This window comes from Syngnathoides biaculeatus, chromosome 11 (genome assembly GCF_019802595.1).
Source record: "Syngnathoides biaculeatus isolate LvHL_M chromosome 11, ASM1980259v1, whole genome shotgun sequence".
NCBI lineage: Eukaryota > Metazoa > Chordata > Actinopteri > Syngnathiformes > Syngnathidae > Syngnathoides > Syngnathoides biaculeatus.
Genome location: NC_084650.1, coordinates 3,531,883 through 3,649,537, shown reverse-complemented (window position 1 = coordinate 3,649,537; position 117,655 = coordinate 3,531,883). Strand labels below are relative to the sequence as shown.

Here is a 117,655-nt window from a genome sequence, read left to right as displayed (position 1 = left end):
ATCACAGAGCGCATATAGGGATGGGGAATAATTTGTCTGATTACGATATACAAGAATGTGAATTTTTGTGGCAAAACAACGGTTTTGTAAACACGTGTTTGTTTGACATTAATATGCAAACAAAACTGGCCAGTGAGAATAACGGTGTATGCAGTGGTAATTGAAATGAGTGCAAGTGCTAAAGTGCAGTTTTTATGGTGATTGTCCTTTCTGGCTACCCTTTGGGGGAGGAAGAGTTATTGGGGGAGTCCTGAATAATTCACCAGCCTGGTGGCAGATGCGAAAACTTGAAAGCCTTCCGCAGCCACAACCTCCTCTCAGGAGAGAGGGGAATGAAGAGGCAGTGACCGGAATGGGAGGTGTCTGCCATGATCTTCCTTGCTGTCCTGGTGTCATCTAGTGACCTGAGGACAAGCATGGGGCACCCTCTTGGCTGTACAAAAACACTCCTGCTGTGTGGCCTGGTCCTTGGCAGTTGTGGTGGGGAAACCATGTGATGATGGAGTGGGTGAGGGCGGACTTCATGATGGATGAAAATGGTATCTGAGGTAGTCAGCATGTGCCTCGGCAGCGTGAACCTTTTCAGCTGGAGGAAATATATCCTCTTTGTGGCCTTCATGAGGGCCATGGTGTTCACCTCCTGCCTAAGATCCTGCAACTCCAATGATTGAAAGATTGATACAGTAAACAGTTTATTCAAGTATGTTAACTTTCATGTGAAAATGGCAAAATCTCTCTCTGCTTCATATTTTTTTTCTCAGCTGATTATTTTGAAACAATCTTTAACAATGTTCTTTTCGGCTTGTCTTGTCAGGGGTCGCCACAGCATGTCATCTTTTTCCATCTAAGTCTTGTGCATCTTCCTCTCTAACACCCACTGTCCTCATGTCTTCCCTCACAACATCCATCAACCTTCTCTTTGGTCTTCCTCTTGCTCTTTTGCCTGGGAGCTCCATCCCCAGCTCCCTTCTACCAATCTATTCACTCTCTCCTTGGACATGTCCAAACCATTGAAGTAAAAAAAACATCCAACTTTGGCTGTCCCTCTTATGAGCTCATTTCTAATTCTGTCCAACCTGCTCACTCCTAGAGAGAACCTCAACATTTTTATTTCTGGCACCTCCAGTTCTGCTTCCTGTTGTCTCTTCGCTGCCACAGTCTCTAATCTGTACATCACGGCTGTTGGTCTTGTAGCCAGGCAATCGCATTGTTCATTTGAATTCTAGTTCCAGGAAGGCAGCCATTTCCTTCGGGCGTTTCCACAGGTCCTTTACGGTCAGCGTAGTGGGAGCCGCTGCGCAGTTGAAGATGTGCTGAGTGTCATGAGGGCCCTGTCCGCATTTCGGGCAGAGGTTGATGATAGTATTGTCGACACGAGCCATATAGTCATTGAGCATGCGGCTTCGTCCGGAGCAGAGTTGCGATAATTTGGATCTTGTGGCCCGCGGAAGATCAATTTCATTTTTGTCCACCTCAGGGGTAGGATAGCCACCAAGGTTGACTACTGGTTTGTAGCCAGCGCCGGGTCTTCAACTGCCGTTTGATGGAGTCTACGTAGTGTCTCAGTAGCCTTGTTCGTCGAACACCGTATCAATGTCTTGACGGTATTTACGGACGTCAGGGCGAAGTAAGTGCGGTTAAGATGGTTAGTTCGACACCTGATTGCACGGGTAGCTAGCAGCGTAGCAGATACTGCCAGGCGAGCCGTTCGTTGTGTTGCTTCACGGGTAGAATATTGGTCTCACGATGCAGTTGGTCCTCGTTAGCCATGGCCAGGCAGCCGGTGGTGACTCTTGAGGGCGGCGTTCTGCAGAGTCTGGAGCATCTTCTAGTGCAATGGCTTGAGCGAGGGAGACCACACTGGAGCGCCGTAGTAGAGGACAGACCTTCCAATGGCTTTGTACGTCATGGTAAGAGTGTTGGCACTCTCGCCCCAGTTTGAACCGTACATCATGGCTGGCCTAACCACTGTTTTCTAAACTTTGCCTTTCATCCAAGCAGATATTCTTCTGTCTCATAACCAGTCAGTGTGATGGGCAATGTATTTTGTATTTGAGAAAATCTACACATTTAATGAACGTGTCATTCCGACAGTTACATTGCGCATTATTGATAAATTATGGTACTGTGGTGTTTACATAATTCACCTGTGGGACCTCGAGTTGAGTTGTGGGGTTCCGCACGGACTGTTTTTGTTGTTGCTCTTCCGGGGCTAGGGGTTAAAGAGTTCCCGCCATAATGCGATTACTCTGTTGATGTCTACCATTAAAACAAGGTTTGTTCCTGTGTTTGACACTTCGCCTCCGAATCCTTTTCTTCGGCGCTACACTGGTGACCCCGACGTCAGTCCTGGCGTTTCCAAGACTGAACCGAACATGGCAATGGCCTGAGTTTTGGGAGACGTTCGCGCAGACAGAGGCTCGATTCGCCCTCCACGGTATCTCGGATGATACCGTGAGTTATTACCACGTTGTCTCAGCGCTCGGGAGCTCAACGGCGGCCTGAGCAGTGTTTCATCATTTTCATGGAACTGTTTTTCAGATACATGTCGCCGCATGTTCAGACGGCGCTCGCTAACACTTCTATCACTGAACCCCGTGCTGTGGCTGAGGAGGCCGACCGTTTCTTCCTGGCCACCCAGCGCTTCTCCCCTGAGGTGCTGGCCCCGGCGCGCAGTTACTCGCCCCCGGGCACGGGGGTACCATCCAGCAGGAGCCCCATCGCCACTGACAGCCGCGCTGGCACAGGTTTGTGCTATTTCCACGCCCGTTTTGGCGCGAAAGCGAAGAGATCCCTCCGTAGAGGCCGTGAGCGTGGGGACGAAGAGCCAGCTGCTGTTCGTCAAGGACACCCTTTCCAGGCGCAAATTCCTTTGTGACACCAGCGCCCAGAGGAGCGTCCTGACTGCCACTGCGGAGGACGCCGCTGGCGGGACTCAATGTTCACCCCTACTGTCCGCTAATGGCTCCCCTATCCGCTCTTATGCCATAAAGACTGTGGACGTGTGTTTCGGGGGTCAGCGCTTCACATGGGACTTTGTCACTGCCGACGTCTCGTTCCCTGTCCTCAGCGCTGATTTTTTTTTTTCCGCACATGGCCTGCTAGTGGACGTTAAGAAGGGCCATCTGGTGGACACACTGACTTTCTCCACGGTTGCCTGTGTCCGCAATGAAGCGACATATGGCGGTCTCTCCAGTTCACTTTCAGACAGCACCAAGTATCAGCTCCTCCTTGGTGAGTTCCCTGGCTTGACACGTCCCACTTTCTCCTCTGCAACAACTAAACATGGGATCGAGCACCACATCGAGACCAAGGGCTCCCCGATTCACGCTAGAGCCCGACGGCTCGACCACGAGAAGCTAGCAGTCGCTAAATCCGAGTTTGCCAGCATGGAGCCACTCGGAAAGTTCGTGGGCCTCGTCGCTACACATTGTCCCTAAACCGAGTGACGGGTGGCAATTGTGTGGTGACTACCGCCGGCTTAATGACGCCACCACACCCGACTGCTACACTGTTCCACACATTCAGGACTTCTCTGCCCACCTGGCGGGCAAAAACCTGATCTCCAAGATCGACCTGGTGCGCGGTTATCACCAGGTTCCCATGCATCCCTTAGAGGTTCCCAAGACGGCTGTAATCACACCGTTTGGCTTGTTGGAGCTTATGAGGATGCTGTTTGGTCTCAAAAAGGCGGACCAATCTTTCCAACGTTTAATGGATTCCGTGCTCAGAGACTTGCCCTTTGTGTCCGTCTATTTGGATGACATCCTCGTCGCCAGCTCCTCGGAGGAAGAACATCTGATGCACCTCCGGGGCCTCTTCGCGAGACTCGAACAGCACGGCCTGATCATCAACCCGGCGAAGTGTGTTTTCGGGGTGCCCTCCATCCAGTTCCTCGGGCACCTCATCGACAAGAACGGCGCCACCCCCCTTCTGGTAAAGGTGGAGGCTGTCTCTGCTTTTCCCCGACCTCGCTCGGCTCGGGGGCTCCGGGAGTTTCTGGGGATGGTGACTTTCTATCACCGGTTCATCCTCCGGGCGGCCCACACCATGCACACCACTGTATGAGGCTCTTAAAGGCAAGGCCCCCAACCGGGACATTAAATGGACGGCCGAGAGGGTGGAAGCCTTCGAGGCCATGAAGGCCGCGCTGAGTTGTGCCGCTACGCTGGCCCACCCGTCCCTCGGGACCCCCGTCACTCTCACTACTGATGCATCAGACTACGCCGTTGGGGCCGTATTCGAACAGTGGGTCGCTGGTGCCTGGCAACCGCTTGCCTTTTTCACCCATCAGCTGGTCCCCTGGGAACGCAAATACAGCACATTCGATAGGGAGCTCCTCGGCCTCTGGCTGGCGATCCGCCACTTCCGTTCCCTATTGGAAGGCTGTAAGTTCACGGCATATGTGGACCATAAACCCCTCACTTTCGCCATGTCCAAGGTGGCCAAGCCGTGGTCCGCCCGCCAGCAGCGCTAACTGTCGTTCATCTCAGAGTACACGACAGACATCCAACACATCACCGGCAAATCCAATGTGGTCGCGGACTGCCTCTCCAGGGCGATCGTCGGCACTGTGCATCTGGGTCTCTACTACTCCCGCATGAGCGCTTCGGGACCCCGTCCGACCTTTCGTCCGACCATGGCCCTCAGTTTACCGCCGAACTCTGAAACGCAGTCGCTGAGAGTTTGGGGGTCAAGCTGCACCGCACTACTGCCTATTACGCCCAGGCGAACGGTCTCTGCGAGCGGTACCACCGCTCCATGAAAGCAGCCCTGCGCGCAGGCTTGACTGACGGCAACTGGTTGGATAAACCTCTGTGGGTCATGCTCGGCCTCAGGTGCGCCCCCAAGGAGGACCTGATGTCCCTGTCCATCCCGGACGTCACGCCGCCTTGGCCTGCAGCCAGGCAACGGTCCTCCCTGCTGGAGGCCGCCAAAGGGTTCGCGCCGGTTCCCACGTCGCAACATGGCACCCCGGCTGCTCCGTTGCCTGCACTCGGCGGATATTGTGTTCATTTGACATGACTGTGGACCCCAGCGCCCCCCATACGACGGCCCGTTCAGGGTCCTGGAGCGCGGGGATAAGAGCCTGCTTGTGGACATTGGCGGTAGACCCGAGACTGTTTCCGTGGACCGGGTCAAACCCACTCACCTGGACATTACCCAGCCTTTGGGGTTGGCCCTCCCCCCGCACCGGGGTCATCCCCCTTTGCTCTGCGCCCCGCACCTGCTGGGGTGCCCTCGAACCCGCCAGGGCCCTTGTCCCTTGGCTCAATGGACAGTGCGGCTGCGCCCCCCTCGGCCCATGCAGTGCACACCCGCCAGGGTCGGGTCGTCGTCCCTCCACAGCACCGGGATTTTGACAATGGGTGAATTCTGGGGAGACTTGTGTGGTGTTTACATAAATCACCTGCGGGACCTCGAGTTTGGTTGTGGGGTTTCCGCACGGACTGTTTTTGTTCTTGCTCTTCTGGGGTTAAGGGTTAAAGAGTTCCCGCCGTAATGTGATTAGTCTGTTGATGTCTACCATTAAAACAAGGTTTGTTCCTATGTTCGACACTCTGCCTCCGACTCTTTTTCTTTGGCGCTACAGTACTTTCATTCCAATATACTGTATATATTTTTTGAAAAAACAAATAAAATACAAAACACTTCATCTTTTGATTATATAGATACCAGCAAATAAATCCTGCACATTATACATGGGTAAAAGGGTTTTCCTGATGATTTTCATTTTTTTTTGGGGGGGGGTGAAATTTTTGATGCTATCATGCTATTACACACATGAAATTGCGATTAATCACCGGTTAATTTGAGGAAATATTCTACATTCATAAGGTACAGTGAAGAAAATAAGTATTTGAACAACCTGCTAGTCATTGTGGTCTGATGGGCGCGATCGCCATCGCACTCGCAAATCTGGACTCGAGCAGGAAAAATCACGAGCGTAGAATTTGTTATGAGTAGAAATATATCGATATTCTCAGCGCACATGAAAATCAATCCAGTGCAGTGAACCACAGCCTGACTCGTTTTTTGTTTGTTTGTTTTTGTTTTTTTTTTAAACACGCTCCTGCTACTTTACCTGACTCCACCCCCCCCCCCCCCCCATCGCCTCTTACACTCATAATTATAAACGCCTTCCACCCACACAGTCTGGGCAACGGAGAACAAAGAGAGGCATGCTGCTTGTGTTTTATCTCTCTTCTTCTTTTCCTTTCAGCTTTTCCCGTTAGGGGTCGCCACAGCATGTCATCTTAGATGAAGGCACATTTGTAATGGTAAAAGTAAAAAAAAAAAAGTGCTGTTGCTTTAATGAATGTCGGGGTATGCGAATAATAGAAGAAAAAGTGGAGAAACTGGATGAGATTTTCTCTTTTTTTGAGTAAGAAAGGTCTGGTCTGAAGCCAAAGTAGAAAGTACAGGATGAGGTGGTGTAATGTTAAAATTCCACCTTAGCACAGCCTGATCGAGGACGAAAGCACAATACAGTGCACAAAAAGCTAATTGGTTTGGTAAACCAGGGGTTGTGGGTTCATATCCCACTGGGGCCTCCACTCCCTGAAAAGGGTTGCGTCAAGAAGGGCATCCGGCGTAAAAATTGTGCCAAATATATATGTGCGTTCATCTGAGATGACACGCTGTGGCGACCCCGAAAGGGACAAGCCGAAAGAAGAAATACACGAGGCAACATAACATTAACTTTAAAACTATTTGGGAGCATCATTCACCTTTCAACATGCATTGCTAAAGATATTCTGGGATATAACACACATAATCTTTCGGTATCTAACTATAGTAAGTATGAGATTGTGATTTACTTTGGCTTGATCTAAGTTCTAACATAAGTCTGCCCATATATCTAAATGTGAATGGTTATCTTCTCCCGCAGTACTGCATTATCTTTAAGTTGAAAACTTTTCCCCTCTACATACTTTAGGAAGAGATAGATCTACTGCTAGCTTTCATCAATGGATTGGCAATAGATACCGCCATAAATTATGCTAGATTATAACATCATGATGAAATAAAATGATTGGATTATAGGAATACTTAGTTTTGAAATTGAATGTCTATTGACCTCTTTAAAAATGTCTGTCTCAATGCAATGTCAATAAATTATGATTATGGTATTAGGTAACAACTCAGTAAGGTATTTTAAGGTCTCGAGATTCCATCCCTAATCACACCCGCAACTTTATCTGTGGGTATGACTGACCACACCTGTACATTTTTTCAAATGTGAGTGACTCCATAACACACCAGACACCTTCCGCCAGCTGTTCCAACCTGCTTGGACCCGTTTCTTCACTTCCTTACTACACTCACCATTGCTCTGGATTTTTGACCTCAGGTATTTGAAGTGGAATAAATGTTAAAAAAAAAAAAAGGCATTCCAATGGTCATGTGTAAAATGACATGAAAAAACACTGAAGATAAAATAGAAGCACAATTTCAAGGTTATAAAAGCTTATTTTGCTTTTAGCAGCACCCATTGACCTTAAATACCATTCCAGTTCTTTTGTAAACACACAAAGAATAGGTTTTATCCATCCATCCATCCATCCATCCATTTTCTACTGCTTTTCCAGGACGGGTCGCGGGGGAAGTAGCTTCAGACTTCCCTATCCCCATTCACTTCTTCCATCTCTTCTGGAGGGATCCCGAGGTGTTCCCAAGCCAGCCAAGAGCCACAGTCTCTCCAGCGTGTCCTGGGTCGTCCGTGGGGTCTCTATACGGTGGGACATCCCTGGAACACCTCACCAGGGAGGCGTCCAGGAGGCATCCCAATCAGATGCCCCAACCACCTCATCTGGCTCCTCTCAATGCAGAGGAGCAGCGGCTCGACACTGAGCCTCTCCCGGATGACCGAGCTTCTCACCCTGTCTCTAAGGTAGAGCTCGGACACCCTGCGGAGGAAACTCATTTCAGCAGCTTGTATCTGGGATCTTGTTCTTTCGGTTACGACCCACAGCTCGGGCCCATAGGTGAGGGTAGGAACGTAGATCGACTGGTAAATTGAGAGCGTCACCTTTCGACTTAGTTCCCTCTTTACCACAACGGACCGATACAAAGTCCGCAATACTGCAAACACTGCACCGATCCGTCTGTCAATCTCCCGCACCATTCTTCCCTCACTCGTGAACAAAACTCCAAGATACTTGAACTCCTCCAGTTGGGGCGGGATCTCATCCCTGGCCCGGAGAGGGCACGCCCTCCTTTTCCGACTGAGGACCATGGTCTCAGATTTGGAGGTGCTAATTCTCAGCCCAGCAGCTTCACACTCGGCTGCGAATCGCTCCAGTGAGAGATCACGTCTTGATGAAGCCAACAGAACCACATCATCTGCAAATAGCAGCGATGTGATGCTGAGGCCACCAAACCGGACATACTCTACGCCTCGGCTGCGCCTAGAGATTCTGTCCATAAAACGTATGAATAAAATCAGTGACAAAGGGCAGCTTTGGCGAAGTCCAACTCTCACCGGAAACGAGTCCGACTTATTGCCGGTGTGACGATCTGAGCACCCCCCGTGCTGAAGAGTCTCCTTGTGAATAATGCGCATGTGTTACTAATAGGGGAACTCTGGGTATGTTGCCGACGCTTACTGGGAAATCCCCCGCTCTCATTCCTCCTCCTCATTCTTCTACATTAGAGGGAGCTAACATACGTTATATCCTAACCCTAACCTAACCTTTAAAAAAAAAGTTGATAAAAAGATACACACATATACGTACATACGCTGTGTTCGTCTTTCTGAGACGTCCATAGTGTCTTGTGAGAATTTAGACTAACGTCTTCTTTGTTCAGATCAGCGAAATGGGACAAGGCGGTTTTATTGCGTTTCTTACAATTTAAACACACACATCAACACAAACATGATAAAATAGCTAACACAAAATAGGCGTTCAAGAACAGAGTAGTTCAGCCACAACGATGAAAAGTCACCAATGTTGAACGAGTGTTTCCAAACAAGCAAATGTTCATCCCAGCGAGTATTCCAAGTTAGCGAAAGTTCCGGCTGGTCCAAAAACGAACGGCAGCACTCGTCCATGTAATTAGTGTTCCAAGCAGCGTAGTTTCCCGAACAGAGGTGATGTAGTAAGAAGAAGCCTCCTTATGCGTCTTTCTCGTCGTTATATAGTCACTCCTCGAAACATTTCGCACACATAACAATAGCGAATATGAACACTCTGCGACAAATTGTCAAAAGGCACATGTTGAAGCATGGATGGCGACGTTTCAGACTGGCCGGAAGTTTACAAAATATACGTGCATGTGTGTTAATCATAAGAAGACTTTTCAGCCCCGGGACCGCTCAGACCATCACACCGGAAATGTGGACCAAACTCTGACAACAGTTGTATCACTGGGTTCGGTAACCCATACTCCCAAAGAATCCCTCACTGTTGTCTGTCTCCATGTGCTCTGCGATTGGATGGCAACCAGTCCAGGTTGTACCCTGCCTCCTGGCCGTTGACAGCCGAGTTAGGCTACAGCTCTCTCGCGACCATCGTGAGCATAAGCGGCCCAGAAAATGGATGTATCAATGACGTCATTGTGATGGATGTCTCAATTTCCTGGCCCTCCCTTGAAGGTACAGCTCCCTGGTGAATGTCTCCCTCTCGTGGGTCCCTGCAATAGTGTTCATTTTCAGATGAGACGACAGACTACAAAACCTAAAAACTACATTGTATTAACTAAGTTCAATTTTACACCATAATATACCTTTCTTGCCACCGTTTATGGGTATTTGGACATTTTTAGAAGACGTGGATAAAATGCATGCATCACTTTATAGGAATTCGCTTTAATTTTGTGTACACGTCTTGGTGTGAACAAAAAAAGTTGTTCTTTTTCCTGCTGTTACCTGTAAAACGCACGTGCTTGTCTAATAAAGGTTTTAGTGGCATTTACTAGTCTAGGTCTCCATAGGAGCAAGTGACAATCTCAGCTACACAAATACTATTTGGCTGATGAAAGTGACGTAGCCTAAGAGGCAGCCAGACAACTTCCAATTGGTCCACGTTGAGTTCTACCGTAATGCTGATAAAACGCTATGACGTGTGGCAGTCATATTACACCCAAAAGATCAACATTTTCAAATAAACACGTAACACGTGGAAAATACTCCATTTGGAGTGCGAATGAGGCAAATTGTAAATCTGTAAAAGTGCAATTGCGCTAATGTAGTTGTTGTTGTAGTGTCGAGTTATTACCGTACGAGCCGGATGTGATGTGGCTGCCAGACAGCAAGCCAAAGATAAACACGTAGTCCGACTAAGAGGGGCGAGAATCGGAATTAGTTTTGAAAGGCTGCTTTAAATTCTCGAAATGAAGTGATTACGGAGGACATACATATCTTCGAAAACACTTTTGTTTCCAACAAGGAGCAAATTTTCCCCATCACATCGCTTTGGTGAGTTCACAAGAGCGCTGACAGCTGGAATGCCGCCGGCTAAGCTAGCTGCAGTTAGCTGACATTGGTTAGCCATCTAATGCAGTCGCTGCCCTACGTGTCTTTATTTATGCCATAGACGAAGGTTGTCAAACATCTTATAGTTGATACTTTGCAGTCACCTTTTGTTCGTTATTCCTTAAAAGTCCCTATTTCTTCTTTAGCAAGCAATGGAGCGAATTGTTTTCTTGGTCAAATTCAGTAAGTGCAAAAGATCGTAACTCCACATTTTAGGCAATGAAGTCGCGTATGTACTCTACGTCTTTTATCGTTGTCAGCGTTGTTTGTGTATTAAAAAAAATTAGAACTGCGAGGTTAAGCATGAGTAAAGAGACGTAATAAAGTTTGAGGTGGGATTGATCAAGGTTATTAATTATGTAAAATTATTTTTATTAGTTTGAGGGATTATTACACATCCTCGTTTGCTAATCAGGAGGCCAAGCCAAAATGTTTCTAGGGTGTGTATGGCTGTGTGTATGGCATTGAGAAACTAATCTGGTGGTTCAAATTCTATGTCGCTTCAAATTTGCCTTGTACAGTCCTATGTAAAGTAATGACATTGAATAAATAAGTTTTTTTTTTTTTTTTTTTTTAGCAGAACATAGTTGATAGTAATACAAGCCTCGTTGTAGAATATTACCTAAGTTTAAAAGGCTAATGTTGGCTGACTAAATTAGGGAGCCTATAAATTGGTCAGGTCGTAATAAAAATGAAAATAACATTCTTCCCCTGCTCTCCAGAAGCTGCAATTCAGTCCAACATGGTACGAGCAACCTTGGTGACCATCACCAGTCTGGCATTGACTGCTGCTGTGGTGGTGCACGCTTACCTCCTGAAACACCAGTTTTACCCAACTGTAGTCTACCTCACCAAGAGCAGCCCCAGCATGGCGGTAATGTGGTGCAAAAGGAAAATCAAAGATATATTATAAAGATATATAAGAATTTGTTAGTCTTTTAATGAACCGCAAACTCTTCAAGCACTAACACTTTTGTTGTGTGTTGCCGTAGGTCTTGTACATTCAGGCCTTTGTATTGGTGTTTCTTCTGGGAAAATTCATGCGGAAAGTGTTTTTTGGACAGCTAAGGGCTGCAGAAATGGAGGTATGGACTTTACATATCTATATATCAATTTTCTTAGTCGCTTATCCTCACAAGGGCCGCAGGAGTGCTGGAGCCTATCCCAGTTGTTAATGGACAAGAGGTTGGGTACACCCTGAACTGGTTGCCAGGCAATCGCAGGGCACATCGAGACAAACAGTCGCACTCACAATCACAGCTAGAGGGAATTTAGAGCGTCCAATTAATGTTGCATGTTTTTTGGGATGTTGGAGGAAACTGGAGTGCTCGGAGAAAACCCATGCAGGCACAGGGAGAACATGCAAACTCCACACAGGCAGGTACCTCTGAACTCTGAGGCAATGCTTTACCAGCTGATCCACCGTTTATATTTACATATACACATATCAAGTACAGACCATAATTCGAATTAAGTTGGGGTGTTGTTTAAAATGTAAATTAACAAAATACAATGATTCGCAAATCATGTTCAACCTACAATAAAATAAATTGATTTGAATTTAATTGAACACTTTTGAGGATGAGTGGTACTGAAAATGGATGGATGGTTTTCACACTAAAAAGAAAAGATATGTACTATTCAAACTCAAACCTTTTTTTTTGTTGTTCTTGCAAATATTTATATCACCTTTCCTTTTAACAACACTGTTTGGGAACTGAGGACACTAATTGTTGAAGCATTGTAGGTGTAATTCTTTCGCTTTCTTCTTTGACGTACAGCTTCAGATGTTTAACTGTCCGACGTCTCCGTTTTTCAGACGGGAGACAGGTCTGGTCTGCAGGCAGGCACCTTCTGTAGCCCTCTTCTTCTTTAGATCTGCACTCTTTTACAATGAAGCCACACTGTTGTAAGAAATGCAGAGTGTGGTTTCGCATTGTCCTGCTGAAATATGCTGCGGCGTTCATGAAATAGACGTTGTTTGAATGGGAGCAGGTTTCTCCAAAACCTGTATGCACCTGTCAGCATTAATGGTGCCTTCACAGATGTGGAAGTTACTCATGCCATGGGCTCTAACATACCCTCATACCATTACAGATGCTGGCTTTTGACCATTTGCACTTATAACCATTCAGATGCTGCTTTTCCACTTGGGTCCAGAGAAAACAGTGTCCATGATTTCTAAAATCAATTCTAAATGTGGATTTGTCAGACCACCACTCATTTTTCCACTTTGGGTCAGTCCATCTCAGAGGAGCTTGTGCCCAGAGAAGCCAGCAGCATTTCTGGGTGTTTTTGATATGTAGTATTTGCTTTGCATGGTAGAGTTTTGAGTTGCATTTATTTGTAGATGTTTTGAGAAATCTTGACTGACAATGGTTTTCTAAAGTGTTCCATAGCCCACGTGGCAATATCTTTTACACAATGTTAACAGTTTGTAATGCAGTGCCGCCTGAGGTATTGAAGGTTATGCTCATTCAATGTTGCTTTTCAGCATTTGGGCCTCTTCATATGGAATGTGCCAAAGAGGTGTTTTTAAGCATTCCTCAACTTTTCAAGTCTTTTATTGTCAATAGCAGAGCTTTTTGGGAACGTTGCAGACATCAAATTCACAAAAGCAGAATATTTCAAAAACACATTTGTGTTAAACAGTAAATATATTTTGGTTGTAGTGTATTCAATTAAGAGGATTTCCAAATCATCCTGTTTTATTTTAATTTTACACAACATGGCAGCTTCATTATAATTGGGGATAGTACATATAAAACTTTGATGTACATTTCCCTCCAAAAGTATTGGACTGGCAAGGTAAATTCCCTTTTTGTTCTATACTAAAGACGTTTACATTTCACCTCAAAAGATGAATACAAGACAAATCTGCAGAACTCCAGCTTTCATTTCAGGGATTTATATCTACATATGTTAAACAACTAAAAAGGGCACCTTTAGTTTGAAACCTCTCATTTTTCAAGTGAGCAAAAATATTGGAACATGTGACTGATGGTGTTTCTAGTTACTCGGGTGTTGCCTTTTAGATTGATTGCTTTCACCTTTTCTGGGTTTCACCTTTGAAAACTGCATTTGCGGTTAAGCAAACATGAAGACCAGAAAGCTGTCTATAGGAGAAAAGCAAACCATTTTGAAGCTGAGAGAAGAAGGCAAATGTATCAGATCCATTGCACAAATATTGGGCATAGCCAAAACAAAAAAATGGACTCGTGTCCTGGAAAAAAAAAGACTACTGGTGTACTGAGCAGCAGAAATCAAATAAGTCAGTATCAACAGCAGTTGATGACAGAGCCATTGTGAGAGCTTTGAAGAAACGCCCTAAGGCAACAGTCAGTTCCATCACTGCCAACCTCCACAGAGTGGGGACGAAGGTATCACAATCCACAGTTTGAAGAGGACTTTGAGAGAAGAAATCTAGAGGGCATACCACATAATGGAACACTACTTATCAGCAAAAAGAATCAGAAGGCCAGATTGGATTTTGCAAAATACAGAAGTTAGCCACAGAAGTGTGGAACACAGTTTGATGGACTGATGAGACTTAGACTAACCTTTATTAAAGTGGCAGGAAGGCCAATTAATGGAGAAAGAAAGGATGTGTGTGATCCAAAACACGTACACTCATCTGTGAAGGGGCAATGTTATGGTTTTGGCTTGCATGACTTCTTACGAATGGGCTTTATTGATGATGTAACTCATGATGTTAGCCACAGAATGAATTCTGGCCTTCAAAACCATTTTGTCTGGCAATTTACAGAAAATTCATCCTAATTGCGAGAAGCTACATCATGCAACAAGATAATGACCCAAAACACATTCCCAACCCAACAAAGTACTTCATCAGGTCTTGGACTGGCCAAGTCAATCCCTGGAAGATAATGCATCTTACCTCCTGGAGAGGAGACTGAAAGGAGAATCCCTGCCAAACAAACGAGAACTGAAAGAGAATGCAGTAAAGGCCTTAACTATTTCTGATTGGTTCAGAGACCACGATGGGGTTCAACTGTCTCTACTTTCAGTCTTTTTTTTTTCTTCCTCAAATAAGTAGACATATGGGTGTGCCCCATTTTTTTTTTCTGCGTAAATTAGTGTAAGCCCAACCAATTTAGTCACACTCTTGAACCCTGTATAGTTTATATGAATGTTTAAAAATAAGTTCTGAAATGATATGGCTTGGTCTCATTTTTTTCTATTACAAAAAGTTGGTGTTTGAACAAGGGTGTGTAGAAATTTTTTATCCACATTATGTATCATATGACATGCCTTTCTCTCGCCCATCAGCATCTCATTGAACGTTCGTGGTACGCAGTGACCGAGACGTGCCTGGCCTTCACTGTATTCAGGGATGACTTCTCCCCACGGTTTGTTGCCCTCTTCACACTTCTGGTCTTCCTTAAGTGCTTCCACTGGCTGGCTGAGGACCGAGTGGACTTTGTAAGTGATCATATCATCATCATGTGCCATCAGTGTGTTCTTCATTGTTCTGTTTCAAGATACCATATTTACTCATATAGTGCCTGGAAAAGGTATGTGAACTCTTTGGCATTTAGGTTTCTTCATAAATTGGTCAGAAAATATAGTCTGGTCTTCTAAATCCCAAGAATAAGCAAACAGTCTGCTACAGCCCCTTTCTGTCCGAATATGGATGTCTGACTGCCTTTCTGAATTGTTTGGGCCTGCAGTACCACCTTACCACCAATTAAGAGTGTAATACATGGTGATGAGAATTTTAATACAGTATAATGGATGTATATGTGGATGTCTGTATGGAAGATGGCTTGTATGGTGCCTGTAGTGCTTCCAGGCAGTTATGTCACCTGTTTTTTTTTTACGTCAATTTTTGAGTTGATTGAAGACTCTTGAGTTGCCCTTCGGTGTGATTGTGAGTGTAAATGGGTGTTTATATGTGACCTGCTATTGGCTGGCGACTGGTTAAGGGTCTACCCCGTCTCTGACCTGTAGATAGCTGGTATAGGGTCCAGCAGGCCCGTAACCCCACTGAGGGTAAGCGGTACAGAAAATGGATGGATTGACTTATTTGAGTAAGGTGATATATCCCCCCCAGCCCTGCTGTCAAGAAGCATCACGTGTTGTGTGACACTCAAGAGAGCTCTCAGGAGTCCCACGAATAAAATGAGCAAGAATTCCAAATATGGGAGGCTGTGCAGTTGAAGGCTCTGTCCTCCACGGTAGCCAGTTGGGCAGAAGGGACTGTGAGGTGGATGGAGGGAGTAAGGGATGTCGTTAAGTTGAAGGAGTACTATCGGGCCTTTTTGTCCTGTGGGACTCCGAAGGCAGCTCATGGGTACTGGCATGCCAAGCAGAATGGGTCTTGAAAAAGTTAGATGAGAACTAATGTTTGAGGTTCAGAGAAGCAGTGAGTAAAGGAGGTGGTGATTTTGGCAGACAGGTGGAGCTGGGTGTCATCCAGGTGATGGTGAAGGTGTAACTTGAATTAAGCTCCTAAATGCACAGCAGTATGATGAACAGAAGAGGCTCACTAGAAGAAATGGGGATCTGGCAGGGTGAGTGCATGTGTTGAAGTGCATGGTGTGGGGAATGGTATCAAAAACTGCACTCAGATCATAGTGGTTGAGGATGGTGAGTAGGCTGCCAGTAGCAGGTTGTTGCAGATCTCGATTACTGTTTAGGTGCTATGGAAGCGTTAAAAGCCAAACAGTTCTTCATAGAGATCATTGGAAGCGACTGTTTTTTCCAATATTTTTAAAAAATGGGATGTTTAATATGGGATGAACGTTACTGAAATTATTTGCCTTTTGAAGTAGGTTTTTACACTATTGGGGTTGTTGCAATTTCAAATGGTGTGGGAATGATAACACTAGTGGCTGATGTTAGTGATGAGGGGGACGAGGGACAGGAGGTAAGCTTCTTCTAAAATATGAGAGTCAAATTGACAAATAGAGCACTTGGAGTGGTGGATGATTTCTGATTCAGTGTGATCAAAGTAAAATTGAATGGCTGGGTACCTTTTGGATTTTTAACTGTCTCAGTGCAGGGGTGAAGAAGGGTGCAGTTTTGATGAAAGCTACAGATCTGATCTGATTTTAAAGGAGCACATGTGTTGAAAAGATGGAGATCATTATTGTAGTGATTAACCAGTTGGTGGAGAGCGGATCCATGTTGGGGAGTGGACAGAGTGGTCTGGATGTAATGTTCTTGATTTGGCATGGGGTGGATTGATTTTAGAAAAGGTCAGGTTAGTTATCAAGCACTTTACACCGATCTGATCAGCTTGATTGTTTCGTCCGATAATTACAATTTATCATGATCGTCTGATCAGCTTTGTCATAATTTGCAGAGCCGATCAGTCATGCCATTCATCTGCTCCGCAAATGACATTTACCCCATGTCTATTGTGTTCAGTACATTTAAAATCAAAAACTAGTTTTTTAGCCTTGTCACGTCTTTACTCTTGTAAATACCTGACAGCCATAGGTTACAAAAAAAAAAGGAGTCGGTGGTATGGGACAGACAACAGGTAATGCTTAGACCAGACTACAAGACAAATTTGATCTTTTACAATTACCCTGTAAGACTATTGCAATCACATCTTTGCAATCCGGTCTTATACAATCAAGGAGCTTTATCTTGTCCACTCAAACGGAACCAGTTACATGACTGCCATGGCGGCGACATTGTGATGCGTGTATTAATAAGAACAAAAAGGGAATAAACATGTGGTGCTCGGGAGATCACGTGTGGATTGCTTTAGGTATGTTCACTTAATACGATGCCGCTCGCAAGCTGTCGATAAAATGTTACATAGCCTAGCAATCTGGGGCTAGCGCTAATGGTTGTGCATAAACATGTTGCCATTCTGTCGAATCATCATCCGCTAAGGTTTCGGTGTGGGTGAGTGAGGTAATGTAATTCTCGTAAGTTTGCACCCAATATTTCTTTCATGTTGTAATGTCTGTTTGACCTGACTGATTACAATACATGGCCTGACTAGAGCAGTGATTTTTCAACCTTTTTGGAGCCAAGGAACATGTTAATTCTAATAGAAAAACATTCATTTGTTCTGTCACTGTGCCTCACTGCCATGAATTGCTTAAAAAAGATACATTTATTGTGAGTAGAATTTTTCACGCAATTAAGTACACAAAAGCCCAAAGTGACATGCCTATAAACATTCTAAAATGCATATTGTAATGAAAAACATTATTGCCTTCAATGTCTATACAAAAAAATAAATATGAGCGGAGAGCGTGTCATCCATGGGCAAAGTTGCAGAAGTCTTACTCAACATCGAAGTGGAAGCCATATTGCCTGCAACATCATCTGCCGATGTCTCACTGGGACATTTGCCATTGAAAATACGTAGTGGCACCTGCTACGGGAGAGGAACAACACAGATTTTTGGATTTTTCCGAGGCCCCTTCTGACACGGAAGGTCTTTTCAAAGAAGAGAACATCTCACGATCAAATGAAGTGAGCGGGGCAATATTACCGTATCGTTTCAAGCCATATTTAGATGGTATGCGCATCACTTCTAACTAACAACAGACTTCCCGACAGTATGACAGTATGTAGCGTACTCAGCTGCGAGCAACGACAACGCTGCGGCCCGGGTGTGACGAGCCGGCGATGAACAACGGCGTAAAGCGCTGCGATCGGCGCCGCGGCGCTGACCCGTGATCAGTGGACGCGGCGCTGACCTGCACATCGACACATTTAGCACCCCTGACATACGTACGCGGATCTTTTGTTATGTTCTGAGAGGATTATTATTTTTTTTTTTAGTAGCTCTATACACACCTACCTGTCATCTAGAACCCACGAAGCTCTCGTCATTTGCACATGTGCAATCCATTTTTCACAACAAACCAGGTCTTTTGGAAACATATGAAGACTAAATCCATCCTCCCGAGTGGTTGAACAATATCCAGCAATACAACAAGATGGCATTTTGGCTAACACGAAGGAACAAAGAGCTATCTTCCAGCAAGTAAATCTAGTAGAAACATACGAGACCGCTTGAGTGGGCATCTGCTACTAACGTCTCTTCCTGCTTCTTCTCCAAAACAAATCCCTCGAGAGGATTTTCATGGTGGGAGTTATAAAAAGCCATATATGTCAAAATCATGTTCTGTTGTGAAAAAACGGATGGGTCCATTCTGGCTGCCTTTTTTTTTTTTTTTAAAAAAACATACTAAAAACCATGCATTTCATGTCAGTGGACTTTTAAATAGGCACATTTCACCCCCTTATGATTGGATCGTTGGTTGGTTATTGTTTTTTTTTTTTTTAAACTCGCTGATCAGCCCCAAAAATTGTGATCGTCTCAAGCCTACCGAACACATTTGGTTTTCAGATCAAAAGAGTCATAGATGTCTCAGAGAAATCTTGATGTAAATACCATGACATAAAAGATGGAATTCTGAACTTTTGTCTCATATTCATCTTTTGATCTGAAACCCAAATGTCAGTATACAACAAAAATAAAGTAATTGATCTTGCTCCTTCAATACTTTGGAGCTGTCTGTTTTTGAATTGCGGTATTTGTTCATTTGGACAACACCCTTCCAAATGAGCCATGTGGTCTAATGGAGCAAAGGCCACTAATAGAGGAAATAGGGTAAAAATATTTACAGAAAATGGAAGATAGAACTACCTGTTTCATAAATTATGTATTTTTATTTTCTCTGTTCAATCTCTTTCAGATGGAGCGAAGTCCAAACATATCTTGTCTTTTTCACTTTAGAGTGTTATGTAAGTATGCACACTTCGAGCCAAGAGATGCTTTTTCAATTACATTGTCAGCATTGTTTTATTTTCACTTCTCTTTTTTTTGCTACACTCAAAGAAAACATTATGCAAATGTACAGGTGCTCTAAGTCAACAGAGTAGTTTTCCAACGACACAATACTGAATACATTTCACTGTTGAGTTGTTGCGTGAATATTTTGGAAATTTGATTCTGGTTTCCTATGATCTCCAGCATTGATGGGCCTATTGGGAGTGTTGGACTTTCTGTTTGTTTACCATGCCTGTCAAAGTATTATCAACCGAGGGGCCTCTGTCCAACTTGTTTTTGGCTTTGAGGTTTGTCACATGAGAGTCACTAAATTGCATTTGAATATAATGTGCTTGCTAATTTATGCCAAATATTCCTAAACTGTTTCCTCTTATGTGCACTTCAGTATGCCATCCTGTTGACCATGGTGTTGACAGTGTTCATCAAGTATGTCCTGCACACTGTTGATTTGCAAAGTGACAATCCTTGGGACAACAAGGCTGTCTATATGCTCTATACTGAGCTCTTCACTGGTAAAATTGTCTGCTTCTTGCATACTTAAGTCATTATTTATATTATAATAACATTCATGTTCTGTTTCAGGTTTCATCAAAGTTCTCTTATACATTGCCTTTATGACTATTATGATGAAGGTTCACACTTTCCCCTTGTTTGCCATTCGGCCCATGTATCTGGCTATGAGGTGAGGAGTCTTACATATATTTTGAATATATGGAAGGGGTGGAACACTTCACAAAATTCACAGTTTGGTTTTGTGGTCTTTTTTTTTTTTTTGGGCTTCATTTGGTACATGTTGACTCTTGGACAGAGGTGGGTATAGAGTAGATGATTGAGACCGTAAACATGATAGAGTGGCACTTTAAGATTCTAATGACTTGACTTATGAGTGACATTGCTTTTTGAATGCTATTTTTGCATTAACGCCCAAGCAAAAATTTGATAGAGGGGCACTGTATGGTGGTGGCAATATTCCCTCTGATTTTTTTACATATATGAGCAACATCAGACTTGTGGACTGTGGTGTTCAGTTTATAAAATAATGCACTGAATACACGATAGGTGATCCGCGAAATAGAAAGATGTTACTGTAGTTGTCAAAGTTATTTCTGTTACCATGAATTTAATATACTGTCTCCCAGTGTCTGAGTTACACACATCAGGAGCTGCAAATAAACATTCAACAGTTAAATTCTTTACGTCTGGCCATCCATTTTCCATACTGCTTATTGTCACTAGGGTGATGGGTATGCTGGACCCTATCCCAGCTGACTCTTAGCGTGAGGAGGGGTTCACCCTGAACTGGTCGCCAACTCATGTTGTTGTTGTAGCCAAGTACAACGGTCGTTATTACGTATCAAGGTCCAGAACGTAAGCCACATCGACCGGGGAGCTCCACAGGTGTTCCACCGTCAGCATGGTTGGCTTTTGAGCACAGTTGAAGAGATGATGCACAATGGGCTATTATCGACGATGTTGTTGTCGAGTTGATGCTGATAGTTGTTGAGCTTGTGACACCAGCCTGAACAGAGTTGCTATAGCGTCGCTCTCACGGACCGCAAGAGTTGTCTTTTGGATTCGGCTACTGGAGGCGGAGGCCCCCCAAGTACGAATGGTCGCCAGCTCATCGTAAGGCGCATTGAAACAAGGACTCATTCATAGTCCCATTCATACGTATGGATAATTTGGAGTCTTCAACTAACTTACCTTGCATGTTTTTGTGGAGGAAACCTGTGTACCCAGAGAAAACACTCAGGTGAGGCTGGATTTGAACGACAGTCCTCAGAACTTTAAGCCAGGTGTGCTAACCAGTTTTCCACCGTGCCACCATTCCTTACATTGTTTTTTATGAAGTGCATTATAATGGAGTCCTACTTTCCTTATTAAAAAACTCGTTACAATTTCTTTGTGTTTTTGTGGGGGGGACTAGAATGGCTTAATGGCTTTTAAATTTTTATAGGGGAAGAATTGCCTGTATTGAGCGACAAGTGCAGTCACGGAAAAAAATTAACTCATATCTCAAGGCACCACTATTAATTTCACAGTATCTTATTATTATAGTTGACATTTTCAATTATGTAGAACTGCCACAAAAAAAGTGAACGTTCTTCTGTTGTCCATTTGTTTGGCTCAATCAGGTAACCAAAAATACTCAAATGCCTTTTAGTATGATGTAGTTTATATCCAACTGCTGACATTTTGAACATCATTTACTAAGCTTGTTTTACAATTGTATCTTTGCCTTTTAGACAATTTAAGAAAGCTGTAACTGATGCTATAATGTCTCGGCGAGCCATCCGCAACATGAATACACTGTAAGTAATGTCAGTCATTTCTCAATCACATTTTAAAAGTACTATGTACAGTACAAGGCTGTTTAAATGTGGATGACTTTACTTTAAATCCTTTGTGAAATGAATGTTATTTTGTGCTGTTTAAAATTTAGTCTGAAGCATTTTTGACATGGTAGAACAACAATCACATGTGGTCCCACGAAAAGGCATACAGACAGCTTGTTTGGTGGTTCAAGATCTCATTCACAATTCAGTAAAACAAAACATACTTTCTGAGAAAACAGAACAGAGTTCTTTTTAAAATGGAACTAAACGGGCCCAAAAAATGTCATGTAAATTTGACACACTACAGAGAAGAGTAACGTTAACAAGCCTGCCAAATTACAATTAATAAGAAAAGAAATGGCTAACCATTTAAAATCAGGCTTTAATAAGGGAAACCTCTCAGCTCCCAGACAGTACGAGCCTGTTAAATAGATATGTCAAAAGGAATCGAACATACCAAGGAGGGTGATCCCTTTTGCAATGTAAAATCACCTCAGGATGCTCAACTTTAAAACTGAATTGGGTAAAAGGTTATTGTGGACTATATTTATCAAAATAACTTGCCTTCATTATTGATAACAATGTCACAGAGTAACACGGCACCTCCCAACAGCAGCATGGTAGGCACAAGCCCAGGTCGTTTGACAGTTGGCACCGCCCCATTCACTGGTATCAAGTTATCCACGAAGCCATGTTGTCTTTGGTGAAAGTTTACAAACTGTCATAAAATGTGCGCGCCAGAATCTAGTGGTGGTATGGATCGGTTTCAAATGACATCACCACAGGTCTTAGACCAATCCGATAAATTAACGATGGAAAAAAACTTTGCGCTTCACCTATCGCCTGTGTTCTCTGACCTCTATGACACACAAGATGGCGTAATTGGAAACCTCTCTATTGATGTCCAGCTTGCTATCTATGTGTTTTCAAAAAGGCAATCCAATTGCTTTTTTATTTCCTAATTTTTTTGGGAGCTTAAAGAATACAAAAGCTGTTAGGTAGATAAAATCATATTGTGAAGGCACATTTTTGGGGTGTGACCATTGTTGGTTTGCCCCATAGCTCAGTGGTTAGACCGTTGGTTTGGTAAACCAGGGGTCATGTGTTCGTATCCCACTGGGGCCTCCACTCCCCGAGAGGGGTTGCGTCAGGAAGGGCATCCGGCGTAAAAACTGTGCCAAACAAATATGAACGTTTCGCTGTGGTGACCCCTCACGTGATGACCCGAAAGAAACTTATCCCCTACCATTGTTGGTTTGCTAATTGCACACTGGACTCGGAAATGGCCGTTGTTATGGAGGCTAAGCACAGCTAACTCAACTGAGCAGCATAGCCAAAAGAAATGTCACATTGTCCTTATATAGTGGGTAAGGGAGGTACAAAGTATACACCCCGGCCTGGTAATATTATGGGGCTGGGTTTTAAATAGTCAAACAGTTTCAAGGCAATGTTCCTTAATGTACAACTATAACGAAGTTTAAAATGTGAGAGACCACACACGAGTAGGGGGACCTAACAGCTGGTAGCCTTATCGTGTAATTTCCATATATCATGAGTCAAAATGAAGACTTACCATAATTAAACGTTATTTTGTGTTTCTGTTTGGTTATCAGCTACCCTGACGCCACTCCTGAAGATCTGCAGGCCTCTGACAACGTTTGTATCATCTGTCGGGAGGAAATGGTGACTGGAGCAAAGAAACTACCTTGTAATCACATTTTCCACTCCAGGTACGACATGCATGAAATAAAAAGTAGACTACAAACAAACATGCAACCTGAATATGTCAGTAAAAACATAGTGGAAATTATATTGTCCCTGAGGGGAACACAAAAAAAATCCCAAGAAATGAATCTATGAATTGTTTTTATTGTAGTATTTTAACAAGCAGTAAACAACCAAAGCTTCTCTGTTTCTCTCTCCACTCCCAGTTGCTTGCGTTCCTGGTTCCAGAGACAGCAGACCTGCCCCACCTGTCGCATGGATGTCCTTCGGGCATCTCATAACAATCAGACTCCTACCCCTGCCCAGGCTCCACCCCCTGCTCCGGTCGCCCCTGCCAATGCTCCTGCTGTCCAGCCAGCTAATGGTGAGAGCATCACAGAACCAAAATTTTGTCATTTCGTCTGTCAACAATACTAAAGAGTCAGTTTTGTCCCTCAAGTGCCCTCAGCTGTTAAATTGCCAAAGCATGTTAGTCGTCATAGAGCACAAGAAGGCCCACTTGGTTAGTGCCGTACTTATGTTTTGATTGCTATTTATTCTCCTGAAAGTGTGCAAGTATTCACTGTATCTACGGCTTTAAACAAACATCTAAGGGACATTTAAGTGTACAAATTCGGGTTAGGCCACCACCATCGGTATGGAACTCTGGAATTCAAAATCTTATCTGCTGCATTCTTTGATTTTTCCGCAAACAAAGTAATATGAAGTGAACCCTTGTTTATGGAGGGCGATACAGTCCAGACCCAGCAATGGATGCTATTTCAGCACGTCCATTGTAGCAACATGTACAAATACTATACAGATTTTTGCTGCTCTGTGGGAACAATTCCTAACGATAGAGTTGGGGACCTTTCCTACCTCGTCTTCTTGCTCTTCTACATATTACGCTGCATATCCTCCAGTAGACGTCAGTGCAACATGTTGAAGCACAATTTCATCCTAAACTAAAGGTTGGCACCTGAAAAATCAGACTGGCCTGTGTATAAACTATAAAAAAATGACTTCAAAATAAATTTGTGTGATAGCGGGGATGTGAGTGATGAACCACAATACAGTAGGGGAAAATAGGAGTGTCAGTTTTGGTAATGGTTTTAATAAAGTTGTGTTTCTAGTGGCACCCGGCATGTTGCCTGGCTTCCCACCGGGTCTCTTTCCCTTCTGGGGTCCCTTTCCTGCCATGCCTCCTCCAGCTGCTGCAGCTCCAGGTGCTGCCAATGCACCACAGGGCAGCACAGAAGTAGCACAGGCAGATGGTTGGTCCCAAGATGCCAAGCAACTGTATCTACCCTTCGAGTGAATAGACTTTGCAGCGTTGCTAAACTTGAGTCCACTTTTCCATCAGGTACCAGCCAGTCAACTTCATCTGGTGCGGATCCGACCACAGCTGCCACTCCGGGGTCAGCGATGCCAGGATTTCCCTTCTCTTTTCCCCCATCTCCCTTCCCAACTGCACCGTGGTTCTCCATGCCACCACCTCCTCCTCCTTTCAGTAAGCTTTAGTAGTATTTTCACACACTGTTCCTGTTTGAACACAGTGGTCATTTCAGGGTTTCTATTGTTATCTGTAATTAAATTGAATTGCACCCAGGATAGAGCTTGGCACCTACGTCATAAAATCTCATGACTCGCCACATTGCCGGTCAAACAAAGCATTGTTGCAAGTTAATTCCGTTGAGACAGAACATAAATACGTCTTATAGCACGACACCAGAGGTTTGTCCGATACCGTTAAACATTTAGAAGGTAATGATAAACAAAGGTACATGAAAAAATGAGATACACTTGGCATAGAGGACCCATATTTAATGCCGAAGTCGATGTTTTTCCAGATAAGAAATTGGACTGTTAATTCACTTTCACTTGTCTTGGACAACGGCATCTACACATGTATCTGGAAAGTAGTCGAGATTTCCACAGAAGAGTTTGAAAGCGTAGAAAAGTCTGGATGCATACACATACATTGTTGTTGTACACATACATTGTTGTTGGATCTGTTCTCAATCAGGAATAAATCCCCCATAGTGATGGACCCGCTCAATTTTTTTTCAACACAAATACCAATATTTAAATAAATGACCTCTGGTTTAAACAAACTCACATTTTGATTAACTATGATTGGGGAAAAAAAAAGAAGACAAGGAGACGGCTCCTCCGTACACGGAAGCGTATCGCTGCCACACGTAAACCTCTGCGTGACAGACGGTTTCTTTTTTCTTTTTTTTTTTTAAATACACATTGTTCTCAATTGGGTCAACTTGGCATTATGAATAGTAAGTTTCTTTCAGCTTGTCCCTTTCGGGGTCGCCACACCGTGTCATCTGAGATGAACGCACATATATGTTTGGCACAATTTTTACACCGGATGTCCTTCCTGACGCCACCCTTCTCAGGGAGTGGAGGCCCCAGTGGGATATGAACGCACAACCCCTGGTTTACCAAACCAGTGCTCTAACCACTGAGCTACAGGGCCTCTTATGAATACCTCTTGGTAATTTGATATCAAGAATAAATCCTACCTAAAATGAAGTAATTGCTACACAGGCGTGTGTATTTGGTTGGGCACCATCAATCATGTTTAATTGCCGAAATCCATCGATCTTTTTCTGGTCTATTGTAATAACCAACAACACAAGAGGTCTGGAGCATTTTGAAAAAATCTGCTCCAGTTCAATGTTTCCCACAATATCGAACAGCTCTGTTTGACCAGCAATATGGTGCTGTAAAAATGGTGATGTCGCGTGCACGAGCTCTATTACAGCTACATTTAAGCCTGTCACACAAATTTTTGAAAGATGTATCCTGAAAATTTAAATGATGAATATCCTTTTTTTATGCTTCTCAAAAACTAAAGAGGAGCCGTACACTCCAACACTCTAATATACGTTGTTTGCTGTCGTCAACTACCGGCTGAAAAAAGGTGTCACTGAGGTTATGCTTAGTAAATGGGTTACTTTCGTGTATTTGTGTTAATTGGGGACTAACGCACGTAACCCGGAGCGAAGCGTTTGTTTTAAACGACATTGCTACGGTGGCTCGCAGGCTAACGAACATAATAAACGGTTAAGTTTTTATATTTTGACAGGCCTCGATATTGTACTTAAGCTATTCATAGAAAAAATTGTGTATTCATTTTACCTTTGTATGAGAATATTAAGAAGTAACATTTCCACGTCATATAATCAAAGAAAGTGAATAAAAACAAAATAAGGCATGCATAGAATGAGTGAAATTAGGCCCCTAATTATCAATTTAAAGGTTACCAGAGTTTTTCCTGGCTTATTGTCAAAATTGTCAAATGAGCCCTGCAATAAGTGACATTTCCAAAGTAGGGACCTTTTTTTCAGCTTATAAATTTGGACATTTATGAACATCCCCAGGGTCTTATCTTCCCCACACTCCTATTAATCTCTGCCACACACTTATAAACATGCTATTAGTATTACTAGATCTATATCTCAGATAGTGAGCAATGTGGTCGAGTGTATCAGTACAACGCAACGTAACAAGTTTGAGACTTAAACGTTAATAGTAATAGTAACAGATCAACTTCTTTAACATGTTTTGTTTAACATGTTTTGCTGTACAGTGTAGAAATTCTAGGATATATTTTCGTGTAGATTCTATATCTATACTATAATATGTATAATGTAGGGAAAAGGACAATTTTAGATGTCTTTTTACTGAATAGTTCACTTAATTCAGTTTTCTCGAGATAAGATGGCATATTTCAATGACAAATGTGATTTTGTGCTATCCTGTGATAGGGGCATGGGGGGCAGAAAAATCTGGGTTTGGCCCTTGGGGAACTTCTTTTTTTTTGGTCAGTACTTGAAATTTTACTTTCACTTTTTGTCTTAGTTTTGGTCACAGACATCACCAGAATGCACCACAGCCATCTATTTTTTTAAAAAAATTCCAGGGTGGGCATGCCCCCGGCCCCCCCTAGTGCTCGCATTTGTATTTTCAGGAATTTTCACCAAAGTCCACTTTCATCTCTAAATAATGAGAGAAAACTTTAGGGAAGGTTCGCAGTGTTTTTGAAATAACTCTTTATGAAAATGGCATTGGCAAATCATAAATTCAGACAAAATATGTAGCCTCCATCAAAAAGGCATGCTGGACCCTCACTCACGTTTCATTGGAATGGGTTTGTAAACGGAGCGCTTGTCTCTTCACCCTTAGTGTCATCGATGCCTCCTCCTCCTCCGTCCCTGTCCCAGCTGTCAGAGGAGGAGCTCAGGGAGCTAGAGGCCGAGGGCCGACGGGGCCTGGAGGCCAGGCTGCAGTGTCTTCAAAACATTCACACCCTGCTGGATGCCGCCATGCTTAACATCCACCATTACCTCAGCACAGTCGCCACACTTACGTAAGTAAAGATATATCAGATATATTACCCTTCATCCATCAATTCATCCGTCTTCTAGCACTTATTCGAGATCGAGTCACGGGGGCAGTAGCTTTAGCAGGGACGGCCCAGTCTTCCCTTTCCTCAGCCATTTCATCCAGCCCTCCCGGGGGGGATCCTGAGGTGTTTCTAGGCCAAACGAGAGATATTGTCTTTCCAGCATGTCCTAGGTCCTCCCCTGGGTGTCTTACTAGTGAGACATGCCCAGAACACCTCACCAGGGAGGCGTCTGAGAGGCATCTGAATCAGATGCTCCAGTCACCTTATCTGGCTCCTCTCTCAATGTGGAGGAGCAGTGGCTCTACTCTGAGCCCTTCTCGGATGACCGAGCCTCTCACCCTATCTTTAAGTGAGAGCCTGGACACTCTGCGGAGGAAACACATTTCGGCTGTTTGTATTCTGGATATTGTTGTTTCAGTCATCACCCACAGCTCGTGGCCATAGGTGAGGCTAGGAACGTAGCTCGACCAATAAATTTAGACTTTCGACTTTCAAATTAGCTCCTTATTTACCATAATGGACCGATACAAAGTTTGCATCACTGCAGGCGTTGCTCCGATTCTCCTGTCAAGCTCTCACCCCATTTTCCCTCACTTGTCAACAACACCCCAAGGTACTTGAACTCCTCTACTGGTGACAGGATCTCATCCCAGACCTGGAGAGAGCAGGCTACCCTTTTGTGACTGAGGACCATGGTCCCAGATTTGAATGTGCTGGTTCACATTCGGCTGCGAACTGCTCCAGTGACAGCTTAATGAAGCTAACATGAGCAAACTACCATGCACTCTCAAGGACCCTCCTGAGGGTGTACAGCTGGTCCACTGTTCCATGGCCAGGACGAAAACCACACTGCTCCTTCTGAATTTGGGATTCGACTTCCCGACTGACCCTCCTCTCCACGACCCCTGAATAGACCTTACCGGGAATGCTGATGAATGTGTTTCCTCCCCGAACTCCTCCCACACCTGGGTTTTTCAACTACCACCAAAGCTGCATTCTGTTTGGCCAACCAGTTTGCTTTAGCTGCATCGGGAGTCCCTATAGGCCAACAATGCCCAATTGGACTCCTTCAGCTTGACGACATTGACCGTTGATGTACACACACGTGCTCGGGGATTGCCGCCACGACACGCACAGACCACCTTACAGCCACAGCACTGGTCGGCCGCCTCAGCAATGTAGGCGCAGGAACTTTGTCAACTTTGACTCGATGTCCCCCGCAGCCCTGTGGACATGTGCAAAGTTCTATCGGAGGTGGGTGTTGAATCACCTTCTAATAGGGGACTCTGACAGTCATTCTCAGCAGACCCTCACAATACGTTTGGGCCTGCCACGTCAGAGCGTCATCCCCCCCAACCATCGGAGTCAACTCACCAACAGGTGGTGATCAGTTAACAGCTACGGCCCTCTTTTGGGACCGGAAGTTCAATGACATGACCACAAAGTCTTGATCATCAAACTGTGACCGAAGGGTTCATGGGGCCAAGTGCACATGTGGACACCCTTACGGGGGCGGTCTTCTTTGCAATCATGCCCTTCCGAGTTTCGCTGTCACTGCCCATCTGAGCGTTGGAAGTCTACCAGCAGAATGATGTAGTACCCAAAAGGCGCACTCCAGCACTACCTCTATGGACTCCAAAAAGGGTGGGTACTCTGAACTGCTCTTTGGTGTATAGGCACAAACAGTCAGGACTCCACCCCCTCCCCACCCTAAAGCCGGGGGAGGCTACCCTCTAGCCCACCAAGGTGAACACCAACGTATCAGACAATATCAAGTCGGAACTTCTTGAGCTCACACACCAGCTCGGGCTCTTTCCCTGCCAGAGAGGTGATGTTCATCCCTTGAGCCAGCTTCTGTAGCCAGAGATCGGATTACCAAGGTCCCTGCCTTCAACCACTGCCCAGCTCGCACTAAACCTGACATTTATAGCCCCATCCAGAGGTGGTGAACCCTTGGAAAGGGGGAACCACGTTACCCTTTTGGGTTTGCCACAGGGTGATCACCTTCGAGCCCCACCTCCAGAGGGCAGCTCCGGTCATCCATGTCTGGGCAAAGGACACAATTTGTCCTTCCACTTGACTTTCCATTGATATATGCATACACACCACTCAGTGAACAGCCAGCTTCCTTAGCTGCAGGATGTACTTTTGTGGCTTACCCATCTTATAGATATCAATGATGGGCTTTAGGTCTGTTGTTCAGTCAGCAGTCTTGCCCATATTGGATCCAAGTAAGACAATGGAACCTATTTAATGACAACTGGGGAAATCTGTGCAGGTGCTTTGTTTCGTAGATGATTATTAGATAACATTCAGTTTAAAACATTTGAGGGCTGCAAAAGTTTGCCCGTTTTAACAGTAGTATTCTATTTTTGGGGGATAGCTGATTTTTGTGGGTTTTTATGAACTGAAAGCCCAAATTGTGTAAAAATAGGCTTGGAAATATTTAGATTGTGGGCCCTGAATCTATTATCTATGAAAGTTTAACTTTTTGAAAGAAGCTATGGAAATGAACTTTTCCATGATATTCAAATTATTTTGGAAAGTATCTGTATGTTGTCCAAAAGTAACTAGTTTTTCCATCTGCAGGAGTTAAACCAAGGCTTCTCAACCTCACTACGATTTACTCTACTGTAACGGGATTTAAAAAAATAAATAAAAGGCCACCCTTAAATTTCCATGAATCGTACTTCCTTTTTTGACTGTCCATGACCACCCAGAAAATTTGAGCCCACCTATTGTGCTTTTTTTCCACTATAAAATCTGTTTAATATTGACAGTCCACGAAGTAAATTGCTTCCTACGGAAACAGAACAGCGGCCTCTGTGCAGAAATTCATAGCACCCTGTAGAGCTCACGTTAGTAGCTATTATGCTTTCAAGCAGTCTTGTATTCTTGTATCTTTGATTTATCCTCCTCACCTATGGATAGGTTTCCAATGACGTCACCACAGTCCTTAGACCAATTGGATAAATTAACGATAGAAAAAAACTTCACGCTTCACCTATCAACTGTGTTCTGTGACCTCTACAGGGATGAGAATTTTACGCCGATCGAGATAGGCGCAAATCCATTGAGAAAATTTCAGGGGGTAGGGTATCGTGTGCCTGCTTCTCGGTGGTGGGCTCCGAGCTGCAAATTCAGCTTAGTGCTAGCACAAGCACGACTATCATATGCTGTTTTAAGTTGCACGGTGGTGTAAATATTTGCATTTTGCGACATAAACATTAAAACTTGTTTGCGGCAGACTACTTGATTGGAGTTATACAGTATAACAATCCAATTGTATTAGTGGTTAATCGAGTTTCACCATTGCCATGTACGTGTGTTCTCGGTTCTCAGAAATCGCTTTGTAACTCGTTAGTTAGCCAAGTAATGGCACGTGGGATTTAGATAGCGCGAACTGAGCGACGGTGTGTTCAAAGTTTTACGATGGCAAAAGTGTTAGAAAAAAAGGATGAAGATAGAGCGAGGGCAATTGACAAGGATGCTGGAATCAAAAACCGTTTCAGACGGGCATGGCTTGATAAAAGTGTAACCGTGCAGATGGGACCGAAAACGGTATCAACATGTCTAACCGAACACATACAAAAAGTGGACTTTCCAGGCAAAGTGCTGTGCACTCTGTGTTCCGATAGGAGCAAGAAATTTCCAGGAGGAAACTCAACCCCCCCATCGACAAACATTTTCAGTGTTTTTCCAAATTGGTCATTCTCTTCCCTGCCTCTATGACACACAAGATGTCGTAATGGGAAACCTATCTATAGCTTCTGCTGGCTAAGTTCTATTTGAGGTGGGGGTAGGACCTTGCGGGGTTTATTTGGTGGTGTAACTCAAATCGCTACGTTGTCATAATTTTCAGTTTACATTAGCAATCGTCACTTTCTGGCATTCCCACGTGTCCGTGGAGCCTGTTGTTTAGAAAGATTCTGAAAAGGTCTATGAACTCAGAACAGTCAGTCATCTGATCAAGAATCAGTTGCAATGTTACTGGCTAAGACACTGTTTTGTTCTTCGGCAGTCCTCCAAGGTCTGACTGTGGCAGCGCAGGAGAAGCCAGCGGGACAAGCAATTTGGCTTCATTAGCCACTACTGGTGCAAGCACAAACGAGCCGAGTCGAGAGAAGAATTCCTGCCCCAGCTGTAAGAACTTCAACCCACACTTTCAAGGTTGAAGTTTCTGTCATGTTTTAATCCCAGTAATGTGCTTCTTTGTGACCAAGTGAGCAGTGCTCCAGTCCAAACGGATGACTCAACTCCCACATCTACCACTTGGGATAGTGAGAGGAGAGACAAGACATATGAAGGATCGGAGGATGAGTCCGGCGAACCCAATGCTGCCGAGTTGAGGCGCAGGCGGCTTCGGAAGCTCGAAACAGCACCTCTAACACCTGCAGACGATTGAGCTGACATAGAGGCAAATGGCTGTGTGCCAATGGAACAGAGATGATCTGTTGGTTATGCTGCTCTTGGCACTTCTCACCTTCTACAGGATCCAATTTGAGTCGGACTCCAAACTGCTGGGGGTTCAACCCTTGGTTCTTTTTTTCCACTCCCGAGTCTAAATTCTAGCATGTTTCCCCACTTCTGTTTCACTCAACAGTGGAATGAGAGGACGGCAGTCACTTAAGTTAACCACTTAAACACTGTTTCCATGAGTATTTGGTACTTTGACTGTCAGTGATGCCTGCATGTTTGTTTGTTTTTTTTTTAATCAGCTGGCTTCAGTAGAAGGCTTGTTACACTGGATTTACCAGATCTAAAAAAAAAAAAAAATTCACATTTTTCCTTACAAATCAGGACTCTTAAATTTCTTGTTTTTCCCCTTTCAACATTGCAGTTGCTGTAACAAATTTGAATGTGTACATACTGTATAGTTTTATTAAGCCCATCTGTACATAAAGGAGAATATACTGCAACATTTTCTTTCAGGCTTTGTTTCAAACTAATTCTAGGAAGTTTATCAATAAAAGAATGAAAGGGTTAACTGTTTTGGCATTTGGAACAGTTTTCATCGTGGAACATGTAGTATCCCTCAGAGGGACTTTATGAATAAAAATATATAAAGTGGTATAGAAACTGGATGATATGCACAACTGGCCCTGCATTTGAAGGATGATTTGAAATATAAAAGTCTATGCAAATATACTGCTTAGCAACAGAGGGAGTACTTGTAATTCAAGAATCTACAAAGTGGTTAGAAAAAAATTAAATTTTCATACAAATACTCGAGTTTCAATTGATCTGCACTCAAGAATAAAACTTTCATGCATCTTAAACTTAACATGCACTTGGCAACACGTGAGAATCATTTTATTTTTTTACAGTGATCAAGTTAAAGCTGCCATGTAAATTACTAATTGTCAGCAAAACTGTAAATAGTTACAGCTTACATCAAAATACAGGAAAATCACAAATAGAATAAAAGTAATATTACTATGGAATATTTTAAGACATTGGTGGGAAGACTGCATTAACAATGAAAAGCTTCCGCTTGTAACGGTAGATGCATTTCCATTCTGTTATGGCTGCCGAACCCACTCCCACTCTTAAATACATTCTATTAAAAAGGAATGCTAATGAAGGCTTTCAAGGAATTGCACCAGCTAATTCACGGTGTTTCAAACTCAATTTACATTGGGGCCGCAAGGGCAGAATATGGCTGAGGCTGGGCCGCAGATGCAAATGCGTAAGCACACACAATTTAAATTAGAAATTAAAAAAAAATAAAAACTTGAGCCATAACCTTATCGTTGTGGAGACGTCTGTGTGTCCTGATGATCCTAGGAGCTAAGTTGTCTGGGGCCTTGCGCCCCCTGGTTGGGTCAACCATGGCAAACAGGTTCTAGGTGAGGGACCAAACAATGCAAGTCGCCGAAGGCGATGACCTTGGAGATTCGATGCCTGGCTAAATAAACTGGCTGTAGGGACATTAAATTTCACCTCTGTTGGGGAAGGAGCCCGAGCTGGTGTGTGAGGTTGTGATGTTCTGAGTAGATATAAGTCACTCTCCTCTACGTACCACTTGGGCTCTGGTACCAGTCTGCTTGCGAAGGGTTGGACTCTGTTCCACTCTGGAATTGCCCACATTGAGAGGCACCGAGCGTGTGTGAGAATATTTATTAGCCCCCCGGCTCGGCGGCTGTACGTTGGGGTTCACCCCTGTGGATGATAGAGCAGTCTCCCTCCACCTTTGGGTGGGGGGACGGGTCTTGACTGTTGTTTGTGCCTATGTACCAAACAACAGTACCCATCCTTTTTGGAGTCCTTAGAGGGAATGCTACAGCGAGACCCCGGGGATGACCCGGGACACGCTGGAGAGACCACTATCCCCACTGAAGAGCTGGATGAAGTAGCAGGCTAAAGGGAAGTCTGAGCATCCCAGCAAAAGCTACTGTCCCTGTGACCCAACCCCCCCAAAAAAACAGTAGAAAATAGATGGATTAAAAAAAAATCCAAACTTCTCACTCATTTTTCTAAGCAAAATGAGATAAAAACAAGTATGCTGGCATAAGCAAGTTATGTGCAAAACGACTTATTAAACTCTCCATGGTTGACACTGCTGTAAATTTCTCTCACTGAAAAATGTTTCTCTGCTTGTATCGAGCCCAGTTGATGTCACGCCCCTGAGAGCCGCATACAGGTACCCCACTGTGATCAGTAGGTTTGTCAGCCCCACACCCAACACTGTTCAAAAGCAAACCATAAAAAAAAACTTGACGGCCGCACTAACAAACTTTCATATCAAGCTAGGGGCCACAAAATATTGTCTCACCGGCCGCAAATGGCCCTCGGGTCACAAGTTTGAGCTCTGGGTTAACCACTTAAATAGTTTATTGTCCTCTTAAAGAGGTGACAAACTGCTGTTCAACCCAGATTAAATTCTCAATGTTTCAATTTACAAAGATGCTTCCCTTTAAGATACAACAGCAAATGTAAAAACATTAAGGTGCATATTTAATGTTTGATGACAATTCCTGAGGTTTACAGTGCAAAAATTCACCAATTCATTGACTGACATTCTACTTGCTGACAAGCTTTTTGTTTTTTCTTTCCCAGAATGCCGTTACCACATTCAGGGGTCAGTTTTGGGGAGTGGAGTAGAAAGAGTGGTGCTGGTGATTCTTGTCTGGGGGGTTGGTGGCAAACAGGAGAGGAGTGGTCTCGGATCCGTACCAGCTGGCAGAAATGAAGGATATTCAGGATTAAATAAACACACGTGATGTGCCGCCTCAATAGTTGCAGTCGGTCAGCCGACCTTGAATTGGGCTGGTAGGTTGCGGTCCACGGAGCGGCTATTTCCTCGTCGCTGCCTTGAGGGTCATCAAAGAAATAAGGACGGGAAAGTATCCTCTTGTTAACGGTCGAGTTGCTGACCTACCAGGAGTGGATAAAAGGGATTTATTCAAATACTGTTAAACCTACAGAGTCAGGAGCCTTTGTGCTCATACCATTCAGAATTCATTTTTAGGGGATAAATCGAAGAAATACAGTACAGTACGCTATTTGCTGTCTAAGTCTGTCACTTAGTTTATTCATACAGTGAAGAAAATAAGTATATGAACACCCTGCTATATTGCAAGTTCTCCCACTTAGAAATCATGGAGGGATCTGAAATTTTCATCGTAGGTGCATGTCCACTGTGAGAGAGATCATCTAAAAAGAAAAATCCAGAAATCACAATGTATGATTTTTTCAAGGATTTATTTGTGTGATACAGCTGCAAATAAGTATTTGAACACGTGAGAAAACCAATATTAATATTTGACACAGTAGCCTTTGTTTGCAATTACAGAGGTCAAACGTTTCCTGGAGTTGTTCACCAGGTTTGCACAAACTGCAGGAGGGATTTTGGCTCACTCCTCCACACAGACCTTCTCTCGATCAGACAGGTTTCTGGGCTGTCGCTGAGAAACATTGACTTTCAGCTCCTTCCAAAGATTTTCTATTGGGTTTAGGTCTGGAGACTGGCTAGGCCACACCAAAGCCTTGATTTGAAGAGTTTGTTTTCAAAACGAGACATAGGCATTTTTTTCAGATTTACGAAACTCGCGCCAAAATTATCCATTCGGAGCTGGATAATTTTGGCGCCTCTGCCTATGTCTCGTTTTGAAAACAAACTCTTAATTTCGCTCATTACGGTGCCACTCCTTGTTTTTTCTGGCTGTGTGCTCCGGGTCATTGTCATGTTGAAAGACCCAGCCATGACCCATCTTCAATGCTCTGACTGAGGGAAAGAGGTTGTTCCCCCAAATCTCACAATACATGGCTGCGGTCATCCTGTCCTTTTATACAGTGCAGTTGTCCTGTGCCATGTGCAGAAAACACCCCCAAAGCATGATGCTACCACCACCATGCTTCACAGTAGGAATGGTGTTCTTGTGATGGAACTCATCATTCGTCTTCCTCCAAAAATGTTAAGTGGAATTATGACCAAAAAGTTCCATTTTGGTCTCATCTGACCACAAAAATTTCTCCCATGACCCCTCTGTATCATCCAAATGGTCATTGGCAAACTGAAGACAGGCCTTGACATGTGCTAGTTTAAGCAGGGGAACCTTCCATACCATGCATGATTTCAAACCATGACGTCTTAGTGTATTACCAAAAGTCACCTTGGAAACGGTGGTCCCAGCTCATTTCAGGTATTTGACCAAGTCGGGTTGTGTAGTCCTGGGCTGATTCTTCACCTTTCTAAGGATCATTGAGACCCCACGAGGTCATATCTTGCATGAGGCTCCACTCCGATCGAGATTAACCGTTATGTTTAGCTTCTTCCATTTTCTCATGAATGCTCCAACAGTGGTCATTTTTTCACCAAGCTGCTTGGCAATTTCTCTGTAGCCCTTTCCAGCGGTGTGGAGTTGTAAAATTTTGTCTCTGGCGTCTTTGGACAGCTCTTTGGTCTTGGCTGTGTTACAAGTTCGAGTCTTACTGATTGTATGGGGTGCACAGGTGTCTTTATGCAGCTCACGACCTCACACAGGTGTATCTGATTCAGGATAATACATGGAGTGGAATTGGAATTTTAAAGGCGAACTAACAGGTCTTTGAGGTTCAGAATTGTAGCTGATAGATATGTGTTCAAATACTTATTTGCAGCTGTATCACACGAATCATTAAATCATTTTGATTTCTGGATTTTTATTTTTAGATTATCTCTCTCACAGTGGACATGCACCTACGATGAAAATTTAATACCCCTCCATGATTTCTAAGTGGGAGAACTTGCAAGATAGCAGGGTGTTTAAATACTTATTTTCTTCACTGTATGTATCATTTTGCTTTTCCTCCTTCCTCAAAATTAATTGAAAAAATCCATTCCAGCCCCCCGACCCCAAAAAAAAGTTACATGTTTAACAGGGTGCGGATTGGCCAAAGATGAGATCTGTGTATTGCCGATGGACTGCTATTCCTTACGGTTTCCAGATGTCTGTCACAGGTCATTTGAAATTGAATCTAGCTAACTGTGAAAATATATCATTTAAACTTTCATTAGAGATAGATGACTGAAAATTGAGGATTTTAATTCTTTGTCCACAAACGCAATATTAAGCACAATATTGTGTCTGGATTAGTGGTGACTATTCAACATATTCCTACTCTTTACCTCTTGAGTAGGTCGACGAACTCTAAAGATGAGGATGAGCAGACTGTTTGGTAGCAGCTCCCATATGAAGAGGATGGTGCCAAAAGCCAGAAAACCCCGGTCACCAAGCTCATCATGTAGGTCAGCCTGGAAACCAAACACATACAAGACGTTTTATAAATATGATCCAAAGAACCAAAACCTAAGAAACTTACAGCAAATGGCAAATTCAGTACAAGCTATGCAATAAATACCTGGTCAGAGACATTATACCAGTCAAAGTCAAAAGACTCGACGTGGTGGTTCTGAGACAGAACCAGGATGCTGAGGTTGTAGCAAGCTCGGCTGGCAAACAGCAAGATGAGTGTGGCGCCGAGCGCTCCAGTGCGACACACCGTGGTCCCCTGGAAAAAAAAAATTGCATTCAAATGGAAAGAATCTTAGAATTGAGGCCTCCTGGCTCCTGTGCTCTATTGTCATTTGGATACACGCCAAAATTGTGAATTAGAAAACTGTGATATTATTTCAGGCCTGACAGATTATATTAGCCTTTTGCTGATGTATTTATTTATTTATTTTACACATTACAATAAAACAGATAGTCAAAGAAAAAAAAAATTTCCAAAAATTGATAATTTTCTCCCCGTTGTTAACACTGAATGGTCAAATATTTAGGCTGTAATTAATAGAATCATGCTTGTAAAACATAATAGACGACAAAATATTTTATTCATTACATATTTTGAAAATTAATTAGTTATCGGAACTTGATTCTACCAAATATCAGCCAAAAAAAAAAATCCATATTGGTCAGGCCAAAAAAATATTGGACTTATTTCATAGAGGATAATTAATACACACCTGTGATTATTGTTGTATTCTTATTTACATTTGATGGTGGAACATTTGGGATCCAATATCCAGTGAACACCAGATCGATGGCATTAGGCAAGCCAAATATTCTGTATGGCAAAGTTATGTGATTGTTTTCGTTTTATGCTACGTTTGAGTAAACGTCCTCTGGGACTGGTGTTGAAAAACTTGACGCATCATTTTTTTTTTTTTTTTAAGAACTGTCCACACTTTCATTCCAACAGCTTCTTCCCTTTATCAATGAAATTCTTGAAGAGTTGATTTACAATTCCACGACAACATCCTGGCATTTGTCTGCTTTGAGTTCTTGTTGTCACATTCTGCTGGGCCAGTTAGTTTTCGTATTATATACGCTAGACTATCGCAGGACGAGACAATTTAAACTGCAAACTGTACACTCCTTGCAGTCTTGACACCCTTTGCACTGGACTATCTCCCTAATGGGCATGCAAACTGCTCTAGATGCTAGAAGACACTGCATCCATGGTACAACTGTGAGTTTAAAAATAAAAGCTCCCTGTCAAATGACTGTCTACTGTTTTTCATATTCAACATCTATGTCATACTCGGCCTGTTCCAACAACCACAGGCAAATTCCTTGTGTGTAGTTTACATACTTGGCCAGATTCTGATCTGCTGTCTTTTACAAACGGAGTTAAATTGAGCTCAATGCCACCAAACAAAACTTCCATCTCCAAATGTTGTGTTGTCTTCTCATTGTGTAAAATCAAAGCAACAGTAAAAACTAAAAGAAAAACAAAGAAGTGGACTCACCTTGCTGGTTAGGTACGGGCCAGTGGAGTGAGAGTTGCGAGTCAGAAGCAGCAGCGAGTAGGCGAGCAACACCGCTTCCAAGATGAACAACAAGTCGTTGACGAGCACTCGGACCAGGACCAGGGTCCAGGTCTGCTCCCCCGGCCCACCTGCGCTATCACCTGCGCTATCACCGCGGCTTCCGAGAATCGCGCAGGCCAAGTTGACGCAGAAAAAGATGGCATTCAGTATCCCGTACGTCCAGCGGGCGGCGCACCTGAACCAAAAGTACTTCGGATTCTGTATTGATATTTGGGTTTAGTTCACCATTACAACTTTTACTCACAGCCGTTTTTCCACATCTGAGCTGTAAGTCTCTCTGGCTTTAAGTAGCACCTGCAATGCCAGAAAAACAAGACAATCACGTTTGTCATATTTTTGCAAAAACTCAAATTTAACCCATCATCCGTCTTAAAAAAGTAGGTAGACCTTCAAGTCTCACCTGGGTGTAGTACAAGTTGATAAGGCTCAGAGTAAAAAACTGCAAGCAGACAGGGAAGCAGTAGAGCAGCCAGTAGACCATGACGGGGAGGTGATTGGCCTCCAGTGTATTCCGAAAGTAAAACGAAAACAAAGTGGTACGTAGGGCGGCCCATAGCAGGGAGAGAAAGAGAAAGATGCTCTGATAGCTCCATCGTTTGTGTCTGTAGAAATAAAGAAGCCAGAGCTGGGCGTACACGACCAGGAAAAGGCTACCGTAAAGCGCGGCTAAAAGGGCAGTGAAGCCCAGCTGGACTGAAGGGGGCACAGCCGGAACCAGGGGCAGAGGGGCGGGCAGCGTGGAAGCGTTGGGGGGAGGGCCGGCTGTGACTGGTGCTTCCATGAGGGTCGTGGTGCGCTTAAAGGTCCATGACAACGACCCTTTGCTCTTAACTACAATTTAGCAGTGGCAGACCGGTGGACTCCGTCAAGTCTGATAGTTCAAAACAGGAACCTCGAACTCCAAGCAGAAAATAACTGCGTGAAATGAGAACAAAAGACTTCAACAATTTGTTATGCTACTGATTTGACTTATTTTGCATGCAGATCATTTTAGTTAAAAATGTTTTTTAAACTAACAAATCATGTCAATTAATTAGAAAAATGTTGAAAATCTTGTTCACGGTTAAAAAAAAAGTAAGGTTGCCTTTTTAAAGTGCACATTATCTTCTGTATCGCAGTCGCTTTTGAGAACGCGACCGTTTTTGTCATCGTTTCACGGATTCACACATAAATACACCGCTATCCCTAAGCCGGTTAACATTATGGAAATGTGCATGTATATAGTTAAAATCACTAATGCGGAGTAGTACGAAGACCTTGTGATTCCAACAAGGTTGAGGCGTCAAGGCAACATTGACAGCTCTGACTGCCAGGCCGGATATTCGTCGGGGGATAAACAACATGCTAACTTTCATGGGACTAAGATCACCGCCATTGACCTTCCTTTTTACGCGATGTTCATCAATTTCTTACTGTTTCCCCGTCACCCTATGTGGAATTTAAGGTATAAAATGAGGACTGGAGTGGAAGAAATACCTTATTTGACGAGGAAGCTTCGGAGTCCCCGGCAGACTATGTGACGTCATTACTTCCGCGTTACGTCTGTGCGTCATCTGTGATAGGCATACCATCAGTTTTTTGTTTCCAACAACCAATCAGAGATAGTAGGAAATCGCGGTTACTTCAGTTTGTTGTTTACTCCAGCAACGAAAGAAAGTACACGTTAACCAGCGCCGATCCCCATTAAACGGGCAGAAAGTCAATGGGCGCGTGTCTGTAGTGTGTTCCTTCATTCCATTCCATTCCATTCCATTCACTGCTTTCATCTTCAAGATGAACAGTTCGACAACGGCGATGGTGTTGCGGCCCAGAAAGTCGATGCACCGCATTGACGTGGACTCTGAGGAGGAGACCAAGGGAGCAGAAGTGACAGCCGCAGCGAGGAGGAAGTCCACCCGCCTGCGCGAGAGGCCCACGTACACTGTGAGGAGCTCAGCTCAACTTTTCCGCCTCCTGCCTCTTCCTTTTCCCCCTGCGCCGCCGTCGCAGCCGAGAGAAGAAGCAAACTTCACAGTGAGCCACGTAGTTCCTAGCTTAACGTCAACGCTAGCATTGCTAACCGGGAGGAAAGGCAAGCAACGGCGGCGTGCTCGGAAACAACCGGTTGATGTCGATAGAAGCCCTTGCGAGCTTCGCATTGCTGGCTGTGAAGCGTTCAAGCTCGCAAGTGGCTGCGTCATGGTTGGTCTTTTCATTCGCAACACGTTTTTGGCGTGACCGAGATGACTCGTCGCTTTGCGTGCCGTCGCTGCGCCGACACCGCGTTCATTCGATTGGCCCCGCTGACTTTTTGTTGTTGTTACTCAGGAGTCAGAAGAGTCGGACCCCGACACTGTGCAGAGTTGGGGGATGGAAAGACTGCACACTAACGAAGAGGACGAATCGGTGGGGGACACCGATGACATGGTATCTGCAACCCACAAGCACGTCTATCATTTCCATCTATCCACTTTTAAACTCTCCATGTGTCTCTCTCCATCTAGCCACCTTTCTTTCAATCTATCCTAGGCCTGGGTGATGATGGAAAAAAAAATTGATATTGAAGTATGATGATTACATCAATTTCAAAATACATTTACTCCACTACCATAACCCAACTCTAAATATAACTTCAAAGTACCAAATGATAATAAATAAGTGAATTAAGAATATACTGCCTCAGAATAATAGCTAATATTTTTTTTGTTCTTAGGTGTGGTGTGGTGCAGACATTGTGATCATCTCAGATTTAAGAAAAAAGTATTTGAAGGAGAAACTGGCAAACATTATTTTAAGGCGTTTTACCACAGATTTGGAAGTCTATATTTTGTATTCCCTGTCTGGATATGTCACCACACTGTGTGTGGATAGTCATTATTTGAACGTAAATACCACCTGACTTGTCTCATGCTAATTTTTGCTATCCAGTCATTATCGCTTGTATTTACATAAAAGATTTGTGATGTTTTTTGTTGCGTGTGTAGTTTTACAGTTAACTCCAACTAGGGTGTCAATAAACATCTTAAAGTATACTCAGAGAGGGCAGAGTAACATACGTCTCACACTTACTGCAGGCAACACAGGTGGGTTAAGGGTGCTTATACAATGTCGGAACTTGCGTACACGTACCGTGCCATTCAGCACATTCATCGTTTTTTCTTCCGTTCTAATGTTTTTATGATTGTGAAAACCCAAAATCGAAATCGTGATTAAGTTTCATTCACCCTTCTCTAGTGTGTCTGTCTCTCCCTCCAATCTGTATCTCCAAATCCATCAAGCTTTTGAGCTGGCGAGCTGTGTCCAATCCATGTATATCTTATCATCTCTCCTCAAGTCTATCCACCCATGCATCTATAATTGATAAGCGTTTCATATAAAAATACATGCCAAGTGCGACTCAGGTTAAGTCAGGTCAGGATGTTGAGGCCAGAATTCACCACCACTGATGAAAACACAAAATTTTTAGAGCAGGTTTACATGCAAAACCAGTTAAAGGACATCTTTGCCACTTGAAGAATTCAGGTCGTTCAAAGGCTTAAATGTTGCCTCAAAAATGTGAAGTTAGTGCTGGTAAAGCTTTCATGACTCTCCAAGGCATCAGCTAAATCAAGCTTTTTTTGGTGGTGCTCAGTTCCAGTGCAACCCTTTTTATTAGACTTTTGCTAAACTGCGATCTGGGACAGAAAAACTGCTTGCCAGAGGTAATTTGGAAACGATGCTCTATATGCCCATAAAAATTGCAAAGCACAAGATGTGAAATACTAATTGCCTCACATCTGTCCGAATGTTGCCTGAAAGGAAATGGAAATAATGTGTTACCGACAGTGACTGACAGACTGCAGAACATCGCGATGATTATTTTTTTTAAACCTTGGTTATGTCGCTTCTGGAGGAACAGCGCTCAGTTATAGACTGATGACCCCTAAATGGAGATTGTTGACAAAACATTAAGTAGATTGCATCACTCTGTGAGTTGTCTGATTAGGAGGTAGATGTAATAGTAATCAATATATTCTAGTGTTGTTTTTAACTTTGAACACGCACGGGTCTTGTCCCCCCCCCCCCCCCCCATTCTAAACATTGTTGTGTCCTATTTAGGAAGTGAAGCAGTGCAACGTTGTGCTGGACCGTCTCTGTGATAAGGCCGCAAGAAGAGAACCAGAGGAAAACGACGACATGAGCCGCAAAAGTACAAAGCCTGCCTCCCGCATCCCTACTTTCCATAAGCGGCCTGCTGTGGTTAGCGCAGAGCTGCCCGTCTCCAAAAAGGATCCTCCTGTCACTGTACTTCACCCTGCTGACAAAGCTGCAAGTGTTGACGCATCAAAGTCCAAATTTCCTGATGCTCGTGACAAAGCACTCTCCCAGCAATCGATCCGCTCACTCCGAGTCGGCCTTGACGCCCTCACCATCCTGAGCGGCGCAGACCAAGCGGCTACAGGGGCTGCATCCAAAGGCGACATGCTCTCTGAGGGATTGCAGCCCAGTCTGGTGGTAAGCCCCAGGCCTGCCCTAAGAGGAGAGGAGTTGCTCTCACCAGAGGAAAACAAAACCCAACGCACAGAAATTGACAGTACCGCAGGTCACCTTCTGTGTGGGTACCCCCTCTCCCATAATTTGCCTCAGGAAGAAACGCCCTATAAGCCATATATTGCAACCAAGAGAAGTGTTCCTCTTGCAGTGACCAAAGAGCTCACTTGCATACCTGATGTGAGCCAAACAATGGCTATTGTTGACGAAAAACCACCATGGGAGAGTGAAGATCCAAATGTAGCTGAGTCAAAGGACAGGAACTCTTCGTCTGTCATAGATAGCGAGGATGACCTGGCAACGGCTGATTCCCAGCTTGTTGCGGACCCAAATGAGCCGCAAACAGGCAAAATGGACAGTGAGGATGTTGCAACGGAAAAAGCTGAAATCGATCACAAGTCAGCCTGTCCAGCAGTAGCGGAGCAGCCTCTGACAGCTCCTGCGACCAAGACAACAAAGGTGAGTTTACAAGTGTTTGCTAATCATTGCGTCCCGTCATCAGCACGACAAAACATGGAAGGAGCCTGATTCCTGTCTTGGCATACACCATGTTTACTGACGTTTTGAAAAGTCAAAGTTTCCATTTCTACTAAACTTGTCCATTATGAGTAATTGTAGAGAAACATTGTGCTGTACTGTATGTGCTGTTGCAGCTACAGAGTGTGCACCAATAAGTGCAGGTGGTGCCTTTAGACAACTGCATTGCTAAAGCCAAACATTTCGAAATTACTGCTCCCTTCCGTTCAGATTTCGTTCAAGATGCATACAAAAAAATTCGTGCAGGAATATTATCTTCACGTACAAGTCTAAAACATCAATGTTAGTGAAACCTAGTAAAAAGGAACTGCATGGGGTGTCTGTAAACAAATAGTAATTTAGTAACAGCTCATTTTATGAACAAATCTTTTTCAACAGTCCAGTGTCTGACATGCAGTCCCACACAATAAATAGAAGTCAACTACTATACAGCAACCCCCTTTACTTGATACGGTCATGCAGGATGTCACAGGACCCATAAAGTCAAGAAAAGGTTTTCACTAAAATTTGGCAAAACTGTTCCGATAGGGCTACACAAGTATGGCCAAAATAATGACTCTTATTTTGACTGATATTGTAATCACCATTATTAATTGTATTAATAAATTCTGCATGTTTTATTGCATTACTTTTCAGCAAACACATTTTCAGTGCAAAATGAATCTTTAAATAAGAATAAATAATAGATGATTTTAAAAAAATGTGCCCTCAAAAATTTGACTTTAACAAGCGGAGTAAATAGTAAATAATAAAATGAGTAAATATACAATTACAAAGTGTGAATCAAAAATTGCAATTTAATGGAAACAAATACACTTAAATCATAAAAGTTAAAGGCATTAGACTGTGAGCACTGAAAATCCATGACAATGTTGTGAATCGTCAAGAACTGTCATCTCCTTTGATCTGTTTGACTGTTGGTCAGTTGTGCATTGTTGCAAACTTAAAAAAAACTCTACAGTTGTGACTTCCATCTCTCTTGACTCCTGCCGGATTTTTTCAATGTGGTCAGGCCAGCCGAAAAGTGGAAGTCAATGGAGCCACAAAAATGATTGTGAAAAGTGTCTTACTGTGACACCATGCATCTCCGCTAGAATAATAAATAAAAGCTTCATATACAGTGAAGAAAATAAGTATTTGAACACCCTGCTATATTGCAAGTTCTCCCACTTGGAAATCATGGAGGGGTCTGAAATTATCATCATAGGTGCATGTCTACTGAGAGAGAGATAATCTAAAAAGAAAAATCCAGAAATCACAATGTATGATTTTTAACAATTTATTTCTGTGATACAGCTGCAAATAAGTATTTGAACACCTGAGAAAGTCAATGTTAATATTTGGTACAGTAGCCTCTTTTTGCAATTACAGAGGTCAAACGTTTGCTGTAGTTGTTCACCAGGTTTACACACATTGCAGGAGGGATTTTGGCCCACTCCTCCTTACAGATCTTCTCTAGATCAGACAGGTTTCTGGGCTGTCGCTGAGAAACACGGAGTTTCAGCTCCCTCCAAATATTTTCTATTGGGTTTAGGTCTGGAGACTGGCTAGGCCACGCCAGAACCTTGATATGCTTCTTACGGTGCCACTCCTTGTTTTTTCTGGCTGTGTGCTCCGGCTCATTGTCATGTTGAAAGACCCAGCTATGACCCATCTTCAATGCTTTGACTGAAGGAAAGAGGTTGTTCCCCAAAATCTTACAATACATGCCCTTCGGTCATCATCTCCCATGCAGTCGTCCTGTCCCATGTGCAGAAAACACTGCCAAAGCATGATGCTACCACCACCATGCTTCACTGTAGGAATGGTGTTCTTGGGATGGAACTCATCATACATCTTCCTTCAAACACGGTTAGTGGAATTATGACCAAAAAGTTCAATTTTGGTCTCATCTGACCACAAAACCTTCTCCCATGACCCCTCTGTATCATCCAAATGACCATTGGCAAATTTACGACGGGCCTTGACATGTGCTGGTTTAAGCAGGGGAACCTTCCGTGCCATGCATGATTTCAAACCATGACTTCTTGGTGTATTACCAACAGTCACCTTGTAAACGGTGGTCCCAGCTCTTTTCAGGTCATTGACCAAGTCCTGTTGTGTAGTCCTGGGCTGATTCCTCACCTTTCTATGGATCATTGAGACCCGTTCCCCAAAATCTCACAATACACGACTGCAGTCATCCTCTTCTTAATACAGTCATTCGTCCTGTCCCATGTGCGGAAAAACACCCCCAAACCATGATGCTACCACCCCCATGCTTCACAGTAGGGATGGTGTTCTTGGGATTCTACTCATCATTCATCTTCCTCCAAACACAGTTAATGGGGCTCCACTCCGGTTGAGATTGACTGTCATGTTTAGCTTCTTCCATTTTCTAATGGTTGCTGCAACAGTGGACCTTTTTTTACTAGGCTGCTTGGCAATTTCTCAGTAGCCCTTTCCAGCTGTGTGGAGTTGAACAATTTTGTCTCTTGTGTCTTTGGACAGCTCTTTGGCTTTGGCCATGTTACAAGTTTGAGTCTTACTGATTGTATGGGGTGCACAGGTGTCTTTATGCAGCTAACGACCTCACACAGGTGCATCTGATTCAGGATAATACATGGAGTGGAGGTGGATTTTTAAAGGTGGACTAACAGGTCTTTCAGAGTCACAATTGTAGCTGATAGACAGGTGTTCAAATACGTGTTTGCAGCTGTATCACACAAATAATCGTTAAAAAAATCATACATTGTGATTTCAGGATTTTTCTTTTCAGATTAGCTCTCTCACAGTGGACATGCACCTACGATGAAAATTTCAGACCCCTCCATGATTTTTAAGTGGGAGAACTTGCAATATACCAGGGTGTTAAAATACTAATTTTCTTCACTGTTTAACTGCACTGGACATCAAGGGGATTTTTGGCTTAATTTTTTAAGTTGGCCACAGAGTGTGTTATTGGCACGTCTGCAAATGCAACTGTGCGTGCATTTCAAATATTTAAAAAATTCACACAATCAGGTTCATTTAATCGTAGCTATCAAAATTGCAATCATGAGTAAAATTCGATTAATTGAGCAGTCCTGATTCCAACTCATGCAGTGTTTCCTCTAGGTCAGGGGTCGGGAACCTATGGTTCGCGAGCCATACCTGGCTCTTTTGGTGGTTGCATATGGCTCGCGGAGCCCTCATAACATAATAGTGTACATGTGATTTCTGTCATGGTGAGAAGGTTTGTCCTAGTGGTGTTGCCGTACTTTGTTGTGGGTGGTCACGCAAACGACGCAGAGACAGTTTGTCCTAGTGGGGTTGCCGTAGTTTAGGGCAACTTTAGTGTCCACAGGCGCAGTAGGGTGTAATGCCGATTGTATCAGAACAACTATTTATGGAAAAGCTTTTGACGAAGGTCACTCAGAAAAAAGAAAAAGATATGAGGAGTACCAAAGTTTTCAACAAGAATGGACAGGCTTTGTGGAGGGGGAGGGTTCTGCTGTGTGTTGACAATATAGATGGGGAGTAATCCAAAGCATTCGTACTCGACGTCGCCAATAAACATTTTCCCAACTTTGCATAAAGACAAGATAATCAAACGAATAAAAGACATACATTTATCGACACGAACTGTTCACCATTGTACCATCATGATGGCAAATCAAATTTAATTATGTTCAGGATAAACGGATGGAAGTCTCAGCGCCTGAAGCTTAATCTGACTATGTATGAACTCCAAAACCATCAGCATAACCATGCAGCTCTAGCAATCGCATTATTGGTAAGGAGTACTTTTGTCATCAATGGTGAGCAACAGACTAACAATGTTATTTAAAATAATTCAGAGACTTATTGTAGTTTAAAAGTGTTGGTCTTACATAAATGCGCAGATAGACCTGTACTTAGTTTTTAAACTACCGTATGGCTCTTTTGAAATTACATTTTAAAATATTTGGCCTTTATGGCTCTCTCAGTCGAAAAGGTTCCCGACCCCTTATCTAGGTCAAAACTGTACTTTATTTTGTGGTGCTGTGATGTTTGATAAGCAAATTCAAAATCATCAGGTCCAACTAATGTTAATGTCCTATGCTTATTTATTACACATACGTAACAATATAATTTAATCCCTCCGTTGTCTACACCAGTTTTCTTAACCTGGGCCACCAGTATCTCAGCAAACTATGAGCAAGAGGTGGGGGGCACCCTGAACTGGTCACCTTCCAGTCGAAAGGCTCATATAAACAAACTGTTCAAACCCACCAGCCGTTTAGAATCTTCATTTAACCTACCATGCGTGGTTTTGGCATGTAGGATGATATCGGACTACCCAGAGCAGGGGTGTCAAACTCATTTTGTCCCAGGCCACATTGTTTTTACGGTTTCCCTCAGAGTGCCGTTATGACTGTGAAACCATAACAAATTTTAACTGTCTTATCATAATTTACACATGAAATGTATGAACTAGTTTTGGAATCAGAAATTGAGGATAATGGGTTTTTCAGCTGCTGTTTGGTAATACAAAAATGCTTGGAATGTCTCAACATTATCATTAACGATATGACAATTTGAAATTTTGGTACAGATTTGCCCATCCTCAAGCCGTCACCTTATCGTGGTTGAGGGGTTTGTGTGTCCCGACGATCCTAGGAGCTAAGCTGTCTGGGGTTTCATGGCATCCATGGCAAAAAGGTCATAGGTGAGGGACCAGACAAAGTACAACTCCAAAACCCCTATGACGAGTACAAAAATTGGATCTTGGTTGCCCTTGCCCGGATGTAGGTCACTGGGGCGCCCTGTGGAGGCAGGCCAGGAAATGGGGCCTGGGGACCGGGCCTGCACCCATGGGGCTCGGCCGGGCACAGCCCGAAAGGGTAACATGGGTCCCCCTTCCCATGTACCACCTGTAAGAGGGGCCATAGGGTTCAGGTGCAATGTGAGCTGACCTTCACGATCCGATCCCAGGCTACAGAAACTAGCTTTAGGGATCTCTTTAGCAGGGAAGGAGGCCGAGTTGGTGCATGAGGTCGAGAAGTTCCGACTAGAAATAGTCGGACTCGCCTCTACGCACCAATTGGGCTCTGGCACCACTCCTCTTGAGAGGGGTTGGACTCTGTTCCAATCTGGAGTTGCCCACGGTGAGAGAGGTCGAGCAGATGTGAGTATACTTATTGCCCCCCAGCTCGGGGCCTGTACGTTGGGGGTTTACTCTGGTGGATGTGAGGGTAGCCTCCCTACCTCTTCAGGAAGGGGGATGGGTCCTGACTGTTTTTTGTGCTTATACACCAAACGGCAGTTCAGAGTACCCACCCTTTTTGGAGTCCTTAAAGGGAGTGCTGGAGACTGCCCCGTCTGGGGCCTCCATTATTTTGCTGGGGCACTTCAATGCCGTTGTGGGGAATGACAGTGAGACCTGGAAGGGCGTTATTGGTAAGAATTGTCCCCCCTGATCAGAATCTGAGTGGTGATCTGTTACTGGACTTCTGTGCTCATCACGGATTGTCCATAACAAACACCATGTTCAGGCATAAGGGTGTCCACTTATGTACATGGCACCAGGACACCCTAGGCCGCAGTTCAATGATCGACTTTTTGGTCATGTCTTCGGTTGGTGTACACCAACAGTGAGGGATGCTGTCAAGCTGAAGAAGGAGTCCTGTCGGGCATTTTTGGCCTGTGGGGCTCCCGAGGCAGCTGAAAGGTACCGGCTAGCCGACCGGAATGCAGCTTCGTTGGTCGCTGAGGCAAAAACCCAGGCATAGGAGGAGTTCAGTGAGGCCATAGAGAACGACTTCAAGACGGCTTCAAGGAAATTCTGGTCCACCGTCCAGTGTCTCAGGAGGCCGAAGCAGGACACCGTCAACACTATGTATAGTAGGGATGGGGCACTGCTGACCTCAACTCGGAATGTTGTCAGTCGGTGGGGAGAATACTGTGAAGACCTCCTCAATTACACCAACTTGCCTTCCCATGAGAAAGCTGACCCTGGGTGCTCTGAGGCGGGCTCTTCCATCTCTGGGATTGAGGTCTCCGAGGTAGTTAAAAAGCTCCTTGGTGCCAGGGCCCCTGGGGTGGATGAGATTCGTCCAGAGTTCCTAAAGGCATAGGAGGAGTTCAGTGAGGCCATAGAGAACGACTTCAAGACGGCTTCAAGGAAATTCTGGTCCACCGTCCAGTGTCTCAGGAGGCCGAAGCAGGGCACCGTCAACACTATGTATAGTAGGGATGGGGCACTGCTGACCTCAACTCGGAATGTTGTCAGTCGGTGGGGAGAATACTGTGAAGACCTCCTCAATTACACCAACTTGCCTTCCCATGAGAAAGCTGACCCTGGGTGCTCTGAGGCGGGCTCTTCCATCTCTGGGATTGAGGTTTCCGAGGTAGTTAAAAAGCTCCTTGGTGCCAGGGCCCCTGGGGTGGATGAGATTCGTCCAGAGTTCCTAAAGGCTCTGGATGTTGCGGGGGTGTCATGGTTGACATGCCTCTGCAACATCACATGGACATTGGGGACAGTGCCTCTTGATTGGCAGACTGGGGTGGTGGTTCCCCTTTTTAAGAAGGGTGACCGGAGGATGTGTTCTGACTATAGGGGGATCACACTCCTCAGCCTCCCTGGTAAGATCTATTAAGGGCTACTGGAGAAGAGGGTTCGTTGGAAAGTCAAATCTCAGCTTCAGGAAGAGCAATGTGCAGACGTGATTTTTCTCTTTATAGACGGAATATTGTCTTTTTAAATTGCATCAATTAAAAAAATAATAAGAAATCAGTTTTTCTGCAATATTTCATCCGTAACCCGTGCCAGAATCCACACTCGTTCATTTTCTGATCCAACTTTTGCAAGCAAGGCGGAAACGAGGTGGAAGCGAGGCGGAGTTTATTGGTCGAATGTGGAACACCTGCCTGGGCCCGGGCCCATTTGCAACTGAACACAGTGGCGGTGCTCGAGAGGAAAGATGTTTTGCGAGTGAAAGAAATTGGTAGAAATTTCAAAAATAACTTTTGATGGGATTGGATGGAACGAGAAATCATCGATACCGTTGGAAAGAAGGAAGTTACCACTCTGTTAAGCGACTTCATTCGCAAAATCGATCGACCTGGTAAAGCATTGTGCACGTGGAGTCAGGATACTATTGATTATGGATCAAGAGGTTTCAAGGCAGGGGTGTCAAACTCATTTTTTGTTCTGGGCCACATTGTAGGTATTTCACTCAAAGGGCTGTTAAGACTGTAATACCATCAAAATATTTAATTGCTTAATCATTTTAAAATTTTTCTACAGCTTTTAAGATAAATCATGGACGTTGACACACATTATTTGCCTTTGCGAGCCACATAAAATCACGTGCTAGGCCGTATCTGGCCCTCGGGTCTTGAGTTTGACACCTGTGTTTCAAGGCAATGGAAGTTCACACGTAACTACAAAAACACGTCAAACAACAGGTAGCAAACAAAACGAACTTTTCCATAGCTGGTTCATTCGGATTTCAACCCAAGGCCAACAAACCTTACGGACTTCATCCCTTTTGTTTACTTCCACTACTACCGGTATTGAGAGGCAAGATCCACAGAAACAACCAACGCCAGCTGCAGACAGGGTAGTCAATAACGAGGTGAGGGTTCGGAATCAATTACTTTTAAAAATGTTTATTTGTGTTTATTATGTATTTATTTACTGATAACGAAAACAATCGAAAAAAATTTCGAACGGATATGATATACAACGCTATGAAAGCACGCTTGCATGCCATGATGCAACTCTGAATTCAATTTAGTTTCACTTCTAGTGGTTTACTTTGTGTAATTTGTATTTGAATTTGTAATTTTTGGGGGGGTAAAGGTATGCATTTAAATAATGAACGATCATATTGTGTACATTTTGAAAACAGAATAGCATTTATTTATAGATGTGCCCATAACAAACTCCATGTCCGGGCATAAGGGTATCCAGATGTGCACCTGGCACCAGGACACCCTAGCTATTTTATTCATAATCAATTTATAAAACCAGCACATTAAAATTGGTGATCATTCTTTGATCATGCTTACAGCCCCCAGACCTCTGGCTATTTTTCAGTCTTTTTTCATTCAGTCTAATCACATGCCTGGTCATCGGACGCGGACAGAGCTTTTTATTATTGCTGCTTTCGGACAAGTTGTTCGAGTTTGTTGACTACACGTCTAGTTAGCTAGTTAGCTTGTGTTAAAATCTTATTTTCTAAAATCTATTTTATTGTTTTGTGTTGTGTTGTATTGTATTGTGTGTGTGATTAAATTGTCTTAACGCAATACAAGTGCTTTGTTATATTTTGCCTGTTTGACAAATTAGTCCCCCGCAACTATTATTTTTTTAATAGCTCCATACACACCTACCTGACATTAAGAACCCACAAAGCTCTCGTCCTTTGCACCTGTGCAATCCATTTTTCACGACGAACCGGGTGTTTGAGGAAAATCCAGCATTATGACGAGCCTGCATTTTGTCCAACACGATGAAAAAAAAACCAAATAATATTTCGCTGGTACAACAGGTATAAACCAATACATACGCTCGACCCCGGTACTGCAAAAAGTGTTACTTCCTGGGTCTTCTACAACATAAGAGGATTTTCATGGAGGGAGATGGAAAAATCCATATACGACAACATCCTGATGTGTGGTGAAAAAACAGATGGGTCCATTCTAGCTGCCCTTTATTTTTTAAAATTAAAAACATACTAAAATTCACACTTTACGTGCCACTAGACCTTTAACTTGGTCAGTTCAAAATAAAACAGGAGGGCAATCAATTCAAATAGCTACATGTGTCGGGGCCAGTTTATCCAACACTACCCACAATAGCCCTCCGGTAGCCATTGGTAGATCACCCCCACCTCCACATATACATTTTAGATCTGAAATTGCAATGCCATGATGCTACAGTATTTTTGCTCAGCGTGATCATATCGTCAGAATTGCCCACATACTCCTGTGTAAGATTTGCGAATCAACCAACATATAGTGCTATTGTTTTTTTTTTTTCTCGCTCGCTCTCTCTGCACTTTTTTCTGTCCCTCCTCTCAAACCTTCTCCTTGTCCAACTGAATTTCCAATAAATTGGGATGGTTGAAATAAGGTTGGTAACAGTTTAGTACCGATACCATGTGTCACTGTTGAGCTAGTACATGTCTTATTCGATACCTGCCATTGACACTCGCAATCTTTGGTTTAATATTCTTAAAATAACAAAACAATGCAATTCAACACAGGGGCAAAAAAAGTAGTTATGACGTCAAAACCAATTGGCCGTTCAACAACAACAACAAAAGTCAATTATCGGGCGATCTGATCAAGCCGATCACATCAATGTAAAGTCTAACTAACACATCCTGAAGATGTTTCTAATTTTTGTAGCTGAGATGTCAATTTTCACTGGCAGCCCTTGGGTTAAAAAAGGCTTTTTCTCTTTTCTTTTTTGCAGGGATCTGGATGTCGCTACTTTGCCCTCCGCTTCTTGCTTCCAGTGACCCTGCTGCTTCTTGGCATGCATGTTTGGCGTTTTGGCCTTCCCACGTCAGTGGAGCAGCTCGCTGCTCACCTGGAGCTGCACTGGCTGGAGGGCATGAGCCACATCACAGAGCAGTGCAGCAGAGATTGTCGGTGAGGAATTTGCATCTCACATCTTTCTAATAACACTGCCTTTTATATATATTAACCCCCAATCATTTTCTTAGCCGCTTATCCTCACAAGGGTCACGGGAGTGCTGGAGCCTATCCCAGCTGTCAACGGGCAGGAGGCAGGGTACACCCTGAACTGGTTGCCAGCCAATCCCGGGGCGCATGGAGACAGACAACAGTCGCACTCACAATCACACATAGGGGCAATTTAGAGTGTCCAATGAATGCATGTTTTTGGGATGTGGGAGGAAACCGGAGTACCCATAGGACCCACATGCAGGCACGGGGAGAACATGCAAACTCCACACAGGGAGGGCTGCGATCGAACGCTTTCCAGCTGCAACACCGTGCCCCATATATATATTTATATATATATATATATATATATATATATGATAGAGAGAGAGAGAATTTAACACGCCAACATCTTTCCTCACTAAATATACTCTTCAAAAGTGGTATTGATGTTAAAATTTCATCAGAGGTTGGTAACTAACTCATCCATACATACAAAGAAAGTAGAACAAATCAATTGTGTAAAAATTTGAAATGACACAGGGAAAAAGTAATGAACACATGACGAAAGGGAGGTACAAAAGGAGTCTTATCAGTGTTAAAACAGCAATGCAGCCACTTGTCGTTGCCATGGTGGGAGTCAAGACACATCTCATAATAGGTTGATGCCACTTTTTACTCGTGCAGTCAACAATGCTGCAATGCATCACGTGGTGATGTACGCATTGCCCCACCCAGCACGTCTTTGGAGCTTGCCGGGCTCATGTCAGACCAAGTTTCTGCATGGGATGAGCCGTGGAGCTCATCTCTCATGATTGGTCCATTTCAGTCACATACTGTGATGACCTACTCAGCCTAAGTGATGCACTTTTCTGCCATGGGCTCTATCCACCAACACCATGGAAGACCCCATCTCTGAAAAGAAGCATGTCCAAGCTCATTTAAAAATTGCTGAGTAACACTCTGACGAGCCAGTTAAGTACTGGGAGAATTATAGTCTTGTTGGAGTAGAGTAAAATTTAAACTGTTTGGATGTCATAACCACACACAAAACAGTGAAGTTCAGAGGTCAGAAGATGACCGTGTGGTGCTGGTTTTCAGCTAATTGTTTTGGCACATTTCACAGCTCCACACAAGCTCTCACCCTGTAGGCTCAAAATGATCACAGTAAGCAACAATCCCAGAACCACACGGGGGGCAGTGAATAACCTGCAAAGAGCTATGACCGAAATACCAAAGGCTTCCATCCGTAACACATAACGCCACCAGGGACTAAAATCCGACAGTGCCACACCTGTCCCCCTGCTTAAGCCAGTACATGTCCAGGCCCATCTGAAGTTTGCTTGAGAGCATTTGGATGATCCAGTAGAGGATTGAAAGAATGTCATGTCAGGATATGATACCAAAATAGAAGTTTTTGGTAAAAACTCATCTTGTTGTATTTGGAGGAGAAAGAATGCTAAGTTCCATCCAAAGAACACCATATCTACTGTGAAGAATGGGGGTGGAAACATCATGCTTTGGCACTGTTTTTCTGCAGAAGGACAAGGATGACCGACAGGTGTAAAGAAAATAACGAGTGGGTCTGTGAGATTTTGACCGGCTTTGGCACTGTTTTTCTGCAGAAGGACAAGGACGACCGACAGGTGTAAAGAAAATAACGAGTGGGTCTGTGAGATTTTGACCGAAAACCTCCCACCATCAGCAAGGGCATTACGATGAAACGTGACTGGGTCTTGCAGCATGACAATGATCCCAAGCACATCACTCAGGCAATAAAGGAGTAGTATTTCAAGGTACTTGGAGTGGCCTTGCCAGTCTCCAGACCTCAACCCCAAAGAAAATTTTTGGAGAGAGTTAAAAGTTTGTTGCTCAGCGACCTCCCCAAAACATCGCTGCTATGTAGGAGATCTGCTAGGAGGAACGTCCCAAAATATCAGCAACCTGTGAAAACCTTTTGAAGACTTATAGAAAACGTTTGACCGCTGTCATTCCCAACAAAGGGTCTATAGCAAAGTATGGAGATAAACATTTATTGACCAAATATTTATTTTCCACCATAATATCCTATTGTATATTCTTTTTATTATCTTAAATTTAAAACAAACATGTAAGTCTCATTTTGTCTCATAGGTAAGGTATAGTGTGCCTTTGAAAATGATAGGTCTCTCATCTTTTTAAGTGTAAGAACTTGTGCAATTGACGACTGATTAAATACTTCTTTTGCCCCATTGTCTTCAATTACAATGCTTTGTATTTTCAAGCATTTTTAACCAAAGGTTAATTGTTAACATTGGGGTCTTAACATATATGTTGATACCAATGATTTAAATGGCGTTTCCATGTTTAGAGTTCATTTGGTGGAGAGCTTCCCCATGGGTCTGTACCCGTCCAGCCCATCACCGCAGCAGAGTACAGCAGCCAGCTGGCTCAGGCTGCTAGACGAGGCCAACAGCTCGGTCAGCGTCGCCGCTTTTTATGTGTCGCTGAGGAGCAACAAGTCAGCGTTTGTCGACACTAAGGCAAGAAGAGGGCCATGACCTCGTGCGACAGTTGTCCCCACCCACATGTCGTGTCATTACTGCATGTTTACAGGGCAGGAAGGTCTTTGAAAGGCTGAAGCAACTTTCTTCCAAACGTGTGAAGCTCAATATAGCCGTGAATGCTCCTCAGACTAAGACTCAAGACACTAGTGAATTGGCTGCGGCAGGTATAGACAGACCTTGTTTTCCAATTATATTGTACACATGACGTGGCAATGGCGTTTGCAACTTTTCAACTCGATTGGTGATGTAACCACGTTTTTTTTTTTTTTTTTTTTTTTTATATATCAGGTGCCAACATCAGGGAGGTGGACCTGAAGTCCTTGTCTGGAGGCATCTTGCACACAAAGTTGTTGGTGATCGATCAGAAGCATTTCTACTTGGGTAGTGCCAACATGGACTGGCGTTCATTGAGTCAGGTAAAAGGGAGAAGAGCTGAGGAAGGGTTTTGACTCGAGGATAGATAGATGCTGTTTTTAAATAAACGTGGTTCATTTTGATACAAACAGACAAATTATCCATCAAAATTTTTCCAAAGAAAAAAATTCTAAACAAACTTGGAACATGTTTCCTAAAGGTGCTACTTTCTTTTTTCTCCCTGTTACTTATAAGGTCCTTTTTATGACTACAAATGCGTCAGGTTCTTTTTTTTTTGTTTTGTTTTACGTTATCCTTCTTTCTTATTTAAAAAGTATACCATGAATGGCACTGGAGACAGACTCTATGAATGTTTTCAAATGTAAAATCATTATCAGTGGGAAACATTTACCTATGTAAAAACCAAGGCGGCATGAAAAGAATTGCTAAATAGGAACCCCCCGCCCGCTCCCCCACCCAACTACACGCACACACACCTCTTTACTGTTGTTAATCACATTACTTGAAAACGACTCATATCGGAAATGTTTTATCTTTATGTGGGCACTTACTGTGCCCTACATTGGCAGGTCAGTAGTGTTTTTGTACTTGTGGACCTCAGGTGAAAGAAATGGGCGTGGCCGTGGAGGACTGCAGCTGCCTGGCTCAAGACGCCACTCGTATTTTTGATATGTACTGGAGCCTCAGTGGATCTCTGCCACCGTATTGGCCTGCTCGCTTCACAGCCCTGTCCAGCTCCCAGGATCCTCTGCACGTCAACTTTAACGGGGTGGCTGCCAAAGTCTATTTCTCTGTGAGTTCAACTGTAGTTTTTGTTGTTGTTGTTGATCCCTTTAAAAGAGAGTTGAACTTGTCTCTTGAAAGATTTGCGAGTCTTTACCTGCTGGTTGTATCTTCAATAGAGTGCCCCGCCACAGATCTCAGCCCGTGGCCGCTCAGATGATCTAACCACCATCTTGTCTGTCATCAGTGATGCTCAAGAATTCATTTTCATCTCTGTCATGGACTATCTTCCTCTGTCTGAGTTTACCAAGCCGCTGAGGTTACCAACTAGTATCTGGTTCTTTTTTAATTTTAGAATGCATCTCAAATTTCAAATTGGCTGTTTGGACAGATGTCATTGGGACTTAAAACTACTGTATGGACAAGAGTAGACAGCTTCTTAAGTTCTAGACCAGTGCCTTAGATCAGAACTGCCAATCAAATGGGTTTGTGTTCCAATGTGACATTGAATTACAGTATCTCACAAAAGTGAGTACACTCCTCTTATTTTTATCTTTTGTTATTGGGATGTTCAATATTTGTTCTATACACCAATGCCAGCACAAGTATTCATGCTTGAGTACTCACAGAAAGTACAGAGTCTGATACCACTCATACTACTTATCCTCACAAGGGTCATGGAAGTGGTGGAGTCTATCCCGGCTGTCATCAGGCAGGAGGCGGGGTACACACTGAACTGGTTGCCACCCAATTGCAGGGCACATGGAGACAGACAACAGTCGTATTCACAATCACACCTAGGGGCAATTTAGAGTCTCCAAGTAATGCATGTTTTTGGGATGTGGGAGGAAACCGGTTTGAACCCCGGCCCTCAAAACTGTGAGGCCAATGCTCTAACGAGTTGCTCCATTTTTCTGTATCTGCCCTGCAATTGTCTGGCAACTAGTTCAGGGTCTACTCTGCCTCCTGCCCGATGATAGCTGGGTTAGGGTCCAGCACTTCCCTAACCCTTGTGAGGATAAGTGACTTGGAACATGGATGGATGGATGGATTATAAGAAAATGAACTTACTCTGAAGGCATCGTATGTGTCTTGCGGTAATGGCTGCGTCGTTTGGAGCAGTCCATAAAAGTGCGCATAATTTAGTTTCCTTCCAGTTGTTTGTGCGGACAAACCAGTATATTTTTTTCACGTCTGGGGCTCTGTAGATGTCAACTGAAAATGTAGCTGGACAGAAAATGTTTTGGGGAACTGGGCAGACGAGATTAGGGGTCAAAACCACAGCAGAATATTCAGTCTAGATAATTGTTTACAAATAGTACAATAGTCAAATTGTGTATTTGTGGGGGTAGGGGGTGTAATGAGTGGTGTGGTGAGATGGTTTTATCGTATAAAAACACCTGGAAGAATGTGTGTCAATATGTAACCTGTAATATTAGCGGTCCCAGCACAATCATGCATGTTATCTATTTTCCAAGCCCCTTATCCTCACAAGGGTCATGGGATTGCCTATCCCAGCTAACATTGGGCGAAAACCCTATAGCGTGTCTGTGGAACCCTATCCCAAAAGGAGACGCATGGATATCGGCCTTAAGTATGGTGCACCCGACCCATCCCAAAAGGAGACGCACCTGTATCGGCCTTAGGTATGGTACCGGGAACCTTCACGCATACCCGTGTAAATTAGCTGGCAGCAAAGATGCGTGTAATTCATGAAAATGTCCAAATGTCTGTGCCACCATTGTTTCAGCAATGCTTAAATCCTTTAATCGTTGTCTAGTTAATCTAGGGACGTGTACGACTCTTAACATCATACAAGCTATACACTGACTACATTGTAGCAAAGTGTTATTTCTTGCATTGTGGCATGAATAGCTCTTAAAATAAGTTACAAGAATGTTAGGGCTGTACTAACTTTGTGAGATACTGTAAGTTTGTCACACTCATTTCTCTCCACTTTTAGCTCTCAAATAATGATTTACCAATTAGGGCAAGCCTGAGCTGTAACATGCAAAAATACCACACTTATAAGAAGCAATTACAATATTGGCTGCACTGGGACAACCTTCAAATTCTGCCACTCAAATTGGAACACATCAAGGTAACATAACTATCGACTCCACATTGAAACTTATCTTTGTCTCAGGTTCTGGCCCGCCATTGACTCAGCCCTGCGTGCTGCAGCCTGCTCTCGAAGTGTGAAAATCCGCCTTCTGGTCAGCTGCTGGGAGCATTCGCCCGCCGCCATGTTCACCTTCCTTCAGTCTCTGCTCGTTCTCAACAGGCCGCCAATGAAATGTGACATTGAAGTGGTATGTAATTGAATGAAATCGCCTCAATGATTTGGCAAACACAAGTGTGAAGTGTTTGTGGTTTCTTTGCAGAAAATATTCACAGTGCCTTCAACAGCAGAGCAGATGATGATCCCCTTTGCACGAGTCAACCATGCTAAGTACATGGTCACCGACAGAGTTCTCTATATTGGTCAGTGTCTTACTCCTACTCTTGATACAGGCATTCCAGTACTGACATGTTCCATGCGCACAGGCACATCCAACTGGTCTGAGAACTATTTCACCAAGACCGCCGGAGTGGGATTGGTGGTGAACCAGACTGACTCCCAGGTCAAACAAGGCCAGTGGACTTTGCAGAGTCAGGCAGAGGAGCTTTTCCTCCGAGACTGGAGGTCTCACTACGCCAGCTCGCTCTCTGCTGGTGACGTCAGAGTTTGTCCTCGCATACCACATTGAATTATTGACGACCATCTCGCGTTTGGATCTGTACAATTTTTTTTGGGGGGAAGGGTGTAATTTGTATATGTTCAGCATTTTTTCCCCCTTGATGGTTCAGTATTAAAGTTCAAACATGGCTAAAAGTACCACAGCTTATTGCTGGAAATCCAGAATATGAAATTTTAACAAGACTCATTTGTGTTTAACAAATAAGGAAAAAAAAATTCCTGGTGATAATCTGACAAATTGGATTACGTAGAGACGTATGCAAGCTGTAAAACCCCTTACCGTATTGTTTGTAATTTTATGGTTATCTTGTATTTCCCTCTTGGCGCAACAGTAGTTCACTTGAGTTTTTTCCTCGAAGGTGGCAAGCAAGCCAAGGACACCTCACTTTGGCTTGTAGACTGACTCACGGGCTTTCACAGGCAGTAAAGAGAGGCCTGCATAAGGGGGAAGTCTGTGGTGGTTCCAGCCCAATTTTAGGGAGATCACACAAGATTGGATTGCTTTATTTTTCTGGGGGGGCAGGCTTGTTAGGTCATGTCATATCCATTTGGTTGATGAGGGCTGCGTGCAGGTCAAAAACTTGAGTAAGACGGTCATGACCCAAAAACATGCAACAGGAATTGGACACTCAAAATTGCCCCTAGGTGTGATTGTGAGTGCAGCTGTCTGTCTCTATGTGCCCTGCGATTGGCTGGCAACCAGTTCAGGGTGTACTTCGCCTCCTGCTCGTTGACACCTGGGATAAGCTCTAGCACTCCCGTGACCCTTGTGAAGATAAGGGGCTAAGAAAATGGATGGATGGAAAAAATAAACCTGTCCTGTTCCATAATGGAGAATTTGTATGCCTTTGTGCTGTAGAAAAGTTTTGCTGTGCAACAAGAGACCCAAAAACGGTCATGAACCATGTTAAGAGCTTGTCATGGGCGAGATGAGTGTGTCCAATGAGTACTAAGTGTGGGGTGAAGAGACCGAGACTCCTGCAGGCCCAGCCCAAATGGCCATCAGATCAACAGAGAAAAGGAGGGGAGGGGCTGGAGCACTTCCCACCCTACATCTTATGATGACCCCACCTCCCTTCCAAACCAACCATTGTCCAGTGACCAGAACAGGGCCAGAAGGTGAGGCAAACTTAGGTGAGAGGCGGTGCCACCCACAATTCTCAAGTCAGCTGGGGGGGCCCCACAGCGCAAGGGAGAGAAGGGCGACAACTATGGCAGCCCATCCCAGGAGAGGGAAAAGGACGACACAGTTCCAGGATGCAGCTGCACGGCCCCTAACCACCCATCCGGAGACCAAAACGAAGCCCTTAGAGAGGGGCCAGCGAGGCACCTCCCCGGCACCCAGGGATGGTGAACAGCAGACGCTTTGGCGAGTGCAGTGTGAAAAGGCCTTTTCAAGTATCTTAAATATTAAAATATTCCCAAGATAGCGTTGTCAACAAATATGCTCCTGCAAGTGGGTCCTCTCCAAAGAGGCGACTAGAGGAAAGGGTGTTCTTACGCAAATAGGGACAAAGTGGATACAAAACTGGGTCAAGCAGAAGTCGATGTCAGAGGAGTCTTGACTAAACCAAGATGTTTTTTTTTTGATGAAATTATGTACTAAGTCTGCTCCCTTTGCAGAATTGACATTGTTAACACACTTATCTATATACATTTTAGATCTTGCATGTCTCATGAGGATTAGTTCCTATAAACAGAAATATCTCTTGTTTTTTGTTCTGCTTGCCGTAACGGGAGCACTGACTGCCGCAAAAAAATTACTTGTTTTACACACTTGGCCATTAAAGCTGATTCTGATTATCAACTAAAGTGTGAATTTGTGATCATTATTAAATTTACTGTGCTCAGTAACGTAAGTGTCCCAAAAATATTTCCATATATGTCCTGAGTCACTGATTCATTTGCAGCGAAATGTTCGTGATTTTTGTGAGCTAAACTAAAAAGTATCCTGACATCACTTGCATCAGACAACAAGCGCCCTTATTCCACGCAGTGGCCACTCAGCGGAATAGCAACTTGTTCATAAACCCATTTCTTTGAAAAAAATGAATTAAGTTGCTGACTGATGTGATGTCAGCCCCAAGTGTGAATTTTTTTTTTTTAATTCTGATGAAAAACGTTTTTTCTCATGCTTTTTTTCGTACTTCCACTTTTCAGGGATATATTTCTTGGGCGAAAAACTGCTTAAATCGTATTTTTATTTTCAAGTGTTTTATTTTTCTTTATTTGAAGGCTTTTAATCATGTAAAGCCCATTGAGTTACCTTGTGTATTAAATTCGCTACACGAAAAATTTGCTTTGCTTTGCTAATCTGTTCTTTGGTCAACATTTCTCGCTTGCGTCTGACACGTTGTGTTGTGAGAGAAAAAAAAATTCTACGTCATTGATTGACTGACTGGAGGGATTTTCTACGGTGGCCTGGAAGTCCAAAACATTTCAGGCCATCGTAATTTTCAATAGCATCACGCTCACGGTATTGGAAACGGAAAGAATGTCACAATTCTTGACCACTTTGAAGCTTGATTTACCTTAGCAGCCATTATTTTTATCCATTTATTAATTGTCTGGCGTGCTACCAAAAGTGCTGTGATGCGTCAAATTTACAAGACTTTTTTTTTGGGGGGGGGGTCTGTTTTAGGGTCCTATAATATCGTTTTATTTCAAAATGTCATTTTTTCATCAGCTTATCTATAACCACATAATATACTGGTTAGCCGTTCATAAAATTATTGTATGCAGTCAGCCCGGCGACCCCAACCCCCACTGTGGGAGTTACATTCCAATCCACGTCAGCAATAACAAAATACAGCAGGTTTTTATTGAATTTATTTTTATCTATTAACACAAAACAAAACACAAAGATATTGACAAGAGGAATAGATAAAATTATTTTATAAACTGTATAAAAAAGAAAACAGGAACAAGCTACTGTAAAGACAATCAGCAAAACAGTGGGCCAGCAAAGCAAGAAATCCCCCCCTGAAAAAAAGCAGTTTTCTCCCGTTAAACCAGGGGCCTCAAACTGGCAGCCCGGGGACCATTTACAGACCATGAGATGACATTTAGTAGGCCCCACCTTGACATGATAGATAAAAGTTAGAGCGACCCTTGAGGTTTTTTTTTTTTTTTTTTTTTTTTATGAATGGCACTTTTGCAGTGTTGTTTGTGGAGCTGACAAACCAATCGACCATGGTGGGGTATTTGGCTCTCGGAGGTGTGACATCGACTGGGCATGATACATGTTTCAGTAAGTGAAATTTACAGCAGCGTCGCCATGGAGAGTTTTATTTGTAGTTTTGCACACAACTTGTTTATCTTAGTGTGGGAAAAAAAATAAACATTTGAGAAGATTGGATTTTTTTTTTTTTGAAATGATCATTTATATTGTGCACGGGTGCATATGCATCAGTGGCCCAACCTCAGCCAAATTCTCCCTCCAGCATCCTGAAGGTAACTTGGGTTTGAGACGCCTGATCTCAACCTTGAACTTGAAACCTTGAAACATACGGAACATTTCTCATCTCATTGTTCAATTGTAGAAAAATAAGGGCCTTTGGATGTGAAAAAAAAATTACACTAGATTTGTTTGCTGTAATTACAAACTTAACTCTAAAACTTGGCACAACGCTAGTATACTGAGCACTAGTACTATGAATACTATTATAAATGAGGGGGAATTATGGAGTGTATGTTAAATGTAGTTAAGTGTAAAAAAGTATTCAGTATTACATACTGCCCAGTGTGTTGAAGTTCCTCAAGTGACAACTTCCAAGATGAATGACTGGAGACCAGAAACTGTCGGTCTTCATGCAGCAATCTTCACAAGAACCGGTCAAAATAAAGGAGTGCATCCATTTGCTACTGTACACGATTTTGAACCCTCATTCCATGGAAAGTTGCACACTGTCTGCTTGGCCCTGATGTTGTTGCTGATCATATTTCCTGGCTAGGACACAACAGGACTTTAAGTTAGGATATCACAAAATAAGAGGCACCTTCACACGGTCATTTCTAATGCTAAATATCTGCGTTCACATGTTAAAATATAGGACAAATGAATTAGTGGTGAACTGAGAAGCAGACTTGATACCAACCGAGAGAGTACATTTCCAGCTGTTGTCTCAGGCGGACCTTCTGCAGGCTATCATAGAAGTTGGGCTCTGGGTTGCTCTCGGCAGCGGGAGGCAGCGTAAAGATGCGCATGATCTTCCGCTTATTTCTGCATCATACATAGAAAATGTCTTGTTGTCATTTAAAGTCATCTACATGACTCAGCAGCATTTTTCTCTCCAGATTTACGTTATCAGCTGCAATGAGATGTGTGAACCAAACCAACTCGATCCAGTTACTTATGTCAGAAAATGACATCACAGTAGGTATCTTAATAAAACCAGAGAAATAGCCGACATTTTCTTTCAATCTCGCTGTGCTGGATTTCGGACGTGTGAATTTGTCAATCAAAATCGCATTTTCTCATTGTTTCGTGTAAAGTAACACTTTTGCTATTCAGATTATTACAAACCCAAGATTAAATGTCTTTCTTGGAGCCAATCAACATCACTGATCAGATGGGCAAATTATGACATCAAAACCGATTAGCCAATCAGCAAAAAAAAAATGCCAATTATTGTCCGATCTGATCAAGCCAATCAAATCAGTGTAATGTCTAAAGCCCTTTCCGACCTTGTTTTATAAAAATCAATTCTGTATTTGTGGCACTGACAAATAAGATGATTACACAATCACTGGATCCAACATGACAGAAAACTATATGAGCACGATTACCTATTAATTTTACCATATTCTGTTAAATTTGAGGCGATGCTGTTTAAATCATTTGATATTGACCTGTTTAAACATCTCATGTTTAACTAGTAAGACTAACGGGACGTTTGTATTGTGACTGAATCCTTTACTCAATGATTTCTGGGCAAGAAAATTTGGGCCGATTTGTGACATAGTCAATCGCATAAAACCATTCATCTTCAACAGATTCTTACAAAGCAGGGATCGTTTTATTCACATCTCACTACTCTATCCAATGATGTCACCTCTTTATCGCTCTGACCACACGTTTTATAGCACTCCTAACTGATTTCACCATTGTTTGGAAAGCTCTAAATAACGCGAACGAATGTCCATACCATTTGGCAATAGCTAAGAGTTTAATTTCTCAATTTCATCAAATCTCAAATGAAAGTCATTAAGTACGGTTTGCACATTTAGTGGCTTCTTGCTGGTTGGACAGAATGATTCAAATTAAATTGCGATTGTCAACTTTTTCTTAAAAACAAATTAATACGTTAAGATAAATGGTCTTTTTTTCCCCAAAAATGTTGACGCCTAAATGTTCTTCTAATAGTGGGATATCAGTTGTACAGTATTACAGAATTGACAGAAATGGTGCAACACAAGCCAAAAGTGCTCACTTTCTGGCGTACATGAGCAGGCCGAAGCTAACCAGGATAACCAGCAGGTAAACGTTGGTGGCCTCGTTCCACGCTTCGTGAACAGAGTAGTCGATAGATTGGGGCTCGCCGGGAGCCCCCATTCAAACGCCACCCACGTAAGCGCTCCAAGTTCCAACTAGACACTGTGGGAATAACTGCTAAACAGCTAGTACTATATCATAAATAGCCTGCCTCCAATCTCACTCCTCGACGTCGGATGTTGTCGCAAAATGACGTCACACATCCATGGACATCCGGTTTCGAGGGCAATTGAAGATTTTTTTTTCAAACATAACCAATAAATTTTAGCCCTTCTGGATATTCTAGCACCCCCAAAAATGGGTTTTTTTTTTCTTCAATGCACACATTTTTTTAATTAAAAAAACCAAAACTTTCATTATTTCTTAAGCTAAATGTCACCCGAGGACCCCGAACAGACTAAGGGAGAAAGGGCCGACGACCACGACAGGTCACCCCAGGGAGAGCAAGGAGGATGACCTCCTAGCCCCCACCCACAGACCAGAACGAGAACCTTGGAGTGGGGCAGCAAACACCTCCCCGGCACCCAGGGACGGAGAACTGCCTGGGACTGGCAACACCCAGGAGGGGGAAATGGACACAACCCCACCACACTACCATAAAATAATTCAGTATTTTAAGTGGCTCAATATGATATAATAAGTGAATAATGTCACATATAGTGTTGTGATAACAAGGATTCCTCAGTTTATTCTTGTGTCCCATTTTGTCTATCAGTATCTTATGCTAATGCACCATTAAACTCAATTTACAATGAATGCTAGTATGACCTCGGACCTAGGTCATAAGTATAACTAGATAATAACTAGATAGTATGTCGGTAACTGAGCATGCCTTCTTGTCCCCGACGTAATCACGTGCTGTTGTTCATAACCTCAAAGTTTCAAATGACCGTGCAACTTGACATTTTCAATCATTTTAATAGTCAGAATCAGCAAAACATTATTTACACAATTTCATTGCACCACACTGTGACTTTTTTTCTTTTGAAAATTATCTGTTTTCTTCCCAAAATAGAATTTTACTACTTCGACACTACAGAATACATAGTACTGCTTTGAAAAGAAGACCAATTAAAAATTAATCCAGGAGAACCAAAGCTAGAGGATAGGATAGAGTATCAAGGATGTTAAGAGATGGAATGAAACAAAAGGTTATGACTTACAAAGCCATTAAATTCACATCAAGGAGTCATTAGCTTGACGTTAGAATTCAGAGACCACGGAAGCCGCGTACAATACAGTACATGAACACACAGACACTCGATTCATTCCTCTGTGCGTTGGCAGACTTACATTCGGAGTGCTATCAGGGGGTGGGGAAAAAAAATCCTTAAATCAAAACTACCAACTCTAAATGTGACTAAAAATACCACTAAAGTTTAATAGCATCATTACTTTTACACATAGCGGGAGGAAAAAAACATTTTCAATTAAACCATTATGGCTGAGGATAAGATGAAAACAAGCAGTAAATATGTTATTTAATAGTTATTTACAACACATACATTTATTTGGTTAATGGATGGATTGGAAAAGGAACAATGCTGAGGGTTACTGAATCATATAGAGGAGGCGGGAGCTTTCACATGCATGTGTTCAATGCTCCCTCGAAGCCTTAACAAGCAGAATGGAACTACAAATTAGAACGACAGCAAAGCTCAGCTCGATCCGCTTCACACTTTCTACCTGCCGTCTCAGAGAGCAGCGAGTGACCTCGGCGCAGCTAAAATTTGTTTCTACAATATCCAAGTTTCTAGCCTATTACAGCAGCCAAGTTGAAATATATGAAGGGTAGTCAAAAAATGAGTCCAATTTAATTTAACATACCAATAATTGTTTTGTATCGGGGGGAAGCTGCAATATAGGCTACAGCCCAAAAAAAAACTTGGGGTTCAGGATCAAAGGCCATGAACAAGAGCCTGCTTTGAGTGAGCTCTATGACAAGCAGAAGAACAGCAGCGGTTCATCCTGGGAATAGCGCGAGGTTGAGCCCCTGATCCGAGATCACTGTCCAGGCAGCACTGATGACATCACCAAAAAGTGTCATCATTCATGACAAAACCCCACAGCACCTGAAATTGTTTAATGGTGCTGGCCCAACCAAAACAAGAAATTCAATCAGTTTTCAGCTTCTGACTAACATCTAATGATGTCATTTCCAAACAAGGCGAGAGGAAGAGGAAAGATAACTAACAAGTTCAATTAAATTGGGCCTGCTACTTTTTGACTGTCCTTTGTACGTTACACAAAAATGTTGGGATACTGGGCTTTCAGGTGACATTTTCAGGATGAACTAAAAATGTACGGTGAATTCATAGGTGAACTTAACTGGACCTCTAACCATTTGAACCCACATGTTCAACTGTTCAACGTCTTTTTACACAACTTATTCTGCAACAAGGAGTTGAATGGCAACATTCACAAAAGCCTTTCTTTGACTCTTTCTATTGCAACCTGCTGATGAGACTGAAAATTAAGTGGGCATATTTGTTGATCAGCTGCTGGGCGTACGATGATGGCCTCAGAGCAGTGTCAAGTTTGCCATAAGTAGCTTGCAAAGGAGATAAAGACCAGAGGAATTGCAGAAACGGACATTGTTAAAATTATACATGGATCAAAAAGCTCTTCTGATTTTTCCTGTTTACCTTTTTTTTGGCGAGAACACGATACGCAAAAAGTGGTGGAAAATTGAACAGTCAGATTAGAATTGACTCAAATTAGGTTCACCTGGTTTTTAGTTTAAATCTTGATATTTCACCCAAAATCCCCACATTTTTGTGAGTAATTTAAACAAACCTTAACTGTATACGTGATCACGTTTAGCATTAGCTACTAGAAGCTCTTAGTAACAGCAAAGCCTAACGATCGTGTTAGCCAAGACTAAACTAAGCATGCCAAGCTCTACGGGCGTAAGAGGGAGCATTGATTCATTCACTGGTGTCACATGAGCACGTCCAGATCGTCGCCGCGGTCGTCCTCCTCGGTCACCCGCAGCGACAGCACCTCCTCATTAAGAAACAGGCCGCTCAGACGCTCCTTGCGGGCCTGCCGCTGCTCCTTCAGCTGACGCTTGCGCAGGGCTTTCTGCTGGAGCTTGCGCTGCTTGGAACGTTTCTACAAAGATATGACCGTCACCCCATGAGAGTCGCTTGGAAAAATGCGATTGGCCTGGTGAATTGAAAAGCAGTCTTACTTTAGAATCTCTGATGCGTTCTGCGGCACTGGAAAGATTGCCGTCACTGTAAGCTCTGCTAATGTTTGCAATGCTGCTGCCACTGCAGGCCGAAGCTGTTCCGCCTGGAGAACACCACCACAACAAAACGATGGACTTTTTAATTGCATGTACACAAATAATACCGTACCTTGACAATTTGTTCTCAATTTACTCATCTGTAAAATATATTTTCCCATTCGAATCCCATCCCCACCCACATAAAGGGAGTAATACAGTGTGTCCTTGCCCATTTGAGGCCCGACATATTTTGATCTCAAAGGTTTTTTTTTTTTTCATAATGTACCGTATTTTCACAACCATAAGGTACACTAAGAACTGTTGAATAGAAAGGGAGGCTTACAATGTGGCTTGCGTTATATGCACGCTAGGATCCAAAAACTTTACCACTTGCTGGCACTCACGAGGGAGTGAGGAACAATTGCAATTTCACATCTGTAAGCAGAAGAATTAGGGTGTAGGCAAGTCATTACTCAAAATGTTGGTGACACTCACGGTGTCATATCAAAACTAAAATTGTCACACCACAGCAAAAAGAATAGCATGAGTAAGCTAAGAAAATGGATGGATGGATGGAAAAAAATGATTAAATTAACAAAACGTGCACTTTAAATGCTATTTACATCCAGCAAGCATGCTTTGCTGACCGCCTTAAAGTGCCACTGTCATGAAATGGATGATTTTTAGGATGTTATTAATGAAAAAACGGCAGCCAATATGGGCCCATGCATTTTTTCACCACAAAACATGATTTTGACTTATACAGCTTTTTGTAACTTCCGCCATGAAAATCCTCTCGAGGGATTTGTTTTCAAGAAGCAGGAAGTGACGTAAAGGATAGACCCGCCCTCAAGTGGACTCGTTTATTTCCATTAGTTTTACCTCCGGGAAGGTAGCTCGCTGTTCCTTCGTGTTAGCCAAAATGCTGGCTCGTTGCATTGCTGGACATTGCTTGAACACTCGCAAGGATGGGTTTACCCTTCATAGGGTGGCAAGAGACCCGGTTCTCGTGAAAAATGGATTGCACGGGTGCAGAGGACGAGAGCTTCATGGGTTCCAAATGATAGGTAGGTGTGTATACGGCTACTAAAAAAAAAATAGTTTGGGGCGGACCACGTAATCGGTCTCTCATAACGTAACAAAAGGTCCGCGTACGAAATGTGTCGATGTTCGCGTCGGGCTGCGCCGCTTCGCCAGCGCAGGCTGCGCTTCGGGCTCGTGGACGGCGCCGGCTCTCAAAAACGCAGCACCAATACCTCACTCAGCCGCATGCGACGACAACACAGTAAAGCGCCCTGGCTCGACGGTATTGTTCATCGCGTACTGCGGCGTCTATGAACAACTTCCTAAAGCAGCACGGCTCGGCTCCATTATAAGCCACCAAAGTGCCGAAAATGAGCCGCACCGGCTGAGGCGCCGTGTCGGGCTTGTGGACAGCGGCGGCTCTGAAGAACGCAGCTGACAATGCCTCACTCAGCCGCATTCGGCAACAACGCAGTAAAGCGCCTGGGATCGACGGTGTTTTTCATCGCGTACTGGGGTGGCTATGAACAACTCCCTAAAGCAGCACGGCTCGGCTCCGTGACTAGCCACCTCGGCGCCCAAAATGAGCCAACACGGCCGGCTGCGATGAGCCGCGAAGTGGATCAGATGGGGAGGCGGTTTGGCCGTGATCGCATATGATCTGAATATGGCTCGAAATACTAGTGTAATATTGCCCCGGTAACTTCACTCGGTTGTGTGGTGTTCTCCTTTTTGAAAAGAGCTTCCGTGTCAGAAGGGGCATGTTCGTCTCCCATAGCAGGGTGCACCGCTTGTTTTCATTGGCAAATATCCGGTGACGTCACGGACAGAGGATGCAGCCAATATGGCGACCACTTGGATGTCGTAGAATCACACTTCTGCAACTTTGCACATGGATGACGCACTCTCCGCTCACATTTATTTTTTTGTATGGACATTGAAGTGAATAATGTTATATGTATTTTTCATTACAATATCTATTTTAGAATGTTTATAGGGATGACACTTGACCTTTAAAAGGTCTAATCCAGAGGAAATATATTTTATTTGTCTATGATGGAAATGTAGCTAAAATTTCATTAAAAAATATTTTTAAAATTCTCAACACAAAAGAAATGAAATAAATTAGCCCCAAAGTGCACATATTCTTTGTAATTCAAATGCCTCCCTTGTCTGTTTCAAATCAAGGCTCTGTTGAAGCTGCTTCCATGAGATGTCACGCAAAGACAACCGCCGTACAGAAATGGCTTCCTACACAGACAATCATACACGCGAGTGGGATCGAGAGAAGATAGACAGCAGTGATGAAAAAGTTTTTATGGAATGTGCAAATTCTACTGGCTTCTTGGGCGTGCATAAGAGATCACACAGGTTTCTGAAGCAATGAGTGTTTATTGAAGTCCGAATACATGGAACACAGTGAGCAGCTACACATACACTACCGCAGGTAAATAACTAAAACATAGATAAGGGACCCCACCCATAACACCTAGGAGAGGTGTATGCCCCTACTCGGCATAGTGACAAACAACCAATCATCTGTGGAAGAGATAGGAACCGAAGAGGAGGAATTTTCTTATTCTTCCCATCTTCGAAAAACATCCCATGCAGGTGTAATTCAACCATATATGTCCGAACCGGTGTGATGGTCTGAGTATTGAATGCAACACAAGGATGGGATTTGGCAAGACCTGACACAGCCACACCCATCTTCAATGCTCTGACTGAGGTAAAAGAGGTTGTTCCCCAAAATTTCACAATACATTGCCGCGGTCATCCTCTTCTTAATACAGTGGCGTTGTCCCATCCCATGTGCAGAAAAACACCCCCAAAGCATGATGCTACCACCCCCATGCTTCTCAGTAGGGATGGGGTTCTTGGGATGGAACTCATCATTCATCTTCCTCCAAACACGGTTAGTGGAATTATGACCAAAAAGTTCCATTTTGTTCTCATCTGTCCACAAAACCTTCTCCCATGACTCCTCTGTATCATCCAAATGGCCATTGGCAAACTTAAAGGGGAAATCCAGTTTGCATAAACAATGTATCCAAAAGGTCATGTAATATGTACTCTATTTTTACAATGTGATATTAAATCCTCTCTCATTTAATAGTGTTTTGAGAAGATTTTTATTGACAATTATGAATTTTTAGGGGCGCTGCCATTTTCACGAGTCACATAACTTACGTGGGCGGATGTGATGTGTTACGTGCCATTCCAAACGCTCGATTACATGGGACACCGTTTTGCCCAGCGCTAATTTCTCAGATTTATCCTCATCTGATGAAGAAATAGCAGTATTGGTTGATTGGGAAGACAGAGGAATACTTCCATTCAGATTTGAACCTGTGGCTGTAAATAATGTTGATATTTGGATGGTTCTACGGGCGGAATGACGTTCTTCTGACTACTTGGAGGCCTACGCGCGACTTAAGTGCGTAAACAAAGGCCCCCGGAGCTTTGGGCCAGCAGGCGTGGATGGTTCTTTGGACTGGAATGACGCGGAGTCTGACGAGCGAGGTCCAACAGCGGCCCGCCACCCGAGCTTTGGCGGCGGAGGCCATAAGCCGAGCTTCGGCGTCCGGGGAGGCTGTTAGCCAAGCCTCGGCGTCCGGGGAGGCCGTTGACCGAGCTTCGGCGGCCGGGGAGGCCGTTAGCTTGCTCCCCAAAGCTCGAAGTTTACGTTTGAGTCAGTGTTAAATACGTTTAACGTAGAGATAGATGTTATTTTCACGGCCAAGCCCGATTACTGGTCGTCAAATAGCCAACACTTAGTTTAAATACCATTACCCATATATGTTTATTACATACATTTGCAGATTTGCAACATGTGAAACTTATTTTTTTTTCTTTAGTCTTTGACAATAGACACATCTTTGTTTTAAAATACTTACATAAAGTGTACGGAGTTCTCAGTGTCAGCAATACCTCTTATAAAAGTTAAGCACAGATAAGGAGAGCCATAAGTTGTGCGCTGCCTCTGTGCGCACCACCATCGTGACAAAAGTGTGCAGTGCACTGTGGCAGACAGAGCAAGGCTTCAGAGGACAATTAAGGCAGCTCAGAAGATTGTTGGCTGCCCTTTTCCCCTCCTTGGCAGACATTTACTCCACTCAGTGCTTCAGCAGATCTTAGAACATTCTCAAGGACACTACGCAGCCCACTTCTCAACTGTTCGAGCTCCTGCCATCTGGAAGGTGCTACACATGCGCAAAACCAAGGACCAACAGACAGGAGAACAGTTTCTTTCCCCGAGAGCAATCAGCAGCATGAACTCTCATTTTTCCACACGTTATGTTATGAATCAATATGTAAAGGCATGGTGATTTAAAACATCTTGTGAAATATTTTTTATCCATTCCATTTTAAAATATTTTTATGTATTTATTTTTTACCTTGCACTTTTGCATGCACTGAAATGGAAAGCTCTATCTCGTTGTACGATATATATAGACAAGAAATGGCATTCTAGTCTAAAATAAAAAAAATAGAGTTCCCAGAAATTTACTCAGATTTAAATTAGTCTTTTCTAGGCCATCCCCCCCAAAAAGAAAATTTCCAATATGCACTAAAATGTTGAATATCATCACCGATTATTGGCCACGCTGCTAATTTATTTTATCCTTTTTTTATCCAGTAACTGTCCCATTGGGATACAAGATCTCTTCTTGCAGGGAGACCTGGGATCATCTTTTTATCCCTCCTTTAGCAGATGAACGTTTATTTTTCTTCCCAAAACTGCCTCCACTGGAGAATGTAAAAACTGACTGTTTGAGCTTAGAAGTCAGGTGCACCCGGTAGCAATGGTACCTGCGACAGAGTTGGAGGCCGTGGAGCTGGTCGTGGAGCTGGCGGAGCTAACCATGCTGGCGTTACTGCTGCTGACCCCGCTGACGCCGCCCGTGCTGGCGCTGCTGTGGCTGCTCCTCTTCCAAGCCTCTCTGGTGCTGCTGGTCCTCTGCCTTGGGCCATGCTCTCTGATGTAGCTGCGAACCTGTTGATGGCCAACACACACGTCAATGCTTCCGTATGATGAATGGTGAGAACCATTTGCTCAGTCATTACTTCTTAATCACTATGTGGGGATTTTTCTATTGCAGACAATATGGTTCACTCAACAATAAAAAAAAACAGTCTTCGAACTAGTTGGCTGTGCTCTTAATTATGTGTTGGTGTCGTATAATTGAAATGTACACGATCAACATAATATTGTTTTTGCTGAGCTTAATTTCCAGAAATAATAATAAAAACAAAGGACTTTGTTCATATGTGGTGTCATATGTTGTATGTTCAATAGAAAAATGTTGCCCTTTATATTTTGTTCGGCCAGTTAGAACAAAAATCGGTGGTAAAATATGAGACTGTACCAAATAATTGAGATGTCACTTGGTTAAAACCTGCATATAAATGGAAAAAAAGGGAGGGAAGCTGCTGTCAAACCAATTTGTTTTTTTTTTTTTTGGGGGGGGGGGTGGATTTACTGTACAGCATTTTTGACAGGTTGGTTCATTGCAGTTTTTTCAATGCATTAAATTATTACAGAAAATATGAAAGACTATTACAATTGTGATAATTTCTGTTTTCATCTCCTTTGTATAGGGTGCAACAGCACACCTTTGAGGTCTAAAATAAAAAAATGTAAACACTCCTTAAAAACAAGCTACCAAACATATTGGCATCTTGGTGAGCAGCCACTGTCGAACTATTGGTACCTTTCCATCAGCTAATAGAGTTCAGTGTGTAATACCATAGTGGTAGCTAAGATACAAGAATAAAAGGAAGCCCAGTTTGATGGTCAATGACTCGCTGCACACCTGCTTGAGTTTCTCGTCAGTAAGACAGTTGAGCTCGATGATGAACTCGCTGTCCGTGGGGGAGATTTGAGCACAGGGATCGATGATCTTAATGATGTCCAGTTGCTCTCGCAGGCCCATTTCCGTGCTGACCTTACGACTCAGGTACTCGATGTATTCCACCTGAAAGACAAAGCAAGTTTCAGTGCTCCCACTGCTCTTGTCCCCAAATATTAAAACTGCCCGGTTTCAATAGCATTACTTGTTCATCATTTGTCATGGCGCTCCATGGGAGCTCATCCAGGTTTCGATGAAGGTGAGGCTTCAGCTTCCTCTTGGGAACCAAACAAGGTGAATTCGGAACACTTGGAATGATGTCGGACAGAACATCACTGTTGCTAGTGATGTCACTTCCTGGCAACTGGAAGACAGATTTTTAATGCGAGGAGTTTAACAAAACAAGGCTTTTTTTGAGGGGGAGGCGGACCTTGGAACAGATTACGCCATTTACATGTAAAATGCACTTCTACTTACGAAAAATTCAGGTTACGAAACGACTTCCAGAATGCATTAATTTCATAAGCGGAGGTATTCAACAGATTTAAAAAAAAAAAAAAAAACTACTATTCACAGACATCTTACAGGCAGTGAAGAGAAATATTTTACAGCAACACACTTGCCGTGACTTTCTTCCCGACAGTTTTGCAAAGTTTAGGCAATGCTTCCTCAGCAAAATATTTCCCACTGGGAAACTCGTAACTGGGATCCAATGGTTTCCCCATCTCCCTGAATCCTTCTTTTTCAACTGTATAAATAGAAATGATGTCCTTGGCAGTTTCTTGATGTAACACAGCTCCATTTGGTGTTAGTCATCTTGTAACGAAAACCACTCAGCCTAAAAACTATGGTCTGTAGGTGGTGGTAATGAGTGGCCATCTTGAGTAGATCATTTATAATAGTCTGAAAACCTGAATTTACATCAATATATGTTTCTTTCTGGGACAAGACCAAACTGCTTTATATAATCTTATTCTTGTGCTACAAACCTACCTGCCACTCAAACTCACTATCAGACCAGTCCCAGTACGTGCTGATGGAGGAAGAAACATCACTGCAAACACTGCCCTCAGGAAACAGGTCCAGGGATGTCAGCTCCTGATCATCCAGGAGAGAGTAGCAGTCGTCCTGGTCACCCACAGACACGGAAGAGAAGAGCTCTTCACTGCATTCGGAGCTGGCCACGCTTGTGCCACAGGAAGTCAGGTTCCACCTGGAGAGCAACATGTCAAGGAATCAATTCAAGTTCAGAACTGCACTGACAAAAAAAAAAAAAAAAAAAAAAAAAGAGTACAGTGCAAAGCAAATGCAAATGTACACTTTTAAAGCATAAATAGGAAGGTGTTCTGCTCCAACAACCTGGATTTATAAGGACAAAAACCTGATCAGTGAACTACTGTATAAAAAGGAACACTTTGTCCAAAGTAATGGGAATGAGAGCACACATTAAAAGTTAGTAGATGAGGGTTCAGTGTTTCTTTTAATGCCAGAGTTATCTACAGATTTCACCAAGAATCATCTCTAAATTGCAAAAGTATTATCAAAATTCCTCTTTTGCTCAGACATTCCAACGAGCCTGGCTGGAAAACTGACAGCCAATCAGGGTTTGCCACGCCTGCAGTGCTTGCTGTTTTGACCCCTAATTGCTCGTGGATACGTTTCACCGAACAGAGAGTGTCCACTATCTGGCATTTTGTGGCCGATTTTTGTGAAAAATAATTACGAAACAAAACAAAAATAGCATGATGTACAAGGTTCAAGCCAGTACGCTTGAGCCAAAATACACACAGCCGGCACTTGACGTGTTGGAGAGGGGGTGTGGCACTACCGAAGAACAATAATCCCATTATATGGACCGCAGAGATTTGTTTGATGCTTTTCTGAGAAGTTGGATTAGATTTATAGAATATAAGGCAGGCGTGGCCAGACTTTTTAGCCCAAGTTGTGCTTTTCAGGCAGCCAGCCTCTCGTGATCGACCGGCAGGGGTGGCGGGTTGGGTGGTTTGGTTGCACGCACACATCGCTGTTAATAGTAACTGGGAAGTTTTGTGTGCTAAGAGCCAACACAGCGAGTATAACACCGAGTTGATGCTCTCTGTTAGTACTGCTCCCGACATTGAGCAAACAAAACAAAAATAACAATGTGGAATGTTCAAGCATTTGAGCCAGAATAAACACAAGCGGAACGTGACGTGTTGGGAGCGGCGTGGCGCTGACGACGAACAATAACAGTCCCGTAATATGGACTGCGGAGATGTGCTTGATGCATTTCTGAGGAGTTGGTTTAGATGTAGAGAATATACAGCAGGCGTGGCTTTATATGTGGACTTTTTTACCCCAAGTTGTACTTTTCAAGCAGCCAGATTCTCGCGATCAACCGGGGGCGGGTATGGCGGGAGGGGCAGGGGGGTTTGCACGCGCGCATCACTGTAAATAGTAACCAGGAAGTGTTGTGTGCTTACACATATATATCCATCCATCTATTTTCTGAGCCGCATGATAGTCGCAAGAGTGCTGGAGCCCATCCCAGCTGTCAACTGGCAGGAGGCAGGTTACACAGACGCAACACGGTGAAAATATGCAATCTCCACACACGGAGGTCCGGGATTGAACAGCTGCGCCACCGTGCCGCCTCATAAAGTATGTTGTTATACAGTACCGGCATGAGAGGCTATAACTAAGTGGCTAATAACCAGAAATGATTAGATGCATGCAAATTTTCCCAGCTGATGAACGAGCCTCAACTGTGACAGCCACAGCTTTATCCAGGCAGGTTTATCCGGCAGGAGGTAAAAGAAGAAGAAATTTGGGTGTGTTTTCTCAGTTTTGTTGCACAACACGTCGGCATCTTGGCTTACTTAGAACAAATGGTCTGTAATGCTAAGCACCGGCGACGTCAGGGGCGGGGTCAAGGATGTTTCTTTTGTGTTTGGCTGTGAAAGCCGGCACATATCCAAATTTTGCTTGGAAAAATGTTCTTTATTTTCCCTTTTTCCAATTAATGTCCAAAACATATGTAATAATAATATTCCTTCACATTGGAGGTTTTATTGTACATATGAATTTTCAACAAAGTCCTCCTTGAACACAGACACATCACTGAGACTTAAAATCTGTTGGGCAAAAGTAGATTATCTTTTACTGTTGTCTAACTCAGATGGCGATGATTGCTTGTGGCTGACTTTTCTGTTGCTCGGATTGAAGGATTAACATACTTTTTGGGCAGTGAAATAGTCTACTCAAATAGGGACACTTCATCCTTAAAACCGGTAATGGAAGTTTGCTTCCCAGACTGTCCTTATACAAGTGGAAATCTTGCCATCTTCTCAGCAGAAATGTTTTTACTTTACCCAAAAGTATGGTGGGATTCATGAAAGGGGGGTGCGGCCCCTTTTGGGCACGAAAACTTTTTATAAAACGTGGAAAACGTGCAGACTGCTCGATAAGATATGCGTACATATGTCTATAAGTTTTATCTGTGCTGTAGTAAAAGAAATGCTTCTCTAAGAAATGTTAACATCAGAGTGAAAATACCAATGAAATATCGCCAAAATGCTGCCGGAAATCGGAATGTTGTCGTTATTATAAACACCAAATTTAATGCAAACAGACAGCAATGCCGTGAACAGGTAGCAATGCTGTTTTCCACTATCACAGCTGTGACTAATTTCACGATGAGCGTTGCTGATAGATGCTGGCAGCCGGTCTTGATCAGTCTTGCCCCGCGTCGAACAAAAGTCTCTGTCTGTTTCTTTTGGCTTGACCCGTTAGGGGTCGCCACAGCGTGACATCTTAGATGAACACTCATATTTGTTTGGCACAGTTTTTACACCGGATGCCCTTCATGACGGAACCCCTCTTGGGGAGTAGAGGCCCCAGTGAGATAGGAACTCAAGATCCCTGGTTTACCAAACCCATGCTCTAACCACTGAGCTATGGGGGCTCTTCTTCTGATCTGGACCCCAAATGTCTACAGCATATGACAAAAACAAAGGAAATTGACCTTGCTGTTCTAATATTTTTGAAGGGACTGTACATAGCCTACATAGCCTCTTGCAGGCCAAGGAATATATGAATTTTAGATGGCCCATATGTTGGACTAGATGCGAAATGTGCACAATGATCTCGCTGTTCCCTTTTACTATTGATAAGCGACCCGTTTGGAAATTTCGGAAATAAGTTGTTAATTTTATGACATATTCTTGACAGGTTTTTTGATTCCCATATTTTGGGAGTGGTATGGTTTGTAAAATATCAGAAAATAGAGAAAGACTTTGATCATTACTTTTGAAATAAAAGCTGATGTTTACAGATTTCGAGGCACAATACAACAATTACAATCCAGCTACTTTCATGGAGGACTACAGAAATCTGAACATATTCATGGATGAAAAATCTGAAATCCTGAGGATTTGGACAATTTTAAGTAAAAAGTATTTTAAAAAAATAAAATTAATTGTTACACCTCTAAATAACATGGTGCATGCTGACATCTGTAAACCAACAAAACAATTCCTCTCTGTCGTAAAGTGCTAAATTTGTTGTCATTAACTGGAAAACAGAAGAGACAATTCCCTGTCAACCAATCAATGGAGTGTTCAACTAACCATATCACTAACCTACACTTAAAGATCAAGTGTCGTCAAACGGATGATTTTTGGCATATTATTAATGAAAAACCCACAGCCAATATGGTTCCATGTGTTTTTTCCCAACAAAACATGATTTTGACGTATACAGCTTTTTGTAACTCCCGCCATGAAAATCCTGTCAGGGATTTGTTTTCGAGAAGAAGCAGGAAGTGACGTAAAGGACAGCGGCGCCCCCTCATGGACTCGTTTGTTTCCATTAGTTTTACCTCCAGGAAGGTAGCTCGTTGTTCCTTCGTGTTAGCTAAAATGCTGGAGAACCCAGTCGAGAATGCGTTACTCAGTCGCGTGCGCGCATAAAGCGCCTCGGCTCGACTGTGAACAGCCCCCTAAAGCAGCGCCGCTCGGCTCTGTCATAAGCCACACCGGCCGGCTGCGATGAGCCGCGATGGCTTATCTCCGCCGCGGGAAAGGATCGGACAGGATGCGGTTTGGCCGTGATTGGATATCATCTGAATATGCCTTGAAACAATAGTGTAATATTGCCCTGAGGGCTCGAAACAATAGTGTAATATTGCCCCAGTAACTTCACTCGGTTGTGTGGTGGTGTCCTTTTCGAAAGGAGCTTCGGTGTCAGAAGCGGCATCGGAAAAATGCGAACTTGGCCATACAAAATAAGTCACTAGGTCTGACCTCAAAGTGTTCCACTCAAAAAATAATTACAGGTATACACTAATTACTTCCTAGTTGTGCATGTCAATTACCTTTAGCACTAGATTTCAGTCAACAATGCTGAATGCATAGCAATGCTACGTTGAAAACATCCCAACATACTGCATCTGTTTGTTTTTTCAGATGCACGACAGCAATTTATACTCCAGAGTATGTATATGTGAACTTATTAACACATTATTATATCCAGCCATCCATCTATTTTCAGAGCCTTTTATCCATTATTTAGACACTGACAACCGCAAGAGGGTGTTCTAGGCGTGTGTATCTGTACCTGCTACTTCTGTACCTCTGAAAAGTCATCATTTCAACATTAGGGGTAACTTATAAACACAACTGAGAAGGACTAAATAAAAATGGCATTGAAAAGATAATCATATTCTACAGATTACAAGGTCCAAGTCGTGAAATATGCAACTACATTAAGCGTCCGGATGGCTTCTTTAGAGCACGAAAAGCTCTACTTGTAATGTATCAATAGTATACGACTGCACATCACGCCACAGTTCAAAAATTAAATCTTTTCAACTCCATACTTGCCATCATCCCTGGAGGCTTAACCAAAATACTCCAGCTATTTGATATCTCCGTGAATCAGAGCTTAAGGCAGTCTTGCGTAACCTGTGCGAGCAGTGGATGACGGATGGAGAGCACAGCGTCACGGCAACCAGTCAATGCGCTAGGCAACTAAGTAATTGGATGGATCGACAAATATGGGCTTCAGTGACAACCAAAACCATGCTGTCTTGATTCAGAAGGCTGGAATACGCTAGCTGTAACTGCAACTGACAATGAGTCTGATGAAAGAGACATAGAAGAGGAAGCTGCGCGTTGTCTACCTCTGGAGTTGACGGAGTTGTTTACAAGTGACATCGAAGATGAAGATTTTACCGGATTTATTGATTTGGAGTGACACTAATGGTTTGGTAAGATTGTTAGCATGTTCTTTTTGCTATAGTTATCTGAATAACTGTTATGTTACGTCAACATACCAGGGATGTTCTCAGTTCGTTGTTTATGTGTCATGCAACATTAACAATAACGTACGTACACCTATTCGGCCTGTTCTCTATTCTATTTTCATGTAAAATTGCGTTTCAAGAAGTCTGTTCTTAGGGTTGAGTTTCATAAAACACATTTTCCATCAAAAATGCGACTTATACTTACTTAAGTGCAACACATGTTTTTTCCTTCTTTATTAATCATTTTTTTGGCTGGTGCGATGTAAGCTCCAGAGCTACTTATAGTCCGGAAAATACGGTACTTGTTACAGAGAGAATAAATACACATTATTGTATGTCTCCTGATAAATCTTAAAACAGGTTCCTACCTGGCCCAAGTCTCCAAAAAGGTTAATAGACGTCAGAGAAATCATTGTACTCGCCTGTTGCTGTGGAAGCGACGTAGGGGGTCCGTCCTATGACAGGATGAAAGCTGACAGCTGAAATCACTGACGTCCAGGGTCCCCACGTCGCTGAGGTTGGCTCTCTGGGAGAGGAGGGGGAAAGGCTCCTCTGGGGTCAGAAACTTCTCATACAGAGAATCCGACATGGTGTTCATGTACCTGAGAAGAAATTTTTCAAGTCATTTCATCCCACCAAAGTTGACAAGAACAAGTTCATCAAGTTTTCTTCCAATCTGCATTCTACTTGATTTTTTTCTTTGAATTCATTTACCATAATTTCTCATGTATAATGAGCAAATTGTCCAAAAATATTTTCTAAAAGTCAATAGAGTCCATTATATTTAGGTATAGATTAAAAATAAAAAGAAAATCACATTGTATACTTATATACAGGTAGATAGGGTGGTTTAAAAATGTATACAATCATATTTTAATATGATATTCAATGTCTTATGTGGGCGGCACGGTGGCTCAACTGGTAAAGCGTTGGCCTCACAGTTCTGACTCACGGACCCGCCTGTGTGGAGTTTGCATGTTCTCCCTGTACATGTGTAGGTTTCCTCCGGGCACTCCGATTTCCTCCCACATTCCAAAACCATGCAACATTAATTGGATGCTCTAAATTGCCCCTAGGTGTGATTGTGACAGCGGCTGTTTGTCTCTGGTGCCCTGCGATTGGCTGGCAACCAGTTCAGGGTGTACCCCGCCTCCTGCCCGTTGATAGCTGGGATCAGCTCCAGCACTCTCCGCGACTCTCGTGAGGATAAGCGGTGAAGAAAATGGATGGATTGATGGATGGGTGGATGTCTTATGTTACACATGTATATGTATTGGGGTAATGTGCGCCGCCAACCTGAGATTTCTGACCTGCACGCGTGAATTTGCCATTTTACGATCATTAGCGTAGCAGATTTGTTGATACGGCACCAAACATCAGAATCAATTGCACGTGAGTTTGTTTTAACTTAAACTAAGACAAAAAAAAATGTCAAATCCAAGTGCCAGTTATGCAGCTGCTTTTAAAATAAAAGTCATCACAGCTGCGATATTGAAGGAAATTGCGACGTAGCGCGGCAGTTTGGTGGCTGAATCGAATGTGAGATTGTGGACGAAGATGAAGGAGAAAATAATGCATCAAAAAGCACATGGAAGAGTTTTGTGATGTGGGAAAGTTGCGCAGTTCCCTGAGATGGAGGAAGAGCTGCTACAGATTGCAGCCGAACGAAGGGCAAGAGGCTGCGTTATTAGCACCATGTAGTGTCACCTCAAAGCACTGTCAATAATGAGGAATAAAGGGAACCAAGACTTTTAGGAATCAAAAAACGTTTCCTCACAAACACCATGGACGGCACAGAGGATGACACGGTGTGGGAGCAAAATGGGATCACTGTTCATGATGCAATGCAGGAGGCACTAGAACAGGACCAAGTCATCAATGATGAGTTCCACAGCGATGTAGCAAAGGCAGCTACAACAGATCTTTTTCAGATTGGAGATGAGTCAGATGTTTCTTTTGAAGATTTGGCCAAGGATGTGTAATGTAGTGGATAAACTGCTCTATGTACAAATGTTTTATGCAAAAAAATGTTTCTGCAGATAGTTTAAGTGAAACAATGTTAAACTGTTTATTTAAGACTGTAATATGTGTTATCAACAGTATTAATAAAATGTTATACCATAATTGAGCATTTATTTTAGTTGGTTGAGGGATTCTATTCTGATAATTACAGGGACCAGGACAAGCGTGCCCTGTGGCCTGTCCAGAGATATATATGACCGCTACATCAGCAGATACACAAATATTATTATTAGTGATTGTTGTACAGAATTTTTTTCTGAAAAACAATAAACGTGCAATCCTAGCAAAACAGAAATACAGATAATTCCCAATATTTTGGCCATATGAATAGCAGCAAATTGATGGTGCGCATTGCACATTGGTAGAAGGGCTTTCCTGATTTTTAGGTCATCTTTGGGGGGTGCGCATTACACTTAAGGATGCATTAAACACGTGAAATAACGGTATTTATTTCTCAGAAATTAATCCGCAGAGATTAAAAACCTCTTTTTCAAGGGATTCCTGGCCAAAAGGCAGCATCAAATACAAAATACAGTGACATATTTACAAAGAAACGACACAGAAGATTAAAAAGACGTTATTAAAAAAAAAATAAGGAACCGAGTGTGGAATTGGTCTCAAAATGTCTTAAAAGTGTTCAAACAAATTAAATAAATGAGCCTCATGTCGTTCTGTAGTAACTAGGCTTTGCATAACCACACGCGTATTCCTATATCGCCATATCACAATTAACATCACAATGACCTATTCGGTTGTACAAGACTAACCCGAAGAGTTTCCCAGGTTACCTCTTACATTAGTTTTACGTTCTCTTTCCATTCCTATCACCCCGTAAAATAAAGGGCAAATCTACGGACATGTACTAAATACAGGAGAAAGATCTAACAATATTTTCGATGGTGTAACGTGTTTTGGAAAGTTAGTGTTTTGATTAACAACTCATAACGTGCTGCGTTTCCTATAATTGTCAGCTTGAAGCTATTGCTAAAGACCAACGGGGCGTTGACAAAAGCCATCGAATGACATCAGAGTGATTTTACTGAGACATGAATAGCTTCAAAACCCAATGAACACATCTAAAATCGGATGAGAGGAAATAATAATGCTGAAAACACGAACCTATTGACGTTCAAAGATTTCCAGATACCTCCATTTGCAAAACCTTACCACCAACTAGCTCAAGCATAGGTATAAGAATCGTTAGATAAAGACGTCACCTTTGAGTTGTGTGCTTACGGCTGGTAGGGGCAAAGTCGTTTGCGCATTTGTGTGTGCGTGTGTTATATGCTGACACATTGGGCTGCATCAGGATGCGCTGAACGCCATTCAATTACGATAAAGGAACTCGGGTAACTGATCGCAAGCCAATCCTCTATATTGATAACCCACGCTTTGGTATTGACAAAAAGTAAACCTCCTTAAAATCATTCGAGAAATGAGCAAGTTACGCCTTTGCATGAATCGGAACATCGACCCTGCCAAAATGACCCAATGTTGGTTACGCGGACATCCATAACGCGCTGACGAATCTTTTTCACTTTCGAATCTGTGTGCTCAATCGTTAACGCGAGAAACACGTCATCGCGAGATTTACACGGGCAATCCCAGGTCATATGATTCAACGCGGAAGATGTTACATATTCAAAAACAAAACCTAACTGTTTTACGGGTTTTTTTTTTGACTGACTCTTAAGTCCATAATATAATATTCAGGAATGTCGCTTCGCCAAGAAAAGCACACCAGTTTTCTGGGTGCTAGGATACCACCAGAAATCGAGTCAATGTCAAATGGCTTGAAAGATGTGGAGCAAGAGATATTCAGAAAATTATTGAAAGGTAATTGCTCGTTTGATATAACACTACTTTAGGAAAGAGCCGCTTTAAATGATATGTCAAATCAACTTAATTTGTTTTGTATTTTCAGCTGTGGTGAATGCCTTGGAGGAAAAGGACTGCAGAGACACGATGATGTCAATAGCAGACAAGAGTGGCCTTCCACAGGAGAAGCTCAGTCACATTGTAGCTGGAATGTACAGATTGTTGTCTGAGGCTATTCGTATCCCGCAGTCATTACTTAAACAAGAGGTGAGGCTGTTCGTGTGATTTGATCATTAATGGTAAAGACATGGTCCACTGATTTTTCCATTTGACAACAATTTTACTTTATGAGGATTTTAATTATTGGCAGTTGTTATCCATCAAAAAGTTACCACTGCTTCAAAGAAAAAGATCTTCTGAAGTAATATTCTACCTGAAACTTTTACTCCCAGACATTTGTCTTTAAAGTAAAGTGTCGTTATTTAAGTTGGATGATTTGCAACATGTTTTCTAAAGATACAAATGTTTTTTTGGGGGGTGGGTGGCGGGGAGCTAAATTTGATTTTTCCAGGGAAACTACCTCTAATGCATCTGTGTATCAGAGTTATTATGAGATTTTGGGAAACAACCTCTTTCCCTCAGTCAGAGCATTGAAGAAGAGTCGTGGCTCGGTCTTTCAACACGAAAATGACCCGAAGCACACAGCCAGGAAAACCAAGCAGTGACTCCGTAAGAAGAATATCAAGGTTCTGGTATGGCCTAGCCAGTCTTCAGACCTAAACCTAGTAGAAAAATCTTTTGAGGGAGCTGAAATTCCGTATTTTTCAGCAACAGCCCACAAACCTGTCTGATCTAGAGAAGATCTGTGTGGAGGAGTGGACCAAAATTCCTCCTGCAGTGTGTGGAAACCTGTTGAACAACTACAGGAAATGTTTGACCTCTGTAATTGAAAACAAAGGCTACTGTAGCAAATATTAACATTGGTTTTCTCAGGTGTTCAAATACTTATTTGCACCTGTATCATACAAATAAATAATTAAAAATCATAGATTGTGATTTCTGGATTTTTCTTTTTAGATTATCTCTATCACAATGCAGCCCGATGGGGGCACAAACCAGTGCAATCTGTAGGCCGGTCCCAAACCCGAATAAATGCGGTTGCGTCAGGAAGGGCATCCGCCGTAAAAACTGTCCCAAACAAATATGAGCGTTCATCTAAAGAATCCCATACCGGATCGGTCGTGGCCCGGGTTAACAACGCCTGCTAACCTGCAGGGCGTCGGTGGAAATTCAGCTACTGTGGGTCGAAGACAAAGAAAAGGAGGAAACCGGATCTGTCGTCAGAAGAAAAAGAGGAATGCACAGAGCCTACAACTGAGTGTAGGGACTTTGAATGTTGGGACTATGACAGGAAAAGCTCAGGAGTTGGTTGACATGATGATTAGGAGAAAGGTTGATATTCTGTGCATCCAAGAGAGCAGGTGGAAAGGTAGTAAGGCTCGGTTAGGAGCAGGGTTTAAATTATTCTACGACGGACGAGATGGGAAGAGAAATGGAGTAGGGGTTAGTTTCAAGGAAGAGCTGGCTAAGAATGTCTTGGAGGTGAAAAGAGTATTAGATCGAGTGATGAGACTAAAATTTGAAATCGAGGGTGTTATGTATTATGTATAAAATGTGGTTAGCGGCTATGCCCCACAGGTAGGATGTGACCTCACGTTCAAAGAGAAATTCTGGAAGGAACTAGATCAGGGGTGTCCAAACTTTTTGCAAAGAGGGCCAGATTTGGTAAGGTGAAAATGTGTGGGGGCCGACTATTTAGCCTGACATTCTTTGAACCATTAACATTAAATACAAATTAACTTTTTGGGATTTATTTTAATTTAATTACAAATGGCATACTTTTACTTTTACATTTTTTTTTACATTTAGGTTTTTACCGAAAACACAAACCACAAAAAATTAAGAAAACTATAAAGGATATCTAAGTTCATGTGAAACATTACATATTATTCACTATTATATGCTCACTGTAGGAAAAGTGCTGAAAACAAAACAATGATCACTGCATATTCAAACTGTGATTTTGACCATCACAAAAAAATTAATTAACTGAGATTTAAGAATTTATTCAACTCAGAGGACTTAACAAAGGTCTTGCCTGCACTAATGTGAAGGGTGATACTGGGATCTTGACTGCAGTATGTAGTATCCATGTCTGGCTCAAGAGCAGTGGTTTTGATGCGCAAGACGTCACGCAGGTGAGAGTCACTCAGTCTCGTCCTCATGCGGCTCTTGTTAATGTTCATAACGGAGAATGTCTTCTCGCACATGTATGTGGAGCCAAACAAGCTCAGCATTTTCTTAGCAAATGTCTGAATTGCTTGGAACCTGCCTTCATCCAGCTGGCGGTAGAAGTTGACAAGAGGGAGCTGTTGGTGCCGACTGCGATGCTCGGCGTCACACTGCAGCTCAATGAGCTCCAGTTGCAGGTGGTCTGGAGCGTCATCAGGGTCCACGGAGAAAGGAGAGGAAAAAAGCGTGATCTCCTTTTCAATAGCTGCAAAGTCCCGAAAGCGCTGCTGAAACTCCTCAACCAGAGATGAGATGTCTGCTGCATACTTTGTCATTTGCGCACTGATATTGATCTGTGGGAAACTGGTCACAATTTCCTGCAGCGACGGGAAATGTGCGGTATTGGGCTGGGCCTGTGACAGGTGTCTTTGGAAAAGTAGCAGCTTGGTCCGAAAGGCTTTGATGTGTGAATACAGTTGGCTTACCACTGCATTTTGCCCTTGAAGGCTTGTGTTCAGCGCATTCAGATGTTGCGTTATGTCAACTAAAAATCCCAAATCAGCCAGCCAAACAGGATCATTTAATTGTGGCATGGGTTGTCCCTTTTTAGTCAAGAATTGTCCAATTTTCTCCCTGAGAGAGAAGAAGCGCTGCAGCGCAGACCCCCGACTGAGCCACCTTACGTCGGTGTGATACAAAACATCTCCGTATTCAGCCTGGATGTCGAGAAGAAACTGTTGAAACTGGCGGTGGTACAGCGCTTTGGAGCGAATATAATTAATAGTCTTTATCACCGGTTTCATAACATTATCATATTTCATATATTTGGCACAGAGAACTTCTTGATGAATAATACAGTGGAGTTTAATAGCGCTGCCTCCTTCTTCGCTGACTTTGTTACAGACAAGGCTTGATAATCCACTCCACTCGCCAGCCATGGCAGGTGCGCCGTCCGTAATAATCCCGGTGACTTTATTCCACTGTAGTTTCATGTCATCTACGGTGGAACAAACAGAAACAAATAAATCCGTTCCTCTTGTTTGGCCCTTCAGACTCTGGAGGTCCAGAAGCTCTTCACTCACATTCATGTCATTGTCCACTCCTCTTAAAAAGATCAGTAACTGAGCGGTGTCGGACGCATCCGTGCTTTCATCGCACGCTAACGAGAAAAAGTCAAACTCAGTTCCTTTTGCCTCTAACTGTCTCTTAATATCTAATGAAACGTCTTCAATTCTCCGTACCACAGTATTACGAGCCAAGCAAATATTGGCAAACTCTTGCTTCTTCGCGGGACAAATTTTCTCAACCATTTTCATTACACAGTCTTTAATAAATTCACCCTCAGTGAAAGGTTTGCAGTGCTTTGCAATCAGCGTTGCCACTTCGTAGCTTGCCTTTGTGGCATTTTCATTTGACTCACGGACTCTTGTGGAAAAAGCTTTGCTGTGCCGTTAAAACAGCTTCCAGTTGCTTCACTTTTTCACCGCGTTTGTTCCCAGTTAGCTTGTCGTAGCTAGCATGTTTCGTCTGGTAGTGCCCCTTGATGTTGAATTCCTTGAAAACAGCCACAGTCTCTTGGCAAATTAGGCAGACACAGTTGTTTCGTATTTCAGTGAAAAAATACTCAAATTTCCACTTGTCCTGGAAGCGGTGGCCCTCGCGGTCAACTTTCCTTTTTTTGTTTACAGACGCCATGTTAGAAATGGGCTGGGCTGAAACGATCACGCAAGGTCAAGGGTCACGGCGGCCAGAGTGCGGCCACAGGGCTACTGCCATCTTCTGGTGAAATGAAAAATATGAAAAATAGCTTTTTGTACACATGTATTTTATACTGTGGTCAACAGTGCTGGCGGGCCGCATATTATTGATTTCATGATAGAGGCCGCGGGCCGGTAAAAATTTGTCCACGGGCCGCAATTGGCCCGGGGGCCGGACTTTGGACATGTCTGAACTAGATGAAGTAGTTCTGAGCATCCCAGACAGCAAGAGAGTTGTGATTGGTGCAGATTGCAATGGACATATTGGTAAAGGAACCAGGGGCGATGAAGAAGTGATGGGTAAGTATGGCATCCAGGAAAGGAACTTTGAGGGACAGATGGTGGTGGACTTTGCAAAAAGGATGGAGATGGCTGTAGTGAACATTTATTTCCAGAAGAGGGAGGAACATATCGAGACCTACAAGGGCAGAGGTAGATGCACGGAGGTGGATTATATTTTGTGCAGATAATGTAATCTGAAGGAGATTACTGACTGTAAAGTAGTGGTAGGGGAGAGTGTAGCTCGACAGCATAGGATGGTGGTGGGTAGGAAGATTAAGACGAAAAAGGTCGAGCAGAGAATCAGAGTTGAGAAAGGAAGAATGTTGTGCGGCCTTTCGGAAAGAGGTGAGACAGGCTCTCGATGGACAGCAGAAGCTCCAGGAAGACTGGACTACGACAGCCAATGTAATCAGAGAGACAGGCAGGAGAGTACTTGGTGTGTCTTCTGGTAGGAAACGGGAGAAGGAGACTTGGTGGTGGAACCCCAAAATACAGGGAGTCATACAAGGAAAGAGACTAGCGAAGAAGAAGTGGGACACTAAGAGGACTGAGGAGAGGCGAAAGGCGTACATCGAGATGCGACATAGGGCAAAGGCTAAACAAGAGGCATATGAAGACATGTACACCAGGTTGGACACGAAAGAACGAGAAAAGGATCTCTACAGGTTGGCCAGACAGAGGGACAGAGACAGGAAGGATGTGCCGCAAGTAAAGGTGATTTAAGGATAGCAATGGAAATATGTTGACTGGTGCCAGTAGTGTGCTAAATATATGGAAAGAATACTTTGAGAAGTTGATGAATGAAGAAAATGAGAGAGAAGGAAGAGTTGATGAGGCAAGTGTGAAGGAGCAGGAAGTGGCAGTGATTAGTAAGGGGGAAGTCAGAAAGGCACTACTACAAAGGATGAAAAATGGAAAGGCAGTTGGTCCTGATGACATACCGGTGGAGGTATGGAAACAATTTGGAGAGATGGCTGTGGCGTTTTTGACCAACTTATTCAACAGAATACTAGTGGGCGAAAAGATGCCTGAAGAATGGAGGAAAAGTGTTCGAGTTCCCATTTTTAAGAACAAAGGGGATGTTCAGAGCTGTGGGAATTGTAGAGGAATAAAGTTGATGAGCCACACAATGAAGTTATGGGAAAGAGTAGTGGAGGCTAGACTCAGGACAGAAATGTTGGCGAGCAACAGTATGGTTTCATGCCTAGAAAGAGTACCACAGGTGCATTTTTTGCCTTGAGGATGCTCGTGGAAAAGTACAGAGAAGGTCAGAAGGAGCTACATTGTGTCTTTGTGGATCTAGAGAAAGCCTATGACAGAGTACCAAGAGAGGAACTGTGGTACTGCATGCGTAAGTCTGAGCAATGCAACAATTAGACAGATGGAGACATGCACTGGAAAGGAGAGGAATGAAGATTAGCTGAAATAAAACAGAATATATGTGCGTGAATGAGAAAGGTGGAAGGGGAGGAGTGAGGCTACAGGAGGAGAGATAGCGAGGGTGTGTTCAAAGTTTTACGATGGTGACAGTGTTGGGAAAAAAAAGGATAAAGATCGAGCGAGGGCAATTGACAAGGATGCTGGAATCAAAAACTGTTTCAGACGGGCATGGCTTGAAAAAAGTGTAATCGTGCAGATGGGACCGAAAACGGTATCAACATGTCTAACCAAACACAGACAAAATGTGGACATTCCCTGCAAGGTGCTGTTCACTCTGTGTTCCGATAGGAGCAAAAAATATCGGGGAGGACACTCAACCCCCCAACCCCCACACACACCCACCACCACCACACACCCCACCCCCATCGACAGATACTTTCAGTGTTTTTCAGGCAGGAGAGTTTCTGTTAGGATGAAGTTTACAAAACAGTGGTGAGGCCGGCCATGAGGTACGGATTAGAAATTGTGACACTGAAGAAACAACAGGAAGCAGAACTGGAGGTAGAAGAAATGAAGATGTTGAGGTTCTCGCTTGGAGTGAGCAGATTGGATAGGATTAGAAATGAGCTCAATAGAGGGCAGCCAAAGTTGGATGTTTTGGAGACAAGGTTCGAGAGAGCAGACTTAGATTATTTGGACATGTTCAGAGGCGAGAGAGTGAATACATTGGAAGGGTGCTGAGGATGGAGCTGCCAGGCAAAAGAGCGAGAGGAAGACCAAAGAGAAGGTTTATGGATGTGGTGAGGGAAGACATGAGGGCAGTTGGGGTTAGAGAGAAAGATCCAGAAGATAGGCTAAGATGGAAAAAGATGACACGCTGTGGCGACCCTTACCGGGACAAGCCAAAAGAAAAAAAGAAGACGATTATCTCTAGCACAGTGGACATGTACCTACGATGAAAATTTCAGACCCCTCCATGATTTCCACGTAAGAGAACTTGCAATATAGCAGGGTGTTCAAATACTTATTTTCTTCACTGTACATAGTACAGTTCTGTATTTAATTTTTTGGGATCTGAACAAGTGTGTTACCATGATAATATGTCAAGTTTCAACGTTTCATATTATTATCACTGCATATAAATACAACAAAATTGCACACCCCCCCACATGAAAAAAAAATACAAAATTAAATCTGTGCGCATCATCAGAAACCACACACAAGAGACATAGCATTTAAAAGTGCTTCAGTAAAAATGTATAAAAATGCAATCATCTTTGTGTTTCGATAACAGCAGGCAATAGGCACATTTAAAAAAAAAAAAAAAAAAGATTCCTTTCCCTGACATATGTAATGTGCTGGTGGCTATGACGTATGTTGGTAATTCAGAGTCAATGGTTTTTGAAAAAGAAAAGAAAAACTGTTGATGAACCTAGTGTTATGTGATCTCATTAGCCTGTGTCGCCTCCCAGAGTGCAAAAGAGTGAAAAGTTGATGACTGGGTGGAAAGTGTCTGTACTGATGGTCCTGCGTCTATTGTGAAAACGGATGTATGCAGTGTCCTGTAGTGGTGGAAGAGGGCATCCAATGACTTTTTCTGCAGTTCTTACAACTCTCTGTAGTGATGATTTTTTTTTTTTTTTTTTGTCCACAACAGAGCAACCTGCTTACCATGATGTAATCCAGTATGTTAAAATGCTTTCAACAGCAGAGTAGTACAAAGCTACCAGCAGTCTCTTACAGAGATTGTTTCTTGTTAAAATTCAGAGGAAGTGAATATGTTACCTGGCCTTCTTAACAAGGGTTATGTTTGTAGTCCAGGAGAGTGTCTGTGATGTATATCCTAAGAAATTTAGAACTGTGGACTATTTCCACACAGTCACCATTCATGGAAATATGGGATATGTCAGCTCTATATTTCCAAAAGTCCAATGTAAGTTATTTGGTTTTCTTTTTGTTAGAAATAAGGTTGTTTGCAGAGCTCCACAGAGACATATTTTCGACCTCAGCATGGAAGGCGGGTTCATTGTTCCCTGATATGAGTCCCACCACAGTTGTGCTGTCTGCAAATTTAAAGATGTTATTGAAGGGGTTGATGGGCGTGCAATCAAAGGTGTACAGACAATACAGAAGAGGGCTTAGCACACAGCCCTGAGGGGAGCCGGTACTGAGAGTGATGGAGGAAGAGAGGGAAGGGCTGAGTCCGACAGTTTTGGGTGCTTAGTGAGAAAGTCCATAACCCAGAAGCAGAGCTTTGTGTGAAGACCAAAGTGAAGCAGTTTCCAAATCAAAATGTGTGGTGTAATGGTATTAAATGGAGAGCAGAGAACGAAGAGCATCCGGATTTTCTCCTTGTGCAGATTTTCCAAAATATTCTGTTTTTTGTTTCAAATATGAACTTAATATTTGATACAAAGCCCCACTGACATCCCTATATACATTGTAAAATAGATATTGTAGTGAAAAATACATATAACATTATTCACTTCAATGTCTATACGAAAAAATAAATATGAGCGGAGAGCGTGTCATCCATGTGCAAAGTTGCAGAAGTCTCATTCGACATCCAAGTGGTAGCCATATTGCCTGGAACGTCATCAGCAGACCTCACACTGGGACATTTGCCATTGAAAACGTAGTGGCACCTGCTATGGGATACGGAAGCTCTTTTCTGAAAAGAGAACATCTCACAATCGAATGAAGTGACTGGCTCAATATTACACAACCATTTTGAGCCACATTTAGATGATATGCGGATCACTTCTAACTAACAACAGACTCCCCGACAGTAGTTATGAGCCACCCAGGCGGCGCTGACGGGCACATCCACACATTTAGCACCCCTGACTTACATACGCAGATTTTTTGTTACGTTCTGAGAAGATTACGTTACCCCCCCCAACAATTTTTTTTTTCTTTTTAGTATAGCTCTATACACACCTACCTGTCATTTGGAACCCACAAACCTCTAGTCCTTTGCACCTGTGCAATACATTTTTCAAGATGAGCCTGGTCTTTTTTAAATGTATGAAGAGTAAATCCATCCTCCCGAGTGTTGGAACAATATCCAGTAATACAACGAGCTGGCATTTTGGCTAGCACAAAGGAACAACGAACTAACTTCCCGGAGGTAAAACTTGTGTAAACACACGAGACCACCTGAGTGCGCTCCTGCTGATAATGTAACTTCCTATTCTTCTCCAAAAAAATCCCTCGAGAGGATTTTCATGGCAGGAGTTACAAAAAGCCATATACGTCAAAATCACGTTGTTGTGAAAAAACAAATGGGTCCGTTCCGGCTGCCTTTTTTTTTTTTAAATTAAAAAAATACTAAAAATCATGCTTTTCATGTCAGTGGGGCTTTAAAGTATGAAAGCAATTGTCTCAAAATGCTTATGTTCCTCTGTAGGCCTTTAAAGAAGATCTTCGAGAACTGAGGCAAGTATCAATACTTGTTTATATCCATTTTGTTCATCATGTCTTCTTTGATGATAAGTTTTAGATGTTTTGTGGTCGGACAAATGTTTTGCAGGTAAAGAGAAATCCGTTTACCTGGCTGTTGTTTCAGCTTACGTCACCACAGCCAGGGAGAGAACTTCTTCTTTCCCGGAACATAATAATCTGACCACAAGACATCTAAAACTCGACACTCTGTTTTACATCGTCTTGATTGAGCTATTTGACTTCGTGTTTGTAACGGTTTTGTTTTGACACCAGGATAGCAGAAGACTTCATCACAGATTTTTGCAGTGTGGTGTTCGGAAATCGGTGTGTATTTACAATTCACTCTTTTCTTGCCTCTCGCACTTGATATTATGCTGCCGATTGTGATGTGAATACAATTTATTTCCAATGGATACTGAGATGTGTGAACAGGAGGATTTTGTCTCCAACCAGTTGGATAAAGGTAAGTAAAGTGAATGTATCCAATGGGAGTAATGTGTTTCTGTACTTGCACACTTATCAGGATACCAGCAGTGCTGTTCAATATGTAACAGAGCTTGTGATGAGGTCATCATAGTACGGTAGTCCAGCCTGATAGAGACAAAAGTGTGTTTCAATATATGGGATGAACACAGACTTTCTTTCTTTTCTTTTCGGCTTGTCCCGTTAGGGGTCGCCACGGTGTGTCATCTTTTTCCATCTAAGCATATTTCGTGCATCTTCCTCTCGAACACCCACTGTCCTCATCTCCTCCCTCACAACATCCATCAACCTTTTCTTTGGTCTTCCTCTCGCTCTTTTGCCTGGCAGCTCCATCCTCAGCATCCTTCTACCAATATACTCACTCTCTCACCTCTGGACATGTCCAAACCATCGAAATCTGCTCTCTTGAACCTTGTCTCCAAAACATCCAACTTTGGCTGTACATCTAATGAACTACTTTCTAGTCCTATCAAACCTGATCACTCCGAGCGAGAACCTCAACATCTTTATTTCTGCCGCCTCCAGTTCTGCTTCCTGTTGTCTCTTCAGTGGCACCGTCTCTAATCCGTACATCATGGCCGGCCTCACCACTGTTTTGTAAACTTTGCCCTTCATCCTAGCAGAGACTCTTCTGTCACATACAACACCAGACACCTTCCGCAAGTTGCTCCACCCAGTTTGGACCCGTTTTTTCACTTTCTTACCACACTCACCATTGCTCTTAATTCTTGACCCCAAGTATTTGAAGTCGTCCACCCTCACTATTTCCTCTCCTTGGCGCTTCACTCTTCCCGCTCCGCCCCTCTCATTCATGCACATATATTCTGTTTTACTTCGGCTAATCTTCATTCCTCTCCTTTCCAATGCGTGCCTCCATCTTTCTAATTGTTCCTCCGCCTCCTCCCTCCTTTCACTGCAGATCACAATATCATCTGCAAACATCATGGTCCAAGGGGATTCCAGTCTAACCTCATCTGTCAGCCTATCCATTACTACAGCAAACAGGAAGGGGCTTAGAGCGGATCCCTGATGCAGTCCTACCTCCACGTTAAATTTTTCTGTCACACCTACGGCACAACTCGCCGCTGTTCTGCTGCCCTCATACATGTCCTGTACTATTCTAACATATTTCTCTGCTACACCAGACTTGCACATGCAGTACCACAGTTCCTGTCTTGGTACTCTGTATAGGCTTTCTCTAGGTCTACAAGGACACAATGTAGCTCCTTCTGACCTTCTCTGTACTTTTCCACGAGCATCCTCAAGGCAAATAATGCATCTATGGTACTCTTTCTGGGCATGACACCATAATGTTACACACAGATAGTTACTTCTGTTCTAAGTCTAGCCTGCACTACTCTTTCCCATAACTTTATTGTGTGATTCATCAACTTTATTCCTCTATAGTTTCCACAGCTATGAACATCACCTTTGTTCTTAAAAACGGGAATAGCACACTTTACCTCCATTCTTCTGGCATCTTCTCGCCCGCAAGTATTCTTATGAATAAGTTGGTCAAAAACTCCATAGCCTCCTCTCCAAATTGGTTCCATACCTCCACTGCTATGTCATCAGGACCAACTGTCTTTCCGTTTTTCATCCTGTTTAGTGCCTTTCTAGCTTTCCCCTTACTAATCATTGCCACTTCCTGGTCATTCACACTTGCCTCTTCTCCTTTTCCTTCTGTCTGTTTTTCTTCATTTATTAACTTCTCAAAGTATTTTTTCCATCTCCTTAGCACACTACTGGCAGCAGTCAACATATTTCCATTGCTATCCTTAATCACCTTTACTTGCTGCACATCCTTCCCGTCTCTATTCCTCTGTCTGGCCAACCTGTAGAGATCCTTTTCTTGTTCTTTCGTATCCAACCTGGTGTACATGTCGTCATATGCCTCTTGTGTAGCCTTCGCTACCTCTACCTTTGTCCTACGACGCATCTCAATGTATTCTTTACACCTCTCCTCAGTCCTCTCTGTGTCCCACTTCATCTTCGCTAATCTCTTTCCTTGGATTACTTCCTTTATTTTGGGGTTCCACCACCAAGTGTCCTTCTCCCCTTTCCTACCAGAAGCCACCCCAAGTACTCTCCTGCCTGCCTCCCTTTCTGATCACCTTTGGATTAGTATTCCAGTCTTCTGGGAGCTCTTCCTGTCCATCTAGAGCCTGTCTCACCTCTTTCCGAAAGGCCACACAACATTCTTCCTTTCTCAACTTCAACCACCTGATTCTCTGCTCTACCTTTGTCTTCTTAATCTTCTACCCGCTACCACAGTCATCCTGCACACCACAATCCTATGCTTTCAAGATACACTCTTCCCCCACCACTACTTTACAGTCAGTAACCTCCTTCAGATTACATCGTCTGCACAAAATATAATCCACCTGCGTGCATCTACCTCTGCTCTTGTAGGTCGCTCTATGTTCCCCATCTCTTCTGGAAATAACTACAATTTCCATACTTTTTGCGAAGACTGAAGGAGTCAATGTTTTTAAGATTTAAGAACCAGGTTTTGCATGAATATTTACTATCAAAATTCATGTGGTTGATGAATAGTATGCCAAAGTAGGTGATGAATGGTCTTCACTGGAAAATGTGTTAGAATGGAGAAGGGTTTTTGTCATTCACACATTTTTCCTGGAAACGGGTAAATGTAGATGATGGTGTTGCAGATGGTGGAGCGACCTCTGAGGTGTTATGGTTCATTTTTATGTCAACCTGTGTGTGTGAATATCACTAGCCTATTCCTCAAAAGCTTCGCGGTGCTGGCTGATGACATGACTACAGGGCCAACCCTTGAGGGAAACCAGAGGAGATGAAGAGTTATGGCTGGAACCGGTTTTGTGTCCTAAAGCTGCAGTGAAAATAGGAGGCTCATTGATGGTGGTGATCCAGCATCTCCTTCCACCAGCAGATTCATCAGTATGGTATGGGCTAAAAAAAAGTCAGACTGAAACCTTTCAAAGAGGCTATTCCCCTTGGATTTTCTTGAACCTTAGTAGTCAGTAATTTCTCTGGTACTTTATAAATGAAGGGGAGCTTTGATATAGATCTGTAGGTAGTGATCTCGATTCATGATTGTGGGGTTGTTGTTGTTGTTCTTGTGGCCAAAGCAGGAAAAACACCCCAAAATCATCCCTCACTGTTGGAACTGTATTTTTTTTGGGTTGAAGACCTTGCCATTCTTTCTTCATACATTGAACAGCATCTGTATGGTGTTAGGTCCAAAGCACGGACTTCTCACTCAATGTGGACCCAGAGGCTCCGGCACCAGGATAGAATGATTGAGACAGAGGCAGAGTTATTTTTTACCAAACTGCAGTTTGGGGAGAACTCGGGGAAGAAGAACATATTCTTCAGCCCGCACGTAAGACTCTCTCCGAGCCCCTCCAAAACCACACATTTTATTGAGCTTCACACATAAGGTGGGGGAGAGCAGGTTTCACAAGACAAGTAAAGTTGTCATACAGAGACAGTTAATCTTCTCAAGGCCGGGTGTCCTCTGATTAGACACAGTTCTTCCTGTTACAAAAACCCACAAGAATGCAGCTATCATAAATTTGCAGTCACCTTGAGCTCTTAAGCCCACAAGAATGCAGCTATCATAAATTTGCAGTCACTTTGAGCTCTTAAACTTCCCATAGACAAACAGTACACACACACACACATCTTTGCACAGTAACAGAGTTATTAAAAGAGATTTATGACACATGAGGTGACACATTTCACAGGCCTCTGTGAAATGTGTAAGCTTATCTTACATTTCCCCCCTGTTGTGGATTTTTGGAACATCAATTGAGCTCAGTCCTATAACAGGTTTTAGAGCACAACATCATAATAATGCACAACATAGGTACCCAGTCAGGGGGAGGCGAAAACCCTCTTAATAGGGAAAAATTCCTCCCCTGCCCTCCGCTTGGAGCGACAGCCTCATGACCTGGCTGAGAAGGGAATCAAATAAAAAATGGCAGAGAACACAGTAAACCTAAATAAAGAGGGAAAGAAAGCGGAGGACAGAGGTTACTAGCACATGTCCTCACCGGTGGGGTTTGGTTCTCAGTACCGCACCCGTAGACAGTAGGAAATCAGTCAGTATTTATACCGGGTCGTCACCATAGTAGCTGCTTTAAGTGACAGGATGGACCCTTTTGGTGTGGGACTGGTGAATCCACGTCTCTCTCTCCGCGATTTTGACAGCTGTGGGTTTGGTCAGGAGCACTGTGAATGGGCCTTCCCACCTCGGGCTGGACCAGCACTTCCTCTTGATGACCTTTATCAGCACCTGGTCTCCTGGAGTCAGCGATTCCTGTGTGGAAGGGAGAGAAGGACCTGGCAGATCATTTGGTCTTTTCACATTGTCATTTTGGAAAAGTCTAAGCAGCCAGTCTGTCATGGGGTCAAGTTCCCCTTTTTCCTCCTGTACTCCTGACGCTTCCCATAATGGAAGATGAAAAGGTCTTCCTTTTACTGCCTCAAAAGGTGTGATGCCTGTTACTGTTGGAACTATTCTCATGTATGTTTTGACTAAGGGCAAACACTCTGGCCATGGTTTCCCTGTTTCTTCCATGGTCTTTTTGAGTCTAAGTTTAATAGTGCCATTAGTTCTCTCCACTAGTCCTGCACTCTGTGGATGATAAGCACAGTGATGTTTTAGGCTGATCCCTAGATGTTGGGCCATTTCTCCAATAATTTGGTTTACAAAATGTGACCCATTGTCACTCCAAATAACTCTTGGAATACCGTGATCTGGGATGATGTTTTTACATATAGCTTTTGCTACTGTCAGTGCATCTGGCTTTTTTGCTGGGAAGATTTCTACCCATTTTGAGAATGAGTCCACTATTACTAAGCAGTATTTGTGTGGACCGGATCTGTTCAGTTCTATGAAATCCATGTGGATGATTTCAAATGGGTAAGACCCTTGTGGGCACTTCCCTCTTGTAGGTCTGACATTTCCCTGAGCATTGTGTTTGCAGCATGTGAGGCACGATCTGCAAAAATTTTTAAAATAGGTAATGAGGCCTTTAGTACAGTAGAAGTTATTTTCTACTATCCCCACCATCCCCCCTGTTGAGACATGGCTTGGCCCATGACTCAATTTAGCCACTGCTTGAAAAAGACTCCGAGGGAGGCAGGGTTTGTCCAAAACTCTGTAAATGCCCAGGCCGTCCATTTTTGCTCCTGCTGCAGTCCACTGTTGCTTTTCATTCGGCGGGGCATTGTCCTGCATGTCCTTCAGAACTTGGAGAGGGATGATGTCTTGCTTCTACGAAGGATGTGTCGTTCGTTCACACTTATCTTCATCTGTGCTGTCTGCTTCTTCTTGAACATGGGTGTGGCTGGTTCCCATCGCTGCTTGTTTTGCTGCTTGGTCAGCTTTAGCATTCCCTTGGGAGACTGGATCTGTGGCTTTCGTGTGGGCTTTGCACTTACAGAGAGCAATTCTCCTTGGGAGTAGAACTGCTTGGAGTAAGGCTTTGAGCAGGTCAGCATGCTGGACTGGTTTTCCACTGATGTTTGCATGCCTCTCCTGGCCCATTGTGCAGCAAAGACGTGGAGCGTTGAATAGGCATATTGGCTGTCCATATATATCGTGACCTCTTGACCTTGGAAGAGTTTGCATGCTTCTGTGAGTGCCACGATTTCTGCTGCATGCGCTGACCAGTTGCCAGGGAGCTTTCCCGCTTTGAGTATTGCCTCTTCTGTTACCACTGCATAGCCTGTATTGTTCTTCATCTGTCATCTGTGTTGCAGTTCTTTCTAGGTCACGGACAACTGAGGTTGGACCAACGTTGTCAAGGTCCAGTGAATAAAATTCATCCGGTGGTCCGTTTCCTTGGCTGACACAGGCGTCCATCTGTTCCATAGTTTTGATTGGTTTGATCCCATCTTCCGTGTCAGTCAGGTTTATTCTCAGTGCTGTCAGTAGGTCTCTGTCCATTAGATTCACAGGGCAGGTGTTGCTCATAACAAACTTGGTTTCAATTTGTTGGCCATCTTCATCCCCTACCAACACCGGGTGAGACCATAGTTCGCGTTGTGCTCGGCCTCCAGCTCCTATCACTATGATTTGTCTTCTGGAAGCTTTTACTCCCTTAACTGGATCTATCAGGACCGAATGGTCTGCTCCAGTGTCACATAAAAATTTTGTTGGTTTTTTAAATGGCCCAACTTTGAGCCACCGAAATGGTTTGGGTCTTAAGCGGTCTTCCAGATTTAAGATGGAGAGGTCGAAAACTTGGATTGATGATGCTTCCTCCGGGTCTGGTGGTTCTTCTGGCTCATCACCCTCATCTTCTTCTCCCTCTAATAGTCATTGATCATATTGTGGATTGAATGGGGGGTTTCTTGGTGGTTCTCGGTTGCTCCCTCCCTTCCGGCTGTTCGGGAGGGGGCATTCACGTGCCATGTGTCCCTCTTTCTGGCAGTTGAAACACTTCTTGGGACTCCTGCATTCTCTAGTCAGGTGTCCTGGTTTCCCACAGTTGTAGCACTTCAGGCTTGGTCCCCCTTTTTGTTGACCTTGACCTCTTTGACCTCTCCTTTCTCCTCCTCTTTGCATAGCGTACACCTCAGAGGACTCGTGTGTCTCAGTAGACGTCGCCATTCCTCTTATGGCTGCAGTCAGCGCTGCCATGGCTGTTGTGCTGTCCATTCCCTTCTTTCTTCTATGGTTCTCCTCTGCATGACTGGCCCAGTCCATCAATTGGTTGGTGTTCAAAGTTCTGTGAGTCACACAGTGTTTTTGGATGAACCCGCTGATGTGTGGTTGGAAACCGTCCATAAGGCATTGTCTTAGCTGGCTGTGGTAGGGACCATTGTCGTTAGCATCTTCAGGAAGCCCACTGTTGGTTTTGAATATTCCTTCCAGTCTGATCTTGAAATCATGGACTGATTCTTCTGGTTTCTGGCGGCACTGTCTGATTTTGCTGTAATCTGGTGGCTTCTGGTAAGCTGTCATTACTCGCTCCAGTACTTCATCCATCCTGGTAGTCAGGAGGGGGTCATCTGGGCGTAGGATTGGTCCATTGTTTCCTCCACAGGGGTTAAAATTTCCTCTCACTCTTCCCCAACAATGTTTCAGCGCTGTCTTGAATGCTGTCTCCGCTTCAGTCCCATTAAGTGAAAAGAGCTTATTAGTTCTCTGAAATTAGAACACCAGGAAGTTGGGTCTGTCTCTGGATCCCCCAGGCCTGTACAGGCTTCAGAACATTCAGTTGCTGTCCATGGTCTTGGCACTAGGATGGTGGGTTCGTTATCTCCATCCATCCCATAATGAGGATTGGCAACAGCATACAGTGGGTACATCTCTGCAGCTCCACTTGTAGTTCCACTTGGCCCCCCTGGGTGGCGTTGTTTCCTTGCTGGGGTCTGCTCCTGCCAATCAGATAAGCTGGGGTAGATCTTCACTTTTGTCTCATCAGCCCTCCGGCGTCCCCCTCTGGTGGTGATCGGCGAGAATGCAGGGGCTGGAGGATCTGTTGCTTCTCTCCAATCTTCTTTTTCCTCTTCAGCCCCGCCTTCTGCTGGGCTTTGGCTCACTGCTAGGGTGGTTTCACTTCCTCTTGCGCTTGCAGCTTGCTGGTGTGCGTTTCCTGTTGCTGATCTTCTCTGTGGCGCGGTTGTTTTCTTCATCTGGCTTGATGCCAAGGGCAGCAATCAACCCCCCTGTTTGTCTTTCTCGTCTCTTTTTTTCTGTTCTTTTTCTTTTATATCGCTCTGCCTTTTAACACACTGGTCTTCCCAAATTTTCAACTTACTTAATTCCATCTCAACTTTCCCTGTCTTCTTTCCCTTTCTCACCTTCTCTTCCCATCGAGTTTTCATGCATGCTTTTAATCTCTTAATTTCCTCCGGATCTTTAAGATCGGGTCGGAAATCATATTTATTGACCCATTTTCTCAAATACTCACAACTACCCGGATGATGTCTCTGCATAAATTTCACATCAGGAGGTTCAGCCACCTCTTTTGTCTCTGCTTGTCCCTTTTTTTTTTTTTTTGTCCTTTGTTGCTCCTAAGGCGAGATTTATTTTAGAAAATTCTGAATTTTGACGGGTGTGGTTGGGGCTCACGAACCTCCTCCTCCTCTGCTCACTTGTGCAGCGTCCTGCAGCGTTTACTCTATTTTAGTTTCACCTAGAAACTTCGCGTATGCAGAAACCTATTCTGCTTGGTCTCACCTAGAGACTTACACGTATTTTACTCTTTACAGAAACCTATTCTGTCTGTGTCTCACCTAGAGACAAGTTTTAAAAGGCAGGAAGTATCGGAGCGGTCCTCACACACCACTTTTAGTCTCCTATTTTAACGTAATTTTACTACTTGTTAAATCTGGGTTTATTTCCGCTCTATTTTATTTTTAGATGTTAAGTTATACCATATAACCATCCTATGAGACCAAATAAGTTTTATCCTACCTCAGTGCCGTGGCCCTGGTCCGTTGGGACCCGTCACCCGACGGTCCGGTCCGGCGCTGGATCAGCGATGCGACCGATTTTTCAATGGAGGACACTGGTACCAGATTCTTGGTCTCGTTGATCCCGCGTCGTTCCAGGCGTCAAGCTGTTGGGTTCCCGGGTTTCGGCACCAGAGAAATGTTAGGTCCAAAGCACGGACTTCTCACTCAATGTGGACCCAGATGCTCCGGCACCAGGATAGAATGATTGAGACAGAGGCAGAGTTATTTTTTACCAAACTGCAGTTTGGGGAGAACTCGGGGAAGAAGAACATATTCTTCAGCCCGCACGTAAGACTCTCTCCGAGCCCCTCCAAAACCACACATTTTATTGAGCTTCACACATAGAGTGGGGGAGAGCAGGTTTCACAAGACAAGTAAAGTTGTTATACAGAGACAGTTAATCTTCTCAAGGCCGGGTGTCCTCTGATTAGACACAGTTCTTCCTGTTACAAAAACCCACAAGAATGCAGCTATCATAAATTTGCAGTCACCTTGAGCTCTTAAGCCCACAAGAATGCAGCTATCATAAATTTGCAGTCACTTTGAGCTCTTAAACTTCCCATAGACAAACAGTACACACGCACATCTTTGCACAGTAACAGAGTTATTAAAAGAGATTTATGACACATGAGGTGATACATTTCACAGGCCTCTGTGAAATGTGTAAGCTTATCTTACAATGGCCACACAGCTCAACTTTTGTTTCCACCAATGAACTGACTTACAAAAGTCACCCCCATGTTCCATATTTCCTTGGGCAAACCTCAGTTAGGCTTTGATGTGCTGCTCTGAGACTACTGTAAGTTTCATGATGACCATGAAGTCTACCACACTGAAGAGCCCTCACAACAGTCTTACATGAAACATTAAGCACAGTTCAGCAACAAACCAAGTCCAATTTAGAAATGACTATATTTTCAATGTTCTAGTAATCAACCTATTGCCTATTATATCACTATATACATTTAATTATTTATATAAGTTTCTTAGATTTTGTGCAAATCAATGACAATTTGTGAAGCTGCACTTTAGAGATGTCCAGTTGAGGTCACCATCCACACAAAATACAAACACATGGAATTGAGCTTGCTTTGAGTTTTGGTGACAACCAACAGCCCATGTGAACACAGTTGTTAATGGGTGATTTTCTGGTTAACCCATTGTGCTGTTCCTCACACAGATGGTCCTGGTAATGTAGTCAGTAAAAAAAAAAAAAAAAGCATGATGAAATCCCTTCTCAAGCCATCCCTTGTCACTTATTGTGGTGGAGGGGTTTGTGTGTCCCGATGATCATAGGAGCTAAGTTGTCTGGGGCTTCATGCCACTGGTAGGGTCACCCATGGCCAAAAGGTCCTAGGTGAGGGATTAGACAAAGTACGACTCCATAACCCCGATGACGAGTACAAAAATTGGATCTTGGGTTCCCTTGCCCGGACACAGGTTACCGGGGCCCCCCGATGGAGCCAGGCCTGGAGGTGGGGATTGAAGGCGAGCGCCTGGTGGCCAGGCCTGGACCCATGGGGCTCGACCGAGCGGAGCCCAAAAGGGTAACATGGCTCCCCTTCCCATGGGGTAGCCACCTATGCGAGGGGCCATAGGGGTCGGGTGCGATGTGAGCTGGGCGGCGGCCAAAGGTGGGGACCTTGGCAATCTGATTCCCGGCTACTAAACTAGCTCGAGGGACATGGAATGTCACCTCTTTGGCAAGTAAGGAACCTGAGTTGGTGCATGAGGTCGAGAAGTTCCGACTAGATATAATCGGACTCGCCCCTACGCACCACTTGGGCTCTGGCACCACACCTCTTGAGAGGGGTTGGACTCTGTTCCACTCTGGAGTTGCCCACGGTGAGAGACGCTGAGTAGGTGTGGATATACTTATTGCCCCCCAGCTCAGGGCCTGTTCGTTGGGGTTTACCCCGGTGGATGTGAAGGTCTCCTCCCTCTGCCTTCAGGTAGGGGGACGGGTCGTGGCTGTTTTTTGTGCTTTTGCACCAAACACCAGTTCAGAGTACCCACCCTTTTTGGAGTCCTTAGAGCGAGTGCTGCAGAGCGCCCCCTCTGGGGACTCCATCATTCTACTGGGGGACCTCAATGCCCACGTGGGCAATGACAGTGAGACCTGGAAGGGTGTGATTGGGAAGAACGGTCCCCCTGATCAGAACCCAAGTGGTGTTCTGTTACAGGACGTCTGTCTTCATCACGGATTGTCCATAACAAACAACATGTTCAGGCATAAGTGTCCACATGTCCACCTGGCACCACACCCTAGGTTGCAGTTTGATGATCAACTCTGTGGTCGTTTCATCGGACTTGCGACCGGATGTGTTGGACACTCGGGTGAAAACAGACCAACTTACATAGCTGAATACAAAACTCCTTTACTGCTTCTACCGCTGCTCTTGTAGGTCACTCTATGTTCTTGTCTCTCCTGGAAATAAGTGTTCACCACTGCCAATTATGTCCTTTTTGTGAAGTTCACCACCATCTGCCCCTCAAAGTTCCTTTGCTGAATGCCTTACTTAGCGATCAATTCTTCATCGGCTCTGTGTCCTTCAAAAAGATGTCCATTGAAATCTGCACCAATCACAACTCTCTCTCTGTCTGGGATGCTCAGGACTACTTCGTCTAGGTCCTTCCAGAATATCTCTTTCAACTCGAAGTCACATCCTACCTGTGGGGCATAGCCACTAACCACATTATACATAACACGCTCAATTTCAAGTTTCATCAACATCACTCGATCTGATACTCTTTTCACCTCCAAGACATTCTTAGCCAGCTATCCTTTTAAAATAACCCCTACTCCATTTCTCTTCCTATCTACTCCATGTTACAATAATTTAAACCCTGCACCTAAACCTCTAGTCTTACTCCCTTTCCACTTGCTCTCTTGGATGCACAATATATAAACCCTTCTCCTAATCATCATGTCAACTAACTCCTGAGCTTTTCCTGTCATAGTCCCGACATTCAAAGTCCCTACATACAGCTGTATGGTCTGTGCATTCCTCTTCTTCTTCTGCCAACTAAGCCGTTTTCCTCCTATTTTTTTGTCTTCGACCTACATTATCTGAATTTCTACCTACGCCTTGCAGATTAACATTTCCAGGGGCGGGCGTAGGAAGCCCGTGCCACAATCTAAACGTTATGGAATTCGTATTATGAACGCTCATATATGTTTGGCACAGTTTTATGCCGGATGCCCTTCCTGACGCAACCCTCTGCATTTATCCGGGCTTGGGACCGGTCGACAGATCAATATTGTGCTCCACAACGTGCTGCAGATAGTCAAAAAAAAAAACAAAAAAACAATCAAATAAACATAGTCAGCACATAAGATACATAATTCACATATAACCTAATTTATGTTAAAGTTAAGGTCAAATAAAAGCAATCACATAAAATAGAAAAAAAAACAAGTAATGGAAAATATGTTCATAAACAGGAAAGATAATTTTTACTTGTGGATATTATAGCAATTATTTATTAAATCACAGCAAACTATTTCTGCTGATTTTCTCACAACAATGTAGAGTGCCACCAGAACGTATTCACGCCTTTTCACGTTTTCCTGCTACAGACAAAAGTAACTTATGTTTAGTTTTCTTTGAAAAAAAACTATGCTTAAAATATTCTATAAAGACATGGTAAAAATATTTTCAGACCAACATTTATTTTTAAGAAATGAAAACATTCATACATAATCCTTCCTAGATCTGTCCATCCAACCAAGTTGAGTAACCGAAGAAGAAGGGCCTTGGTCAAAGAGGTGAACAAAAACCTTTTAGTCATTAAGGTGGAGCTCCAGTGTTCCCTTAATGAGCTTGGAGAATCATCCAGAAGGTCAACAGTTTCTAACGCACTCCACCAATCAGGCCCTTATCGTAAAGTGGCCAGACAAGTCACTTCTCACTAAAAAGCACATGGCAACCTGCTTGGAGTTTGCCAAAAGCCACTGTAAGGTTTCTCAGACTTGCATAAGTAAAATTCTCTGGTCTGATGAAACTAAAATAGAACTTTTTGGCCTTAATTGCAACCGTCATACCTAGGGAAGAAGAGAAACTGTTCATCACCTCAACACCATCCCCACTGTTAAGCATGGTGGTGGCAGCATCAAGCTGCGGTGTTGTCGTTCTGTTGCAGGAATTGGGCAACTAGTCCACAGAGAGGGTAGATTACAGCTGCCAAATATAGAGAAATTATTCAAGAGAACTAGCTATAGAGTGCTCTGGAAGTCAGACTAGCATGTCCATTCATTTTCCAACATGACAATAACCCAAACCACTGAGCCAAGACAAAGGAGTAGCTTCTTGAACAGCCTGTGAAATCCCCTCGATTGTCCTAATCAAAGCCCCGACTTAAATCCAATCCAACATTTCCGGAATCATCAAAAAATGGCTATCCAACTTGACTGACCTTGAGAAGATATGCAAAGAAGAACATGAGATAATGCCCCAAAACAGGGGTCAAGCTTATAGACACAGATCCATGAAGAAAAAATATTAAGCCAAGGGTCTGAATACTTACTATTGTGTTTCAATGTTTATGGATTGCATATGCAAATATGGAAAAATCTCGAATAACTGAAGGGGTGTGAATACTTTCTACTGGCACTGTATAATATGAGTTTATATCCAATTATACTTAAAATTTATAAGTATCCAATCATTACTAGTCCAAGTAAAGCAATGCACATTTTGACTTACAAGTCAATTAATACACTGCACTGCACTTTTTTTTTCATCTTCCTTTTCTGACTGTGTGTGTGGGGTGACACTTAGCAGGGCACTCTACAATCGTTATAGATAATCCCAAAAAGATACATCGGGATAATGAAGAATTCAAGGTCACAACAATGAAAAAAACATGTGCATATCTGTTTGTAGGGTAAGGTTTTGAAAGGTCTACCTGATGAACAGAGGGAATGTAGATGATTGTTTAAAAGAAATTTACAACTGCATATACTAAATCTGAAATTGGTTGGTTAAACTACATATGGTACAGAAATTGTAGCGTTCAAATTTAAATTTTTACTTTACAGTGAAGAAAATGAATTTTTGAACACCCTGCTATATAGCAAGTTCTCCCACTTAGAAATCGTGGACAGGTCTGAAATTAAAAAGAAAAATCCAGAAATGACAATGTATGATTTTTTTAATGATTGATTTGTTTGATACAGTTGTAAATAAGTATTTGAACACCTGAGAAAACCAATGTTTATATTTGGTACAGTAGCCTTTGTTACTAATTACAGAGGTCAAATGTTTCCTGTAGGTGTTCACCAGGTTTGCACACACTGCAGGAGGGATTTTGGCCAACTCCTCCGTACAGATCTTCTCTAGATCAGACAGGTTTCTGGGCTGTTGCTGAGAAATATGGAGTTTCAGCTCCCTCCAAAGATTTTCTACTGGGTTTAGGTCTGGAGACTGGCTCGGCCATGCCAGAACCTTGATATGTTTCTTACGGAGTCACTCCTTGGTTTTCCTGGCTGTGTGCTACGGGTCATTGTCATGTTGAAAGACTCAGCCACGACCCATCTTCAATGCTCTGACTGAGGGAAAGAGGTTGTTCCCCAAAATCTCACAATACATGGCCACGGTCATCCTCTCCTTAATACACTGCAGTCGTCATGTCCCATGTGCAGGAAAACACCCTCAAAGCATGATGTTACCACCCCCCATGCTTCAGAGTAGGGATGGTGTTCTTGGGATAGAACTCATCATTCGTCCTCCTCCAAACACGGTTCATGAAGTTATGACAACAAAGTTCCATTTTGGTCTCACTTGACCACTAAATTTTCTCCCATGACTCCTCTGTGTCATCCAAATTGTCATTGGGAAACTTAAGACAGGCCTTGACATGTGCTGGTTTAAACAGGGGAACCTTCCATGCCATGGATGATTTCAAACCATGACGTTTATTACCAACAGTCACCTTGGAAACGTTGGTCCCAGCTCTTTTCAGGTCATTGACCATGTCCTGTCGTATAGTCCAGGGCTGATTCCTCACCTTTCTAAGGATCCTTGAGACCCCACGAGGTGATATCTTTCATGGGGCTCCACTCCAATTGAGACTGACTGTCATGTTTAGCTTCTTCCATTTTCTAATGATAGCTCCAACAGTGGACCTTTTTTCACCAAGCTGCTTGGCAATTTTCCGTAGCCCTTTCCAGCCGTGTTGTACAATTTTGTCTCTGGTGTCTTTGGACAGCTCTTTGGTTTTGTCCACGTTACAAATTCGAGTCTTACTGATTGTATGGGGTGGACAGGTGTCTTTATGCTGCTAACTACCTCACACAGGTGGATCTGATTCAGGATAATACATGAAGTGGAGGTGGACTTTTAAAGGCGGACTAACAGGTCTTTCAGGGTCAGAATTCTAGCTGATGGACAGGTGTTCAAATACTTATTTGGAGCTCTATCTCACACATAAATTGTTAAAAAATCATACATTGTGATTTCTGGATTTTTCTTTTTAGGTTCTCTCTCTCACAGTGGACATGCACTTTCGATGAAAATTTCAGACCCCTCCATGATTTCTAAGTGGGAGAACTTACAATACAGCAGGGTGTTCAAATACCTATTTTCTTCACTGTATATCTTTCACCCGGAAGATAAGCATCCACTAACCTCTGAAGTCCCAACTGATATCACTTTTTACCAAGATATTTGAGCAACTATCGAGTAGTCCTTTTAAATCAAGTGACCATGTGACACTAACTGCTTCTTCAGTCTAGAGCACAGGAAATGATAACAATCTTGCTACCTCTGTAATTGCAGCCGTACAGCTCTAGAAACTGCAAACTCTCAGAGGGATCCCCACCTGCCTACAATAGACGAATTTAAATGGCGAGTGGATGTGGCCATTTCTACAAGGTAAGGGAGGCTAACCAGCTAATAGAGAGTTCTCTTCTCTTCTCTGCGTCTGGTAAAGTAAGTTTCACATCTATGTCTCCTCAGCTCGTTGGCCAGAGCACTGCAGCCTTCTGTCTTGATGCAGATGAAATTGTCAGATGGAAATTTTCACCAATTTGAGGTAGGAAAACAATTAGTGGTAATTTAATGTGGAATTTGGTAATTATCAGTGCACAGTAAACTGAAGTGTGTTGTTACTATAAGAACAACTGATGTATCAATATGTGCATTTTACTAACATTTGTCCAATCAGCTTAACTTAATGTGTACAATGCTAAAACTTATGTTGTTGTAGACAATGTACTTTTTCCCGCCTACCTTGAGACATACTGTCCTCTCCCTGGTCAAAAGGTTACGCACACATACCTCCACGTTATTATGAAATATTATGGACAAGCTTAAAATAATGTTTCTAAGAATGCTCAACTTTATTCATCAACATCCAAAGGGTGTAAGCCTTCTTACAGTCTGTTTGTCAAATCAAAATCCAAAGCCTTTAATGTCATTATATGCTGTGCATACAACAAAATGATGACTGCTTCTCCACAAGATGCTCGGTGCAATAAAATATAATAAAAATTGAAGAATATCTTGGATAAAAACAACAGATAAAACAACAAGGCACAGTTATTGCTAAAATAAATAAATGAATGTGCAAAAGCCCAGCTATGGGGTAACAAACCCCCTGATAAGGGCTGTTCGGTCCCCGAACGACCGCTGTCAGAGTTTGGTCTGCATTTCCAGCAATAAGTCGGACTTGTTTCCGGTGAGAGTTGGACTCCACCAAGGCTGCCCGTCACCGATTTTGTTCACAACTTTTATGGAAAAATCAAAATCAAAAACAGAATGCTTTACGATGTAAAATGAATGGATGGATGTTGTTGCTGTCATTGTTTTATACTCAAGTTACTGTAAATTAGTAAAACGTTTCAGTCAAAAGGTGCCTCAATTCAGGTGTCATAATAATTTCTACCTGTTTTCAAGTTTTATTCAACCAGATTAACAAACAGCAAGAGAGCATCAACACATGATATGCAAATAACATAGTTTAATTGTTTTTCTGTACAGGTGCCACCTGCTAAATTCCAGGAGCTGCGCTACAATGTGGCTCTGATCCTCAAAGAAATGAATGATCTGGAGAAGAGAAGCATTCTTAAGATCCAAGACTGAAAAATAATCCATTGTCAATGAAAACATTGATAGTAATAAGAAAATCTTATTTCTGTTTGAAGTTTGAGATATAGACATCCATCCATTTTCTGAGCCGCCTATCCTCCCGAGGATCACAGCGGTGCTGGAGCCAATCCCAGCTATCATCGGGGTGAAGGCAGAGTACACCTTGAACTGGTTGCCAGCCAATCACAGGGCACATAGAGACAGTCAAGTCACACTCACAATCACCCCTACGGCCAATTTAAAGCGTATGTATCTATGTATGCATGTATATAATATCAACGGCTCAGATAATGGATGGATGAATATATATATATATATATATGTGTGTGTGTGTATATATATATATATATATATATCTCAGTATTTTCATACCATTTCATTTTGTACAAACACATACCAGGCGCAATGTCAGGTACATCTACAGAATCTAGTGAGATAGAATTAAAAAATGCAACCTTTACATGTTACTTTATTTGTTACAAGATGAGAGGTTTGCAGTGGTGTCATTCTACATCGCACTGAGTGCAAAACATTTTTGATGCAGCTCTTTTTTAAATTATTAGTTTAGAGAAAAACTGGTTGTATTTTGGGTGTCAGAAGCACACTTTTGTGTGTTCTGGTGCACATGAACTCGTGTCGTGTTCATGTGCACCCCCTTAAGTCTTTCACTGTGATATTTCAGCCATTTGCTGAAACATGTTCAATTTTTCATCATCAATGTACACACAGCACCCCCCATATTGACAGGGAAAAAAGATTTGTTGAATTTTTTTCCGATTTAGTAAAAACAAAAATGAAATACAGTTGTTCAAAATAATCAGTCCAATGTGACTAACCAGATTAATCCATGTTTTCAGTATATTTTTTTATTGCTACGTTAAACAAATTACTAGTAGGTGCAGTAGATTCTCAGACAAGCAACAAGACCCAGCATTCATGATTTATACCAGGGGTGCCCAGACTTTTTTACCCCAAGACTCTACTTTTCAAGCATCCAGCCTCTCGCGATCGACGGGAAGGGGAGGGGGTGACTTTTTTTTTTTTATGAATGACCAATGATGAAATAGAATGGCCAAGTCACAAAGATCTACCCACAACAAAAATGCAAAACGTATTTATTTTGAGAATTCTTTGCGTGTAAATTTATGTTTGTGTACCTTGCATAGCCGCATGAGCCAAAATTACACAACATAATTAACTTTAAAGATTTTTTGTAACTATTTGAGTCCATGTTGATGATCACTATAGAAAATGGACATCTGTGCTGCGTCAGTGGATACGTCCAACTCCAGTAAGTCATCTCAGATGAACGCACATATATGTTTGGCACAATTTTTACGCCGGATGGCCTTCCTGACGCAACCCTTCTCAGGGAGTGGAGGCCCCAGTGGGATACGAACCCACAACCCCTGGTTTACTAAACCAGTACTCTAACCACTGAGCTACAGGGCCTCCATTTGTCCAAGTGCAGTGAGAGAAACATCTATGATGTCCTTCCACACACCAGCCATGGCTTCACAGCACCGTGTAACTGTACTCCTTTACAGCTACATTGATTTTATTGAAGATATTTCCGCCTTATTTTTAAAAGATCGGAACAACTAGTCAGCTATGTCTCTTTTATGTGTGACGAACCCGGAAACGATGGTGGCGGCTTTCGCTGTTGAATTATATTGTGTGAAAAGTGACTGCTGTGTGGCCAGTTGGGATTTTTAGTTCATTCACGTCTCTCATTCTCAGCTTGAATGATGGTGTCGTATTTTCCAGAAACAGTTCGAAGATAGCGTTCCACATTTCCCAAACGCACTTTGAAAATGGCATCGTGAAAAAGTTATCCGTCTCACATTCCGTATGAAAGTGATTCGTTTTTGTCTTCTTTATTGCAGCATCCTTACTCATATTTGTTAAGATTTCTTATGCGAGAGCTTAAAATAGGGGGGAACTCACAGTCTGTTTTCCTGTACTGTTGTTGTTTGCACATGCGCAGTGAGCTAAAGTTTAAAAAAAAATACAGCTGATATCTTCTTTTTTTTTCTAGGCACGCCGTCGCGATCGACTGAAACTGCCGAACGACACATTGAGCACCCCTAATTTATACACTCAGGCTGTGCAATTTGGCAATTTGTTGATGGGGGTGTGTTAAAAAAGAAGCAGTCTGCCGTTGACTTTACAAACTCAAAACTATTTTGTACAAACTTTTTTACCTGTAGGATTTGATGATCCTTTGAATCACTATTTAGTTGTATGACCACTATTTGTTTTTTTTAATAACTGCTTCACATTTGTGTGTCATGGAATTGACCATCCTGTGGCACCTTTCAGCTGTTATTCCACTCCAATATTCCTTAACGACATTCCACAATGAATTTACATTTCTTGAATTTGCTTCAGAAACAGCATTTTTTTATGACACCCCACAAGTTCTTGATTGGATTAAAGTCATGACATTAACTTTGTTGGTTTGTAAGACTTTGCATGTTAACAAGTATGTTTGGGGTCAATTTCTTGTTGAAACATCCATTTCAAGGCCATGCCCACTTCAGCATAAGGCAACATGACCTCTTTCAAGTATTTTGATATGCAAGGCAATCCATGATCCCCGGTATGCAATAAATAGAACCAACACTATAGTAGGAAAAACGTGCCCATTTCAATATGCCACCATCCTGCAATTTTTTCACTGTGTACTAAGATGAGGAAAATCTAAGACCACAGTTGGTTAATCAAGATTGTGATTATCATATGCTCCCGCATTTCTTGGACACAGGGACCAAGAGAGTGGGCCACCTACCAGTGTGTTTGCTTTGAGGTTGGGTAATGAAGCCAAACAAAAGGTGTATGCACCGTGGTTCCTAAATGAGTGTTCAATATACACAAGGGATAAACTACATTGGCCAGGAATCGGACCCGGGCCTCCTGCATGGCAGGCGAGAATTTTACCGCTGAACCACCAATGCTTCTTGATCTGATACTTCGGCTTAATTAATTTAATTAATTCTAATGCTTTTGAACGGTTCGGTATTTAGAATAGACCCTTGTGAATCAAGACCAGGGGTGGCGAAACTGTTTGGCTCGGGGGCACATCAGCTTTTAAAATTTGATAGATGGACCAGGGCAGCACAAAATATGATACAGATAAAAAATATATATATTTTTTTTTTTACAGTACATATCAAACCTACCCAGAAAAAAAACATTGAAGTATTAACATACCTTTTAATGAGAACAGTGTTGTTGATCACCCATTTTAGCTAATGCATCAAAGTCTTGTGGTAATTCTGTTGTGGCAATTCTCAGAACAGTTCTGAGGTGTTCATCACTCATCTGGAATCTATGTGGTGCCTGGTGTTCATCACACTTTTAGTCTGTTCACAAACATATGTAGAGCCAAACATCACCAGCATCCTCTGTGCCATCTTCCGGATGTTTGGAAATTCGGTTCCACTTAATGAAGCATAAAAGTCATCCAGTTTCAGGGAGTTGAACTTGTCCTTTAAAACCATGTCACAGTGGAGATCAATCAGTTTAAAAAAATTAAAACCCGAGTGGTTTCCTGATATCATTGCTTTCGTCTTTCCACCGTTAAAGTCAGAATTTACATCAACATACTTTGTATAAAAAAACAAATGCATGGAAATGGAAATAAACAAGATGACGTACTTAGCATTACTGCTGAGAGTTGGCTGGAGAAGAAGAAGGGGAGGCTGTACTTAGCTATTGCGAAGGAGCCTAGTCCTCAATCCTCTCCATCTCGACAAGTATCAAAGAACCTTATTTTGTGATCCTTGTATCTGACATAGGAACTGAACCCTTCACATGCACTAAAATACAGGGTTTGTCTTTAATAAGTGTCAACCAACTGAAGCTTTGGTGGTGTTGGTGTCTCTCCTTTCTCTAATCTTTTTATGATCTTGAGCTTAATTTCCATGGTAATGGATTTTCTTTTACAGCAGAAGCATTGCTAAAAGACACCTTTCTTCTTTGGGGCGATTGTGTCTAAAAGGGAGGGCGAAAAATGCAAAGATATTCCTGGCGCACAAACACAGACTAGCATTGGCCAGACAAAATGGTGGACAGGGATGGGTGTTAGTTATGAGCCAGGTTGGACCACGGCTAAGAGGGGCGTGGCCACAACCCTGGCCGGTGACACCTGTCACCGCTCAAAGCTGTTTCACATTGGGACTGTAATTAGATGGTGTTTTTAAGTTGGAATTTTGGTCACTGGCATTCGCCAATTCATTGTGTTCGTGGTGCCCTGAGTTAGTGAGTTGCACTGTGTTACCCTATGTGGAAACTCCTGCAATAATACCCACTGGACGTAAGGCCGTGGTCCCGGAGTCCTGCATTTGGGTCCAGCCCCACACCGGAGGTTCGTGACAGAACGAACTGACTATTACAGGACCCAGCAGGAAAGACTCAGCGTCGCAGAGGGAAAACACCAGACACACCACCTCCCGCATGACCAAGAATATCCCATCCGAGTAGGCTCCGTGATGTCGTCCTCTCCTTCTTTGTCACATGCACCACCCGCATGTGAGGATTACGTCCCGACCACGACTCGCCCACCACCGCATATTTTTTTGGACTCTTATTTTTCGGATTATGGGGAAGACCTGAATTTATATGACCTGCTATCTGATTCTGACTCGGACAACAAAGGCGAGTTCACCCTCCCGGTAATGAGTCTCGAGGACTTCATTGCACGGTCCCGCGCCTCCAGGTTCCAAGTGCCTTCGCCCTGTGAGCCAAAATATTCTTCCTCTAATCCTTTCCTGGGAACCCACTTGGCCTTATATCCTGGCCCTCCATGTAGCCGCTAGAGGAGACACCCAAGCAGGGTGCCGCCTGGTGTCTCCCGCAGCGCGGCGACCAAGCCAACCAAGCCACAGTGGCATCCCGGTCCAGCGACGGTTGAGCCAAAATACAAATGCGATTGGGCATGAAGTGCCAGAGGCTGATGCATCAAAATGTAAGTAGAAACTTATTTTAGTAATAATGTGCTCATCACAGTTTCTCCATCATGAACACCATCTTCACACATAAGGATTTTAATACGAGCAATTGGGACGAGGAAAATCTAAATCCACTGTTTTTTGATCAGGATTCTGATCATCATATCTGTTTTGCTCCTGCATTTCTTGGACAAATGAAGCGTGAGTGTGGGCCATTGGCAATGTGGTTCACACCTCCCAGTGTGTTTGCTTTGAGGTTGGGTAAGAACCCGAGCAGAAGGTGTTGACACTCTTGTTCCTGAATGAGTGCTCAATATACACAAAAGAGGTAAACTGCATTGGCCAGGAATTGGATTTCGGCCTCCCACGTGGCACGTGAGAATTTGACAACTGAACCACCAATGATTAGTGTTAGAAGTCTTGGGCATTGACTTCATACCAATGCTATTGAACAGTTCGTTATTTCAGAGGGACCATGTGAATCATGACGATACCAATATGCTCTTCACAATCAGCACCACACAAATATTGTCAAGCTGACTGAGTGGTCCAAGGTGCCAATTTAAGGTTACAGTTTCTATGGCGCCGTGGGTTTGAATCACATTTCAGACAACCTCTGTTGTATGGTGTTCTTGACTTTTAACTGCACATTTAACTTCCTACTTTTCCTCTAGCAACGACACTGAGTCCTTCACGCTTTGTTATTCTGTCTTTGTCTTCAACGTCCTTTTCCCTCGCTCATTCCACCTCCTCTAGACACATCAATTCCTGTCCTTTTGACCTGAGATGTGATTCGTTCATTGTCATGGGTGACAATAATAAATTTAAGACCAAAAGTATTTCTTTTCTTGTTCACAAATGCATTTCAATACAATTTCTTCCAAAAGAAAAAAAAAAACAGCACACCTTCTGTTAAGTAATTTATTACTGTTATTTATCATGATAAAAATATATCATTAATATTATAGTTGCTGTTAGGATTGTTTTATCATGCGTTTGTTTCTGTTAGTCTTAGTCTGAATTGTTCTCTTTGTGAGCTTCGTGCGTGTCTTGAAGTGTGACACCTGGGAGGCTATGCCCCCCTGCCGACCTCAAGCAGATGCCCCTCAACACTGGGAAGCGATGTCTCCATCCTGGCCTCAGCATGTTACCCTTCTGATCTTAAGCAGATACTCCTCAACCCCGGGAGGAGATAACGCCCTTCTACCGCAGGAGGATACCCCCAAATGCCATAAACATGTCTTTAAACAATGCCCTGCTTTTTCTCTTGTGGGTTTATCAGGACACTCTTGCGGCCTTGAAGAAACATGTACCTTAGTGTTCGTGTGCTGTTGGTGTAGCCATCTGTGTCAGCATTTTCACTGTGTAACCATGTAACCCTTTGACCTGACAATGCAATAAAAAAGAGCAGACAGGGACTACCACTTTGGCAGTCTGAGGTAGCGCACTCTCACACTGTGTCCTCCGTCTGTCCCGTGCACGAAAAGACAATCTTGGTTGGTTTGAGTTCACTCTCTACAGTCCTCAGGCTTGTTTTTCTAGGAACATCTCTGACACCTTCACTTCAACCAATATTCCCCTTTCTTATATCAAGAAAACAAAACTTAATTGCTACTCAGGCATTTTGAAGTTCTGACTTCATTTCTTTTTGGTACAAACTTAAAGTTTTGTCA

The 117,655-nt window shown here is 43.1% G+C and overlaps 6 protein-coding genes and 1 non-coding gene across 16 annotated transcripts; 3 read left to right on the top strand and 4 right to left on the bottom strand.

Annotated features, from left to right (window-relative positions):
* The first annotated feature begins 10,103 nt into the window (after positions 1-10,103).
* Positions 10,104-32,650, top strand: syvn1 (synovial apoptosis inhibitor 1, synoviolin). 2 transcript variants are annotated; one of them, XM_061834052.1, is made up of 16 exons: positions 10,104-10,420; positions 11,200-11,351; positions 11,470-11,562; positions 14,768-14,920; positions 19,171-19,219; positions 19,449-19,552; positions 19,651-19,777; positions 19,848-19,947; positions 21,512-21,577; positions 23,215-23,331; positions 23,533-23,690; positions 24,439-24,579; positions 24,669-24,815; positions 27,509-27,692; positions 31,753-31,874; positions 31,955-32,650. In XM_061834052.1, the coding sequence occupies exons 2-16, from the start codon at positions 11,220-11,222 to the stop codon at positions 32,134-32,136; spliced, it is 1,875 nt and encodes a 624-aa protein (XP_061690036.1). In that variant the 5' UTR covers positions 10,104-10,420; positions 11,200-11,219; the 3' UTR covers positions 32,137-32,650. The 2 variants fall into 2 exon arrangements, with proteins under 2 accessions (XP_061690036.1, XP_061690035.1); XM_061834051.1 differs by lacking the exon at positions 10,104-10,420 and adding an exon at positions 10,512-10,660.
* A 376-nt stretch (positions 32,651-33,026) lies between these two features.
* gpr137 (G protein-coupled receptor 137) lies at positions 33,027-40,877 on the bottom strand. Of its 4 annotated transcripts, none has more exons than XM_061834053.1 (9): positions 40,671-40,877; positions 40,525-40,601; positions 39,449-39,650; positions 39,293-39,342; positions 38,968-39,223; positions 37,575-37,724; positions 37,342-37,467; positions 34,990-35,108; positions 33,027-34,910 (listed from the first exon to the last, which is right to left on the bottom strand). In XM_061834053.1, exons 1-9 carry the CDS (start codon positions 40,875-40,877, stop codon positions 34,814-34,816), a joined length of 1,284 nt encoding a protein of 427 aa, XP_061690037.1. In that variant the 3' UTR covers positions 33,027-34,813. The 4 variants fall into 4 exon arrangements, with proteins under 4 accessions (XP_061690037.1, XP_061690039.1, XP_061690040.1 ...); XM_061834055.1 differs by having other exon boundaries at positions 38,968-39,145; XM_061834056.1 differs by having other exon boundaries at positions 39,449-39,963; positions 40,671-40,729.
* Positions 40,838-61,921, top strand: pld7 (phospholipase D family, member 7). Of its 2 annotated transcripts, none has more exons than XM_061834048.1 (12): positions 40,838-40,971; positions 41,356-41,454; positions 43,126-44,016; positions 53,522-53,700; positions 56,084-56,255; positions 56,329-56,443; positions 56,568-56,695; positions 57,256-57,447; positions 57,557-57,696; positions 59,524-59,689; positions 59,762-59,861; positions 59,925-61,919. In XM_061834048.1, the coding sequence occupies exons 1-12, from the start codon at positions 40,843-40,845 to the stop codon at positions 60,125-60,127; spliced, it is 2,514 nt and encodes an 837-aa protein (XP_061690032.1). In that variant the 5' UTR covers positions 40,838-40,842; the 3' UTR covers positions 60,128-61,919. The 2 variants fall into 2 exon arrangements, with proteins under 2 accessions (XP_061690032.1, XP_061690034.1); XM_061834050.1 differs by having other exon boundaries at positions 40,850-41,061; positions 59,925-61,921.
* A 995-nt stretch (positions 61,922-62,916) lies between these two features.
* Positions 62,917-65,824, bottom strand: smim19 (small integral membrane protein 19). Of its 2 annotated transcripts, none has more exons than XM_061834745.1 (3): positions 65,562-65,824; positions 64,215-64,339; positions 62,917-64,066 (listed from the first exon to the last, which is right to left on the bottom strand). In XM_061834745.1, the coding sequence occupies exons 1-3, from the start codon at positions 65,669-65,671 to the stop codon at positions 64,002-64,004; spliced, it is 300 nt and encodes a 99-aa protein (XP_061690729.1). In that variant the 5' UTR covers positions 65,672-65,824; the 3' UTR covers positions 62,917-64,001. The 2 variants fall into 2 exon arrangements, with proteins under 2 accessions (XP_061690729.1, XP_061690728.1); XM_061834744.1 differs by having other exon boundaries at positions 65,550-65,819.
* Positions 65,825-66,513: 689 nt separating this feature from the next.
* Positions 66,514-84,536, bottom strand: fam199x (family with sequence similarity 199, X-linked). 2 transcript variants are annotated; one of them, XM_061835120.1, is made up of 8 exons: positions 84,242-84,536; positions 81,425-81,604; positions 75,713-75,932; positions 74,925-75,083; positions 74,684-74,845; positions 73,680-73,863; positions 68,805-68,908; positions 66,514-68,725 (listed from the first exon to the last, which is right to left on the bottom strand). In XM_061835120.1, the coding sequence occupies exons 1-8, from the start codon at positions 84,328-84,330 to the stop codon at positions 68,552-68,554; spliced, it is 1,272 nt and encodes a 423-aa protein (XP_061691104.1). In that variant the 5' UTR covers positions 84,331-84,536; the 3' UTR covers positions 66,514-68,551. The 2 variants fall into 2 exon arrangements, with proteins under 2 accessions (XP_061691104.1, XP_061691105.1); XM_061835121.1 differs by having other exon boundaries at positions 84,144-84,266.
* Positions 84,537-84,597: 61 nt separating this feature from the next.
* Positions 84,598-113,486, top strand: commd5 (COMM domain containing 5). Of its 3 annotated transcripts, none has more exons than XR_009797137.1 (7): positions 84,598-84,860; positions 84,949-85,109; positions 93,963-93,991; positions 109,720-109,815; positions 109,900-109,975; positions 110,923-111,275; positions 113,069-113,486. XR_009797137.1 is itself a non-coding variant. In XM_061835122.1 (7 exons), exons 1-6 carry the CDS (start codon positions 84,740-84,742, stop codon positions 111,022-111,024), a joined length of 585 nt encoding a protein of 194 aa, XP_061691106.1. In that variant the 5' UTR covers positions 84,598-84,739; the 3' UTR covers positions 111,025-111,056; positions 113,069-113,486. The 3 variants fall into 3 exon arrangements, 2 of the variants coding, with proteins under 2 accessions (XP_061691106.1, XP_061691107.1); XM_061835122.1 differs by having other exon boundaries at positions 110,923-111,056; XM_061835123.1 differs by adding an exon at positions 94,271-94,321 and having other exon boundaries at positions 110,923-113,486.
* trnat-agu (transfer RNA threonine (anticodon AGU)) lies at positions 112,410-112,482 on the bottom strand. Its single transcript has one exon. It is a non-coding gene; the product is annotated as a tRNA-Thr (tRNA).
* Positions 113,487-117,655: the final 4,169 nt, after the last annotated feature.

Excerpts from the sequence above, each read along its gene's own strand:
- syvn1 (XM_061834051.1), top strand. The coding sequence starts at position 10,630 with ATGGAGCGAATTGTTTTCTTGGTCAAATTCA. Across the intron at positions 19,553-19,650 it reads AACTTGTTTTTGGCTTTGAG|TATGCCATCCTGTTGACCAT; the intron begins GTTTGTCACATG and ends TGTGCACTTCAG. Across the intron at positions 19,948-21,511 it reads CCCATGTATCTGGCTATGAG|ACAATTTAAGAAAGCTGTAA; the intron begins GTGAGGAGTCTT and ends TTTGCCTTTTAG.
- pld7 (XM_061834050.1), top strand. The coding sequence starts at position 40,867 with ATGCACCGCATTGACGTGGACTCTGAGGAGGAGACCAAGGGAGCAGAA. Across the intron at positions 53,701-56,083 it reads CAGTGCAGCAGAGATTGTCG|AGTTCATTTGGTGGAGAGCT; the intron begins GTGAGGAATTTG and ends TTCCATGTTTAG. Across the intron at positions 57,697-59,523 it reads GAGTTTACCAAGCCGCTGAG|GTTCTGGCCCGCCATTGACT; the intron begins GTTACCAACTAG and ends TCTTTGTCTCAG.
- gpr137 (XM_061834053.1), bottom strand. The coding sequence starts at position 40,877 with ATGCGGTGCATCGACTTTCTGGGCCGCAACACCATCGCCGTTGTCGAA. Across the intron at positions 37,468-37,574 it reads GGTATAATGTCTCTGACCAG|GCTGACCTACATGATGAGCT; the intron begins GTATTTATTGCA and ends TTTGGTTTCCAG. Across the intron at positions 35,109-37,341 it reads TTCGTCGACCTACTCAAGAG|GTCAGCAACTCGACCGTTAA; the intron begins GTAAAGAGTAGG and ends CACTCCTGGTAG.
- smim19 (XM_061834744.1), bottom strand. The coding sequence starts at position 65,671 with ATGGGGGCTCCCGGCGAGCCCCAATCTATCGACTACTCTGTTCACGAA. Across the intron at positions 64,340-65,549 it reads CTGCTCATGTACGCCAGAAA|AAATAAGCGGAAGATCATGC; the intron begins GTGAGCACTTTT and ends TGTATGATGCAG. Across the intron at positions 64,067-64,214 it reads GCTGGAAATGTACTCTCTCG|CCAGGAAATATGATCAGCAA; the intron begins GTTGGTATCAAG and ends GTTGTGTCCTAG.
- fam199x (XM_061835120.1), bottom strand. The coding sequence starts at position 84,330 with ATGCAGCCCAATGTGTCAGCATATAACACACGCACACACAAATGCGCA. Across the intron at positions 75,084-75,712 it reads ATAGTGAGTTTGAGTGGCAG|TTGCCAGGAAGTGACATCAC; the intron begins GTAGGTTTGTAG and ends TCTGTCTTCCAG. Across the intron at positions 68,909-73,679 it reads GGCCTCCAACTCTGTCGCAG|GCGGAACAGCTTCGGCCTGC; the intron begins GTACCATTGCTA and ends GGTGTTCTCCAG.
- commd5 (XM_061835123.1), top strand. The coding sequence starts at position 84,740 with ATGTCGCTTCGCCAAGAAAAGCACACCAGTTTTCTGGGTGCTAGGATA. Across the intron at positions 93,992-94,270 it reads GAAGATCTTCGAGAACTGAG|GATAGCAGAAGACTTCATCA; the intron begins GCAAGTATCAAT and ends TTTTGACACCAG. Across the intron at positions 94,322-109,719 it reads AGTGTGGTGTTCGGAAATCG|CCGTACAGCTCTAGAAACTG; the intron begins GTGTGTATTTAC and ends CTGTAATTGCAG.